Source organism: Canis lupus, chromosome 35, assembly GCF_011100685.1.
Source record: "Canis lupus familiaris isolate Mischka breed German Shepherd chromosome 35, alternate assembly UU_Cfam_GSD_1.0, whole genome shotgun sequence".
In the NCBI taxonomy this organism is placed as follows: Eukaryota; Metazoa; Chordata; class Mammalia; order Carnivora; family Canidae; genus Canis; species Canis lupus.
In genome coordinates this window covers 5549703-5693881 of record NC_049256.1, presented here as the reverse complement: position 1 = coordinate 5693881, position 144179 = coordinate 5549703, and the positions used below count along the sequence as shown (strand labels likewise).

The following is a 144179-nucleotide window of genomic DNA, read 5'->3' as shown; positions in this document are numbered from 1 at the left end:
TGCAGGCTTCATTTTGGAGCGAAAACTGCAATTCAAAAACTTGAGTTCCCCAAAGACGGGGCACACATGTGTAGTTGAGCGACTGTTGTCAGTAGATGGCAGCAGAGGGACTTCTGTGATATCCGTCCTTGGCCTTGAGAGGGAAGGTGAAGGAAGGGAGTGGAATCCCGACCCCCCACCTCTGTCGGTGATTGCAGTGCTTTTTCGGTTGGCATCAAATATGTCAAATCCCCATAGTGCCGATTATATAGAGAGATATATAAAAAACATTACCCCGTGGTGTAGAATTGATTAGAATACAGCATCATCAATTTAATACGTGGGCTGGAGTTGGGGTGGGATGAGGCACGGAGAATCTCCTAGGTCCCAAACCCACTGGTCTCATGTGGCATTTCCTTGGCATTCATGAGCAGTGGTGGTATCCTAGTTTTACACCTGTTGGGTTTTCCGGAGGTGTCTTTCTCATAGCCCAGTGTCCCGGACACCCCTAGGTTCAAAAGTATCTGCTCCCCAAGTGTGTGGTATTTGTTACAGCAGCCCTAGCAGACTGATACAGTCTCCATTGCAATTATTCAGCTTTGCCATTGCAGAGTGAAAGCCTCCACAGGCGATGGGTAAACAAAATAGGTGGTTCTGTGATCCAATAAAACTTTCATTTCAAAAATGGTGGGAGCCAGGCACCACAGTTCAACTCCTGATCTAGCCTGATTCATCGCGTCCCTTGCGAGCATCATTAATTATGTAGCATGTAAAACTATAAATGAGGACAGGCCCAGCGAATGGATGAAAACACAAGTCAGAACAAGTTCAAGGCTTTGGGTACTATGATAACAGATACTATTCTGTATCCAATTTGCTTCTGCAAAAAACCAGAGATTTTTCTCTTAATTGCACTTGAGGAGATATTGTATGGTTTGCCAAGGAAAATAGTAATTCTACATCATTTCATTTTCTAATTAGTAATGGGAACTGTTTGTGTACAGGAAAGTAAACCAAGTACTATAGCCTACCACCACAAAATCACTGCCTGCTGGCCCCTGTGCTGTGGAATGTCCTTGGGTAGAGTTCAAGATCTCTGACTCTGCAATCTTTGTACAATAGGTTGCCTGGGACAAATGCTCTCTTAGATAAATACTCTAACATTTTATGATTCTTTTTATTGAGGTCCTAATCAACACATAGCACAACGAAAGGCACTGAGGAAAATATGAAAGAAACAAACTTGGCTACTCATAATCAGATGAGACAATCCATAAATAATTAAAAACCGTATATCAGGGGCACTTGGGTGGCTCAGTTGTTTAAGCTACCAACTCTTTCAATTCAGGTCATGATATTGGGGTTGTGCAATTGAGCCCCATGTTGAGCTCGAAGCCCAGTGGTGATTCTGCTTGTGATTCTCTCTCCTTCTGCCCCTCCTCCCCACTCATTTTCTCTCTCTCTAATAAATAAATAAATAAAATCTTAAAAAAAATACATTATAAAGCACTATATTCTATACCCTGAGGCATCACAGCTTTGTAGATACAATGAGAATTCAGAGGATAGATAAAAAGATCAGAGAGGGGGGCACCTGGGTGGCTCAGTTGGTTAAGCATCCACCCCTTTATTTTGGTTCAAGTCATGATCCCAGGGACATGAGATTGAGCCCAGCATTGGGCTTCACACTGGGCATGGAACCTGCTTAAGATTCTCTCTCTCCCTCTCCTTCTGCCCCTCACCATCCCCAAAAAAGAAATGTTTGAATATCAAAAAAAAAAAAAAAAAAAAAAAAAGATGAGCCCATATCAGAGAAAATATAAGGGTTTAGTTAATGAAAGATGTCTGGTGCTTTGACAGTGGAAAGAGAAAGGCACTTTATTTTATTTTATTTTAGTGTTTCATCTAAGACTGAGATTTTTACTGTATTATAATGGAATACATTCATAAATAAGTCCAGTAATACAGTGATTTCTCCTTATCTGCAGTTTTACTTTCCATGGTTTTATTTATTTATTTTTCTTTCTTTCTTTTTTTTTTCATTCAAATTTTGTTAGTCAACATATAGTACAATGTTGGTTTCTGGAGTAGAACTCAATGATTCATCACTTGCATACAACACCCAGTGCTCATCATAACAAGTGCCCATCTTTTCATATAACTATTAGCCATCTGGATATCTTCCTTGGAAAAGTCTTTATTCATATCTTCTATTTCTTAACTGGATTATTTGGGTTTGGGGGCATTGGGTTTGGTGAGCTCTTTATAGATTTTGGATACTAATCCTTTATCAGATATGTCATTTGCAAACATCTTCTCCCATTCCAAAGGCTGCCTTTTAGTTTTGTTGATTATTCCTTTGCTGTGCTGAAGGTTTTTATCTTGATGAAGTCCCAATAGTTCATTTTGTTTCCCTTGCCGCTGGTGATGTGTCTAATAAGAAGTGGCTATGGCCAAGATCAAAGAGGTTTCTGCCTTTGTCCTTTTCTAGGATTTGATGGTTTCCTGTCTCACATTTAGGTCATCTATCCATTTTGAATTTATTTTTGTGTATGGTATAAGAAAGTGGTCCAGTTTCATTCTTCTGCATATCGCTGTCCAATTTTCCCAACACTATTTGTTGAAGACTGCTTTCCATTGGATATTCTTTCCTGCTTTGCCGAAAAATAGTTGACCATATGGTTGTGGGTCCATTTCTGGGTTCTCTACTCTGTTCCATGTATCTGCTTTTGTGCCAGTACCATACTCTCTTGATGACTACAGCTTTGAAACATAGCTTGAAATCTAGAATCATAATGTCTCCAGTTTTGTTTTTCTCTTCCAAAATTGCTTTCGCTATTCAGGGTCTTTTGAGGTTCTATACAAATTTTAGGATTGTTTGTTTTAGCTCGTGAAAAATGCTCATGGTATTTTGATAGAGATTGCATTAAATGTGTAGACTGCTTTGGGTATTAGAGACATTTTAACAATGTTTATTCTTTCAATCCATGAACATAGGATGCTTTTTCATTTCTTTGCGCCATCTTCAATTTCTTTCATAAGTGTTGTATAGTTTTCAGAGTACAGATCTTTTACTTCTTTAGATTTATTCCTAGATATCTTATTGTTTTTGGTGCAGCTGCAAATGGGATTCTTTGATTTCTTTTTCTGCTGCTTTGTTATTGGTATATAGAAACGCAGCAGATTTCTGCACATTGACTTTATGTCATGTGACTTTGCTGAATTCATATATGAGTTCAATTTTTTGGTGGAATCCTTCCAGTTTCCACAAAGTATCATGTCATCTGCAAATAGTGAAAGTTTGGCTTTTCCATTGCCAATTTGGATGTTGAGAAAGGCATTTTAGATGTGAGAAATGATGTGAGTACAAGAATGAAGACTTGTAGAGGTAGGCAGCCATTGGAGCGACAGAAGCGTATCACGAAAGACACGGAAGCTAACACAGTGGTTCTCAATTGCAAGTGGGAGAAGAGGAGTGTGAAGTAAAATTAGCTAGGAAGTTTCCTAAAATACATACGCTATCACTTCCAACCAGAGCACAACCTAAGAGATAAGAGATGGGTATGATTTGATAGACCTTCCCCGGTGATTCTGATGCCCCATGCCATTCTAATGGGTCAGAGGTCAGTGGTTTTCAAAATGCAGCCCATGTGCATCTACATCACCTGGTAACTTAATAGAAATGCAAATGTGTATGCCCCATCTCCAATGAACTGAGATAGAAACTCAGCAATCTGTGTGTTAACAAGATGTCCCTGTGCATCTGATGCATGGTAAATCTGAAAATTCTGGGCAGGAGGCCAGTACTTGGGGAGCTTTTAACAATTCTCCTGGGCAGGTATCTCAGCATGTATTTTTTTAAAAGATTATATTTATTTATTTTAAAGAGAGAGAGAGCGAGTGCAAGTGGGAGGAGGGGCAGGAGAGAGATAATCTAAAGCAGGCTCCGTGCCCAGGACAGAGCCTGATGTGCGGCTCAGCCTCATGACCCTGAGATCATGACCTGAGCCAAAAATCAAAAGTGGGATGCTTAACCAACTGAGTCCCCCAGGTACCTCTCAGCATGTATTTTTAAAAGGAAGAAAATACTGATACCTGCTACAATGTGGATGAACCTTGAAAACATGCTAGGTGAAGTAAGCCACTCACAAAAGGCCATATATTGTATGTCCACATTTATATGAAATACTCAGGATACATAAATCAATAGAGATCAAAAGCAGATTGGTAATTGCCTAATGGGGTTTTTTGGAAGGCAATGAAATGTTTTGGAACCAAACAGTGTGGTGGTTACACAACCTTGTGAATGTACTAAACGCAACTGAACTGTACACAATGGTTCATTTTAGGGGATGCCTGTCTCAGTTGGAAGAGCATGTGACTCTTGACCTCAAAGTTGTTGAGTTCAAGCCCCACATTGGGTGTAGAGATTACTAACTAACTAACTAAATCAATAAATAAATCCTTAAAAATTTTTTAAAAAGAAAATACAGTGGTTTAATACATTTTGCAAATTTCACCTCCATAAAAAAAATAAAAACTAAAAAATATATAGAAGCCCTTCTAATAAGAGCACATGGTGAGAATGAGCTCACATGTATGATTTTACTGCCAACATTGCACTATGGTCCTGGACTGTTGGTTTTCTCCATGTGTGCCTGTTCCCACTCTCCTATATCAAGCAGAGAGACTGGCTTTGTCTCTCTTACCTCAAATTTAAGTTTGTGGCTTAAAGCCAAAGTCTTCTGTAAAAGTCTAAGGAATTTGCAATGGTCATGTCACGGGTTGATGAAGAAGAGGAAAAACTGAAGAGAAAGTTTGAGGGTGCCTGGAGACATGCAAAAGATATTTTCCCCTAGGCTAAGTGGAAACAAGGGACTTTGGGTCCAAGAAAATAACAAGTAGACCATATTCCTTGGTGGTCCCTTTGGGAAGATGACAGACCTTCACAGCATTGAAAGGTAGTCCCACCTCTGCAATAACTACTGGGTACCTTGAATATCATGTAGGCTCAATCAATGCAGCTTCTAGCAGAAACTGTTATCCTTTGGATCAGAGGATCCATCTTCTCACTATCACATAAGCTTGTGACCCTAGAGAGGGAAATAATCTTAAAGTTTGCATTAGACAGGATAGGAGCTTTGAACGGAATTTAGGTTGAATTTAAGTTGATATTTAAAGATTAAGAAATGTGAGTCTTCTTAGAGCACACGCATGTAGACTGTGTTAATAGAACCACGTTGGGACGCCTGGGTGGCTCAGCAGTTGAGCACCTGCCTTTGGCCCAGGGTATGATCCTGGAGTCCTGGGATCAGGTCCTGCATTGAGCTCCCTGCATGGAGCCTGCTTCTCTCTCTGCCTGTGTCTCTACCTGTCGCTCTCTGTGTCTCTCATGAATATATAAATACATTTTTTAAAAAAATAAAGCTAATTCTTTAAAAAAAAAAATAGAAGCACCTTGCAGAGACCAAAGTAATGGAGCTAATATAATAGTTCATCTTTACTTTAGGCTGTAGGCTGTAGGACTACATCTGGAGTGTTGTGGCTAGGAACATTGATGAGGTTAGCTAAAAATAACCCTTGTAATGATTACAGTAGTGGTTAACATTTGCCATGCCCTAGGAACTCTTTTAAGCACTTATGCCATTATCTTCCACTGCCTTACCTTACTTTACATTATCCTTTATGCCATCTTACAAATTTATAAACCCATTTAACCAATATGGCAAGTGACAGAGCTAAGGGCTTAAGGCTTCTAGATCGCAACCTGAGCCAAAGGCAGATGCTCAACCACTGAGCCATGCAGGTGCCCCTGGAGTCTCTTTTATAAGGACACTAATCCCATTCATGAAAGCTCCACTCTCATGACCTAATCATTTCCCAAAGCCCCCCCCCCCCCCCCGCCAAATACCAACATAGGTTTCAACATATGAATTTGGTGAGGACACAATTAGTTTATAGCACCTGCTGATATGTTAAGAGCTATACACATTTTTTTTTACTTCAGAGCCAGATCACACATTTTCACCCTCTCATCTGAAACAACTGGGGAAAATGAACAAAATATGTGAAACAATGGTTTTTGGACAATAGGTAACATCACAAGCAAGTCATCCCAGAGAGAAGGGAAACAAAGTGATGCCTTCAATTACCTCCAACTTACTGCTTGGAGAAATATTCCAGACCATGACACAGAAAGGAGGAGCTTGGTCAAAGCCCATTAATCTGAGTTGAGGACGTAGAAGTAGGAGTCCAGGGAGGTCAAGGCAGCTCAAGTTCACAGGGCTGAGTATCCAAAGAGATAGCTGAACAATGAGACAATTCCAGAGACGTGCAGATAGTCCTCCCCACATATATGGTCATGACAAAATTACTCAAGGGCAATGAAAAAACTACCCAAAAGGATTAGAAGAAACTATGACCATTAGAGCAAATTATGACATACCAGGTCAGGAACAGTGCCTGCTCCCACTAGTCAGAGTGGAGAACACTGTAATTCACAGAAAATAGGTATGGGGAAAATCAGTATTAGACTAAACCCTGTTCTGACCATCCCAAACAAAGCCTGGAAACAACACGCAAAAGAAGCAAACTGTTTCTTTGATAAGTTAAACACATTCTAGAACAAAACTCAAGAATATTTATGGAATATAAAAATATCTAGCACCAATCAAGATAAAATGCACAAGGTCTGGCATCCAATGAATAATTATCAGGCATGCAAAGAAGCAAGAAAATGTAACTCATTATGAAGAAAAAAGCAACCCATCCAAAGTGACCCAGAAAAGACATATACAATGAACAAAGACAAAGACATATACAATGAGCAAAGACAAAGACACTAAAATAGTAATTATTACTATATGCCATATGTTCATGAGACTAGAGAAAAGACTGAACATGGTAAGACCCAAATCAAACTTCTAAAGAGAACAATACAATGTCTGAGATGCTAAATTTACTGGATAGAACTAATGGCAATTTAGACACTGCAGAAGAAAAAGATAAGTGAAATTGAAGACAAAATAATATAAACTACCAAAAATCAAGCACATGCTGGGGAAAGAGGCTGAAAAAATGTACATAGTGCCAGTGGGTTGTGGGACAACTTCAAGAGATTAATGTATATGACACTGTGGTCTCCAAAGGAGAAAAGAGAAGGTGATAGAAGATTTTTAAAAATGTGTTGAAAACTATGAATCCACATATCCAAGAAGCTCCATAAACCTTGAGCATAAGAAACATGAAGAAAATTATCCCACAGCACATCATAGTCAGATTGCCTAACACTAACACTAGGGATAAGGTCAATATGTTACAAGTAACTGAACTGAAAAAGACGCATTACATACAAAAGAACAAAGAGGAGGAGGATGGCAGATTTCTCACGAGAAACAATGTAAGCCAGAAGACAGTGAAATAATACTTTTAAGGTGCTGAAAGAAAAAGATCCTATCAATGTATTTATTTTTTCTGTTCTTTCTTTTTTTAGAGAGAGAGGAAAAGTGCACACAAGTAACAGAGGGGACAGGGGGAGGGAGGGAGAGAGAGAGAGGGAGAGACCCAAGTAGCCTCCATGCCCAGCATGGAGCACAGAGCCTGACGTGGAAATCAATCTCACGACCCTGAGATCATGACCTTGAACCAAAATCAAGAGTCAAAGGCCCAACTGACTGAGCCATCCAGGCACCCCTCTATAATTCTTTACCCCCCCCAAAAAAAGTTTTCAAAATTATTTACATTTTTGTATAAAATTATTTATACTTTTTTATTAAATTTTAAATAAGTATAAAATAAGTATACATGATTATTAAATAAGTATACATGGGTCCATACTAATTGTATCTGCCTCCCATTGCTATTTTAACAATTACCATACACTTAGCAGTTAAAATAACAGAAATTCATGATCTTATAGTTCTGGATGTTGGAAGTCAAAGTCAGTCTTACTGGGCTAAAGTCAAGGTGTTGGTAGGGCTGTGTTCCCTCTGGAGGATGTGGAAAAATCTTCACCTTTGTCAGCTTCTAGAAGGTGCCTGTACCACTCCAGTCTCATCTTCCATCATCTCTTTCTCTTACTCTAACCCTCCTGTCTCTCTCTGAAAGGGACACTGATGATTGCAGTGGGCCCACCCAGATAATCTAGGATAATCTTTCATTTCAAGGTTCCCAAGTCACATCTGCAAAAATCACTTTTGCCATATAAGGTAACACAGTTACAGGCTTTAAGGGTTAGGATACGGACATTTTTGGGAGGCTGCTTTCAGCCTATGCATATGAATAAATAATAGCATGAATTTTTAAACTGGGGAGAAAAGACAAATCAGAGTTAACATCACCAGTGAGAATTCATGACAGTAGAATGTACCCCTGATATGATGTTAAGAAGGGCACTCTGTCTCTGTGGTATCTTTCCCAGAAACCCATAATTCCAGTCTTGTGAAAAAAAATAAAATAAAATCTGACAAAATCATACTGTCACAGAGCAGAGGAGACTAAGGATAAATGAGGACTAAGTGCCACATAGTATCTAGGATGGGATCCTGGAATAGGAAAAACCTGTTAGTGGAAAACAAGGGAAATCTGGATAAAGTCTAGAGTTGAGTTATTAGTAATGCATTGATGTTAGTTCATTAGTTTGCCAAGTATATCAAGATGATGTGAGGTCTGAATATCAGGGAAACTGTGAGGGGCATTAAGGAGCTCTGTCTACTAATTTTATAACTTTTCTGTAAATCTTAAATGATTCTCAAATTTAAAAATTCAGGTGAAATGAAAACTATTCAAACGTACAAAAGCTGAAAGAATACATCACCAGCAGACCTACACTACAAGAAGTGTTAACGGAAATCTTGCAACTAGGAGGAACGTGATACCACATGGACTACTGGTATACCTGTGGCCAAACAAAGAACTAAAGGTACCAGAAATGGTTACTATATAAGTAAATATAATGACTCTTTTCCTATTATTTATATCTCTTTAAGAGACCATTAATAGGAGTGCCTGGGTGGCTCAGTAGGTTAAGTGTCTGCCTTCAGCTCAGGTCATGATCCTGGGGTCCTGGGATCAAGCACCACATCTGGCTCCCTGCTCAGTGGGGAGCCTGCTTTTCCCTCTCCTTCCTGCTGTTCTCTCTCTCATTATCTGTCTCTCTCTCAAATAAATAAATAAAATCTTTTAAAAAGAGATAATTAAGGACAGCCCGGGTGGCTCAGCGGTTTAGTGCCACCTTCAGCCCAGGACATGATCCTGGAGACCCAGGATCGAGTCCCACGTCGGGCTCCCTGCATGGAGCCTGCTTCTCCCTCTTCCTGTGTCTCTGCCTCTCTTTCTCTCTGTCTCTCATGAATAAATAAATTAAATCTTTTTAAAAAAATAAAATAAAAAGATAATTAATAATATAATATGGAATTTGTAACACATGTAGGAATAAAAGATGGGAAAATCATGGCACAAAAGTCAGAGGAGGGGGATCCCTGGGTGGCTCAGCAGTTTAGCGCCTGCCTTTGGCCCAGGGCGCGATCCTGGAGTCCCAGGATCGAGTCCCGCGTCGGGCTTCCGGCATGGAGCCTGCTTCTCCCTCTCCCTCTGCCTGTGTCTCTGCCTCTCTCTCTCTATGTCTATCATAAATAAATAAAATCTTAAAAAAAAAAAAAAGAAAAAAGTCAGAGGAGGCAAGAGAAATGGAAGGATACAGTTGCAAGGTTCTTTTTTTTTTTTTTTTCTTTTTAGATATATTTATTTAGGGACTCCCGGGTGGTTTAGTGATTGAGCATCTGCCTTCAGCTCAGGGCATGATCCCAGAGTTCCAGAATTGAGTCTTGCCTTGGGCTCCCCTCGGGGATCCTGCTTCTCCCTCTGCCTATGTCTCAGCCTCTGTGTGTGTGTGTCTCTCTCGTGAATAAATAAATACAATCTTTTTAAATTTTTTTATTTATTTATTTTAGATGTGAGTGGGGGAAGGGGGAGAGAGGGAGGAAGACAAGCAGACTCCCCACTGAGTAAGGAGGCCAATGTGGGGCTCCATCCAAGGACCCTGAGATTATGACCTGAGCTAAAACCAAGAACTGGATGCTTGACTGAGTGAGCACCCACGCACCCCTACAGTTGTGGGGTTCTGATGCTATATGTGGAATGGTACAATATCGCTTGACTGTAGAGAGTAATAAGTCAAAGATGTATACTATCAATTCTAAGCAGGCACAAAAATAACAACAAAAAAGTTATAGCTAATAAAAGCCAGTAAAAGGGAAAATGTAATAAAAGGTGAGACAAAATATAGTCATAACTCCAAAAAGAAGAAAAAAAAGAGGAAGAAGGTAAATGGACAATAACAGAAGGGGAAAAAAAGGAAAAAATAGCTAGGTAATAGATTTATGCCCATACATATCAATAATCCCATTAAATGGCAGAGATTGGATTAAAGATAAATAATGTCCAACTATATGCTGCCTTCAAGAAACTCACTAAGTAAAGAAACACAAACCAAGTTAGGAGTAAAAGGATGGAAAAAAATCGTGCTAACACTAATCAAAAGAAGGCTGGAGTGCCTATATTAATACCAGACAAGGTAGATTTCAGAGCAATGAATATTACTGGCAATAAGGAACATCATTTAGGGGCACCTGGGTGGCTCAGTCCGTTACATTAAGGAACTGCCTTCAGCTCAGGTCATGATCTCAGGGTCCTGGGATCCAGCCCCACATCCGGCTCTCTGATCAGTGGGGAGTCTGCTTCTCCTTCTCCTTCTCCCTCTGCTGGCCACTCCCCCTGCTTGTGCTCTCTCTCTCTCTCTCTCTCTTTTTCTGTCAAACAAATAAATAAAATCTTAAAAAAAAAAATCATAAGGCAGTCCAGGTGGCTCAGAGGTTTAGTGCCACCTTCAGCCCAGGGCCTGAGCCTGGAGAGCCAGGATGGAGTCCCACGTCAGGCTCCCTGCATGGAGCCTGCTTCTCCCTCTGCCTGTGTCTCTGCCTCTCTCTGTGTGTCTCTCATGAATAAATAAATAAATAATCTTAAAAAAAATAAAAAATCATCATTTTATAATGATAATGGAGTCAAGATAATCATTAAGAAAATATAAGAATCCTGAATATTTATGCAAGTAATGTTGGATTTTCAACATACAAAAGCAAAAGCTGATAGAACTGCAAAGACAAGTAGAAAAATGCCCAGTGATAGTGAAAGACTTCAATATCCTTCTCTCAATAAGTGCTAGAACAAATAAACTGAAAATCAGTAAGGCGAGGGAAGACCTGAACAACACTATCAGCCAAATTAACCTAACTGAATTCATTTATAGGACACTTTATGCAAAAATCGTAAAACACACATTTGTTTCAAGTGTACATATAACATTGTACAGACCATATTCTGGGCCATAAAACAGGTCTTGCCATGTTCTAAAGGATTTAAGTCATACAAACTACATTTTCTGACTACAATTAAAAAATCAACAACAGAAAGAGATCTGGAAAAAAAAAACCCTCAGATATTTGAAAACTAAATAATAGATTTCTATTCCATTTTAAAAGTATAGCAGTAATGGATAACTTATGCCTTCTTTAAATCAGTATATTTCCCCAGAGTAGCCAGGAAAGCAGCCATCATCAATATTCAATATTTTATTAATTGCTGAGGAGCAACTAATCTGGCTAAAACTCCAGAGGCCCACTCAACCCTCTACTCCATTTGGTTTTGGTCCCAAGGAGGTGTGTGTTTCTTGGGGTTAGGAGGGCAGTTTTCTGCCAAGGGTGTCTTCCTACTGGAGATATCACATTGCCAAAGGTAGTCTGTGCTTCTCCCCTTCTTTCTTTTCGATCAGCTGTTACAACCAATTAGTAGCCTAGAATAAACTGACCAGTAGTCTTGACCACTAGTAGCCATGGCAGGAATAAGAGCAAAGGTGTTTTATCATTTTATTCTTCATAGGGCCAGAGCCATGAGCAGAAATCAGTGTTCATCTCCAGGGCTAAAAAACTGGTGGCTTGTCTGAGAGCAAAACTGATAATCCTATTGTTCGGGGGGATCTGTCTTTAGCCTTGTCATTTATTTAACAAAAACGTACTGAGCATTAACCATGTACTGAGCCCTGTACTAGGCATTCAGAGTATATAAGCCACAGTTCCTGACCTACAGCTACTCATGAGGTGATGGGTGAAATCAGGTGATTGAGAAATTTTAAAAGGATGCAATAAGTTGTCACAGCAACATAAGTGTGCTATGGGCTGCTACAGGAACACTAGGTACTTGGAATTTAAAGAAAGAACAGAAATAACATCATCAGGAACAAAAAAATAATAAGCTTAAGATGTCTATGTATTTAGTGTCCAGTAGAGTGATGAGAACAGATTATTTAAATGTTGAAATGACTCAAAATGATATCACTCAATACAGGCTCTCTTCTTCCATTTTGTTGGTGGCGGTGATGGTGGTAGGGGTGGTTGGTGGCATTTATTTCAATTCCTGAAATAAATCAGAACTTGTACAGCTGAATCAAAAATGTGCACAGGTGAGAATTTTCAGATTCCAATGACAAATGTTCAGATCCCACTTTAATTACAGTTTCAGAGATGGTTTTCCCCTAAAATAATGTTAAAAATGCATGAAGAGTATGTCCTAAAGGATGTTAATTACTATGGAACTGGAAGTCTTTTTCATCACAAGAGATTCTTTTCTCACTCAAACCTGCACTTGGATTAACCACAAAAAAAATAAAATAAAATAAAAATAAAAATCCTTGTTTGCAGAGCCTTTCTTTCCCTACCTAATTGTTCCCAGGCCAAAAAAAAAAAAAAAATGCAGAAATATAATCATAGTATATAGGGTGGTTCAGCTGTGAACAATTTTTATATAATACAATAATGACTGAATATTATTCAGCCGAAGTGTAGTAAAACTCCATTGGGAGAACAGAGAAAAGGGGAAAAAAATCCTTATTTGCTGCAGAACAAAATAATCCCTAACCACAAAAATCCAGATATAAAGAAATTTACAAGTAAAAGTATTATCTAGAAATAAATGAATTAATGGCTAAAGGAATTAAAAGCAGTACCTTTGAGAAAGGTATGATGAGAGATACATCAGGGGTGAGCTAGTTTTCATTATAAACTTTGCTATACTACTGACATCCTAAACTTTGTGTATAAAGTTAATAAAAAATTTAAATATTTTAGGTAAAAGAAATAAAAATTTTGCAAAAGAAAACTGCCCAGCCTTGGCTGATCACAGCATTTTGTACGCTGAGACTCAGGAAAAACTCTTGGGAAATACTTTCCTAACTGAAAAGTTTTCTCAGTGCCATGGTGACCGGCAATAGCTCTGCTCCCAGGAGTCATCTGGCCCTTGTCTCCACTGCAAACTACGTAAGGTGGCATGAAGAACATCACTTTTGTCCATTATATATTACACTTTGTAGATGTCTGAGAACTATTGAAGTCACTGATGGTTTCTGAGGTTTTAGAAGTATTTTGCTAGATTTCAGCAAGATATCATAGAAAGCCATTATTGCAGAATAACTACCTAATAACATATTCGTAGAGACACAAAATTGCATGTCAAAAAAGCTAATTAAAAGGTTTGTTTGGCCTAGCAGTGAGGTTCACCTTCATTACATCACTTGTTGGGCTTTAAGTCTGATCTTTTGCATTCTTCTGAAGCACTTAAATTTATTCACCCTTCCTCAACTCTACCGTGAGTTAGCTGTTTGCCCATACAACTGTGTAGACCACAATCCAGGATTCCCAATCAGCCATTCTCTTTATAGGCTTCTAAACTTTGTTGTACATTAGAATCACCTGGGGAGTTTCAAATGATCCCAATGCCCAGATTTCACACCACAGCAATTAAATGAGAATGTTGGAGTGTGGGAGCTAGGCATCAGTACATTTTAAAGATCCCAAGGTGATTCCAATGCATAACAAAATTTGAGAACCACTGCAGTATCATAATTACTTCTTGGGAGTCAATTTTGCAAATATTAAATGGTGCCAACATACACACAAGCTGCTGTTCTCATTTTCCTTTGAGTGCCTGAATTTAGGGAAACTTTCTTTTATATGTCATATATTGCTGGTAGAAGACAGTCACAACTACTTCTGGGACAGGTTGCATTATGCGTGTTCTATTATGCATGTTGCATGCTGCGTGGAATTGATCTTCAGGGCCTCATGCTAGATGGATCCAGAACTGATTTCTAAGGAAAATCTGGGTTAGGAAAAATACAAGTTCTACACTTGGTCCACCATAGGAGTCCTTTATTGAGGCCCAACATAATCGTGAAGATTTACTCAGCATAAAGGTGATAATTCATTCTGAAGTTTCAGAACACTGGACATAGGAGATCGTACAAGCTTTCAGAGAGGAAAGCAAGACAAAATAAAGAGGTCCCGTATGAAAAGGTCTGTTATCAGAATATCTTTGCTTTCTTAATAGTAACACTGGTAGCCAGAAGATAATTGAGAGGCACACCATCTCAAAAATTTACTTTCTATACACAATGTTTAGAAAGCCACTGAAGATATGCTTTACAAAAACAAGTAAGTAAATCACGAAAGAGAATGACACATAACATAAGAAACAAGATTTCTAACACTAGAGAGAGGCAAAGAGAGTACTTACCACAATGGTGAAGGGAGAATTCAGATAATAGCTGGCACCAATAGAAGGCAACAGGTCAAGATAAAAGGTTTAAGGAGAGACTTCTTTTGGAAGATAAAATGATAAACTACCTCATGCAGATGAACGTATTGAGAGGAGGTTTAGACAAATGGTGAAGAATTTAGGATTGAGTTAGTAATAAGTACATGGAAAACTTACCAAGCAAACAAGAACCTCATAATCACTAGGAAAAACAAACAAACAAAGAAACCATATAGGAGAGAAAAGTAATCACAATTACTACATAGTTTGGCTCTTAATAGCAAAAAAAAAAAGGATCAGAATAATTAAATTCTGAATAGTAATCTACTTAGAATTATAACATGACCATATTAGAATGAAGGGACAGGAAAAGTTGGATGGAGGGGAAGGAAGTTGATAAGAAGAGTGGGAAGCCAATAGGCAAATACCTAAAACCCAAGAGTTAAAAAACAAAAAGAAGTATATTATCTTGAACTATGGCAGGCAGTACCAAAATCAGCTAGAAGAGTTGAAAGTACTTGAAATGGCAGGGGAGACATGTTGAAGATTGCTCCTTGCCTTGACAAATCTCAAAATATCAGTTGGCTCTTTAAATCATATATGTGTAGAACTTTAATAAAAACTTAAAATTTTTAAAGTTCTGAGGATTTTTATTTATTTGCCTGCTTTGTAATGTTAAGGTGAACTTCATCTGCCACTCCAAAAAAATAATCAGTACGATATGCATTTCCAACAAATATTCTGTGGAGTAGATTCCTGTGATGGAATTCATGCTACGAAGCTGGCACTGGCAAACTAGCAACTTCCAATGAGAAGCCAACCACATATGGTTTGCTTTCATTTATATCTTTTGTGAGGGTTCAACTTGAATACAGTTTTTATACATATTACAATTCCAGCATAGAGCCTCAAGAATTTGGCTAGCCAATGATTTTGAGGGTCTGTGCTGATTAGTTAACTTTTTAAATTGTCATATGTTGGCTAATAGCCCATGTTATTAAGCCCTACATAACATAACTATAGCAATATAAAGTATCTTAATCTCAGAACATTATCGGTTCTTCTATTAGTAGATTTATTAGATATTTCCTATTAGTTGAAAATAAGCTATTACTACCCATTGGGGAGTATTCTGGGAACTAAATTTAAGGAACCACTAACAGGAAAAGGAAAGCGGAGGGAGAGGAAGCAAGAGGATGAAGGTAAAGAGAAAGGCTGGACAACTTTGACAAGTCAGCCTATGCAACTGGTGCATGAAAATCATCAATTTCACATGGAATACTGTCTCTGGTTCTCCTTATAATTTACATCTACTTGTCCCCATTTTTGCTGTTACACTTACAAATCCTCTTTCCATACTCAACCTTTGCATTTTCTCCATGTTCTGCTCTATGATGACATTGAACTCAGTCATATTTCAGTTAAAAATTCATTCAGCTTCACTCATTCTTCAGAACATTAACTTTTTTTCCCCCTAAATTAATCTTCCTCCTTGTTATAATTTGCACACACTCCCTCTTTAGAGAAAAAAAACAATAATCCCCACTTTCCATTGCCTGCATTGTGTACCTTTCTTTCTTACTACTTTTCTGGCTCACTGAGCACCTTTTTCTAAAGGTATAGGCTTCTTTCTTGTCAATTAAAATCAGCAAGAGTATCAATGATCTGTCCTAGCCTATGCTGCAGAGTTATTTACTGAAATACACTGTTAACCAGAATTTATCTAATAAAACAATTTCACAAAGGAGGTTATACAGATATTTATTTACACACATATGAATAAGAAATGAAGCATTCAAAATTTTCTCTCTAATCCAAGCAAAAAAAAAGTGAACAAAAGTTCCAGTCAAATTATCAGATTTTTTTTTCCTATGCTAACTTACCACAAAGGGACCCAAGACCCTGAATTTCACCGTGAATATAGCTTTACATGGTTTCAGTTGTACTCCAACAGACTATGAGATAAATGAAAAATAGTAACTCAATAAACAAGATACCAAAGTCCCTATTTCCTCATTGTGCTGAATGGCACCCTTAAATCTCTTAAATGAAAAGGGTATGCAAACTATACACGTGAATGCATGCGTTTTCTTTGGAAGATGTACCACAGCCTTTATGATTTTATTAGGTTCTCATTCCAGTACTCCACATAGATTGAGAATTACTGGCATAAGGTAAAAATAAGTACACTGAGCATTAAAACTAATTTAAAATGTAACAACAAGTTAAAACAGTCACCATAAAGATGATACTAAATTAACCACAAAAGACAAAAACTATTTTTTTACAAAAACTATTTTAAAAAATAGTTTAATAAAGAAAAATTGGTAATAAGCATAGATTTCATGTACTTTTCTATAATTATGGTATATTTCACCTCCAAAAAATGCTTTTTAAAACTGTACATCCCAACAGAAAGAGAAACCAGTGTTTGCAGTCCCTGAATAAATCTTAAAGGACTAGAAATTTTTTAAAAAAGGATTCGAGAAATAAAAGCATGATGTGTTTCCATGTGTAGGGATGAGTTTAAAATGTGGTTTTATTCTTGATTCTCACAAATCAAGAAATGCATGTTTAAGTATATATTTAACAAACAAAAATAAATGCCTATTATTGAAATTACCACATTATATATATATATATATATATATATATATATATATATATATATATATTGTGTGTGTGTGTGTATAAAAGAGAAGGACAAGGAGGAAGGCAGGAAGGGACGAGGGAAAAAAGAGAACAAAGGAAATGAGACTGGCCATCCTCACGCACACACACAGCAAAAAATAACCACATGGAGACTAAAATAACTCTCCTCTTGGGACAAAAGGGAATTTAAAATTACTATCTACAAACTACATTCAAAACATATGGAATGTGATCATGGTGCCATTAATAATAACTCCCAGGTGATGAAGTTTTGGAATACAGGTGAGGTCTGGAGCCGACGACCAAGAAAGAATTCTTGAGACATCTTTGGTGCAAGATGGTGATTTTTATTAAAGTGTGGGGACAGGACCTGTGGGCACGAAGAGCGGCTGCCCCGGCCTCTGAAGGGGGGCTGACTATGTACCTGAGAGTTGGGAGGGGTGTGAGGATAGCGTCCTCTCTAAGGAATTTTGGAAGCAAGGTTTCCAGGACCCCGAGGGGGCTGCTACTGTTGGGAAAGGTCACTTATTACCGTCTAATAAAACCTGAGTCATGAGACCCTTCAGATGTGTATCCGTGGGCCATGTGCTTAGGGGATGATCGCCAGCATGTATCTTGGGGGGTAGAGATAAAGGAACTTTCTACAGGAATTTCTATATGTTAAAGTAGACTTACAGGATCCTGGGGGTCGGGCTCAGATTGCCTGTTGTCCTCAGCGCAGTATGAAACTCGAGGCAGTTGAGTCCGTAGAGGAAGGTCCCTCTGCCTGTTTCAAGGACTTGTCAATGTGCTGCCCCCAGGTCGTGCTTTGTCCTCAGCTGGCCCTGCTCCCCCATCACAACCGTTACCATTTTATAATATTTGTAAATTGCAGCAAATACAAAAGGAAAGATGAAACAGAAATAAGAAACATATGAATAGCAGGGAAAAGAAAATGTCATTATTTGTGGACAACACAATTATATTCCTAGTAATCTAAAAGTTTAGAGTCTGTAGAGTTCCCTTCACTTTTGGCAACTTCTCCCCTTTCCTGGAAACTGTCCCTGCGCCCTGCCATTTTGTCCCTCTGGGCACTTAAAGAATGTCCCTCTGGTCACTTGAAGAATGGTTAGTGCAATGGGACTCCACTGTCTGGCAACAGTTGACTGATGGAGGAAAATCCTTAGTCTGAGTCCCTTCCCCAGATATGTGGACTTGACCCTGCCTTAGTCCTCCTTGGAATACTTAAACTGTGGTGTGTGAAACGCTGGGGTAGGTAGTGGCCATAACTGACTGAGACTCTCTCCTGTTCTCAGACTCCAGGAAGCATTCCTAAATCCTTAGAATACACTTTCCTTTTCTTCACACTAATTCAAATTCTATTTCTGTTACTTGCATCCGAAAAGTTTTAATTTGTGCGTCTACAAAGCTTATTTATTTTTGTTTAAGATTTTATTTATTTACCCACAAGAGACAGAGAGAGAGAGAGAGGCAGAGAAGCAGGCAGAGGGAGAAGCAGGCTCCCTATGGGGAGCCCGATGCGGTCTTGATCTCAGGACCCCAGGATCATAACCTGAGCCAAAGGCACACGGTCAACCACTGAGCCAACCCAGGCGCCCCCATCTAGAAAGTTTAAGTGAATCAACTGAAAACTGTTATTTTTTTTTTAAATATTCATTTCTAAATATTTGGGGGGCTTTGATGGTTAGATTTTTTTTTTAAGGTATTTATTTATTTATTTGTGATAGTCACAGAGAGAGAGAGAGGCAGAGACACAGGCAGAGGGAGAAGCAGGCTCCATGCACCGGGAGCCCGACGTGGGATTCGATCCTGGGTCTCCAGGATCGCGCCCTGGGCCAAAGGCAGGCGCCAAACCGCTGCGCCATCCAGGGATCCCTGAAAACTGTTATTTATTTTTAAAATTTTGAAGTAATACCAAACTTACGAAAAGGTTGCAAGTACAATACAAAAAACTTCTTTCCTAAACCACTGGAGAATAGTTTTTGTTGTGATAATCCTCACCTCTGAACAGTCTGGTAAATATTTTCTATAAACCGGACATTCCCCAACATAAAAACAATATAAATATAAAAACCTCCACCTCCTTGCTACATAGATAATGACCTTGCCCTACCAGCCTAGTGGCTTTAGGATAGAATTTTTCAGCAAAAAAAAAGAGTAAGAACTATTAAATATTTCTTAAATCTTAGAAAGATATATGAATACAAAACAAATTACACTTTTCTCTTTGAGTTTTTAATAGCACATGATTGATCACTAGGAAATACAGTTTGCAAGTATAAATTTCATAGAGATGGTTGCCAGAAAAAAAAAATGCTATTGCATGTCAGAAACTTTCTGCCCTGGAATTTTTCTCACTGAAATAATTTTATAACATAATTTTTGATATTTCAAATTTTCTTGGAAATACATAAAAAATATTAAAACAGAGGCACCTGGGTGGCTTAGTTGGTTAAGTGTCCAACTCCTGATTTCGGCTTAGGTCATGATCTCTGGGTCATGAGATGGAGCCCTGCATCCAGCTCTGTACTCAGTGTGGAGTCTGCTTGAGAGTCTCTCTCATCCTTTCCTTCTGTCCCTCCCCTCACTCACTCTCTAAATAAATAACATCATATATATATATATATATATATATATATAATATTAAATATATATATAAACAAGAGTCATTATGCATAACTACTGATGCCTTTCCTGAACATCAGCAATAATCAGAAAATAACTCTAATTCAGATCTGACTTCTGAACTCCAAATTTATTTTCCCAACTCCCTACTTAATATATTAATTTGTATTTCTTACAATCATTTTACACTTAATACATTCAAAATTAAACTTTTGATTTATAATCCACCAAATACATTTTCTGTTCTCTCACAATGCTCCCCACCCTGCCCTCAGTCTTCCTCAGTCCAGAAAAACTTAAAGCCAGCCCTAATTCTTCCCCTTTCTTAACTTCCCCCAATAGCTCATTAGGAACATTTTGCTCCCAAAATATACCCCAAATCTGTCCACTTTGCTCTCCTCTGCTATTCTATTAGCCAGGCTCCGCCATCTCCAAGAACACCAATATGGTGCCCACATTGGCTCTCCACCGCTATAGTTTCTATCTCTGCAATCAATCTTCCACACCAGAGACATCTTTGTAACACTTGAAGTAAATCAGGCTGTTATTCATTAAATAAACGAAGAAACAAGAAGTTTTACAATTTAAAAAAATAGATCAAAAACTACCTGTTTTTTAAGAGAAAATATCTAAAAATCTTATCTGGGATGCTTTCTAGAATATCTGAAGGATTCGGAACTTTTGCATGTCCTCACCAACATGCATTGGATTCCAGTCTATTGCAATCATAGGGGCCTGATAGATGCCAAGGAAAAATTTAGAGATGTAGCTATCTACATGCAATTCATTCATATGAGGGAAATATAGCCCATAGTCTAGTCAACAAAGGCAAAGACAAGAATCACGGGAGAGGGGAGTGACAGGACAAATGATAACTGCAATGGACCAGGCGAATCATACTTTATACTTTCCAAGTAAAAAGATCAGTTAGAAAATAGTAGTCAGTTTAGGTCATCTGCACTTGAGCAAGTTGACCAGGGGATCTGAAAACAAATGTTAACTGTTTCTGGGTTTTCCAAAAATCAAAGGCATTGAACTCTGCAGTGTAAGTGACAGGTTGCCAATGTCCTTCCTCAAATACCTCCATCTTGACTAGGTTAGGTCTAACCAATTCTCTCCATACAACTTTTCTGATACGAGAATTTCAAAAGCTACTTTAATATTTTGCAAAGAGCTAATTCAAAGTGAGTCTTTCAAGGCTAACAGTTTACTCTCAGACTATACTTGCAGTAATAATGTTCTCTTCTAATTCAAAAAAGATCATACCATCACCGGAATATACCCTACCCTTCCTCAGCTGGGATTTTGGTTAAGCATTTACCTCCACCACCCTGCACCTTACCTGTCCCCGCCTGTGAAAGTCTGCTCAACTCTGATCTGCTCTCGGAGCTTCTCAGAACCCCTCCTCAGTTTTGAGGGGATTCTCTGTCCTCTTTCCTTGATTGCACTACAATGATAGCACAAATAACTGCCTGGACCTTAGAAAGAAATCCACCTGAGCTCAGTGGAAACCTTAAACCAGAAACACTGCTGAGATGCAGATGAAGTCTGAAGCAGCTGGCTCCCTGTCAAAACCAACGTGAGGGACTCCCTGCCACAGCCCAGTCCTGCAGCCCCTGTGACCCAAAGTCAGCCACAGCTTTATGTCTTTACAACAGTCCTGGAGAGAAGGCATTACCTCTCTGGCCCATTCCTATAAGGCATGGGGCTTTCAGGGCTGCTGGCTAGTAGTTCAATCTATGAATATCAAGTTAACTTTCCAACTCAACTTACCTGGTTATCTGAATCTCACAGTAGATGGGAAGCTGCTGAGGGCAGAGGTACTGTTTTATTCTCTTTGGTCTCCCCTAGTCCTGAGTGCAAATGGATGCTCAAGAACTGTGGTTGAATCTAATTGTCTTAACTCTGGCTTAACACCTCCATTTGGAAGTCTAATACGTATTTTATACCAGTTGCATCACATTATATTTTGATATAATTACTACATTGTTTTAAGAGGCATATTATCCGTGATGAAACATTCTTCATTCCCACCACACTCAACTGTTCCTGTCCTAGGCTTTAGTTTTATCTGAGTGGTACCACCATATCAAGCCAAATACCTAGAATTTATCCATAATTCTTATCTTTCCTTCATCTCCCAAATCCGTCCTTTCATCCTAAGGCCCTGTAGGCTGTCTATCCAAAATACATGCCAGTTCGAACTAATTCTCTTCATCTTTTCTGCTCCATTTGGTTCAGGTTCATCTCTTATCTGAACTACTACATTGATCCCCTAACTACTCTTCGCCTCTTTGATCCATTTTCTAGAATATATCCAGAATATATATGTTTAAATGGGCTTGAGATCAGCAATTAGGATTAATTGATATGAATATGAATTAATATGAATCCAAAAAAAGCATAGTAGCAAGAGACAAGTTGATCCTGGCTCCTGAAAATTAATAAAGGTGAGTACAAAGTTTAAGAAATCATTGCCTTGAAATCCGCAATTTAGCAAATTAACCCCAGCTACCAATGAAGATTTGTGGCCTTTGGTTTATCTGTCATTACTTTATTTGAGTTAAGAAGGAATTTATTGCCATTAAATACCCAGCACCAGCAATAGAAAACAGACCATGAATCATCTCGTATCTTATCTACTATCTCTTTAAAAATTTACCCTTTTACTGAGTCCTTAATCCTTTGACTATATTACACAGTAGAATTCCTTGAAAGATGTATAGCTTTAGAACTCTCCACCTTCAATGGAGTCCTTAAAGAAGAGCAATAGGGCAATGCAGTGTATATCCTAGGACAGTGCATACTACTGATCTCAAAGCCTATTTGCCATATCACATGGGCTTTGCTCCTAAATGAAAGTAGATAAAAATCTTCTGAAGATAGAGCAAATCCCCAAGTATCCACATTCTTTCCACATTGTTCCAAAGGTTCTCCCTGACCACACTCCCCCACAGTGGTTGCTCCCAGCTCCAACTCTTCTGAGTCAACCTGTTCAAATCGTTCCTTACTGCTCACTGAGCCAAATAACAAGCCTTTTGGGTAAACAAATATTCATTCAGCTTCAAGGTGTTACTGGAAAGTGGGACAACCAGAACGAGACTGGAACAAGCACAGTTGTGCAAGAATGTTTATCTGTAGCGCCAGGGCCAAAGGACAAATAGGGGCTGAAATGCAGACAGCTCAATTTGCCAAACCAAGTGCTGCTTCAACCGTATGTTCATTGGGCTCCATGTGCCCAATAGACTTTCCCTTTCTATTTCAAATAAAAACGTGCCATGTGGATTAATATCGATCTTGATCTTCTTCCTAAGAGAAGAAAAACAAGATTCTTCAACTCTCTGAAGACCTGTAAAACAAGAAGGTGGTCTCTCTTCTGAGATCAAACTTTTATTGTTTTCATTGAAAAGAGATGGAAATCGCAGTATATCAGTGGTCAGAGACTGACCCAGAGGGTTTTTATGGTCCCTTCATTCCCAAATAGATGCTGTGCTAGGCAAGATTCCATTATTGCCTATACTGCTTCTTCAGTTGTCTGGATGGTGCTCTTCATTTAACTGAAGGTTGATGACCAAGGGAGCACCGCGTTTTCCAGATGAATGTCTTTACTCTCTTGGGACTCCTCCAAAGTAGGGAGTTAACTCCTGGTCTTTTGACTTGCGCTGGGGCAAAAATTATCAGCCCGCGGTGATGATTATAATAATTCTGTTGGTTCAACAAAACCTCTCCACTGAACTCCACTGGTTCAACAAAGTATAATTACTTTCTGGTCTTATTTTTCTGCATAAAATGGAAAGATAATTCATACAATTCATAAACAAGAGTTTTTTTTTCCCAGAAAATTTGCAGCAATTACCTATTCTCCTCACTTATTACAACATATAACTTATCTCCTAGGATAGTCATAAATATTTAGAGAAAAAAATCAATAACTGGGTACATACCCCCCAAAATTGAAAGCAGAGTACACCTATGTTCATAATAACATCATTCACAATAGTCAAAAGGTGGAAGAAACCCAAGTGTCCATTGATGGAGAAATGAATAATCAAAATGTGGTATACACATACAATGGAATATTGCTCAGCCTTAAAAAGGAAGGAAGGGTCAGATCATGATCTCAGGGTCCTGGGATCCAGCCTTGCGTGGGATTCCACACTCAGTAGGGTGTCAACATCCCTTCTCCCTCTCCTTCTGCTTCTTACTCCATTCATGCACTCTCTCTCTCTCTCTCAAGTAAATAAATAAATCTTTAAAAAAAGAAAAAAGAAAAAAAATAGAATGTCTGAAAGAAAAAAATTTACTAGGTAGGTTTAAATAATGATGGAAATGACAGAGAAAAGAATGATAAATTGAAAATAGATCAATAGAAATGATTCAGGGGTGCCTGATTAATGATTAATGATTCAGTGGCTCAACTGGTTAAGCGTCCGATGTTGATTTCGGCTCAGGTCATGATCTCATGGGTCATGGGATCAAGCCCCAAGTCAGGCTCAGCAGTGAGTCTGCCTGAAGATTCTCTCTCCCTACCCCTCCCCTACTCATATGTGCTATCTCTCTCTCTCTCTCTCTCTCTCTCTCTCAAATAAATAAATAAATCTTTAAAAAAATAGAGATGATCCAATCTGAAGAATAAACAGAAAAAGGATTAAAAAATAAACAGTCACAGGGACCTATGGGACAATATCAATAATTATTGGAGTCCCCAAAGAAGAGGAGAGAGATACTGTGACAGACAAAATATTAGAAGAACAAATGACTAAAAACTCAACTTTGGTAAAGACATAAACTTAAAATTCAAGAGATTTAGTTAGCCCCAAATAAAATAAAGTCAAAGAACACCATGCTTATACACATCAAAACCAAATTGCTGAAAAACAAAGAAATGTCTTGAAAGCACCCATAACAAAATGATGCATTACATAAAGAGGAACGAAAATTCAAACACTACAGGTAGTAGAAAATACTAAGGATTCCTCATCAGAAATTAGAAAGGCAATGGAGTAAAATCTTTAAAGTGCCAAAAGAAATGTCAACTCCAAATTTGATAATCAGTGAAAATATCCTCCAGGAATGAAGTAACATGAGGTTATTCTTGATAAAGAAAACCAGAGAATATATTGCCAATATATCTGCTATAAGAGAAATTGCTAAAGGAATTAAGGTTGAAGGAAAATGTTCCCAGAGGAAAACTTGAACTTTAGGAATGAAAGAAAAAACAATAGAAGTAATAAATGTCCAGTTAAATGATATTTTTCTCTTTAAATTCTCTGAAATATGGATAAATGTTGAAAGCAAAAATTTAGCATTGCCTGGGAAGGTGTAAATGTGATACTATGACAATCATAAGATAAAGGGGGAAATATAAAGTAACCTATATAGTTATAAGTCCTATATTTTACCTGAAGCTATAAAATATGATCTCTAAGTAGACTGAAAACTTAGTCATGTATATTATAATCCTTTTAGCAACAACTGGAAAAAAATAAAAACAGACATAGCCAAAAAGCCACGGGATAAATTAAAATGGAATAACAAAAAATAGGGACACCTGGGTGGCTCAGACAGTTGCGCATCTGCCTTTGGCCCAGGCTGTGATCCTGGGATCCTGGGATCGACTCCCACATCGGGGTCCTCTTGAGGAGCCTGTTTCTCCCTCTGCCTGTGTCTCTGCCTCTCATGAATAAAAAAAATAAAACCTAAAAAAAAAAAAAAAAAAAAAAAAACTAAACACATCATTTGTTAAAAAACCAAAGATTGTCAGATTGGATTTAAATAAAAAACTATAGTCTAAAAAAAAAAAAAGCCAGTTATATTGTACCTACAAGAAACTTACTTTAACTATGATGATATACGTATAATAAAAGGGTGAAAATAAACCACATAAACCCCGATCAAAAGAAAGTTGTATTGTCTATATTAATATCAAATAAATTATATTTCTGATCAAGAAAAATTACTTATCAGGAACAAAAGGGGACAATACATAATGATAAAAAGGTCAATTCATCAAGAAGACATACAATCATTAATTTGTATGCATCTAACAACAAGGCGTGAAGCAAAAACTGATAGGACAAGTTCACAAATACACTTTGTTGCATCAACATTCCTCTCTTAGTAATCTACAGAACAAGTAGACAGAAAATCAGTGTCATTTAAAGAATATCTGCCAGACAATAATAGAAGAAGACACGTGGAACATTCACCAAGATAGACCATTGGCTGAGCCATAAAATAAACTTATTTAAAATGAATTTAAAAGAATTGAATTCATAATGGAATTTTAAACTCCACGGCATGTATTCTTCATTGGTGCTCAGAGTTGCCCGAGTTGTATTTCAGTTGCCCACAGAAGTAATTTGTTTGATTAACTCACCCTTTATTGGCTGCTTTTGCATTCCTGTCTCACTTCCCTAATCCCACACCAATGTTTCCTAGGATCATTTCCAAAGAAACTCCTTTCTTGAGGTCTGCTTCTGGAAGTCCAAGCTAACACAGCTGCTTATACTGTCAATTCTCATTATTTGAGGAAGTGAGATTTTCTAAAGTCGCTGCAAACACTGAATTAGCGAATCCTAAACCACCTTGCTGCAAGGGAAAATACAGTTGGGTTCCCAGGAGCCTCTGGTCATGACATTTTCATCAACTATTCAATACATAACCTTGTTTTATGCATGTTTCTGTTTAAAGACGACTTATTTAATATACATTGAAAATTTCATTAACATGGAACTCATGCCAACAGCACGGTAACTCACGTCTACATGAAGCTTATCTAGCACACATATGTTCTCCATTAGACACATCAGAGCCTTCTTGCAGTTAGATTCACTAGACAGCACTTCACCACGATCCTTGGGGGCCATTTGGAACAGCAGATCAACACCACACACAAATCTGGAAAACATGATACTAAATAGACCACGAAAAGGACACTTGTTTACAGTATGAGAGCTGGAACAAGTCAGAATATTACCTTGTTTACCCTCAGCTGGGAACACACATGTAGGGAAATACTAACCTTTGGATGCTCTGCACATGTCTGTGAGTAACTGTGAAAGACCCAGGAGTATTGATTTTTTTTAAAAAAATTTATTTATTTATTTATTTATTTATTTATTTATTTATTTATGAGAGACACAGACTGAGAGAGGCAGAGACACAGGCAGAGGGAGAAGCAGGCTCCATGCAGGGCCTCTGCCTTTGGCTCAGGTTGTGATCCCAGGGGACGGAATCTCATATCAGGCTCCCCGCAGGGAGCCTACTTCTCCCCTCTGCCTATGTCTCTGCCTCTGTGTGTCTCTCATGAATAAATAAATAAAATCTTTATTAAAAATATGGTTCAAAGCACAAAAGCATTGATAATAACTCCTTAATAAATATATAGAAATTACTCACAACTTACTACCAAATGTAGAAAACCATGGCCTAGATAGACACTTTCAATAGCTCATCCATCATTCAATACACATGCACAGACCATTTTGTGTCCAGCAGTGTGTCAGGAGATGGGACCTGGGGTTTACTGTATGTGGAATTCTCAGTGCAAGCTCTCGGGTGAGAAGTGAGATAAATTACTAACCAGACATGCATACTAACACGGGTGCTACGAGAAAGAGAAGTCGGGGGGTTACAGGAGCTCAGGAGAACATATACCCAATGGAGGCTCAGAAGCAACTTCGTGGGTAAGACGGTAACATGAAGATTCAGAGAAACAGAGCATCCCAAGTTCACAAAGTTTCAAGTGTCGGGGTGGTGAGAATAAACTCGACTGGTAGGCAAAGGCCAAATCTTGAGGGCCTTGAGGTCAGGCTAACAAGTCTGATTTTTTTCAGAAAACAAGGGGGACCCACCATAAGATATTCAATCATGGGGGGTGGGAAGTTGGGGAGAATTGTGAGTATAACATCAGGTTTACAATTTAGGGAGACCAGTTAGGAAATAGATCGATGATGGGCTGCAGAGTCCGCAAAACTGGTAAGTGGCTGTTCCGGTAAGCTTAGTAATGAGAATTTGAGTCACAGTAATCCAAACACCAAGAAGGCGTGAATTAAGACACTGATAGAGGGGAAAGGGAAAGAAGTGAAGACATATTTATAAGTCAGAATCACTAGGGCTTGGCAACTAATAGAAATGAAGTGTCAGTGGGGCAGAGGGATCCCAGGATGCTTCCAGGTTCCTAGCAAGCAGTTAATCAGACAATGGTACCAAAAGAGTTCCTCATGACTGAAGGTGACACTTCTTGTATGCCATAGCACTATCTGATGGCTTAAAACTCAGAAATAAAAATATCATTATGACTGAGAAGATTCACAAATGGCAGATTTTAGTCTGTGATCTTAAAAAATAAACATGTTTAAGATTAAAAAGTGCCCCACCACCCCCAACCGCCCGGCACGACACTGCAAAGTGGACATCCTGGCTCCTAAGATTCATTTTAGCAGGAGAGAGCTCCTCCTGGGCACCTGGGGCCTCCAGGGGAGTTGGGGATCCTCTGTACACAGAACAGCATCAAATTCCCTTCCCAGCCAACCCCTCCCCTGCAGTCAATACTCTAAAATAGGATCTAGGGCAGCCTGGGTGGCTCAGTGGTTTAGCGCCACCTTCAGCCCAGGGTGTGATCCTGGAGACCCGGGATCGAGTCCCGCGTCGGGCTCCCTGCATGGAGCCTGCTTCTCCCTCTGCCTGTCTCTGCCTCTCTCTCTCTCTCATAAATAAATTAAAAATCTTAAAAAAAAAAAGAGCAATAAAATAGTATCTAATCAGAGAGGACATTCCCCTTCCAAGGCCTTCATAAGCAACAGGAGAACCTGATCGTATAACAGAGTGGAGATTCGACCTCCGGATGAGGTCTTGACTGGGCTTCTGCATTTCTTGTTCTTATCGAGGAGCACTGCAGCCTGAGGATATAGTGGGAGGTATTACTGCACTAAGAGCTGGATGACCACACATACCACTGACATCTTCAGCGGCTCTCCCCTGGCTCAACACAAAATCCAAACAACTTGTGTGTATCTGGTGATCTTCATGCCAAGGAGAGCATCCAACCAATGTTTCCCTTTAGCTGAGAACTGGTTTCTTTGATTACTGGCCACAGGGCCATCATAATCATGTTTAAATGGCATGGCCTGAACTTCTGGCAACAATTTCATAGAACAAGGGCAGGCCCAAGATGAACTGTCAGGAGCTGTCGACCTTCTCAATCATCTCCCCTCACTCATTCACTGGCATTTAATTGTCTTTTTTTTTTAAATAAATTTATTTTTTATTGGTGTTCAATTTACCAACATACAGAATAACTCCCAGTGCTCATCCCGTCAAGTGCCTCCCTCAGTGCCCGTCACCCATTCACCCCCATCCCCCGCCCTCCTCCCCTTCTACCACCCCTAATTCGTTTCCCAGAGTTAGGAGTCTTTATGTTCTGTCTCCCTTTCTGATATTTCCTACCCATTTCTTCTCCCTTCCCTTCTATTCCCTTTCACTATTATTTATATTCCCCAAATGAATGAGACCATATAATGATTGACTTACTTCACTCAGCATCATACCCTCCAGTTCCATCCACGTTGAAGCAAATGGTGGGTATTTGTCATTTCTAATGGCTGAGGAATATTCCATTGTATACATAGACCACAGCTTCTTTATCCATTCATCTTTCGATGGACACTGAGGCTCCTTCCACAGTTTGGCTATTGTCATTTAATGGTCTTTAGTGAATACAACCAGCAGGGATGCAAATGATTTGTCCAACAGGAAAAAAAAAAATCACCCCAGAGTCTATGGTTTTATTACTCTGTAAGACATTTTTTTATACTAACTATATAAACGAGCATTTCAAATTGTTGTTTTGTTTTTTGTTTTTACCATCCTTTGGTTCCCTAATTAACGAGTTAAGTAAACCTTTGACAAATGCACCTTCTAAATTTTTCAAATTCTACTTTGGCAAATATAGCTAATTTCCCACATCTCCCTTTTCTGTGTGAAATGTAGTAGGCACAAGCATGAGAAAAGTTCTCTTGTATTATGGAAGGTTTCACAATCCAAATATGCTCACCATTAAGGGACTTCTTAAAAATACTAACACGTCCTCAAGAGGTGTTCCATTTTCTGGAATCCAGAGAATTTCCCAGTATTTCTGCCACTTAGGACTAGTATATTTCCGTTGCCTTTGAGGGTCACCTAACTCAGTGGACGAGAGGATCTGGGCCTTTGAGAGACATCTCAGCCTCCCAACCACCACCTTGTACCATCTGAAGTTTTATTTTATATTTTTTATTTTATTTTTTCCATCCGAAGTTTTAGAATAATTCCAAAATGCTGTAGCTGGCCTTGGGTCTTGCCCCTACCTGCACCATTACCCAGATCTACTACCCAGAGGCATAAATACTAATGAGCCATTAGCATGAAATCATACAATTACTGGGGATTTCAACTGTGAGCTGTTGAGTTGAAACAGGATTCTGACCTCCAAGTCTCAGATCTTTGGGCAAGACACCTCATTAATCTTTCTTGATCTGCATTTCCACAGCGGCACAATGAGGCAACACCGTGCTTCCCACAGGCTTACAAAAAGAATGGCGAGCAGCCTGGGTCACTGTGTATAGGGAATCCAGTGTCAGCCTCAAAATCCGGCTGGCCCCAGGCCTACTCAGATGCTCCACCTTGAGCACAGTAAATCACACACATTTAGACACCTAACTGACTTTACTACATGACTCATGAGCCCGGCAGCACGCCGCCCTCTAGTACCTAGAAAGGAGTGCTGCTGAGCTGCAGGAAAGGAAACGTTTTTAAAGGCTGAAAGGGAGCAGAGAAAAGAAAATCTTTAGCAAAGAATGCATTGTGTTTGGCAAGGTCACCCTCCTAAAAAGAACCAGGAGGGTCAGTCTAGTAGGGACCAGCGGATCCCCTGTTGACCCTTAAAGGTCCCAGGGGGGAGGGGGTGGCCAGGAAGCCGCAGGTGGGGTGGGGGCCGGGTCTTCCTTTGCTGCCCCAGGGCCTGGCCAGAGGGGTCTGTATTTGGGGCCTGTGGTTTTCGTTTTGCCCCAGTTTAAAGCAGCGATCTTTGCGGTTCCCCTGGAAGGGGGAGGGGATGGCCCGAGGCCCTTCCAAGGCTCAACTATTCTTTCCGAAGAAAGCACTTTGTCAGGTGCGTGGGCAGAGCTCCAAGGAGGCCGAGGGTTACGGACGGCGGGACGGGATTTCGAGACGCTGAGCCGCCCGGCTCTGCTCCCAGGTGCGCTCCCAGGTGCGCTCCCAGGTGCGCTTCCCCGCCCGGAAGCCCTCCGCCCTCGGTGCCCCCTTAGGGCACAGCCCCCGACGCAGCGGGGGGCGCCTCGGGCCTTCGCTCCTCCTCCGCCTCCGCCTCCGCCGGGTCGCGCGTCACCCCGGGCGCTGCCCCGCCCCGCCCCGCCCCGCCCCGCCCCGCCCCCGCTGTCCCGGCCGCAGCGCGTCAGTCATGGCCTTGGCGGGCGCAGTCCGGTGCTGGCGGCTGGGAGCAGGCCCGAGGTGAGCGCCGGGGCCGGGCGGGGGGAGCCGGGGGGCCGGGGGGCCGGGGCGGGGGCCCCTCCCTTACCTCGTCGGGGCAGCGCCAGGGCCCCGGGCAGGGCGACGGCGGGCGTCCGGTTCCTCGGGGCGGAGGCGGCCCCCGGCGGCGGGTGCGAGGGCCCGGGAACCCATGGGGTCCCCCCGCGGCGGGTGCAAGGGCCCGGGGGCTCGTGGGGTCCCCCCGCGGCGGGTGCAAGGGCCCGGGGGCTCGTGGGGGTCCACCCGCGGCACGTGCGAGGTCTCGGGGGCTCGTGGGGTTCCCCCGCGGCGGGTGCGAGGCCCCGGGGGCTCGTGAGGTCCCCCCGCGGCGGGTGCGAGGGCCCGGGGGCTCGTGGGGATCCCTCCGCGGCGGGTGTAAGGCCCCGGGGGCTCGTGGGGTCCCCCCACGACGGGTGCGAGGCCCCGGGGGCTGGTGGGGGTCCCCCCGCAGCGGGTGCGAGGGCCCCGGGGACCCATGGGATCCCTCTGTGGCTGGTGCAAGGGCCCGGGGGCTGGTGCGGTCCCCCCGCAGCGGGTGCGAGAGCCCCAGGGCGGCGGGTGCGAGGCTTCGGGTGCTCGTGGGGTCCCCCCGCGGCGGGTGCGAGGCCCTGGGGGCTCGTGGGCCCAGACGCAAGTGGCCAAAGGAGCTCAGCCCCCCCGGCTCTCCCACCCAGGGCAGAGGCCGCGTGGTCGGGGTGCCGCCCCCGGGGTGCCGCTCAGAGGACGCTCCCCTGTGAGTCGGGCCCCTGTGAGTCGGGCCCCTGTGAGTCCACACGTCCCAGGGTGTGAATGAGCCTCGGAAAGCAGCTCTGCTCAGAGCCAGAAAACCCGGGCGCGCGGTCGTTGGGACGCGGTGGGCTTACGAATGACTTTCTCGATTTTATGAATTAGATGGTTGTGTTTTGTCATTTTTTTTAACTCCCTCTGAAAGAAGCTGTATGTCGTGAGAACTTGCGCACTTGGGCTCTCTTATGGACATTTTGTTCTCCTTTCGTTTTGTCTTGGGAACTTAACGTGCATCATGTGGGATGCAGAGTTCTCCCGTTTTGGAGAAGAACCTGATTCAGTTATTTGATATAGAAATTATTGACGATTTTATCGAGTTGCTAGTATTTCAGAGTTTGATCCTAGGGTTCATTATACTCTGTGAAAAAGTTATATTATTGCAGAGGAAGCGATCCATTAGGTGTGAGCGTTCCGGAGGACTGTATCATTTTAAACCTCATTGATCCCATTAACTCTAACTTTATATCTCAGGGTCATTGTGGGGAGCATCTGTTTTTTTGTTTGTGGCCTCGATACCATGCACTGAAATTTTCTCCTCTGCCAACTAAAAAACTACCAGGTTGCACTTGCTGTTTCTGCTCTGCTCCTAGCTGGCTGGTTAAACTTCCCAGGGTGAGTATGTAGTTACGGGGGGTTCAGGGCAGCATCACACACTAGCATCCACAGCAGTTAGACTCCCCCCCTAGGTCGTTCCCCCACCTACCGAGAAGGGGCTCTTTGTCTGGAATGCCAAAAACTGCTCATCTGCTTTCTGAACATTTCTCGTATCTTAACCCATCCTCCCCTCCTTCCGATGTGGGAGAGAAGGCAAAAGAAAAATTAAATTTCCTCACTGCTCACAGCCCACTGACACGTCCTGGCAACAGGCGGATGCCCTTCCTGTAGGAGCCCCGCCGCCTCCGGGCTCAGGCTTTGCTGAGGGCCGCAGGGATCCGAGCCCGAGCCCGACCCTGACCCCAGGACCTGGGAGTCTCCTCTGACATAGAAAAGCCCTTTGGAAACATCCTCTAGCTCCACCCCCAAGATGCAGGTTGGTGACCCCCGCCCAAGCATGGGACCCGCCCATATCCACCTGAAGGGTCTCCTGCATCAGGGTTTATTAGGAATAAGTGACCTTTTCCCAGCAACAGCTGATCCCCTCAAGGTCCTGGAGACCTTGCTTCCAAAATTTCCTTAGAGACCTGCGCTCTCCCTCACCCCCTCCTAACTTGAAACTGTATAATGGGCCACTCCTCGTGACCCCAGGGCAGCTCTTTCTGCCCATGGGTCCTGTCCCTTCTAATAAAACCACATTATTGCACCCAGGATGTCTCAAGAACTCTTTCTTGGCCTTTGGCTCTGAATTCCAACTTCTCTCCTACATCGCTTCCATCTGTATGTTGGGACACACATTTTACTGGACAGAATTGACCTGATAATGGTTTATACTTTGTTCATCAGTGAGAGCAGACAGGGTTTCTAGTCCTTAGAACACAAAGGGCCAGTTTCTGTGCACTTAACCTCTTCAGGCCCAGCGTCCTGCTCACTTCCATCTTGCATGCCTTTCATTTAATTCTTCTTACCTGTGTCAAAATTTACAGGGCCATTCAGGTTCTGGCTTCTTTGGTCAGTAATTTGAATTGCTACAAATACTATGCTGGTTTATAGCTTCCTTTATTTTGAGATTACTACAGTTAGCCTCTGTATTGATTTCATCTTCTAGGGATCATTTTGGAATCCACTGTTGGGGAGGAAGAAGCTTATTCCCCCCTCACAGTCCTTCCAGCTGGATTAACAATCAAATTGGCATGCGACAGATTAACAGGAGAAAATCAAATTTAGTTTCATACTATGGGGAATCCATATAGACGTGAAATTCCAAAGACCGGCAACCTGAGGCCGACAGACTTCTATTTTAAAGCCTCTGTTCAGAGCTAAGGAGAAGAGTAGGGCCCTGAGGATACAAAGCAGAGGCGGGAGACCATTAGCAGAAAGGGGAGAGGAGGTCATGGGAAAACAAAGGTTCTCCCATTATGCAAAAAAAGTTTATTAAATAAGAGGAATCTCTGTTCATGGCCCTCTTCCAGGTACAAGCTCCTCTTTCCAACCTAAACTTGGGCAGTTGGTGGGGAGGCAGAGCTTTTCCTGAATCTTCCGGGCTTTGCTCACTTTTAGCTCAAACTACTCCTCATGCCTAAGTGTCCCATGTTGGGACTGCCTGCCCGTGGCTTCTGCACCACTAACCGTTGGCCGCCAGCTTGTAAAGGGGCGGGTATAGGGAAGGGAACATGTTTCAGGAGAAATAGAACATTTGGGTATGCAAGGATTGGGAACAATTAGAAATCAGTCTTATTTGCAGTTCCCTGCAGATGCAAGCACTTTCACTGCACATGAGCAAAACAGCAATGGGAGCGAGTCAGAAGGATTTTGAGAGTGCGATGAATCAGGTGAAACTGTTGAAGAAGGACCCAGGAAATGAAGTGAAGCTAAAACTCTATGCACTGTATAAGCAGGTAAACATCTGAGGTCTGATGTGATTGAGAGACGTTTTGGGCAGATGGCCCCTCAAATAGATCTGCTGCGTGTTTTACTGAAATGCAGGGTTTGTGCTGCTGCCTTTCCCCTGAACAGTGTATACGTGACAGTTTTCGTATATTGGGCTTTGCAGTATTGTTAAGGCAGGAAGTAACCTATCAGGATCACTCCGGAGTCCAAGAGACTTAAAAGAGGTAACCACCAAATGTGTAGACCGATGAGGGAACAGAGGACAAAGCACATTGACAAGTCCTTGAAACAGGCAGAGGGACCTTCCTCTACGGACTCAACTGCCTCGAGGTTCATACTTCGCTAAGGACAGAAGGCAATCTTAGTCTGACCCCCAGGATCCTGTAAGTCTCCTTTAACATATTATAGAAATTCCTGTAGAAAGTTCCTTTATCTCTACCCCCCAAGATACATGCTGGCGATCATCCCCTAAGCACATGGCCCACGGATACACATCTGAAGGGTCTCATGACTCAGGTTTTATTAGACGGTAATAAGCGACCTTTCCCAACAGTAGCAGCCCCCTCAGGGTCCTGGAAACCTTGCTTTCAAAATTCCTTAGAGGGGACGCTATCCTCACACCCCTCCCAACTCTCAGGTACATAGTCAGCCCCCCATCACAGGCCCGGGGCAGCCGCTCTTCCTGCCCACGGGTCCTGTCCCCACGCTTTAATAAAAATCACCATCTTGCACCAAAGATGTCTCAAGAATTCTTTCTTGGTCGTCAGCTCCAGACCTCACCTGTATTCCAAAACTTCATCACCTGGGAGTTATTATTAATGGCACCATGATCATATAAGAAAACGTTGACGTTCTTATGCACACTACATACGTAGGGGTAAAGTAGTATGGTGTTTGGGATTCACTAAAATGAGCAAAAAAGGAAAGAGAAGGATGGACAAAGGCCCAAAAGTGATAGTTACTGAGTTGGGCTGAGTATTGGGAATTCATTATAATATTCTACTTTGATGTACGTTTGAAAATGTTTGTAACAAAAATTTTTTTTAATATATTTTATTTACTTACTCATGAGAGAGGCAATGACACAAGCAGAGGGAGAAGCAGGCTCCCCATGGGGAACCTGATGCAGGGCTCGATCCCAGGACCTTGGGATCACCCCCGGAGTGGGAGGCAGACGCTCAACCACTGGGCTACCCTGGCGGCCCTATAACAAAAATTTATAACTGAAGTTTTTAAGTTGTAACATCTGTAAAGACCGCATTGGGAAGTCGGCTGGTCTGGGCACCTGCATGTGATGGGCACGAGCCTCCCTTCCTGTTCTCTGGGTGTGTGTCGTGAAGATTTTGACTTTGCTTAGAAAGAGGCCTGGCCTTTGGCCCTGACTTCTAGGAGGTAGTCCCTGAGCCGTCAAAATATCATGCCTGATACGGTCTGTCTGCCCTGAGATTCTAACAGCGTGAGTTAGAGCTGGGGGGAGGAGGGAGGGACGGGGGGGGGGGGGGGGGGGCGGGTTCTGACTGTTTAGCAGGCCCTGCGCATGCGATAGAGCTCCAGATGAGACCCTTGGACTCAGGCAAGACTCCAGTGAGCTTCCCTGGCAGGAGTACTCCCAGGGTGTTGACACACATCCATTCTGGGAGGAGTATTGCCGACCCGACTCCATGGTGGGTGTGGGAAGGACAAGGCCAGGGGCACCACGTTGCCTCCACTTCTCCAGGGCCTGCCTCTTGCGGGGTGACTCTTGTCTCTTTGTCTTTGGAAAGTCTAAGCCACCTCTACTGCTCTTGTTTCTCAAAGCCTCTTTCTTCTTTCCCCCTTTAGCTAATTAGGGAATTCAGAGTTTTTAAATGTGCCTGTTTGGGGCAGCCCGGGTGGCTCAGCAGTTTAGCGTCTGCTTTCGGCCCAGGGCCTGACCCTGAAGACCTGGGATCGAGTCCCACGTCGGGCTCCCTGCATGGAGCCTGCTTCTCCCTCTGCCTGTGTCTCTGCCCCTCTCTCTCTCTCTCTCTGTGTCTTTCATTCATGAATAAATAAAAATAAAATTCTTAAAAAATAAATAAATGTGCCTAGTTAAGTGGAAAGCAGTTAGATGGGATATTCATCTCAAAACCCTCATTCCACCTACTCTCAAGTAAAATTTCATTGTTTTTATGTCCTACTTGCATAGCCTTCAGTTACGTTTGCAGAGGGCCAGTGGCTCTGGCCCCTGCCCATTCCTACTACCCTACCCCAGTACGCCTCTGTTCACTTAGCAGAAAGCCCACCGCTGAAACAGTGGTATTTTTCTGTACCTCTGAGTGAATGGGCTTACAGAACATACCGTAGGTTTCCACATGTTTGTTGGCTGGTTACTTTTGAAGATAGTTTGCTTGGATATTTTGATTGTGTGTGAAAAATGGGATCATCAATATAACACTAATGAACTATTAGAACTTTTTATAAAATACTTTGCCCAAACCCTTGTCTTGCATTGTTTTCGGATGCAGGCATTTTAACTTACTTTAGGGACTGGTAGCTGATGGCGCATTTGGTCTCTCCAGTCTTTTTTCTGTTGTGGATTTTTAGCAGCAGCATCAAAGAGAGGGGAAAGGGAAAGTTAAGTTGAATTCAAGTATTTTCTGAAAGTGTTTGGGAGGCGAAGGCGCATTCACACCAGATGTGTATTTTATGGATCTTAAATATTTGACACTCTAATTTGCATGGATGTTTGACTGATAGTCACCCTCTCGTTTTCACAGACCACTGAGGGGCCTTGTAATACACCCAGACCAGGTGTGTTTGACTTGATCAATAAGGCCAAGTGGGATGCATGGAATGCTCTTGGCAATCTGCCCAAGGTAAAAAATTTACTTGCTACTTTGCTTTTTATTTTACTTGCTCTACTCCTGAAGGAGGCTAGGTGCTTCTCACTATTAAACCATTGAAGATGGAACCTGTGAGGCCTGGACAGATTCTGTTGAATCAGATCTGTTCTTTCTTCATCGCAAGGTGCTGTTTCTGAGCATCGTAAGTTGCTCAAAATGCTTATTTGTTGACCATGGGCTGGAGCTCCTTGTCCTCTTCTCTTCAGGAAACTGCCAGACAGAACTATGTGGATTTGGTGTCTGATCTGAGTTCGTCTGACTCCTCTAGCCAAGTGAAGCCTGAAGCAGACAGGAAACAACCTGGATATGAAACCCTGGTGGTGACCTCTGAAGACAGCATCACAAAGATCATGATGAACCGGCCCGCCAAAAAGAATGCATTGACCATTCAGGTAACGTGACCTGCCCTGGGAGTTTGTCCTGCTTTTCTTGGTTCCTTCGGTCTATTTTACTCAAAAACTAGTTCCTTCGGTGTATTTTACTCAAAAACTCATTGCTTTTTTTTTTTTCTGATCTCTTGTTTGATTTGTGCAGGAAGATTCGTAACAGTGGCTACTTCATATAACAGAGTTGGGCATTTGTTATTTAGAATTTGTTGACTTCGGGTAGGTTCTATGTGTCCAAAACTTTCCTAGTGACAGAAGCATAAATAAATTAAATTAATATAAATGAAACATATATCTATATAAGAGAATATGTGTAGAGGTTGATATAGACCGTCTCCGGGCTTTGCTCATGTCACTTAGACTGGAGAGTGAGCACTGCTCAAGTTGCATGCACCTTTGTTTTGTACAAGGAGAGGGAGAAAGGAAAGAAGACCTTCATCTTAAATATAACATAACGCAGCTCTGCTTCAAATGAGCTGCTTCACGAGAGCACCTTTGGTCTTTGAATCTTTCATTGAACTAGAATGATAATAAAAATAACCACTTCCACCCTTTCCATTTGAAAAATTATAGGGAATTAATTGGACACTTGGTGCTCATCTACAAGTAAAATTTGAGAGGGCTATAACCTTTCTCGTTGGGTTTATCATCTACATTGTACCAGAAAGAGCATGCTCACTTAAAATAGTGTTAAATAAGAATTTCCTGAAGTTGGCTATGTGCCATTGACTTATAGAACATTCGATTCTCAAAACTTCATTTTCCTTGCCCTTGCCTCATTTCTGTGTAATCATGGTGTTGATGATGATGATGATGATAATGATAGTGATAGTAATAGCCACTACTCTTTACAGAGTGCTGAGTATATGTCAGCACTTTCCACACAGAGGTTTCTTTAATTCCCACAAGGAGCCTACTTTTAATACTATTTAACAATAAAATATTTAGGCTAAGTAGTAACGTGCTCCAATTCACATAACTAATAAGCCAGGAAACCTAAATTGAAACCCTCATATATCATATATCCATCTCCTAATCCCCACTCTTGCCAATTACCCTGTCATGCTGCGTCATCATAACCATAATAATAATGGAGTTATTTTGTCGTTCCCTCCCTCAGTGAATACGATTTCATCTTTACTTGTATATTATGTCAAGTCCAATTTTTTTTTCAGTGTCTGCATATCCATAAATATCAAGCCTCTTCATCATTCCCTCCACACTGATGTCTTATCTGAGGTAGATACGGCACCAGTGCATTAAAAGCTATAACAGTGACACATCCAAGATTTTCAGAGATGCTGCTGATTTAAAATATTGAGCCCATTGTCTTTGGCTACCATTACAGTGTCTTGAAATCCCAGCCTTTAACACTTTCTGGACTGCCTGGGACACATGCTCTTTTTTTGAGGTCCCAGCTGAAAAATTGCTTCTTGGAAATCTTTTTCTGGCCTCCTCCCATCCTACCCGTGCTAGACGCATCAGTGCTTCCTCCAATCTATCTGCATGTTAGAGCTCCCCCTCTCTATTAATTCCAAAAGCTCAAGGACTGTGTCTTACTTGTTCACCTTGGGGAGAGGTGAATATATCCCCCAGTGTCCACGAGAGCAGATGGTACATAATACACAGCAAGTAACTGTAAAAGGAATGAAAAGCCTTTTGAGTGTATTGGGCCACCGTTTAGTTTATGTAAATACAACCAGTACAACAGTTGGCACTTGGCAGAGGCCAGGCTGACTGAGTGAGTGAATCCCATGTGATGATTGTCATTTTCAGAGTCCCTTTCTTTTTCTCGTCTCCCCCATTCACATAGATGTATCGGGAAATCATGCTTGCTCTTGAAGCTGCAAGCAAGGATGACTCGACCATAATTGTTTTAACGGGTAAGACATTCTCTTGGATTTTTAAAAATAATTAAATTTCTATTTAGGGGGATTTCCTACCAGATAAGAAATGGAGTAAATAGCCCCAAGGTCTTTTCCAGTACTGAGATACTCTATTCTTTTTAAACTTTTCTTTTTAGTTTTTAATTTTTTCCAAGCTTTCTTACAACAAATTCAGGGAAGTTAGGCTCTATAATTACTCTTATTTTATAGGTGAGAACACTGAAAGGTTAAGTTTTGATAAATAGTGCTTTTACCATAGTTAACTTTTTATATATTCTTCACTTTTGGTTTCCATTTCCTCTTTCATCCAAGCTTTACGTAATAATGATAGTTCCTTAAATTTCCAGAAAGTTTTTGTTTGTTGGTTGGTTGGTTGGTTTTTGGTTTTCCATTTCTGTTATTGATTCCTGGCTTCACTGAATTATAATCAGAAATGATCAGTTCTATTAGATTTACTATTTATTTATTTTGGGTTGGGGATGGGGGTTGGGGAGGAAAGAGAGAGAGAATCTTAAGCAGGCTCCATACCCAGTGCAGGGTTCAATGTGGGGCTTGATCTCAAAATCCTGAGATCATTACCTGAGCTGGACATTCAAGAGTCGGACAGATGCCTAACTGACTGAGCCACTCAGGCGCCTCATTAGATTTATTTTTTAAAAATCTATTAAGTTTCCTGTAGTTTGCTCTAAATTGAACTCTCTACCGTCAAGATAAAGAACTGGAAAATGGCCAATTTTAAATATCATCCAGGAACTACTCCAAAATAAATTCATTCTTTTAAAGTATAGAATTAAAAATATATTGATTAGACTTACCTTTCTAATTTATGTTAGGTTCCCTCACTTCTGTTTTTTTCTTCTAATCAATCTCTCTTAGACTGAAAAAAGTAAATTAAAGGCAATTATTGCTATTGTGTTTCTTTCAGTTTCTCCTTCATGTCAAAAAATTTTTTTTTTGCTTTAAAGCAAGTTTTTATTTTTTTTGACACTAAAAGACTTGTGAATGGTTATCCATCATTATAAAATGGTTATCTCTTATCTCGTGTAATGCTTTTTGGCTTGAAGTCAACCTTGTCAAGTATTAATGCCATAACACCTGCTTCAGTACTCTTTGAACTTGACTGGCAAACCTTTACCATCCTTTTGGCTTTTTGTCTTTTTGAATTACTTTTTATAGTCTATGTCTCATAGAACACATTGTTAGATTTCCCCCCTTTGATCCGATCTGATTGATTGATTGATTGATTGATTTAGTAAAGGACCATTTACCTATTTAGATTTATGTGTATGACAGATCTGTTACATTTTAGTTCTGGGATCTTACATGCTTACTACCTCTAATGCTTCTTTTCACTGTTATTTTTTATTTCATGGTCTGTTTTTATCTTTGTATGTGTTTTATTTCTCATGGTTTGAAAGGTTTTTCTTCTGCTTCTGCTCATTGCTTTTATAGCTTTGTATGGTACCCATCAATATGTCTATCTTGTATTATTCCCCTTGGATAGTGTCTGTTGGTTGCCCCTATAGGGAAGGGATGAGGAAGGTAGCATGCATTTCTCAACACCCCACAGACCTCACTTGCAAGTGTATAGGTCTGTTAAGTAGTGTTCCTTTGTCTTCTAGCATAGAATGTTGCCCCAGAGAAGTTTGGGGCTATTATTACTTTTGTTTTTAGCTCTTTTATAAGATCCCTGCCACCCCCAGAAGACCAGGGGATACGTTCCCATTCTTTTTCTTTTAGATTTATTTGTTTATTCATGATAGACATAGAGGGAGAGAGAGAGGCAGAGACACAGACAGAGGGAGAAGCAGGCTCCATGCAGGGAGCACGACACGGGACTCGATCCCAGGACTCCAGGATCGCGCCCTGGGCCAAAGGCAGGCGCCAAACCGCTGAGCCACCCAGAGATCCCCAACTTTCCCATTCTTTATCACTTTTTCATAGGACGTGTATCCTGCTAAAACTGATTATCAAGGGCTTGTTTTAAGTTTTCTTTGATAATATCTCTGAATTTTTTTGTTTCAATTGGTCTGTTCTTTTTGAAAGAAATCCTAGTTATAGAAAAGAATTGTCTGGTCTGCTGGGACTATTATCTTCTAGTTTCTCTGAATTCTTAACTCTTGTCTTCTGTTATTTTGCTCACTAGCCTTGATCCTGTACTCCAGTTCCGTGGTTGCATTTTTAGCTTCTAATGCTCCATTTTACAGCTTCTAATGGCATCACTTCTTTGTGGTTGTGGTTTTCTCTCTAGCTTTTTTCCTGAATGCTTCCAGGCGCTTTTCTTCTCTGTCTCTTGTCCATCACTCAACTTGTGTTGAGTTCATGAGAAAGCCCAGCTGTTAACTTTTTATATGTACGTTAAGGACCAGCATCAAAGTGTCAAAGTATTCATAAAATTATTAAAAATAGTATTTATGATAGTATTTGCTCCTGATAGAAATGTAGGGAAAAAAATTAAAGAAAAATTTATATGTAAAAATACTGTGGATAGCAAATATAGCTGTTTCTCAGCTCCCCAAAAGGAACTGTCTAAAGTCTGACTACAAAATATGTCTTCTGAATTTTTCCTTTGAAATTTGCCCTTGAGCACATTTCAGTGTGGTCTCTACCTTTTGATTAGATTCCCCACTCTGACCTTTGTATCATTAAATCCAGGGACATTTTTCAGGCTTCATCTGACTTTCCCTCCTTCTTAAACTCGGTCTTCCCGAGGTTTCTTTGGCACAGCCTGCCCCTTGATCTGTTGTCTCTGATTCCTTTGTAGGTTCATCCTCTGTGTGGCCATCAAAAGCCTGAAGGCTCAGTCCTTAGCATGGTTTTCTTTTCGCTTCTTGCCCTCCCTGGACCCTGCATCCGTGTCCACTCTCCCAACAAAAGTCTACATGCCGGTGCTTCCCCCCTTGGTATCTTGGTATCTGGAGTCCCCAGGGCTCCCAACCTGTGTACCCATGTGACACTTTTTCACAGGTGTCACCTCCCACATCTTTCTCTCTGGAGCTTTTTCAGTGTTCCAGATCACACTGGGTGCCACATCTACCCTGTTCTTGTAGACCAGAATCCTAACATTCATTATTGACCTTGTCCCTCTCTCACTTCCCATGTCCAGTCTAATCCCATTTCACTTCATGAGTATCTCTGAAGTTAGCCCTTTTTTCCATCTCCTCTGCAGTAGTCCAAGCTACCATGGACTCTTGTATGAACTGAAATAAGCCCTAACATATTCCTCCCCCATTTAAAACTTCTTTAGGGGCACCAAGACAATTCAGTGGAAAAAAGAAAAATCTTTTGATAAGTGTTGCCAGAGCAACTAAATATCCAATGGGGGAAAATGAACTTCATCCCCATCTTACACCCTCTACAAAAATTAATTAAAAATTAGTTTAAAAGTTATGTAAGCATAAAACCCAGAAATATAAAGCTTCTAGAAGAAAACAATGTGACCTCTGTGACCTTGAGGTGGGCAGAGATTTCTTGGACAGGACACAAAAAGCACTAACTAACCGTAAAAGTAACTTTACAACTTAGACTTCATCAGAATTTAAAACATCTGCTTATCAAAGACAATAGTAAGAAAATGAATATACAAGTACTACAGGCTAGGGCAGGGGGAATATTTGCTATACGTAAATCTGATTAAGGATTAATATACACAATATATAAAGAACTCCTTAGAAAGCAATAAGAACAACAATCAGATGTAAAAGCTAAAGGACTTAGACACTTCATAAAAGGAGACACACAGATTGCCAATTAACACATGAAAAGATGCTCACTATCATTGGCCGTCAAAAAACAAATTAAATGCACGAGATATTTCACCCAGTAGAGTGACTAAAATCTAAAAGATAATACAAAATATTGGTAATGATGTGGAGCAACTGGAACCTCTACACGTATCTAATAGGAGATCACTTCTGAAAACTGTTGGCAGCGTTTTATGGAGTGAAACATAGTGGTGTATCAATCCGCTCCTGAGCAATTACTTCAGATAAATTAAGCGTGTATCCACAGAATGCTTTGTAACCCAATTCACAGTAGCTAAAAACAATTCAGATGTCCATAAAGAAAGTGTTGACTCGTCATACAGTGGAATACTACTCAGCAATATAAAAGAATGAAGAACTGATATGAGAATATAGGTGAATCTTTAAGACCTGGTTCAGCAAAGAGCACACAGACACAACAGCACATATTAGAGGATTCGGTTTATAGAATTTCTAAAATAGACAAAAGTATTCTGTGGTGACTGAAGTCAGAAGGTAGTTGCACTAGGGCAGGGTGGGGGTGGGATAGCTGGAAAGGAGCTGCAGGGAATTTTCTGGGATGGTAGAAATGGTCTACATCTTGTTTCAGATGGTGATCACACAGGTATTTGCAGCCATCAAAAATCACTGAACCAAGCGTTTAAAACTGGTGTTCTTATATGTAAATTATGCTTTAACACAAAACACCTTCAGTGGCTCTTAGAATAAAAGTCAAAACTTCATGGGTCAGCAAAACCCCACACAGTCCGTCCTGCTTGTCCTCATCCTCCACTGGCTTCCCCTCTGGCTTTTTCTGCTGTGGCACACTGGCCAGAGTCCCCACCTTCACAGGACCTTTGCACATGCTGTTCCCTCTGCATGAACTCTTTCTAACCCTCTTCTTCTAGCTAACATTGCCCGTCCTTCAGCTCTCAGTTCAGTTGTTCCCTCCTTAGGAACATCCCTCCCTAAACTGCCTGATGAGAACAAATCCCCTGTTACATACCCTCGTGCCATCATCAAATACTTCTTTGTATCAGAGTTGCATTCTCCACATTTGCGTGTATGCTTTTAAATCAATGTCCAGCCTACTTACTAGTCTATAAGTTAGGACAGGAGCCCTAGCTGGCTCACCAGTGTACTCCCAGTGCGTGCCGTAGAGCCTGGCACACAGTACATACTCAGTCATTACAGAACGAATGAATTGTGAATCTGTTGATTCTATTTACAGGAAATGGTGACTATTACTCTAGTGGGAATGATCTGATGAATTTCATGAATATTCCCCCTGGTGAAATGGAGAAGGAAGCTAAAAATGGTGCCATCTTACTGAGGTAAGAGTGACATTTGTCTGATGCCAGAGAGCTCATTCTTACTCATCAAAGTGTGATTTAGTCCAGAAGAAGTAAGATAAATGCTTCTGTGTGTTAGTGTAATTAATGTGTCTTTGGACAAGCATATTTCTCCAGACTGCCCCTGTCAATATGTGGGCATTGATTCTATCACTTTAACTTCTGTTACCCGTTCAGCCTGCTGCTCCACAGGAGATTCGATTGCAAAGCACTAAAGTAAACTACAGTTATAAAAAAAGTTCTCTCATAATGAAGCAAGCAGAGCGATTTAGCAAATTCTCATTTGGCCAGAGGAATGCATGATTTCCATGACTGCTGGTAACGGGACAGGTGAAATAGTCTCAGCATAGAGGCCACGAAGGCCTCTCTCTTCCTAATTCATTTTGCCCTACAAGGTTTCGAATTCCCACTGAGCTATAATATTGTAGCATATACTCAGCCAGCCATCCTAATCTTGAAGTCTGCGACTGACAGCCCTGACCAGGCTGCCCAGAATGCGCGACTGAGCCACGGTCAAGCTTATAGGACCCACTGTGTAAGCTTCCATCAAATGCCATTCAGATGGGTGTCCAGCCTGGCCAGAGTTTATTTCAGACCCATGCTGTCTTGCTTGTGCTTCAGTCATATGCTTTGGGACATTTAAATGCGGTTTTGTATTTCCATTTCTGTAGGGATTTTGTAGGCTGTTTTATAGATTTTCCTAAGCCTCTGGTTGCAGTGATAAATGGTCCAGCCATAGGAATCTCCGTCACCATTCTCGGGCTATTCGATCTTGTGTATGCTTCCGACAGGGTAAGTCAGCCCCCAGAAACTTACTGAGTCACGAAGTAAAAATGAGGTCCTCTGAATTCTCTTTTGTTGTTGCTAGTAGTAAACAGATTATATAATTTATAGTAGAATAGACTAAATTTTGATTTTTCCCAAAGAATTACTCTAATTTAATTCAACGTGTCTTATTTGTCCTTCATTATTAACTTGGGTTTTCCTAAACACCAATATGGTTGTGAACATTGTCCCAACTATTTTGGTTCTATATTCTAATCAAATTATGTAACAGTCACTCAACTTTTGGTTTTCCAATTAATCTGAAATGGGAGATCTGGAAAGCTTGTTATGGTGGGGAAATAGCATTTTTTCATGTTCTGCAAGTGGATAATGTGATACTTTATTCCAAGTAAACAAATTGTGGACTTTAAAATTTTAGAGTATTTGAATTTTTTTAATAAGAAGGGACTTCCAAGCCCTCACTCCCTTCTATGCAAATAAGTAAACTGAAGTTCAAGTTACTTCCCTGAACAGTTTAGCCTTGGGTTCACCACTGAATTGCATTGATTCTAGTTTCTGTTCTTCTGATAGTATTAATGTATGTCATAGTAGAAAATAAAATGTTGAAAAATCTGGAAAAGCATACAGAAAAGGGTAAAGTTGAAAATCCCTTCTTATCTTACCACTCAGAGATAATCAGTCCCTTGACTCCTGGAACCCTAGGCTCTCTGCAGTTCTGTCGTTATGATCAAAGATGTGATGACCATTTGTCTCAGAAATTTTACTCTAGATTTTTTACTATGGAACTAAGAACCACTTGTAGGGTTATCAGATTCTTAGAGTACTTTTTGCTTATGCAGTGGTAAAATTTCCTGCTCTACAACCTTGTGGGAAACATTCGGTTTTTGCCACTGAAGAGATTCCTGGTTTCATTTGGAGATGTTTTCCCCACTGATAGACATAACCATATTTTAAGATTCTTATCTCTTGGGTTCGTTTTTTTGTTTGTTTTTGTTTTTGTTTTGTTCTTTTGCTGGATTCAGTTTGATTGGATTGGGCATGTTGTTAGACCTAATTGTTTTTAATAATTGTCCCATGAAAACATCAACTAAGATTCTAGGGGCCAGGCTGCCTAACCTTCATAGATGGAAGTTTCTGCTCATGTGAGAGGACTGATTGATCAACCAGTCTTGACCAGGGGTGGGGGTGGGGTTGGGAGTTCCAGACTTAAACGTGGGGGTCTCATTCTCCAGTACTTAGAGAGCAAACATATCATCCTATTTGAATATTGTCCTGATTCTCCCTCAGAATTAAAAATGACTGTCACATGTGTCTTCTTTTTCAAGGTTCCTAGGACTTCTGTCCTATGATACAAATTGGAATTGAAATTGAAAGAGAACACACATAGATCATTTAAATGCTGAAAGATTTGGCCCAGAGTAAAATATTTGACAAACAGTGACCACTTATAAGAGTTCACCCAACTGAATTAAACCAAGGTTCAATTTAAAATCAGAAAAAGACACAGAAGAAAGAACCTGTGAAGAAGAATGCATTTTATAGGATTTATCATTGACTTCATAAACAGATACCATATTGAATGTGGATTAACACTCATATAATTGAATCCTTCTTTATTATGGGCGGTAGTTAACAATGCCTATTAGTTTCCTTGTCGGCAAATTGTGCATTTTCCCTACGAGGTAATAAAAGGGTGGACATCTTAAAAATTATAAATACTTGAGAACTCACCACATACAGGGCGCTCTGTTGATGCACATTATGCATATTCGCTTAATATACCAGCAGCCCCGTAAGATAGCTACTTTTGTCTCCATCTTATAGAGTTTGCTATGGCAGAAAGAAGTTAAAAAGCTCCCAGAGTCACCAAGCAGTCTGATGCCACAGCCTAACACTTAATTACATCTACTGTTTCTGAAAATAAAAGCTAAATGCTTACTTATAAGGATGATTATAAATAAGTTAAATGTGGTTTACTATCAGTTTTTCACATACCTGTCTGCGGCCCTTAGCTATGGCTGGTGTTTCCTTTCAATTTCCCACTTACACGCCTTAGGCTGTGACTTCTCAGTATGTCCTGACTTCTCAGTATATCTTCTTGAATAAACTTTCTTTGAGGAGGAAATGATAGGTGACATTAGTAACTTTTTATTTTACATTTTTGTTTTCGTTTATATACTACATACATTATATATTTATGTCTTCTAACAATATTCATTAAGAAATAGCACCACATCTGATTATGGGAAGTGAAGTCTGAATGTTCTGTGTACATATTATCAATTACCAATTAATTTCCTTTCATAAAGACTTGTCATTCGTCAAGAAATACACAAAAATATTTGTTAAAAAAATTCGGGGGGACACTCCTGGGTGGCACAGTCAGTTGAGCTTCTAACTTGGCTTCCAGTTTAGGTCATGATCTAGGGATCATGATCCCAAGGCTCCATACTCAGCAAGGAGTCTGCTTAGAGTTTCTCCCTCTGCCCCTCCCCATTCCCTTCCCTCCCTCTCTCTCAAATAAGTGAATAAATCTTTTTTAAAAAGCAAAACAAAAACAAAGGACACCTGAGTAGCTCGGTTGGTTCAGCATCCAGCTCTTGATCTCAGCTCAAGTCTTGATCTCAGGGTTATGAGATCAAGCCTAGCAGTGGGCTCCGTTCTAGGCACTGAGTCTACTTAAAAACAAACCCAAAAACTAAAGATGGCTCTATAGTCTAAATAACCAATATTGAAATAGATTCTACTGTTTAAAGCCAATTTAATAACCTCTCTGAGGTAAAATCAAGACAGATGACAGAATGAGGAAACAATTTTCCAATTGGTATAATAAAGGCTAATCTCTCTAATATATTTTTTAAAATACAATTATAAAGCAATAGATCAACAACTTAGTGTAAAAATGGGCAATGGGGAGGAATATATAGCCCACAGAAAATTAAGTATAAATGGCCCTTTACAACATAGGAGAAAGGCCCTATCAAGAAAATTACTTGCAACCAGAATATGTAAAGAACCACAACTCGATAATAAAAAGACAACCAATCTAACTTTAAAATAGTGGACAAAGTATTATAATGGTTACTTCACCAAAGAAGTTAAATAAAAAAAGATAAAAAGCACATGAAAGGATGCTCAATGTCATTAGTCGTTACAGAAATGTAAATTAAAACCACAGGATACTACTAACACCTCCTGGGATGGTTCAAGTTAAACAACTGACAGTAACAAGGTTCCGTGAGGATGTGGAACAACCGGGACTCATCCACTGCTGGGAGGAGTGGTCAACGATGCACACGTTGCAAATTGTTTGGGCTGCTTCTTCTAAAGTTTTAAACCACATTTTGCCACACGACCCAGCAATTCCACCCCTCAGTATTTACCCAAGAGAATTGAAAGCACAATCATGCAGAGACCTGTATACAGATTTTCATTAGCGGTCTTAGTCATCCTAGCCAACCTACTGGAAATAACACCAGTGGCTTCAACTGGTGAGTGGATAGACGAATTGTGATGTCCGTGTGATGAATTCTACTCAGAAATGACAAGGAACAAGCTACTAATACAACAGCATGGTGATTCTCAGAAAGTCTTATGCCAAAGACCAAAGGCTACCGAATGTATGATTCTGTTTATACTACATTCTAGAGAAGGCAAAAAGAGGGACAGAAAACAGATCAGTGGTGGTTTGGGGGTGACAGGAATGGGTGGACTGCAGAGGGCACGAGGAGCCCTTTGGGGTGATCTAGATACTCTACATCTTGATGAGGTGCTGGTTAAGTAAGTGTACATTTGTTAAAATCCACCAAGCTGCGTATCTAAGAGTGAATGGTGTGTATATATCGTACCACAACACTCCTACTTTAAAAAAAAAAAAAAAAAGTTCCTCACTTAAGCATTGTGAGGATATATACAAATAATTATTTTTAAAAATCACATACAGAAAGTAATTTTCTTTTCTTTTCTTTTTCTCCAAATAGGCAACATTTCACACTCCTTTTACTCACCTGGGCCAAAGTCCAGAAGGATGTTCCTCCTATACTTTTCCCAAGATAATGGGCCAAGCCAAGGTAGCTTTTGGAAACCTTAAGAATAAGTTGTAATAAGTAACTTCTGGGGGCGCCTGGGTGGCTCAGTCTGTTAAGCATCTGGGGATTCTTGATTTCGACTCAGGTCATGGTCTCAGGGTCCTGGGATCTAGTCCCATGTCGCGCAACATGCTCAGTGGGAGTTTGCTTGAGGATTTTCTCTCGCTCTCCCCTCCCCACTTGTACTCTCTCTCTCAAGTAAATAAATAAATCTTTTTTAAAAAATAAGTAACCTCTGTGCCAAAAGCAATTCTGTATTCTCTTTTCCTTGACAATATAGACAGAAGAAGAGTGAGTTATTTGCTCAACTCTAAAAATGTCAAGTATAGAAGAGTTAGGCTATGGGAAATATCTAATATGAGGGAAAATTAGAAACTCTCCACAACTCCTCAAACAAAGATCTGCTCTTGCAGCTGGGTGCCTGGTGCCTCATCCTCCACTACTGTGTGGCATTAATCATTAAAGGACCAGGGCTGGGGCGCCTGGGTGGCTCAGTGTTTGGGCATCTGCCTTTGGCTTGGGTCATCATCCCAGGGTCCTGGGATCAAGCCCCATGCCTGGCTCTGTGCTCAGCAGGGAGCCTGCTTCTCCCTCTCCCTCTGCTTCTCACCCTGCTTGTGTTCTCTTTCTTTATCAAATAAATAAAATCTTTAAAAAAAAAAAAAAAAAAAAGACCATGAGGAAACTTCCCTCTGTTTCCTAAAAGCCCCTAGTTCTGAGGTTAACTGACTTGTGTATCATTAAGTTAGTGTCTTAATCTTGCTTTTCTTTGCAGGCAGCAGAGATGCTCTTGTTTGGAAAGAAGTTAACAGCTAGAGAAGCCTGTGCTCAAGGACTTGTTACTGAAGTTTTTCCCGATAGCACTTTTCAGAAAGAAGTTTGGACCAGGCTGAAAGCATATTCAAAACTCCCCCGAAATGTTAGTGTTGGTTTTTGGTTTTTGGTTTTGGTTTTGTTTTTTCCTAGTAGAAATGGAAATAATTTCTTTGCCTTAAGAAAATAAGCATTTTAAAAAACAAGATATACCTTGGTAGGCTTTAAGCACATCTTAATTTGAGATTAAAAATAACTGTTACAGAAAAAAAAAATAACTGTTACAATGTTAGAAGTACTGATTTTCATTCAAGTTCTCAAATAAGCAGTTCATTTTTCTGATATGTATGAAGGCAGAGGGGCGGTCCTTTCTGGAGGTAACTTTGAGGAGAATGATAAGCCGTATGTGCCTGTGCCGAACACTTTCATTCTTGAATCCAGATGAGAAGCTGGATAGGTTGACTTTTAGGAGATTCTTAGCGTGTATCACTTTCATTTTTACATGTGATAAACTCGCGACTAACTGCTCTGGTATTATTTCTGCTCAAAATGTGGTCCCGGAACCAGAAGCTTTAGCATCTATCTGGGGCTTTTTAGAAATGTGTGACCCCAGGCCCTATCCCGCATCTACCGAGAAGGTCTGTATGCACATTAAAGTTTGAGAAGCACTGCCCAACGTTACACGTACATCTGAAGGCACAACAGAATTACATGATCAATGGAGAAACAAAAATCAGAACTATCGAATAATCCCACTCCCGTTAGAATGCCTCTTGACCTCACTGTTGGTTTTGTGTTTTCAGACCTTGCATATTTCCAAACAGAGCATCAGAAATCTTGAGAAAGAAAAGCTACATGCTGTTAACGCAGAAGAAAACAGCGTCCTCCAGGAAAGGTGGCTGTCAGACGAATGCATAAATGCAGTCATGAGCTTCTTATCCCGGAAGGCCAAACTGTGAAGCCTATTCTAGAAGAGTTAAGCATTTCAAAGAATGGGATATGCTATCATTTCTGATTTCTAATACTTGAACTAAATAAACCGTGCCTTTCTTCAGTGCTAAAATACCACTTATGATTATCATATACCACTAGCACAAATTATGTACAACATAAATAAATTAATTAATTAAATAAATAAAAATTAAAAAAATTATGTACAACAAGCTTTAAGAATTTACATAGGATTTCAGTCATTGGGAGTCTTACATCTTTCGACATGAATCGCTGTTGCCAGGAACACTGAAACATTGTGCCAGGGGCCCTGCTTTGAAAAGCGTTCACAGCATTACAGGCTGAAATCATGTCTTCAAACACCACGATGGCACTTTGCCGTCCACAGAGGGTGACTGACTTAATTGGCCCAAACACGGACAGCCTCTGGATTACTGACTGAAGGTCTTCGGTGGGTTGCATGTATTTTTTCAACCATCTAGCAAAGGATCAAATGGAGCAGTAGTAGTATTAGAAAACAAACACAAAAAAAAGATAAAAGAATCTTTGTTTCCCCCCATAATTTAATAAAAGGGCTTGAAGGGAAAATTGGGTTATTTCCCTGGAAATAAAAGCAGTGTTCTGGATCAGTTATTATATACTTATTTATCACATAGTCTTCATTCCTTTTTTAAAAAAATAGACTTTATTTATTTATTTGAGAGAGAGCACAAGCAGGAGGCAGGGGCAGAGGGAGAGGAAGAAGCAGGCTCCCCACTGAACAAGGAGCCTGACTCAAGACTCGATCCCAGGACCCTGAGATCATGACCTGAGCTGAAGGCAGACACTTAATTGACTGAGCCACCCCGGCGCCCCTACACCTACATAGTCATTCTTGTTTAATGTGGTATGTTCTAAAAGGCATGCCTGCAAGCTGCCTTAACTGTCTTCACAATTTTCTGTTTTGATTAGTGCCATATATGTTAATTGACAAAGACAAGGGTGTAATTCCAGTGGCTACCAAACTGGCATGGAATATTTTGCTCTTCTAGATACGCTCTTTCCTTTTCAATCTTTTCCTTCAAGCATCAGCGTCCAGGTAGCCAACCCACTGAACCTATTACTTTTTAGGTCTTCATTTTTTCACTCCTAGTAACTGTAATCCAAATTTTTAGTCTTACAGAAAATATATGAATAGTAGTAGCCATGAATGTTTACTGAGCACTTACTGTTTGTTACTAGCATTCAATGGCCATCATCCCATTTTATCCTCAAAAAGCAATGCCAGAAATTGAAAATGAGGTAGGTACTGTCGCTACTACCTTTGTACAAGTAGGGATGTAGGGGCACAGGGATTTAAGTAGCTGGCAGAGTCCAACTCCCAGCAAGTTTTGGCAGAGAGTTCCAGTTCCTGTATGTTACCCTGAGCCAGCCATTGCCTACCCTCCCATTCATTTCAGCTAAAAGCTCTGGGCACTGCTTGCAAATGCCGAAATTGAAAGCAGATCGATTGTGGTAGGGCATCAAAACAGAGAAGCAACTGCACAGGGAGGAGTGTCTCAGATTGTGGGAAATGCAGAAACAGTTGCTGGGCTCTCCTGAAGGTGTGACTTCCACCTCAAAGGGAGACCCCCATTAAGCAGGGCTGTGGTGGCCACAGTGCAGAGGGCCAAATAAAACTTGAGATAAAAACATCTTTCTGACCAGGAAAAGGGGGATAGAGAATAAGGACAACCCCAGAGCAGAGAGAGAGAGAGAGATGTTCCCTAACCCTGAATGAACACACGCGGGTCTCAGGTTCATAAGACCGACAAACCAACAGAGTAAAATCTTCGAAAACTGAACTGGTATTTTTTTTTTTAAGATTTTATTTATTCATGAGACACACACACACACAGAGGCAGAGACACAGGCAGAGGGAGAAGCAGGCTCCATGCAGGGAGCCCGACGTGGGACTCGATCCCAGATCTCCAGGATCACGCCCTGGGCCGAAGGCGGCACCAAACTGCTGAGCCACCCGGGCTGCCCTGAACTGATATTTTAACCACCACCCAAACAAGCTCCAGATGGTGTATGTAGTTTGAACCTTTAGCAGGTTGATTACTTGATAAAAACAGAAACAGCAACATTCTCCAGACAACTGTAACAGGGCACACAAAAACAATATTCTCCAGATAATGTCAGCAGGACCCTGGATCCATGCAACCCAATGTTCACATTGTCCGTGGTACAATCTGAAATGACTTGACATGCAAAACCCACGAAAATGTGAACACTGGGGTGAAATAAAAACACATGCCAAGAAAAAAAAAAAAAACATGCCAATCCTGAGATGATCTGGATGGGATTGTCATATGAGGACTTTAAAAGTGTATTTTTATGAGTGTTCCACAAGGTAAAGCACACTTGAAATGATTAAAATGATATGGTTCTTCACAGAAACACAAACTACAAAAGAAGTACCAAATACAAAATGTAGAACAGAAAATCTGAAATTAAAAATAATTCTCTGCAGGGTCTCAATAGCAGACTCGGCAACAAAGGAAGGAGTCAATAAACTTGGAAGATAAATCTACAAAAATTAATGTGAAAAACAAGAAAACACTGGGCAAAGATGAATATACCATGAAATCCACAAGATGGTGAACTAGGAAGTCCTAGGGCCTCATTTCTCCACAGAAACATCAAATAAACAACTACAGAAACTAAAGAGCTATGGCAAACAAGTGAATGTCCAACAAAGAAAAATCACATTGAAAATTAGAGGAAATCATGTGATGTTCTTACTTGTCCTTGTACCACTCACTACCCTACATGGTGTGGTTGGAAGAAATTTGCCTAATTCCTGGCTCCCTCCCATGGGATAGAAGGAGCAGAGTGGAACTTGCTTGCAGCCTTCTGGCCTGTCTGGGCTGCCTGAGGAACTGTTTGCTGTCCCGCCTGACTCACAGCTCAGAAGGGAAATGTTGACATAATTTGGATGTGAGACAAGAAACCATGAGAGGCAGTGGCACACAATGAAACACATGAAAAGTATAAGCTGACTGCAGACCTATGGATGCAGGGAAGGAGATCATCAAACAGGAATCCAGGGGCACCTGGGAGGCTCAGCCTGTTAAGAGGCTGACTTAGCTCAGGTTATGATACCAGAATCCCAGGATCAAACCCCACATCAGGCTTCCCACTCAGAAGGAAGTCTGCTGCTCCCTCTGACCCAATCCCCCCTTATGCACTGTCTTTCTCACACTCTCAAATAAATAAATATAAAACATTTCAAAAAACAAACAAACAAACACAGGAATCCAATAGAACACTTAAGGCACTGAGAAGAAGCCAGAGACTCTTCAGGAAATTAAGACATTTAAGAGCAGCCGAGGGAAAATTAAAAAAGAAAAACAAACAAACAAACACACAGACCTAGACAGAAAGCATGACCAGAAAGACATGAGAGGGCCCAGGCTGATCTGAAGAGTCACAGGCCCACTCATTATCTTAAAAGGGGCTTGTTTTTGCAAAAATGTCCAATTTTCAACAAAGGGTCATAAGGTATGCAAGGGAACAAAAACATGGCCCATTCAAAGGAGGAAAATGTTCAAAAACAATTTTTTTAAAAAGGCATCAGATCTACTAGACAAGAACTTTAAAACAAATGTCAAATACCTCAAAAGAGCTAAAGATAAACATGAACAAAGAGCTAAAGAACATCAGGGAAACAGTATGTGAAGAAAATAAGAGTGTCAACAAAGAGATGCAATTTTTATTTTTCTTAAACCAAACAAATTTTGGAGCTGAAAATGACAATAACTAAATGGAGAAATTTGCTAGAGCATTCAATAGCAGCTTCAAACAAGTGGAAGAAAAATCAGCAAACTTAAAAAGAGGTCATTTGAAATGATCAAGTTTGAAGAGCAAAAAGAAGGAAAAATGAAGAAAAGTGAATAGAGCCTAAAAGACTTACGGGACAGACTCCATCAAGCCGACCAATGTAATCACAAGGGGAGTTCTCGGCAGAGAAAGGGTAGTGAGGTGGGAGGAGGAGAGAAAGGGACAGGGTGATTATTTGGAGAAAAAAAAAAAAAAAGAATGGCTAAATTTGAGGAAAGATGTGGATATACAAATCCAAGAAGTTCAATGAACCATCAGTAGGATAAACACAAAGAGACCTACAGTGAGACACATAAACAGATCTGGCAAAGACAAAAAGTGAATCTTGAAAGCAGCAAGAGAAAAGCAATTCATCACATAAAGTCATCTCCAGTACAATGATTAGCAGATTTCTCACCAAAAACCTTGCAGTCCAGAAGGCAGTTAGGATGATATATTAAAATACTGGAAAACCAAACCAAACCAACAATTATCAAATGATAGCTCTACATCTGGCAAAACTACCTGTCAAAGATGAGGGCAAAATTTAAGACATTCCTATACAAAAACTGGGGATGTTCATTACCAGTATCTGCTCCCCAAAAGAAATACTAAATGGTGTCCAAGTTGAAATGAAAGGATACTAGTAACCCAAAGCCACTTGAAAGTATAAAGTTCTCCGGTGAAGGTAAATACATACACATATATAAAAGCAGTATTTTTGTAATTTTGGTTTGCAACTCCACTTTTTATTTTATCTAGGATTTAGAAGACAAATACCTGAGATGTAATTATAAATCTATGTTAATGGGTGTGTAATATATAAAAGTAATTTGTGACATCAGTAACTAAATGGAGGGTCGGAGCAGCCATTACAATTAAGTTGGTAATAATTTAAGATACTTGTTATAGATTATAGATACAGATATAAAAAATATATAGGGGTGCCTGAGTGGCTCAGTCAGTTAAGTGTCTGCCTTTGGCTCAGGCATGATCCTGGGTCCTGGGATCGAGCCCCATGTTGGGCTCCCTGCTCAATGGGGAGTCTGCTTCTTCTCCTGCCTGCTCCTGCACACTCCCTCTCTCTTTCTCTCAAATAAATAGATAAAATATTTTTTGAAAATATATATAGTTAATAATCTGTGATATAATCTGTAATCTAGATTTTTATAACTATAGGATGTTATATGTAATCCCCATGGTAACCACACACACAACCCACACACACAGACACACACACACACACAAAACCCCTAGAAGATACACAAAAAGAAATGAAAAGAGAACCAAAATGTGTCGGTACAAGAAATCAAATAAGCACAAAGTGAAGCAGTAATGCAGGAAATGAGGGACAAAAAAAATATGTAAAACATAAAACAACATGGCCAAATAAGTACTTCCCTACTAGTAATTACTTCAAATGTAAATGGATTAAACTCCAAAAACCATAGACTGAAAGAACGGATGATAAAACCAGTCAGAATTCAATTATATAATGCCCACAAGAGTCTCACTTTAGATTTAGGGACATACGTGGGTTAGAAATGAAAGGATGAAAAAAATAATCCTTGCAAATAGCAAAAAAGAACAAGGATGCCTATGCTAATATCAGACAAAGGAGACTAAAAAGGTCCTATAAGAGATAAAGACATAATGGTAAAAGGGTCAATACAGCAAGAAGATAGAACAGTTATAAGCATTTACATGCCAAATATTAGGCCTCCAATAAATAGCAATACCATATGATATATAATAATAATATTTATATGTATATATATCTACACGATGTGCCGTATGGCATAAGGGCAGACCTATAAACAATGGAATAGAGAATTCAGAATAAAAGTTGGCGTACACGATCAAACGTTGTTGTTGCCAATGGTGAAATGATTTGACGAGGGTACCAAGACCATTCAATAGGGAAAGGATGATCTTTTCAGTAAATGGAGTTTTTTGTTTGGGTGAAACAAAATGTGTTATAGACAGACAGTGGAACAGCATGCAGCCTTTATTTTTTTTTAATTATCTGTCTTTTTTTAAATTTTTATTTATTTATGATAGTCACAGAGAGAGAGAGAGGCAGAGACACAGGCAGAGGGAGAAGCAGGCTCCATGCACCGGGAGCCTGACGTGGGACTCGATCCTGGGTCTCCAGGATCGCGCCCTGGGCCAAAGGCAGGCACCAAACCGCTGCGCCACCCAGGGATCCCTTTTTTTTTTTTTTTTTTAATTATCTGTTTTTTGTTTTTTTTTTTTAATTTTTTCATGCAGCCTTTAGAAGGAAGGAACTTTTGTCACAGGCTACGATGTGGGTGAACCTTGAAAACACGCTCAGTGAAATAAGCCAGACACGAAAGGACAAGTACCGTATGGTTTTACTCATTTTAGGTGTCTAGATTAGGCAAAGCCATAGAGACAGAAAGTAAAATAGTGTTTGCCAGGGGCCAGAGGAAGAGGGAACAGGGGGTTAGTGTTCAATGGAGACAGAGTTTCAGTCTGGGAAGATGGAAAATTCTGGAGATGGATGGTGGTGATGGTTTACACAACAACGTGCGTGTACTTAATGCCACTGAACTGCACTCTAAAAAACACGGGAAAAATAGAAAAGTTTGTGTTAGGTACATTCTACCTAAATGTAGGTAGAATTGATACTGATAAAAATATTTTTAAAGCAACAATATTTTAAAAATATTTTTAAAAACAACACAATTCACCATATTAGTGGAAAAAATTAATTTGATCAACTTGATGGATATAGAGGAATCATTTGGCAAAACTCAGTGTCCATTATGATGAAAACTAAGCAAACCAGCAATGGTTATGGACTTCTTCAAACTGATAGAAGTAACCTGCAAAAGCCAATAGCCAACAAAATACTGAATTATTTTCCCCTGACGGTAAGAACAAGTAAAGGACGCCTACTTTTACCAGTCTTAGCTCTAAAGGATACCAAATGAATGTTTGTGGAAGAAAATGTGAATAAATATGTCATGTTTTATGTTTTAACAATCTCTGGCTATCTTTTCAGAAGCCAAACAAAGTAGGTTGTAAATTAAAATATGTTAGTTCATGTCAAGACATTTATGGCCTGAAACTGAGGTGTATACACTTTCCATGATTGTGAAATTGCTTTTTCTTCTTTTGTTTTTTTTATAGCCCTCCAAAGTGTGGTCAAATAATCTTAACTCAAGTCATCAGGAATCATTACTTAAAATAATTTATACCCTTAATCTGGATACAAATGTCATGCCTTGCATTGTCCAAGAAGAAAATACCACAGTGAGAATTATTTTATAACGTATCTTTGGCTTCTTTGAATATGGATTTTAAGCCAAATTGCCAGGGTATGCCACTGAGGATACAGGGGGTGGGGGGGGGCAAGTAAACAAGGAAATTATTTCCATAGAACAATGACCCCAGGGGGAGCTTCCAGTACAGGCAAAGTCATGAGCTGGAAATCCCTCCCTGTGTCTGTTACCTCATAAGTGCTAAGTAGAAATTCTTTATTAGATAAGGTACAGCAACACATGCAGGGATACTAAAGAAACAAATATGGAAACATCATTTGTCTGGCATAATTAGGGAAAGAAGCAGACCAACAGAGATAATTTGCCAAGGAACTGAAGTTTGTAACTTGTTGGGGGTTTTGTTTGTTTAAGAGGGAGCATGTGCACATGAAGGGGGAGGGACAGAGAGAAAGAGAGAGAGAGAGAGAATCCTAAGCAGGTTCCACAGCCAGTTCAGTGCACAGCCCAAAACGGGGCTTGATCTCAGAACCCCGAGATCATGACTCCAGTCAAAATCAGTAGCCAGATGCTTAACCAACTGAGCCACCCAGCTGCTCCCAAAGCTTATAACTTTTAGTGTCAGAACCCAAGCAATTCCACGACCCCACTGTTACCACCTGGTCTGAGGCCCACCATTCCTCTTCTGCTTCCACTCTTGCTCCCCTACGGGCCAGGGAGGTTTCAGATCTGATGCATCACCCCTCTTTCCAAGACCATGAAACGGCTCCCATCTCTATCAGTCGACTACACAGAAAGCCAAGTTTCTATTATTTATGTTATTGTGTCCTAGGCCCCAGGTTGTGCTGGGGCGAGCTGGTGCTTCCTGACTCATGCAGCATGAAAGTGCCACAGCTCCATGAGTGGGTCCCTCCAAGAATCCCATTCCAGCCTTGTTAGATCTCTGCTCACACCTGTCCCTGTCTCCCTGGGTTTTCTCTCACTGAGGGCTCCTCCAGACACCTGGGTGTGTGAAGATGGGGCTTATGTGCTCTTCTACATAGCAAGACTTGTCTTCATGCTTACCATATACCTCAAAAAGGACACGAAGTCATTGTTTTAGCTAAGGCATAAAGGGGGTGTCTGGTCACCCTGTATATTTCTCAATATGTTGGTGGCAGACAAAAATTAGACACCTACCTGACAACTATGGTTGACATTGGAGGCTCCTCCATTTTTTTTTTCCATAAATGGCATTTCTTCCACCCACGATTTGCATTGTTGATGGATTTTCTTCTCCACAGGGGTATGCTACTTGGCTTTGGGGTCGCATTAATCTCTTTTGGAAGTTGATGTCGTGCTAAGATCCTTTCTAAGCCAGAGAATTCAGGATTCTGACCTGGTAAGGGAATAAACATTAGTGCGATTTGGTGTGCCTTTCCATCTTTGCATAGCAAGAGTAACATGGCCCTGATTTGAGAAAGAATATCTATGCCACCTCGTAATTGCTATTGAGCTCTATGATTCCTTCACCACAAAAATATTGCTGAGCAACACTTAGGCCCTAGCCTGGTCCTGGACACCTAACAGACGCACAGCAAATGAATGAGTGAACGAACAAACGAACCAATGTGCTGCCACCACCATAAATACTGAAAGCTATTTAAGCAATTTGTGCCTGATTCTCAAATTAATGGCAATTTGCTCTACAATTACTTTTATCTTCAGAGATATTAGCCAGACTCTGCATTGACATCACATCCACTGCTTCACATGGACCTCATTTGGCCTCTGACCAAATCGCTCATCTCAACGGCACCGGGAGCTTGTGCCAGAATGTAATTCAATATACTGCTTCCTCCATCAAAATAGTCCTGGTACCAGACGGAAGGAAGAGAGGGAAGGAGGGAGGGAAAGAAAGGGAGTCAGTAGAACTACATGGTGGATTTGGTGACGTAGCTGATTTACACTGAAGTGTAAGCTTCTTCTCTCTCTGCCAGCTGGTAACGGTTTAAGAACCAAAAGCCAGTGTGCAGGCTACACTACGCGTGGCTCTGCAATCCATCTGGGAGCAGTAGAAACTAAGAGCACGGTCATTGACCTAATACAGGATGAGGGCTGAGCCCCAGTGATTCAGGGGGACCCTGCGTAGAACTTAGACCAGAACCCATCCAGCCTCCCTTGTTTCTCAGACTGAAACACTGATGGTCCCTCCCACGCAGGCTAATTGGCTTCAGACCACAAAGAACCAAAAAGTGACCCAAGGGGCCATAGCTCGGCTATCTCACTAGATGATGTAATGACTAATAGATTGATCCTTAGAGGCCTGAAAATCCTTCCAAGTGACCAGGGCTGGAATCTGGGGCTGCAGCCCAGGGGTCTCAGGCCTGGCGCAGCCAGCTTCCTCGTACTGCTCTTAGAAGCAGTGTATTAGCTCAGGATCCCACAGCTGGGCCCCCAGAAGCTCTCACAGGCACTGGCATAATAGGGGTAGCATATGGTTTGCTTTGATTGTCAGAATTGCAAAGTCAATATTAAACTGAATTAATTAATCCAATTCAGTATTTGATGACATCCAGCTAAAAATATTTTTTTCATCTTGAATGAATTGTTCTTTATTGTCTTGTATACACATATGTTGGTATTGTAAACTGCCTCAAATCCTTTCTGTAAGCAAACAGGGATACCAGAAAGAGAGAAGAACATTTGAAAAATACCACAAATTCTCATATTCTCCAGGATTTAGTACTGGGCACCAAAATGAGATAAAAACTCAGAATTCACTTTGAATATTTAACTAGGTCTTACTGATGGCTTCCTTTGAAAATATAAGCAAGTTCCCGGTTTTGAACGAAAGCACAAAAACTATAGGGATCCCTCAAAAAATTATTAGAAGTAGGGGCTCCTGGGTGACTCAGTCAGAAGAAGGGCATGTGACTCTTGATCTCAGGGTTGTAAGTCTGAGCCCCATGTTGGGTGTAGCGATTAGATGACTTAAATAAAACTTTTTTAAAAAAGAAATTATTGGAAGTATAATTATATTGAATATAAATTCATAAGTGAAATTTTACTTAAAATTACCTAAAATTTACCTAAATTTTGGACTGTGGGCTGCTTGGATGGTTTTTGTATTTCTTATTTTTATTTTTTTTAAGATTTTATTTATTAGAGAGAGAGAGAGTAAGTGAAAGAGAGAGAGCATGAGTCTGCAGAGGGAGAGGGAGAGGCAGGCTCTCTACTGAGCCAGATGTAGGATTCGATCCTGGGACCCTGGGATCATGACCTGAGCCAAAGGTCAACGCTTAACCAACTGAGCCACCCAGGTGCTCCTGTATTTCATATTTTAATGTATAGAATGCAATACATGTTAGATGGGTGGATGGATGGACAGAAGAATTGGCGGATGAATTAGTAATCACGTTACAAATCAGCGTAGATCAAGTACACAAGTACCTGAGCCAAGTCCACAAGCCAGTGTGTGTGTGTGTGTGTGTATGTGTGTGTGTTTGTACCAGAGGCAGTAAAAATAGGTAACTGACAACTTCAGATTTTAAAATTATTTGTTGCTTTTGCACCTTCTAATGGTCTTCTTTAATGTGCACATGGGAAGTCATGGATTTGGTGGCCATCAGTGGCCGGCTGGCGTGTGAACCGTACACACACACTGCTTCTAGAGTTGCCCCCGCTGGTCTCTCCTCTGAGTCCCCTTACTCCGTGGAAATCACTCTTCCTGTCTGCCCTGCTTCTCTCTGCATCCAATTAAGCAACCTCCCAAATGTACCTGGGGGACAGGGGCAGGGAAGCCATGAATTAACCAAGAGAGGTATCTTCTTAAGCATGAAAAACAACATACCAAAGCTTTAAACTTCCTCCCATTGTCTACTTTTTTGGTTTGGTGCCAGTCATTGAAAGAACTCGTTTGGAGAATGTATTCAATGTCACAAAACCGATACTAAAGCCATCTCAGGATAGCTCCTTACACCGCTGTGCTGGGACCGGGGCTGGGAGGAGGAAGGCGGCCTCTCCCATAGGCTTGCGATGTTTGGGGGGCAGTTATCTGAGCACGGTAGATCTAAATGCATATGGTATAATGGATCCTCATTTCTCATTTTATGTTGTTCGCATGATTTAACGTCCTATTATTTAAAATTCAAGAAAAAAAAAACCACCCTGTGGTTTCTAACTCTAAATCTTCAGCTCTTTTTTTCTTTCTTTTTCTGATGGCCCTGGGTAACAAATATAGTCTACTGCAGGCCAAGCTTCCCTGCAGGTGCAGATGGGGGGCACGAGGAGAAATAAAACTTATTTTTAAGGTCAGGTGAAATTTCTACCAGATAGAAGGCTTTAGACATATAGCAGTGAGACCCTGGAATCCATTATTGAATTCGTAATCTGACGGATGATCGGGTGAGAAACAGGGTCACCTCTTCCAGATGCACCTTCAGGGCCATCACTGAAAATGGTGTTCTGGAAACGAAACAGCCTTTTAGTGAAGAATTCAGGGTCGCAGAGGCTAATGTCCCCTCAGTGACCCCTCAGTGACCGGATTCTGCTCTAGGCCCAGGTCTTCCAAGGCGCACACATGGGACTCTGAGGAAACATTTCTACCTCCCAATACCATTCACCTCGTCTAGATCATGCACTTTCAACAGCTTTCCAACCACGGCCAAGAATCCCTACGGCCCAGCACCTCTGAGACAAAGGAACCTCAGTGATCTCGAGCAGCGCTTTTCCCTGGCAGGAACACCACCAGTGGCTGAAGGTGCATCGATACCTATTAGTGTCTACAATGGATGCTAAGGCAACAAGACTGAAATCAACATATCATCGGAATACCACCGGTTGATGGTAAATCAACCCGCTTCTCCAACCTCACATGAACACTGGATGCATTTTCAATGGTAAAACTGCGTTTTAATTACAAAGATACATGAGAAGATTTCCATTGGAATAAATAAAACCAGACAATGGAAAAGTAGTGCACACAGTCAAAGGGAAAGTCTTCATTCCTCTTTCTCCAGAGGTAGATGCCGGCCTGAATGCGATGTGTCTCCTTCCAGAACTCTTCCCTCTGCAGGTACATACATGTTTGTATGTACAGGTGTATAGGTTTGGGGGCTTTTGGGGTATAAATTGAATCACTGTTTCTTATTTTGTTTAGAATTTTGTTTCTTATTTTGCTTATTTATTAATATTCTAAAGTGCGTTTTGTAAATATTTGAACGTCACCTTCCTTTTTTATAGTATTTCGCAATATGGGTGTATCTGTTTATTTAGTCATTCTGCTGTTGAATGACAAGAGGCTCTTTACAGTTTGTCATGGTTATAAACAATGGTTCAGTGCACACACTCCTTTCTGCATCTGAGGCACAGGTGTGAGAATTTCTAGAGGACACTAACTAGAAGTGGAATTGCTAAGTTGAAAGTCATGCGTAGATAATGGGACGTCAAAATGTGAGCTATTCTGTTGTTTCAGTTTTGTCCTAAGGCCATACAGTCTGAGAAAAATCCAGTAGGTGGCAGTTACCCACCTACACGCAACATACCTATCTATTTAAGAAAAAGCTAAACATTCTTTAAGGCATGGTGAGATTTCTTTAGACTGAGTTGTAATGCTGTGTAATGTAGAATCTCTCCTCCCGCTGGCGACTGAAGGTACTTTAATAGAACTACCCAGGACCCACGATTCTATGGTCAACTAACCTTCAACAAAGCAGGAAAGAATATCCAATAGAAAAAGTCTCTTCAACAAATGGTGTTGGGAAGCTGGACAGCAACATGCAAAAGAATGAACTGGACCACTTTCTTACACCAGACACAAAAATAAATTCAAAATGGATAAAAGACCAAACTGGACCACTTTCTTAAACCAGACACAAAAATAAATTCAAAATGGATAAAAGACCTAAATGTGAGATAGGAATCCAGCAAAATCCTAGAGGAGAACACAGGCAGTAACCTCTTTGACCTTGGCCACAGCAACTTCTTTAGACATGTCTCCAAAGGCAAGAAAAACAAAGGCAAAAATAAACTACTGGGACTTCATCAAGATGAAGAGCTTTTACACAGTGAAGGAAACAATCAATAAAACTAAAAGGCAGCTACAGAATGGGAGGAGATATTTGCAAATGACATAGCAGATCAAGGCTAGTAATCAGAATCTACAATGAATGTATCAAAACCAATACCCCCAAAAAAACCCAAAAAATCCAGCCGAGAAATGGGCAGAAGACACAAACAGATATTTCTCCAAAGAAGACCTACACATGGCCAACAGACACGGGAAAAATGCTCCACATCACTTGTCACCAGGGAAATACAAATCAAAACCACATTGAGATACCATCTCACACCAGTCAGAATGGCTTAAATTAACAACTCAGGAAACACCAGATATTGGTGGGGATGTTTGGAAAGGGGAACCCTCTTACACTGTTGATGGGGACGCAAACTGGTGCAGCCACTGTGGAAAACAGTACAACGGTTCCTCAAGAGGTTAAAAATAGAGCTACCCTAAGACCCAGCAATTGTAACTTGCCCAAAGGATACAAAAATGCTGATTTGAAGGAGCACATGCACCCTAATGTTTACAGCAGCACTATCAACACGGATAAAGAAGCTGTGGTATGTGTGTATATATATATGTATATATATGGAAAAAGAATGAAGTCTTGCCATTTGCAACAACGTGGATGGCTAGAGGGCATTATGCTAAGCAAAATAAGTCGGTCGGAGAAAGACAGACAGCACATGATTTCACTTATATGTGGAATTTAAGAAACAAAACAGACGAACACAGGGGAAGGGAAGGAAACATAAAATAAAAACAGAGTGGGAGGGGCGCCTGGGTGGCTCAGTCAGTTGAGTGCCCGACTTGATTTCAGCTCAGGTCATGATCTCAGGGTCCTGGAATCCAGCCTTGTGATGGGCTCCCCGCTCAGTGCAGAGTCTACTTGTCCTTGTCCCTCCCCTTCTACCCCCTGCTCACTTGTTCACTCTCAGTCTCTATAAAATAAATAAATAAAATCTTTAAAAAAAAAACAGGGAGGTAAAGCATAAGAGATTCTATACTTAAGAGAACAAACTGAGGGTTGTTGGATGGGAGGAGAGTGGGGGGGATGGGGTAACTGGGTGATGGGCATTAAGGAGGACACTTGTTGGGATGAGCACTGGGTGTTATATGTAAGTGACGAATCACTAAATTCTGCTCCTGAAACTCATACAACACTGTATGTCAACTAATTTGAATTTGCTATTTTTTTAAAGATTTTATTTATTCATCAGAGACACAGAGATTGAGAGAGAGAGAGAGAGAGAGAGAGAGAGAGGCAGAGACACAGGCAGAGGGAGAAGCAGGCTCCATGCAGGGAGCCTGATGTGGGACTCATCCAGGGTCTCCAGGATCACGCCGTGGGCCGAAGGCGGCGCTAAACCACTGAGCCACCCAGGCTGCCCCTAACTTGAATTTAAATTTTTAAAAAATGATAAACGAACAAACAAATAAATAAGAGAACTACCCGGGGGAGCTGGGCTGTGTTCCCTAACACCCGATGTATTCCTTTCCTAGGACTGCCATACCAGTGTCACAATCTGGGTGGCTTATAACAACAACAACAACAACAAATGTATTCTCTCCCAGTTCTAGAGGCTGGAACTCCAAAGCCAAGGTGTCATCAGGCCCATGTTCCCTTTGAAACCTCCAGGAGAGAATTCCTCATTGCCTCTTCCTAGGTTTTAGTACCTGCCGGCAATCCCTGGTGTTATCCTGACTTAGAGCCGCATCAGTGCAATCGTTCCCTCTGCTGGCATGTGGCCACCTTCCCCCTCTTACAAGGACCAGTCATGTCAGATTAGGAACGCACCGCGCTCCAGTCTGACCTTACCTTAATCACATCCGCATGTCTCTCAAGACCCTATTTCCAAAGAAATCCACATCCTGGGATACTGGGAGGTTAAGACTTCAACATATCATTTTTGGGGACACAGCTCAGGAAGCACAAGATAAGTGGCTAGGACCACAGCTGCCTGTGGCCACAGAGGCAAAGGTCAGTGCTGAGAGCCAGTTATGCTTTTGCCAAGTGGGTGAAGGTATGAAGGACAGGGGGCCAGGTTTTCTACAAGCTCTGTGCTGATCCCCTGGAAAGGGGTTAGCCTTGAGTCATCTTGAGTAGGATGTCAAGAGGGCTTCCGTCCACCGGTGAAGCAATCTTCACTGAAATACATCGGGGGCGCAGCCGACAGAAGCTGGGGCAGGGGTGGGGGTGGAGGAGGAGACATATCAGCAGGGGGTGAGTGACTGAGACACCTGCAGCAGGGGAACCCACCAATTCCCCAGGAAAGAAGAGGCCGGCTTTGGAAAGCTGCCACCCCTAGAGGCAGGCACGGATGACAGGTGACAACCTGATATTTCACTGTCAAGGAAATCGTTTCAGTTCTTCCTACCCTCACGCTTGTCAAGCCAACAGCAGCCCATGAGCGGGGATGGAGGGATCCTCCAAGGAAACCTCCCGCGCCACCAGGCATCCTCCCGGCCCGAGTCTCCGTCAGGCCGGAGCAGTGGGGAGCACAGAGGTTTTACTCTGGATAAGCGTTTGGGATTTGGACATTAGGGTGGGCTTTTTGTTATCTGAGTAAGACCAGGAGAGCTATGAGATCTGCTCATGATTTCACTCAAAGGTGATGAGCCAAGAACCACAGAATGGGCCAAAGGGGAATGCTGTGAGAAAAAAGAAAACTATTTTCTACTTCCTCTTTGCCAAGCTCACCTCATTTATTAAGCCAGTAACGTACATTTTAAATTTTTACAAAGACTTTCAAATCGTCTTCGAAAAAGCCTGCATCAATAGGCATGATCGCGAGGGCACTAATTTCCCCCGCGTGTCCATCATTATTGATCTTTCAAAATGTGACCAGTATGATGGCCTAAAAAATATCGCCTTGATTTACCTTTTACTTCCTTGATTACCAGAGTGTTTGAACATCTCTCCCGCCTATTGATAATTTGTATTTCATCCTGTGAATTGCCTGTCTATGACATTTATCTCTTCTAGTAGTTCGTTCCTTATGTTTTCCTTGATTATTTTTACATAACCGTTAGTATGACCTGGATGATGGGGTCAATTCATAACACTGTGCCTTCAGGCGCCAGGGACTACCCGCAATCCAAATGGACAAATCTGCCATCAAGCCTTCTTCCCCCGGACTTGTGTCTTAATCACTGTGGCAGCTGCTACTTTGCTTTTTTAAGTTCATGGGCACAATCGGTTACCAGCCACCTTTGTCCTTCACTGAAGCTCGAACACTTTAGGACGAGGCTCCTCCCAGTTCTGCGAATCAGTGCAGTTATCACCTGCCCTGAGGACTCTCCAAACCCCAGAAAAGGAAGGTCATTTATAATCTTCAGGGGATGTATCTGGCTTCTCTCCAGGGCGTTACAAACGGAGGCAGAAGCAGCAGGAAATAGAGCAAAGGAAGAAACTTCAGAGCCTGACCTTCCGCTTGGAAGTTCCCTCACTCGTGTCAAAATCAAATCTCCGCCTGTAAATCTAGTGGTCACATCGCACTTAGTCCACTTCCCATCCTTCCACAGGTGAGCTTTGCCAAAAGAAGAGTGACACATCTATGGGTTCATCAAAGACCAGTGAGAGAAAAGCAATGTGAAGGGGTGATGGTGGGGCTCAATCGGAGAGCCCGGGGCCCGTGTGGCATATTCTGCATGCAGGGGGGCCCTGGGTCTCAAGGATGGAGCACACCTGCCGTGGAGAGAGTCAGTCTCGGGGCGCCTCGGTGGCTCGGTGGGTTGAGTGTCCCACCCTTGGTTTCAGCTCAGGTCATGATCTCAAGGTTGTGAGATCAAGGCTCTGCGCACAGCGGGGAGTCTGCTTGAGACTCTCTCCCTCTCCCCCTGCCCTTCCGCACCTGCTAGGGCATGCCCTCTCGCCCCCCTTCCCCTGTCTCTCAAAGAAAGGAGTGGGTTCCTACTGTTGGCTGAAACAAGAGGCAGCTTGCACCAACATCAAGTGCACCCTCACCAAGAAGCCTCCCCCGCCCCACCCAGCTGCACCCACGTACAGTCTTGCTTGTCCTCCGTCTTGTAGGAATGGAGGGTGTCCACGAGCCGACTGGGCAGCAGCCTGTGGAGGCTGGACAAGGTCTCAAAGGTGCGACGCAGAACCTCAGGCTGCGCGTAGCTCTTCGGGGTCCCGGGTTTGCCCAGGAGGGGAAGCTCCAGCGTGGAAGGGGGGCGGGCGGCTGGCCCCGCGGGGACCCGCCTTGGCAGCGGGGAGGGCGCACCGGGCATCGGAGGCGGAGCCGGCGCAGGGGCCCCGCGGACCGCGCGTGCAGGGGGGCCTGGAACGCGCCCCTGGCGAGGGTCACAATGGCCCGAGCTGGAACCCCGCGCTCGCCCGCTCTTCAGCCCAGGGGAAGCCAGCCCGTCGGAAATAGCCGGCCCAGCCTTCCGGGGACCGCGGGCAGAAACGGGGGGCCCTGCTCCCCTCGAGGGCAGCGGGAGCCCGGGGCGCTCCCAGCCGGGAGCAGGGCCGCGCAGGCCTGCGGCCCCGGGACCCCCGAGGTGGGCACAGCGCCCCGGCAACGCCGTCGGGGGCGCGGGACATGGCCAGGCTGACCCAGGTGAGGGGCGCACCTGCTGCTGGTCTTTCTCCATCTCACAAAGCGGGATTCCGCCCTACCCGCAGGAGCCCTTCTTGGCGGTGGACCTGGTGACATCACTGTAAGCCACCCCCGTGCTAAGGAGCATAGTCAATGGTATTACAATAGCATCATAGCCTGAGCTAGCGCAGGCCTGAGCAAGACAGAAGGTGCGAGAACAGCCCCCAGACTGGGGGCAAAAGCACAGATAATAAGAAGCCAAGCCCCCCTCCCGGCTCCACCCCCAGGACTGGTGCTCCTCGCTCTGCCAAGCGCTAGGAGGCAGGGGGAGCAGGGGGAGCAGGGGGAGCAGGGGGAGGGAGGTGGGGGGCCAGCTGTCTGCCAGCCTTAACACCCTGGGCCAAGGGGGTCCCCTGGGGGTGGGGTGGGGGGGTGGCTCAGTGGATTAAGGCTAGTCTTCGGCCCAGGGCATGACCCCGGAGTCCCTGGATCGAGCCCCACATCCAGCTCCCTGCGTGGAGCCTGCTTCTCCCTCTGCCTGGGTCTCTGCCTCTCTCTCTGTGTGTCTCATGAATAAATAAATATTTAAAAAAAAAAAAAAAAAACCCTTGGCCAAGACTATATGCACATGGTGGTGACCTCATGGGACACGTCGGCATCCAGAGCAGAAGATGCAAACTTTTGCTTCTTAACTTGCAAACTAATTTTTCGGTGTGCACAGTTAAAAAGTGAGCCTTTTAAAAATAAACAAAAAAGGTATAGTGTAAATACAAATGTATGTAAAAAGACGTTCTAGAATCAGAGCCACTCAAGTATAATGGGATTCTTATCCTTTCATGGGTGTTTTTGGAAAGGGAAGGGAACTGGTGGAGTGAGGGGAGTAGAATAGGGAGTGAGGGGGAGACTTCTTTCTTCCAGGGGAACTTGAGTGTATTACTCTAAATATTTACACGATCAGAAAAGAACAAACCATGTTATAAGCCATTCCACAGGCCAAGGAAGCGATATATTAAAATGGATCCTTTTTTTTTTTTAAGATTTTATGTATTTATTAATGAGAGACACAGAGAGAGAGGCAGAGACACAGGCAGAGGTAGAAGCAGGCTCCACGCAGGGAGCCCGATGCGGGACTCGATCCCTGGACCCCGGGGTCACACCCTGAGCCAAAGGCAGACACTCAACCGCTGAGCCACCCGGTATCCCAAAACTGATCCTTTATACTGCATGTAAATGGATATATGTAATATTTATATATATCACATACACAATCAACTATATATATCAATATATATCAATTTACATCCAGTATAAAGGATCAATTATAACAGCATTATATATATATGACGCTATTGTAATACCATTGACTATGTTCCTTATACTGTACCCTTCATCCCTGCCATATGTGCATAATCATTGCTCTAAATAGCAACTGTTAGAATGTTTCTACTTATCTGGCTTATTGACCTTGGCTGAAATCAGAAGTAGGCCACATTATGATATTTTATTGTCAAATACACTGATGGATAAATGTCCTTTGCAATGGATAAGACTCCTTCGAGGAATCCATCTCCTACCTTTTCTCTAATTGTGCTGTAGTGGGAAGAACAGGGTTCAGGACCAGTTGGCAGTAGGCTGGCGACCCCCTGCTGCTAACTAGTCTTTAACTAGTCCTGTGATCTTGCTTTCAGGCCCCCAGGTCTCAGCCTACAAAACTAAGGTTCTCTGACAAAACGGATCCTTCTCTTGTGTATCTTGCTTGGAATTCAGCTTCTTCCAATTCTGTTCTCCCACAATCAATACATTTACGTTTCCACAACCACATTACTAATATATTATTATTTTTCAAAGAAAAGATGAGACAGTTCTCCTAAGCCAGAGGAGGCTCCCTTTCTTAGGGTGACAGTGAGTTGCTACGAAGAGCCAGGCGCGCCCCTTAGGTAGCAGCGCTGCGTTATTAGCTAAATTGATCCCACAGCACAGCACCTGCAGGACACCGGGTTGTTTTTCTAGCTCGGCTGATCTCTTATTCATGGCTTTTAGGTAAACGGCAATTCCTTTTTTTGTCCCAAAGAGGGCTGTTGTGTCTCCAGAACACCTTCCCCTTCCCCTCGGCCACGGTGGATGTGATAAGATCAGCTGGCTTCCAGAAGAGAAAGTATTCAGTAATGTTCAAAGGGAAAAGATCATCTCCAAGTTTCTTAAAGAAAGCGTTCTAAAGAGAGTGTTCCGATCAAAGCAGATGAGGTGGGACAGTTCCGACCGCCAGAAAGAAGGCCCAGGCTACAGCTTTCCTGGCACCAGAAAGTAAGTCCCGATCCTGAAACTTAAAAATCCCAAGTACACTGGTGATGTAAGGCTAAGAAAACAAAACTGCAGGGCATAGGCATCTAGGAGGAAGCCAGAGGGCTCTTCAAACTGCAGAAATCAAGTTCTACAGAAAAATCTAAATATAGGTAGATATTTACAGTTGAGAATTTATTTAAAAAATACTGGCACTTGATGGGATGAGCACTGGGTGTTATGCTATATGTTGGCAAATCGACCTTCAATACAAAAAATAAAACAAACAAACAAACAAAAGTACTGGCTGCAACTTACGCAGGTGTAGAGTTTCCCGATGTGTGTGTTTCTCTTCTGGAAATCTATTCCTATGCATCACCACCACATTCATTCTAGGAATAAATAGATTTTCAACAAGATTTGGTACATTGTTTTGCATCTAAATGGTGGTCTTGCAAATGAGGGAGCAAAGTGTTCAAGGTTAATTTTTAAAAGAGAAACACAATTTCTAACTTTAAAAAATATTTTTATATGTATTTCCTAAAAAAGAATTCTACAAACCCAAGAAAGTTGGGACATTTAAGGTAAATGCGTACAGAAATGGAGTCCTACGTCAGGGATAGATATAACTGGCCATTGAGAGCAAAGTAGAAGAAGTAGAAGCTGGAAAAAAGGGAAGCACAGGACTAGTTACCTCGCCCTACACGAAATACAAATCACCCATAATTGAACTGAAATGTTTCCCACTGAATAGACTCTTATTCACTTGAGAACAAAAAGGCATGCTATTAATTAGAAAATATGGCCCTGACTTTCTGAAAATATTTACATAATTACACCGAACAAGATTCCATCACAGTAGATAGCCAGCTGCGACGTTGACAGTACAGCAGGGACAAATAGAGGGAGGTGGAGGCAAATGCACGGGTAATATAAAAATATGAAAGGTTTTGAAAGAGGTGGAGCGGAATAGAAGGATTTCCCCGCAGAATAATTAGAAGCTAAGGAGTGTCGTCACTGACATTTCTTTGCATCACCCTGGACCACAAAAAGGAATGGGTAATCAAAGTGCTTTCCAAAAGAGTTTTCTGTTGGTCCAAATTGTCACCTCTCTCCGAGTGGGAGAAATGAGGTGAGCGGCAAGGCGCGCTTACCTGCCCAGTGATTGGCTCAAGGCTTTCCTTCTTTCCACCAATTCAGACCACCTCCCTCGTAATGAATGTAAGAGCTTGTTAAATGCCACGAGACAGAGGACTCGAGCTCTCCTTCCTTCACTGGGTTAGCTAATGAGGCAGAGGTTTAAAATATGGCAAGCCTGATGCTACCATTAAAAGCTGAATTCCAAAAATAAATAAATAAATAAAAAATAAAAGCTGAATTCCCGGAGTGGCCCTGGGATGGCCTGTATGGGATGTGCATTCTGTTGGGCCAAGGGCTGACGGTAGAGCTGCACCGAGCCACTGTGGGAAACAGGCCTCTATCCAAGGACCACCCCCTCATGGCTGCATGAGAGCCAGCTCAGACTCAAGGGTTTGGAGCGAGTAGGATTCTCTTAGTTGCTCACCTTATATTTCCCACGACCACCACATCTCACGCTTGCTTTCCTCTCTCTCAGCCTTGTCTCCTCACCGCCCGGGCTGGGTGCTCTCCCGTAGAGAGTGTAAGGGGCCAATGCTGTCACCAGAGCTCTCACCTGCAATACTAACAACTTTATCAATTCAACAAGTGATGCGGGGGGGGGGGGGGGGGGGCATGATTTTTATGCTGACATCAAAGCATTCCAAAAGTCTCCAGAAAAAGGAAGATGAGCCAAATTGATAAAGTTTTTAGGAATATGTCCTGTCAAGAAAAAAAAGAGAGAGAGAGAAAGAGAGAGAGAGAGATTCTTAGAGGATGTATTTATGGATGACAAATCTCAGAGGGACTTTAAGAGATGAAGGATCAGCTCATGTTCTGAAACAAAAGGAAAACATGGAAACCAACATAAAGCAAGGAAGACGGGAGGTACGGAAGCTAAATAAATGGCATGCATGCATGCGTACACATATGCACACCTCTTTTTTTGTCTCCTGTCTAGAGAACATAAAAGGACAAAATATTTCCCAGCTAGATATACTTGTAGAAAGTGTTAGCTGGAAGTACACGGACCCCAATACTTACCCAATTCACTGCTTTTCAAGTAACTGTAAGCTGGGAAAACAATATATTGAAGGCTCAGGTTGCTCATTCATGAAACAGGAATAGCTAGTAGGACCACCTTCATTGGGTTAAAAATATACTATTGGTTGATCCAAATAAAATGTTCAGCATTATGCCTGCCACATGGTAATCGTATCATAGCTAATGTTATTTTTTTTAGAATAATTAAATGAATTCAAATACATCTTGAGTGCCTACTATATGCCAGGTAGCAGGCTAGATAAAATAAGGCCAGGTCTTGCCTTTAAGATACTGGAAAAGATAGAGAGTGAGATACGGTAAGTGAATAATCATAATGTAACAGTGAGAAGGGAATCATAAACAAATGACTCATAATAACCTGATTGGGGAATCTTGGAAGAGGTTGTGATCTATTCTTCCCTGACCCATTTGTGAGGTAGATTTATAAGGATAGGACTTAGCTTAGGAGGGAGGAGGGAAAATAAAAAAGGGGAGCTATTATAGGAAAAGAAAAATGATGTATATACTGGAGGAGAGAGAGTGTTTAGAAACGTTGCAAAATGTCTGAGGTCTTGGATGGGAAAGCACTGGAACTGATAAGCGGACCCTTAAAGCCTGGCTACAGAATTCGGGCCTCATTCTTTGGCATTGGGAGGGCGTTAGAGCAGGTCTGTGTGTTTTATCAGCAGAAGGGAAAACAGTCTGAAGGAGGAGAGGGCCTAGGAGGCCTCCCGGGAGGCCGATGCTAATCTTATATTCATTCTCCTATATTTACTGTGCACCTACATGTGCCTAGAACAGCTTGCAGGGGGCAGCGTGTACCAGTGAACGAGACCACCAAGGCCACTGCCCTCACAGTTTTATACGCTACTGGGAAGAAACGGGCCATAGAAAAGCACACACGGTTACCAAGACTGTGAGGAGGCCGGAGAACACGTTGAAGCAGGGTGTTATGAAATGGAGTCAAGTAGGCGGGAAGGCTGCTTGGAAGTTGAGTCAGAGAAGGCCTCGCTGGGAGGCAAACAGAAATGCAGAGGAAGGAGACAGATACCTCTGGGCAGGGGATGGGGGTGGGAGACCCGAGCGCTGACCAACCCTTTAAATTGTATGGGACCTATGGGACCTATGGTTTACGTGTGCATTTTTCTGGGAAGACTCTCAGAGGAGTGTTGCATCTCTTCCCCCCATTTGTTAAGAACCAGCACGTTGAGATGCTTAATGAAACATTTTGGGGCTCAAATCTACAGTTGGGTGTTCAACCCAACAGAACGCAATAGCGTCATCAGCAAAGGGCTGCAGCCGTGTCTTCCTCAGATGTCTGTGCTTTATTATAAAGGGCATCTCTGACACTTTTAGTATTTGTTTACTTACTTACACACATGTACCAGACATGTTCACTTACATATTTATGTGTTATATATGTATGTACGTAATAATGCCTATGTAATAGGATATCCATGCAGATGTGTGGCTATATATGTGTGGATATATATGGATATATGCCAACACACACATATTTCGGGGAACTGAACTAAGACATAGGCATTTGGGGGACAAAACTGGCCTCCTCTGTCAGCTAAGTATATCCCAGATAGAAAAAAGTAATAATACTCAGCTTTTGTTTTCCCACTGTAAGACCCATAACTGATGTGGCCCAACCAGGGGTGGGCTTGCCCTCTGCTGGGGAGCCTTCCATCTTCTATTCTGGCTGTTTCACTATTCTGTACCCCAAGCGCAGCCAACTGTCTGCGGCTCTGCAGGTGATAGCCCGGCTGGTTAGGTCCCCTGTGCACTGGGCCCCTGCCTCGCTGCCACAGGTGCTTGCAGGGCTCTCATCCCGGGGTCAGGGTCAGGGACAGGGTTAGGCCGCGGTCAAGGGAAGGCCGTGGATGGAAGGCCGCGGAAGCAGGATCCCAGCCCTGACCCCAGCCCCTGCCTCACTGCTGCAGGTGCTCGCAGGGCTCTCAGCCTGGGGTCAGGGTCAGGCTGTGGCCGGAGGGCAGGCCGCGGAGGGAAGGCTGCGGAAAGAGGACCGTGGCCCAGTCCCCGCCTCGCTGCTGCAGGTGCTCGAAGGGCTCTCAGCCCGGGGTCAGGGTCAAGGTCAGGGTTAGGCCGTGGTCAAGGGAAGGCCCTGGAGGGAAGGCCGTGGATGGAAGGCCGCGGAAGCAGGACCCCAGCCCTGACCCCAGCCCCCGCTTCACTGCCGCAGGTGCTCGCAGGGCTCTCAGCCCGGGGTCAGGGTTGGGGGGTGCAGGGTTAGGCCGCGGCCCGAGGGAAGGCCGTGGAGGGAAGGCCACGGAGGGAGGACCCTGACCCCAGTCCTCGCCTCGCTGCCACAGGTGCTCTCAGCGCTCTGAGCCCGGGGTCGGGGTCAGGGTCGGGTGCAGGGTTAGGCCGCGGCCCGAGGGAAGGCCGCGGAGGGAAGCGGCGGAAGGAGGGCCGCGGCCCTGACCCCCGGCCGCCGAGCCCCGGGCGCCCCCCGCCCCCCGCGATGGCCGAGCGCGCCGGGCCGCCCCCGAGGAGGCTCGGAGGGGGGGCGCGGGGGCTCCCGGCCGGGCTCCTTGCCCTGCCCCCGAGGCGCCGGCCGAGCCCCGAGGACCCGTGGCCGCGGTGGAAGGCGCCCGCGCTGGGCGGTAGCTGCGGGGCTGCCCGGCGGCGGGGGGCGTCCTCGGGGTCGCTGCCCCCGCCCCGGCCGGCCCCCGCGGTGCGCAGGCCTCCCGCCGCCCTGGGGCCCGTGCTCCCGGCCGCCCGCCGCCCGCTGCCCTCCCTGTCCTCCCGCCGCAGGAAGCCCGAGGCCGCGGGGGCGCCCGCCCAGCCTTTCGCGCCGCCCGCGGAGGGGCCCGGGGCTCGGGGCGGCGGCCGCGGAGACGACGGCGGGGACCACACGTGGGCCTGCGGCGCCCTGGGGTAAGAGGGGGCCCCTGCACCTGCGCTCCCCGGGCGGGGGGGGGGGCCGGGCTGCAGATTCCGGGGTCCCCCCCGCCCCCCGCAGCGGGGCTCCCCTCCCGCCCCGGCCGCGGCCTCCCCCGGGGCGCCCAGCCCTGCCCCGCGGCCCCGCCAGGGCCTGGCATCCACAGGTGACCAGTACCCCCCCCCCGTTTTTATTGATATTCTATTTATCCGCGAGAGACACAGACACAGAGAGAGGCAGAGACACAGCGGAGGGAGAAGCAGGCCCCATGCAGGGACCCCGAGGCGGGACGCGATCCCGGGACCCCGGGGTCACGCCCCGGGCCCAAGGCAGCCGCTCCACCGCCGAGCCCCCAGGCCCCCCTGGATCTGGACCTCTTGATCCAAAACTTCCCTGAACCGTATTTTCTACGGATTTCTTGAGGGCACACCTCTCCCCGCAGGAGCCCATACACTGTAAAGGAGTCACGGATACTCTGGCTCCGCGGCTGTCCTGCGTGACTCTTTCCAGACGGTCCTGCCGTGACCCGCAGCCCGTCCTACCTGTTAGCCGGGGACTCCCTGCTGCTCCGGCCTCACACAGGTGCCCGGAGAGTTAGTGTTTGGGCCTGTGGGCCCTCGGTGTCCCCGCCCCGCGCCCCCAGGTCAGGCCCGTTTTCACACCCCGGCACCTGGTGTGAATGATGAAAAGCAGACATCCCGGGCCTGGTGTCTAAGTTCCAGAGAATTGGTCATGTTGGTTCTAATCTGCATCTCAGCTCTTTGATAGTGTCTCCATCCCCCGCCCCCCCCAAGACCTTAGTTTCCTAAGCTTCTGTGGGTCAGGCCCTCCAGTTTGCCTTTGTGGGAGCTTTGGGGCGCCTTGGGCCTTGCGGGGCCCATCTCCACCGCCCCGGCCGGGCCCTCGCAGCCCCCCGCCCCAAGCACCTTGGGACCTCTGGGTGCAGAGCCAGGCTCCCACTTTTCAGCGGCCCCTGAGGCACCTCACCCGCCCTGTGCCTGTCCCACCACCTGTGTAGGATTCTAAGGAAACAGAGGAGCAAAATGGGGAGAAGAAGCGGTGAGAGCGGCGGCAGCAGCCCTGGCGCCCCCGGCACCCCTCCCCAGGTAGGGCGGTGCTACCCTGGGCGGCTGGGCGCCCCCACCCCGGCCGAGCTCCCCCCACCCTGCCCCAATCCCTGCGCCCAGTGTCCTCGTGGCGCATTGGGAGGAGCCAGTGGGCCGTCTTTGTGCTTCTTTTAACAAAGGGAAAAGTCAGCCAGCAGCTCCCCAAAGCTCCAAAGCAGTTCTTGCAGCAGCTGGATTTGGGGAGAGGCCGCGCCTGGCTCCTCGGGCCGCGCCCACCTTTCCTCATTCCCTCACACGCACCCTGGGAAGACGGGGTCAGGGGGTGGGCTGTGGGCAGCAGCAGTTCCCAGGACCTCCGGGGGGGCGGCAGCACGCCTTCCCAGTTGACCCAGTTCTCGCTGTGTGACCTCAGCCGCGGTTTCCCTTCACTGTGTCCCCCCAAGAGTCTTCCCGCCACATGCTGTTTTGCCCGTTAGGGGACTAGGACCCCAGAGCTGAAAGAATCCTGATCCTCTGTCAGGGAGGTCTTTAAAAATCCAAATAACTGAGACTCACCTCCATCCCCACGGAGTCAGAACTTGTCATTCCTCCCCCCTCCCCCCCAAGGATCATTATTTTTAAAAGATGTATTTAATTTAGGGAGAGAGCTCATGCACCTGTGTGCAGGGGAGGGGCAGGGGGAGAGAGTCTCAAGCAGACTCCTCACCTGGGACTTGATCCCATGACCTTAAGATCATGACCTGAGCCAAAATCAAGAGTCAGATGCTTAACCGACTGGCCACCCAGGCGCCCCTCCAGTGTTTTATGTATGTATGTATGTATGTATGTATGTATGGGGTTTTTAAAAAAAAGATTTTATTTATTCATTCATTCATGAGAGACACAGAGAGAAGCAGAGACACAGGCAGAGGGAGCAGCAGGCTCCTTGCAGGACTCGATCCCGGGACCCCAGGGTCACACCCTGAGCGGAAGGCAGATGCTCAACCCCTGAGCCACCCAAGGCGTCCCTCAAGTATTATTTTTAAAACACTCCCTAGAAGAGGCTCATGCAGAGACTGGCCGTAAGTCCGTGTTGTCTGGGGAAGCAGGGAATTCACCTCCAGAGAAAGATGACCTGCAGCCGACCTTCCGATGGTCAACTACCCTTCCCGCCAGGGGATAGTTTTCTCATGGGCCGGTTACGTCCTCATACTATCCTCAAGCTTAACCTGCTTAATCTCCCTGTTCCTCCTTTCGTTTGGGGTGATACCTAACATTTTAGTTGTGTATTGCTTAGAGTTTAATTTACAAAGGATTTTCTCTTTTGAGATAGAAAACAAACTGAGTTCACTCCTTAAAAATTACTTTAAAAAAAAAATGAACTCCTCACCTCTTCATGTTCCCTAGTACAGGGTAGATTGCTACAGTCCTCTCCTGTACACGCCCCACATTTCCCCCCACACAGCACCTGGCACGTGCCTGGAACATAAATAGTACATATTAGGGCCTTTCCCTATTCACTTTTTGGCTTGCTTTTGAACATTTCCCAAGTGGTTTTCAACATCCGGAGTCTAGAATGAGTAGCGGACTGGTCAGCGTTGAGTACAATGTGCAGATTAGAGAATTTTCGTTGGCGGATGGAAAGATTTCATAGGCTATCAGATGTGGTGCTCAGATACAGAAAACTTGGCAAATGTGCCATTGTACGCCAGGCACACACTGAACTGGATATTTTATTATAGTTTTATTTTTTTTTAAGATTTTTTTTTTAATTCATGAGAGACAGATAGAGAGAGAGAGAGAGGCAGAGACACAGGCAGAGGGAGAAGCAGGCTCCATGCAGGGAGCCTGACGTGGGACTCAATCCCAGGTCTCCAGGATCCCACCCTGGGCTGAAGGCGGCACTAAACCACTGAGCCACCGGGCTGCCCTATTTTATTATAGTTTTAAAACCAATTTTGAAAACCTGTGTGTCTTTACTTTTAATAAAATAAGAACAAAACCATAAGTTAATGGAAAAGCCTTTCTATCTCCTACTAGGTGTTACCAAGCTGGTAATAGTTTGAAAAGAGAACAGTGCATGCTTCTCAAAAATGCTGTTAGTGTCCTTATAAGAGGGAGAATGGGTCATGAAACTTTATGCCTTTCTCACACTTTAGCCACAGACATGAAAAATTATGTACTTGAGCTTTTAAAGTGTTCTTAACGTTAAGTTTATCCTAAAACAAATATTGTTTTAGAACTTGTCTCACTGGAATTTGGATTCGGAAGTACCTGCTCCTGAAAATAAAAATCTCCCACCTGGAAAGGATAGTGCAGCAGGTGGTAAGAAATCCTAGACGTGTGTATTTATATTTATACATGTTGCAAATCTATATTCATATTTATGATATCAATGGCCACTCATATTAGAGGGGGTTTGTTTTTAATACAACCAGTTTTGTGTAACTATTAATTGTCATTTTTTCCATACATATTCTTTCAGGCAAAATTAACAAGGTAAGGATAAATGTTTGGTTTTAAATCGTTCACAAAACATTATTTTAAAACTATATGTTCATTAAAGAAAATTTTCTTTCTTTAAAAATTTCAATTTCATTTCTGTAGAGTTCTTCAAACAAGTCAAAGCTCTTTCTGTTCTGCAGGGCTGCAAACTGGTCATTAAGTTAATATATATTTTATCATATATTTTGTTCAGTGTGCCAATACCAGAAGTGGAAACTAATGTTGCGTGACTAGTGTTTTGTAGTCACTGCCAAAGGAGAAGTAGTCTCAGCTCTTAAGATATACTGAAGCCGTTAAGATGGTTACTATTTTGTTTTGAAGTAGTGAGGAATCTTTCATCTACTTTTTTTTGATCGAAATATAAAACACTTAACTGTTGGTAAAATAAAGTTAATCTTAATGATATTCGAAGCTCATTAGTTAACACTGCTGGTATTTGTAACAGATTATGCTAAATTGCTGCTGAAGTCAGTAAAAACAAATGATATCTGTATGTATAAAAGGGAGTATTTTATGACTTTATATTTCTTGGTTAGAACAAGAACTGTATATTCTTAGAACAATAACAGGAAATAGGGATGTATTGTGTTTAAAAGTCTTCTGCTGCTTTATAGAACCATTTGGAAATTCCAATAGATCAACTGATGCTAGAACTTAATTCGTCAGAGCATGCTCACAAAAGAACGCAGGTGAGATTTTATTCATCATACCCAAAGCATTTTTCTTGAAAATGCATGCAGTTACTAAGATGTTGTCCGTGGTTTTTCTGTTATCAGAATAGTAAACAAGGGATGTTTCAGTTATGGAGTTATCCTCTTAACGAAGGAAGTACCATGGAGAACAGGTGAGAGAATATTGATTTTCGTAAACCCCTAAATTAATGAAATACACTTAAATACACATGAGTTAAAAAAAATACTAAAAAAAGATACACGTGAGTTTACTCATCTGAAATACCAGGAGAAAAAAACAACCGGAAGAAAAAGTATTGTGTGCCACTTGTGGCAAATTATGGAAGCTCACCCTAAAACAGGAAGTGGCTGGCATACACTGAGGGCATCACTGGAATGTGAAGAATTCAGAGTTTTCTGTGCCCTTACAAGGAGAGTTTACGTGGGTAGAGTTGGAGCTTCTTGTTGAAGGGAAAAAGAAGTGTAACAGAAAAATCATAGTGCATCGGGTAGGAATGATTTCTGTCCCTTGCATATGTGAATCCATTTAACTGCCACAACGATCCTATAAGGCACTGTTGTCAGCATCCCTCTTTTACAGATGAGGACATGGAGTCAGGGTGACAAGGTATGTGACTTGCCCAAAGTCATGCAATGAGTGGATGGAAGAACCAGGCTCATGCAGTATATTGCTTGTCAGACCTTGTGTGGGTTTGATTTCTTAGTTTTTGGTTCTTAAACTTTGGTGCGTGTTGGGACCAGCTCGAACGCTTCTTACAAACAACCACAGGTTACTGCTACGTGGGGATGACATTTATTCAACACCGCGTCACTTTTACACACAGGATGTTGTTTGATGGAGCTCCTGAATCTGAACTAGAGAATTAGTTCCTCAGTTTCGTGCCCACTTTTGAGGGTAGGGTGGCTCACTGGATAGTAGCCGACTCCCCGGCTCCCCATCAGAGGGCCTTACGTCTGTGAGGCTCCCAGTAAAACTCACCTGATGCTGAAGTTTGAGGCGTGAATCCAAGATGTGCTATGGGGACCATAAGGACTAGTGTCCTAAGGGAACGTCAGTGTGAGGGGCATAGGAAAGCCACCTTCACTAGAAAGATCTCCCCTGGGAACAAGGATTTCAAGGTAAGAGGTCAAATGAAATGAATGGAGTTTTATCACACTAACACGGAGCAAACATAAACTGAGTCAGGAGCGGGGCAGTGGCCAGGATTACGAACCAGGGTCCCACCACTCAGCTCCACCACTTAGTAGGTGTGTGACCTTAACCACTCTGTGCCTCAGTTTCCTTACTCATAAAAGGTAGAAAGTAAAAGTCCCTATTTTATGGGGTTGTTGTGAGGACTGAACAGTATGATGTGTTTGATAGGCATTCGTCACTACTACCGGGGAAGCCTACGTATGTTGCAGAGTTAGAAGTCAGTGTCAATGAAATATCCTAGGACTGAGATTTTTCTCCTCAGTAGCCATCAAGAAGCCCAGAGCATAAAATCAATATCTTTCATCTAATGTTTTACATTTTGCAAAGTACGCTCATGTAATTGTCCTGCTTCTCAGCCCACCCCAAGGTCGGTACGATCATTACCATTCTGCTCACTGGTGGCAAAGGGGTTCAAACCTAGGTCCTCACGCCCAGATTTCATGGTCTTTTCAATAAACAACATGGACTGTGTCTATTATCAATTGTAGGTTTAAAGTGACTTCCTTGTGGTTTTACAAAGTTTACAAGTTAAATATTTAGCTAAATCAATACATTTTTACTATTTTCTACAGAAATGAAAGTATTTTTCAATATCCTTTACTTTGATGTGTTTAAACTGGCATGAGGGGCAGGCCGGGTGGCGCAGCAGTTTAGCACCACCTTCAGCCCAGGGCCTGATCCTGGAGACCCGGGATCGAGTCCCACGTCGGGCTCCCTGCATGGAGCCTGCTTCTCCCTCTGCCTGTGTCTCAGCTTCTCTCCTTTTGTCTCTCTCTCATTAATTAAAAAGCAAAAAACAAAACAAAAAAAAAAACCCCAAAAAAACTGGAATGAAAGGAAGCAAGAAGATAATGAGACTGTATATGTCAATTAATGCTTCAACTCTTCCAATGTCAGTACTTCAATAAGCTTGAAAAAAAAATAAAGTAAAAACCAGACTATAAACTCAGTATTCTATGGCATGGCTCTTTTGCAGTTTTCATTCTAATACACTACCTAGAAGCATTACTCATAAAATAAAAGAACACCATCGGATGAAAATTACTATGGGATAATTTTTTTTAATTGTATAGTTTTTTGGTTTTTTACTATGAAATAATTTTTGGTAAACATTGTTTTTGCTTCTTTTTATGTTAGCATGACTTTTTAAAACCACAACAGCTAAAGTAGAAGGCCTTCTTGAGAAACCTAATTACATCCTTTGAGTTTCCTTTTATCTAATACTGGGTGCATAAACATTTCACTATAATTTCACTTTGAGTTGGAGAGCCCGTTCTCAGATGTCATCACTGCACATACAATATTAATAACAGGCAAACATATAATTAGCCATCGTTAACCGGTGGCCACTCATACCATAGATGCAGCCAGCCATTTGTGGGTATGATGACCTGGTCACTTGGGCATGCACGAAGGGATGTCCAGATAATATTCTAATCTATATTTTTAAAAAAAATGTATATAGTTGTATATAATTGAGCATATTTAGAAATGAACATACATCTGTTACAGATACACAGAGGCCGTTGGAAACTAAATGTTAACCAGACTTTGATAATTTTGCTTATTGATTACCATTTTAACAGCATTTTAAGTCTAGTCAACAAACCATTCATTAATTAAATCCTTTTTTAAAGGGATTTCAAAAAGTCTGCAGTGGAAACTGGCTTTAATGTAACCAATAATCCCATGAGGCTCTTCACTCTGAACCACTCACTGACAAGTGCTTCATTCGATAAGCAAGTTGATCCTTACCCAGGACTACAGATGCCGTCAGGTCTCTGCTGGCCCTATGCCGATGGAGACTTCTTTAAGGACAGAAATGAGCCTTATATTAATTTATGTTCAACTGCAGAAAACAATAGTGGTGAATCTTTATGTGCCCCAAACTGGAACTTGAAATACGGAAACAGCAGTGTGGAAGAAAACTTAACAGACGAAAGTGATTTATCTGAAAATGAAAAAGCAAACGATAGTTTGCTCAGCTATTTTAAAAAGATGGACCTGAACTTAAAGCCAGAAACAATAGAAAATGTTGAGGAATCTTTCACAGAGGAACCAAGTGAAGTATTTCCATATCCCGATTTTCTCCCTTCTCCTTTCAATACCCTGGACTTGCACAAATTAGCCCTCTCAAAATCTGAAACTTGGAAAGCGACAGTGGAGCCTCCAGAAAGCTCTGTTGAACATTTGATCACTCGTTTACTGGAAATGGAAAGATTACAACATCTGACTATACAAAAAGAGAGGCCCAGACTACAAACTACCTTCTGTGCTCCTGCAGCTACTGAACGACCTTTCTCCTCCAAAGCTATCCCCAAAATGAGACAGCCCAAACTTTCGGACTCTCTGAGTCTTCAGACAACTTGTGTCAATAAAAGTCGTGAAAAAAGAAAAAGCACTTGTGGATCTTGCAAGCTTGAACAAAATGCTTCAAAATGGAATGGGAGCAATGCCGGCAAATGCAAATGGACTTCCAAACCACCATCTCTCAAAAGTTCATCCACCACCAAACAATTGGTTGCAACTTGTGATGACATTAGGAACCTCAAAAGCTCCATTTTAAATCCATGCCAAGAACTCTCAACCAAGGCCACTACTTCCCAGACAGCCCAATCATTGGTTAAAATGGTCTCAACCAGATGTCTGCCACCAAGGTCTCCGATCCCAGTTTCAGCTATACCTCTGTCTTTTCCCGAAAATCAGAGAGAAGAAATTAAGGCACCAAGGACCAAAAAGAAAACTTATCAAAAAAACATTGAATTAAACAAATCACTCTATATTCAGAAGTTAAACTGTTTATCACCTTCCTTTACAGCTAAGGATAAGTGTTCACCCATTGACCAAAAATAACTTTTCTCCTCCTCTTCTCAACGTGAGCAAGTCTTATTTCCAAGAAGCTTGACTAAAACATGCCTCATCATTCCGAGATGCAGGTATTACACACATGAAGAACTTGATGTGACGTGGAGTGGAACTCGTGAAAAGCACTGCTGAGATGTCTAATGTATAAATCCAAGGGCTTCCATACTGACGTACTTGGCAATCTTTTGCATGTTGTGTTTCAAAGGAATGTTTCACTTAGTAAATCAGTCAAAAGACTATTCTTTTGTTGTGATTGTTTCCCAGAATTCCATCATCAATAAATGCTGTAATCGACTTACTGCTGGTATATTTTTGTGTTCTGTGACAGTCTTAGGAGTGCAGTTACCTCTAGTAGGGACTTACTCTTTGGGTTTTCCTGTTCTGGTGGTATCTCTTTTTCTTTACTATTTCTAAAACCCCCTTAGTCTATCACTTTGACCTATTTAGTTGACCATTAACAGCTAAAATACTTGATTTTGTTGAATTAACATGCAAGATCCTCTAGATCCTCCCATGAATCTTTAAATTTTTTTCCTTTCCCAGGTCCTTTGTCACATACATGAAAGCGAGATCAGTTCTCCCGGGACCTAAAGAGAGCTGTAGGCATGAAACAACCCTCTTCCACTCAGACCTAACAGTTTTCAGAATGTCAAAGGAAAAATGAGAAAAGGTTGCTGTCCACATAGCAGCCAGAGTCTATTGTTAATGGCACTTTCCCCCTTAAGTTCTTTGTTGCTGGAAGTCTTAGCCCTGGTTAGTTCATATGCAAACAGCTAAGGCCTCTTTTTCTAACTTTCTTTTCTTTTTCTCTTTCTTTTTTGTATATATATATTTTTAATTGAAGTTCGATTTGCACCAAGGCTTCTTGACTCATTAAAAAGAACTGTGTGTGTGGAAGGGAGAGCGTGTGAAACAAGTGAAACAAACCAGTTGAGTCGGGGCTCTGGTGCAGGCCCGCGTGCACAGAATCTGAGAGTGGGGTTCAGGGACCCGCATGATAAACCTCCTGCGTGATTTTAATGCAGGGGGTTCTTGGATCACATTTTGAAAGATATTGTAAAGGGCAAACTTGATGTAAAATGCATAGCTCAGTTTGGATGTTTGGGGGCGAGGGGATAGTATGTTTTGGTTTTTAGTGGATGATTGGTGAATTCAATTCAAACATTAAAAAAAAAAAAAGACGAAAACTTCAAGCACTGCCCAAAGGAAAATGAGAAGTAAAAGGCTATCCCCACTCCCAGCCACCTGCCAAGGCATGGTCAGTATTACACTTCGTGGATCATCCTCCCGCCACCCCTCCCTCCCCCCCCCGCCCGCCCCATCCCAGCAAGATGAAATATTCCAGATAGGGACAGGGCAGATGAATTAAAGGATGATTCAAGTCCATGTTGAAGAGAGCAACTGCAGCTTCAGTTTCTTCTATTTTTAGTAAAAAAATAAGGCTCAAAGAGTTCTTAGAAGCAGAGGATAGAATGCTTAGTTTTTAGGTTAATTTCAAAGGATTTTCTGGAACCATACCAACACAATAGAAAATAAGTGTAACTGTTCAGGACCTTATAGGACAGGATTTTACCTCCACCCCACAGCTGGTGTCACCATCCACAGAAACAGAGAATGGGTCACAGAACAGATGGTCTCGCCACTGGTCTTCCCCACCAGCCACCCTTCCTCCCCTCAAAGTTCTCATGGAGTCTTGAGCCTCATTCGGCAGCCCTCATCCCCCTTCTCGTTTCTACCTTCTTTACCTGCTTGGATTTTACCTACTCACCGTTAGGGTTGTAATGATGTAATTTCCACCTGTGAAAACATCAGGAAAGGGGACATGCCTGTTCCACTGTACGTACCCCCAACAATCATCGCCTGGCATTGGAGGCGCCCTTCAAAGTACTTGATTAAGGAAGGGGCTTGGCCCGGCCTGGAGGACAGTTGGGGGACACGGCAGCTACGAGCACTGGCCGCACAGCCAGATGGAGTTTGAACCCAGGCTCTGTCACTTGACAGCTCCGCACTCAGGCAGGCCCCTTAAGCTCAGTTCTTCACTTTCCTAATGGGTAAGGTGAGTAGAGCATCTTTTATCTCACAGAATCATATGAGGATCAAGTGGCTGGCAAGTTAAAAAACTGATGAGGGAAACTAGGAGTGACACAGAAAGGCCACACTGAATGGAAGGAGCTGCCTCGGCACTGGAGTTAACAACTCAGATGATGAAGGTCCTGCTTCTCGCGAGGCCAGTGCCAGGCATCCGGTACATGGTAGGGGGTAGTGAAGACACAATCCCGTTTTCAAGAAGACCCAGAGTGGGAGTGGACGTGGGAGACGGCAAACAGGAGCTGGGAAGTATTTTAGAGGTAGAGGTAATAAAGGATCAGCAGTTATGAGAAACGGATCCTTGGTACTCAAGGATTGAGGGGTGGGAGGAGATGGATTCTAGGCTTTGAGGTCTGAGAGGTAGGTAGGCCAAATTCTAACTGGAAGCATAACCAGGCTACTTTATTTAGGATGCCATTAGACCCAAGAAAAAGGAGCTACTGAAAACACCTATCAGAGTTTTCAATTAGTCCCAATTGTTTTAAATGTAACTATGCAAAATACGCATTAGCAGCAATGCTGACTTCAATAATGAGGCAAAGGCACTCATTTTAACATGATCATTAGGAAAAATAGTTGAAATTTTTTGTCTGAGCCCCTAAAATGAGGACAGAAGAGGCACATACATCGCAAGTAGATGTAGCCATCTTAAGTTCATCTTGTGAAATGATGGGAGTAAAATAGGCAATATTTGGCTAAGAGAAAAACTGACCATTGGGCGAGTGGGAGCAAACTCGAAAGACTTGGCTGTTTTTCAAACCCGTTCGAAGCCAACTTCCACCACTATCCTTGAAGAAACACTTGGTAGCTTCTAGCACACACACAAGCTGAAGTAATTCTATTTAGGCAATTCGAGTTGAATTTGGCTTCCTGGCTTGCTCATAAACTCCCCATGTTTTGGCTCTCCTGTATGGGCGCTTTTTCTTAGCTCTTTTTTGGATCTTAACCGTGGCAGATTCTTACTCATCAGTGAAAAAACATGTAAGAAAGTTCTCTTGAAAGCGTGCCATACCCCCTCCCAAGCCCAATGCACCCGGCATACTACTTTCCCTAATAAAACACAGGAGCTTGTGACCCTAGTCAGTTGCTTTAGACAGAGGAATACGTAGTTCTCAAACCTCCGCTGGCCCACGTAGAAAACTGCAGCCGGGGCCTTGGCAAGGCGGCTGGCCAGAGCCACTGCCATTATGGTCCATTTCTTACAAAAACCAGGGCTCGACCACGAGGTGGAGAAGGTAGCATCTGCTAGGTCAGGTGTGCCCCACGTAGCCAGACACTCTGGCCCTGCATCCTCCAGTCCCGCTTTGTGTGTTAAAAGATTCATTCAATCTCCTGGCCCTTCTTAATGCTTTACATTTTAAGCTGAGGACATTTCCTTAAAAGGAAATGAGGAGTGGAGAGACGAAGGATACAGTCCAGTATTTGTCAGGCTTCCCCATCTGCAGTGGACCAACTGGTTTACATCATTACAGCAAAGGGAGTCATCTCATTATTTATGTTTCTATTAGCATAATCAAATCAGAAATATATGTAACAAGAACACAAATACCATACCCTTTGGTGTGTTCTGCATGGAGTTGCTGGGAAGTATTTTGGGGTCTGTAAGGAAGATCATACCAAGTCGGCCGTTTCCTCTACAACTTTCCCCTTCACGGGTACTCACAATGCACATCAGGTATCTTCTGAGGAACTTTTAACACAAATATCTAAACTTTAACCTGGCAGCTGGCAGTCCTATTTGGGCACAAAATACCTTTCAAAGCACATCTATGAATACCAGTGAAATAGCATCTAAGAAACTTTAGGTAGGAAATGATGTTTTTAACTTAAAACTAAACATAAAATACCAAACTACAACGAAGGAAGAATCAGGAGACAGTATGGTAACAAGAGACATATTTTATTAGTTTTCCCAATAATTGGAAAACATTGCTGCTAAAATTTAAGTTACAATTCAAATGATACCATGATTAACTGGGATACACATTGAGTATTTTCAGAGACCAGCTTCCATATCTTGATCACTAAATGGAAAGATTCTTCAGAACAGTCCCTTACCCTACATACAGAAGGAGAAAAAAAAATTAAAGATGCCATGATGATATCTATCAAACTGGAAAACATTTTAAAAGTCAATTTAGCATACATTATTGACATGTAAAAAAAACACAAACAAATTTGTACCGAACATTTCCATAAGGAAGAAATGCCATCTAAAAGGATGATAAAACTCATGTTGAATACAAACTTGAACTAGGATACTACTACAAGAAACACTTTATGAAGCCCAGTTTCTAATCAGGTCATCATAACTAATGAAAGGAAATTATTCGAGTTTCTACTTTTTTCCTATCTCCAACATTTAAAAGGGCATTCTTTAACTACTTCTGTGATTCCGGTTTCATTTCAGAGATTCTATTTCTACCTAGCCAGCTAGCGTTACGAAATGATAAAGAACACAGAAGGAATGCAAATATGAAACAGATCTGAGAACATTACATTTCTTTGCCTCTATCACATACCATGAAACATACACATTTTTTGTATTGTAGAAATGTCCTGAGTATTTGTTTTGGAGAAAAAAGGTAATTATTATAATGGCAAATAAATTACAATACCTTAAAAAACAATTATTTTGAAAGTAGTAGAATGGAATGAGTTATACATTGGGGAATAAACAGGATGCTATTAATAAGGACTTAAGGGTGAATATAAATACTGGGAAGGTCTTTAAAATTTATGACAAGATGCTTCCCCCTTCCTTCAAATCTTTGATACCTCATTCAACCTGATTTCTGATACCTTCAAGTATAAGGTCCATCTAGAGAATGGGGTCTACAGTGTATCTGCTTTCCGGATCTCACCCCCCAGCTACAGAAAGAACTATGACGTTTTTGAGGATTATGTCCTAAGATTTAGGAACCCCGACGTCTGACAATCACATGGTATTTTTGCTCAGATGTGTATTAAACAAATGCTTTATCTGAGATTAACTTGTTTGAAAACTATACAGCTACTCTGAAATACGAATGCAGGATAAAGATAATTCACTAAATTAGAACCATCATCTAACAGAGGTCTTACGAAGTTCCAAATTTCTGCCTCAGAAAATTACTAATTCTAATAAAATCACGTATATGTATGTAAAGAATGTTTACAGGGTTCCCTTCAAGTAGACAAATCTAGGAATGCTAAATTTGGGAACAAAGATCTACTCTCACTTATAAAGAAAAACTGACAGTGGTTCTAAATATTTTGTCTATCTTAAGACCATGACTGGACCACTTGTAAAAAAGTTATTAAAAGGGAAAGTTGGGGAATAGAGTATTAAAGGAGTTGGGTAACACTGTTCTTAAAATTCCACTTTCTATTCTTTTGCATCTGCAAAGGAGGTAAGATACCTAAAGACTACTTTTTGATGTATGTGATCTTGGTGGTTTTTCTCACAACCCCTAGGAACCAATTTTGATGGCCATGTGTTCTGTGGAATCTCACCATTCAAGAGTCTTTCATAGTATCACTAAATCTGACCACAGTGTTTATTTGGGGGGGGGGGCGGGGGGGGTGGGTGGGTATGGAGAGGAGAGAGTGGGGAGCAGGGAGAGGAAGGAAGCATGATAAAACAAGCACTTTACAGATGAACACCACAACAGCACTACTACTCTAAGTGCCAAACATTAACAAAACCCAAATCATAATGCTGAAAACTAAAAAAATTAGACAAAAATTAAATGGAGGATTCTTTTTTTTTCTTTCTCTTTTTTTTTTTTTTTTAATTTTAAATCTTTTATAGGACAGAAACCTTAGCTCATGTCTTCTGGCTGTCATCATCTTCCACTGAACTGCACCTAAAACACAAAGAACAAGTAACAAGCAACTTTGTTTTTTAAAGAATAGGTTAATAGTTTTGAAGGCATAAGATGAACTGTTTCTAGTGGAAGTTAACTTATTAAATAATTACATAAAACGAAGCCATGAAAATCACCAGAAGCATCAAAATGTTAACTATTTTGAGTGCAAATAACTACAAAAGACTCGAATATGCAGCATATTATCACCAAAATAAAGTAAGTCATGGTGGGAAAATCACTACCCATTTTATTTTGTTAAGGTAGACAAGCTGCACCTGTGATGCCTTATTTAAAAGGCATCACTCTACCTGAAGATGGAAACCACCTTTAATTTATTTTAGTAAGTCTAAACCATGAAGAGACGGGGTGTAGATTCAAAGTTGGCTTATTATATCATCTATCACCTTCCTGGCTGTAGTTCATTTCATGTCTTTAAATGGAGCAAAACCCACCAGAAGAATGCTGCTATTCTGATTTTCCATTCTTGAATGCACCAAAATGTGCATGCTTGTTGTAATTAGGTGCCTGGGTGAATAAAAAAATCCCATTTACAATTTAAAAATATTATTTAAACCCCTAAAATCTGGTTATTTTCCACAATGCTCAGGAAGACAAGCATTATATTTTACCACCCAAACAGAAAAGATGTACATACATTTCTGAAAAGTCTCTCCTACCATGTTAAAAATATGAATTCCTTTGTGTTGCAAACCCAAGCTGATTTACATGATTTGTTTTAAATTGTTGCTAAATGTTTATCTACACATGCTGTCAGAAATAACCTTGTTAAGAAGGTGAAGCTGGTGTCTCAGCAAATCAGACCCCTTGGAGAAGGCGGTGAGTGGCCTGTGCCCCGTTTTCCTTTTCTCTTTCCGCACCATCAAAAGGAAAAGTGAGAAAATAGCAGAAACATTAGTTAAATCCTGAATTACACCCCGTAACCTACAGGAATTATCTCACTACACTGAAAACTGACAATACTTGTAGGATTTTTTTTTTTTTGACGAAATAACTTAGAATCCTGATTATTACTAAAACGATTAACTTGTGGCTAGGCTTAATCTTTAACAAATAATTCTTTTAAAGACTTAAAGGAAGAAACGAAAGGTTGCTTTTTAACTATTTATGGTTTACCTGACTTACCAGCACTGAAGACAAAAACTTTTAAAAATGGCTACAAATGCCTTGTTCACAAAAGACTTTATTATCTAGTGATGCATACTGAGAACATACAGAAATCTGCATGGTCCACTTCACATGCAGGAGAACAATCTTCACTTTACAATAAGTGAGTGTCAACTGTTTTATGCAATAGACAACACTTTAAAGTCACATTCTTAAAGAAAAGCTTCATTTACAAAAGAAATAAAAGGTAAAGAAGCAATTACCGCTTTTAAAAAGCAGCTGCTTTGTTCAAGAGTGGAAGGTTTATGCCTGTATTGAAAGACAACATGATCACAAATAATGAAAACAATGAACAAATGAAAAACACTTTTACCATAAAGCAGTACACTTTCAAAATGACATACAAATAGTTAAAAATTTCATTATGTTGTCTAACTTTTAAATATGAGGACTTTCAGAATTAGGCCTCAACATGTGTAATTAGTAAAGGAAAACTATGCCTTGTTTCTACGTCACTACGAACTGTATTTAACAAAATGTATATAAAGTCTATAGCAAGTTGATTTAAAAAATTAAAGTTAATAAGAAACAGTACACTGAAGGCGCTCTATCCATCAAGCGCATACTCTTCCAATTTTAAATGTGATGAACAGAACAGAAACTGTAACTATGCCACAGTTGCAATGCCAAAAAATAAAAAAGATCAGTTATCACACATGCAGGGAATTCCGCCACAAAGCTAATATCCCTCATTTGTCAACTGTTCCAATAAAATAACATCTTAAAACACCAGTGATGTTGATGGTTTAGCTTACCTTCAGTGTACTGAATGTTGTACACAACCTGCTTTAAAAGAGGAGACCATCCCTGCAGGCAGGCTCAAGAAGGAACAGACCCCTTTCGGCACTGACTACACCAAGGGCATGCTGCTGTGGCCTGCACACACACACCTAGGAAAACGTGAATATAAACAGCATTTATGCTGGCCATTTTATCTGAAGACCAATATGAAGCCAAGTTTGCTAAAAATAAATCAACCACCCAGTATTACTACTCATTTTATAACAGATGCTTTTTGTCTTTTATGTGAACTGCAACCATATACATTAGCACTGTAATTTTGTGCAGTCTTGGCAATTAAAACAGTTCTACAGTGAAATTTCACATAAGACACAAAACAGATTAACTAACATTTCTAAAAGAAATATCACCCTTGGTGTTAATTCAAATATATCATGCTTCCTCAAATTTGCTGGAGAAATATTTATAAGTTTATATACATTAATAAACTGCTGTGAAATTTCTTCAGTCTTTGTATTTAATTACTCAAACCCTTGGAGCTTCTTCATCTCGTTTAAATTTTTTCCTGGATGAAGGCATGCTGTAGGGCCTGGTTGATGCTAATTCGTTTAGCTGGGTCCAACATTAGGATCTGGTCCAACAAGTCCTTTAGCTGGTGTACTTTTTTACGCTGGTCTTCAGGAAGTCGCTGGCACCCAATCAAGTCAGCCAATAGGTCCTTGGTTGGATTAATGGTGCTCATGACAGTAACTTTCTCCTAAAAATAATTTTTAAAAATGTGTATGTCTACATGAGTTACTAAGTATATGTACCTTAAACCAGACTGCTTGGTCTATCAGAACTTTTAATACATTGCTATATATAAATATATCATCATCTACTCATTTAAAACTTCCCCATGGCTTCCTCTATTCTCTACATCTTTTTAAGAAGCAACCAAAAAACCTGAATGAAATGGAAAAAAAAAAAAAAAAAAAAAACACAAAACCCCAAAGTAGCTATGATAGTTTAAAAAAAACATACTGTTAATTTGGTAAAAAGATCAAAATGCTAACAGAAAGGAAGTCTATGAAAATCGACACACAGTTAAGTAATTAATAATAATTAACAGCAAACACTTGTTATTTGAACTGTCCTTTCCCTACCCTAAAGTGGTAACAGGAGGACACGGAAATGTTACGTGCTCTGACAAAGTTAGGAATAGACAATATAATAGGGACAAAAACAGAAAAGCCCTTACTTCAACCTGTAGGTTTTGCAAAGCCTCATACAGAATGTGTATTTCCCCTGAGGCTTGAAGCTGGATCAACTTTTTTTAGGGGATGAGGAAGTACAGGTGGCAAATAAGGTCAGGATGGTCTGTAAGCAGAGAGGTCTGACACAGCATGCCCTTCAGCTAACTGCCAGATGTGGAATGGTGGGGTTTACAGAGCACCTACCACGAGGGGTTGCAAACTGCTGAAGATGGCAGAGTTCCATCAGAGAGGAACCCAATGAAGAGATTTTAAGCAGGGAGAATAACACGATCAGATTTGTTTTTAAAAAGTTCACTCTGGCAAGCAGTACAGAAGCTGGATGGGAGGCCAGAGAAAGAATGATCCAAAGAACAGAGGAAGAGAGTCTAAATAGGACCTATAATAAAAATAGACTCATTATCCTAGACAAACATTTTTAAATCCCTTCCTCTTTCTCATAGCCTGATTGTGTTTGATTCAGGAATTGGCCAACAGCAAAAGGAATTATTTTTAGTGTTTTAAATGTTCACAGCTCCTAGTACCACCCAGTATTTAGTTCATTCACAAATAAGACAATCATTTCACGTAAGGACAGTTAAAAGAGACTTACCCTCTCTGTTACTTTATCAACTTCTATATACATGAAGTTGAGATTTTGATCAAAATGTTGGTCTTTGAATACGCCTTTCCGAATCATCTGGCAATAAAGCAAAACAAAACTTGGGTCTTGAACTATTATGAAATAGTCTGGCCTACCAACAATTTAACACATAACCAGTCACAATTAAGACTTATTTTGTCTCTCTGGGTTTGTCTTCTCATTTAGGAATCTTTTAGATTCCTTGCTCTAGAGAGTTTAACATCTTTGAAAAGGCTAATATAAATGCTGTGCCTAGAACTACTTAATAACTTGAAATTGTATTTTCCAAGGCAGTGACTTAAACCAACTATACCATCACATTGTGCTTTCACTATTCAAAACTGAGGCTTAAGCAAAGACAAAATCATTTGCTCTCAGATAGGAAAAATATAACACATTAGGGGCCTTTTCTCTTGGCAGTTTAAGAAACCCAGTGACATTTTAAAAATTAAGTTCCAACAGCCCTGAAATGATACAGGTCAGACCTCATTAAAACAAATACCAACGTTAACTAATTTCTGTGTAAATTATTCTAAACAAGTGCAACATGATTGAATTTGGACAGTACCTAAAAAACATAATGGCTTCTGACCTACTTTGGGAAAAATCTGTAAACTCCCAGAAATTCAGCAAATTAAGCTGAAGTCATCGGAAATCTAACATATAGCCCTCAGACAAGTTAATAAGTGCCTAAAATTTCTGCTTCATTTCTGAAACTAATTATTGCAGCTGAAGCATTAAGGGCAAGTTTTATGTTAGAAGGACGTCAATTTCAAGTGAGTTTTTCTTGGTACCTTCCTTTCCCAAATAACTTCCAATCTTTAATAAGCTGATTGCCATCAAGTTCCTTTTCCAATATTCACCCGTCATTCTCTGGCAACTGAGCCCTTCTTCACATCTGAACTAACCTGACCTGCATCTTTTTTCATTCCACCTCTCAAGCATGTTTGGTGCTGTTACCAATAACGGTGTGCTCCCAAGGCTGCTTCTCTGCCCATCATTAAAGGATAATAAATGGAACAAGGGAAGAACAAAGATATGAAACAGTCATATATACATGTATGGTTGCTTAACAAATGTATGCTCATCAATCTCTCTTCCTCAATTCCAATTCTATTCTGTAGGCCCCTACTCTTCTGCTTAAAAGAGTAAAGAAAAGCAAAGAGAGATGTTAGAGGGGAACAGGAAAATGGAGCTCTCTTATTCACTTCTGATAGCTCTTCGCTGACTAGAACCACTACCTTTAGTAGCAGAAATGAAAAAGAGCTAAGGAATCACAGTAGCCATATAGCTGCCTTTCTGAAATGGTTTTATAGCCACTAGTGAGTGATGAGTGCAGTAATGCATTGGTCTACAGTAAACTATTGCTAAGACGTTAAAAAAATAATAATAAAAACTCACATTAATGCCCTACCTTATTTGGCATCTTTCCTTTGAGGTCCATGGCGAGCTTCAACATATGGTTATTGGTTTTGCCAGGAAATAAAATTTTTCCAGTGTAGAGCTCATATAAGGTACAACCTACAGACCACATATCTATACCATAGTCATAGCTTTTACCTATAACTGAAAACAAAACAGAAGTTTTAATACATGATGATAGTAACAATCCACTATTTACTTTCATTAATAGGGGATTAATTTAGCTTGGCTTACATAACTGCAATCTTAATACCTCACTTTGGCATTAGCTTCATGTTTTTTTTTCCCCCACTAATTCTTAACTTAAAATCTTAAAAAATGAGGGAATGCAGAAGGAATTGAAAGGGGGGCAGGGGGCAGAGGAAGTGTGTATTTCTTTTATTTCACCTTTGGTGGAGGTGCTAACCAGCCTCAACCAAGGCACAGGAAGAGCAAAAAAAGGTCCCATACAATCCATAAATTTGATAATCAGACCTTGAGTAATCAAGAGCAGTCTTCTAAAGCCGAAGATTTTCCACAACTGTTTTGCTACTCTTGCCAGACATGATCAAGACTCCTGTCACAACTACCACCATTCCACCTGAGGAGGATGAACTTGCTACGGTTCCCTTCCTCATCAATGACCTCGTGCAGCTGCTGAAGTGCGATGGAAAACAGTACTTAGACATTAAATATGCTGTTTCCACTGCATATGATGGCCCAGGTCAAAGAACATTTGAAGAAACTTACTGATTTCAGGAGCACGATAAAATCTACTGACAAGATAAGGTGTTATGTCATTATCCGCAACATGTGAAGCCGACCCAAAATCGCAGAGCTTTAAAATAGTTTTTGATTCATTAACCTGCAAAACAGTTTATCATGGAAGTTTAATTCATGTCCAAAATAATTATGACAAGTAATCAGATAAAAATAACTGGCTTTGAGAAGTTACTTCCAATACTGAAAACAAAGTTACCCATTTTAAAATTCCTTTTCTAATTATGTAATAAGTCAATTTCCTAATTATAAAAAAATTAAAAGCTATTAAATATTTGATTACTATGAGTAAAAAAAAAACTTTTTTCAGTGAAGAAATACGGGCTAATACCAAGGACATTTAATTTTAACCAATGCTACTTAGAAAAGGGAGGGGTATAGTAAGAGAAAAATCTCATTGAAGCAAAGCATCTTCTAAAAATCCCCAGAATACCTGAATCAAGTCGAGTTACTATTTAAAGGAACATGAAGACAATTCATTAATAAGGATCAGATTTAGGTTAACTTTCAAGTGACTGTAGTTAACTTTCAGTTGCCAGAAAATTATGACAGCAATGAAAGCAGAGGATGATTCAGATTAAATCTGGACAAAAACAGAATAAGAACATTCTTCATCCGAAGCGGCTAGACCATCCCATATTTAGCAATCACTTCAAGTCTAAAAAGTATCAAATCCCTTAAATATAAAGAAGGTATTAGTTAAGAAAATGTTAAATATATTTGGCACAACTGATAAACACGAACTCTATATTAGTTATTTGTTTCTTTTTTCCTTTGTAAATACTTCAACATACACAGTAACAGTGACATCTGCTGAGAAAGGCTGGAGTTGCTCCCATGGCTGCTGCCACTCATGAGTCAGAAGCATGTTCAGGTCTAACAAGTGAAGATAATTCATATTCCAGAGTCCCTTCCCCCCTTCAAAAGAGACACACACAAATTCCGAGTTGGGACTTGAACTTGGCCTACAGTTCCCACCCCAAAGAAACATAACACTTTAAATAAACTAGGCACTTTCTATTGGGACACCAGAACACTTGGTCAGTGTTACAGATTGGCCCATTAAAGAGGATATCCACAGAATTAAGCTAGTAACGGAAATGATTATTTTTCACGGACAATTTTTAAATGAGAAATTATCAGTTGAACTCCTGGGCTGGCTAAGACGCCTTAAATAATCACAGGATACCCACACTTATCTGCACTCTCCAGTTTGGCTACACAACCTCCATGAGAAACATGGAACTCCTACCACACTGATGGCTGAAATGCTGGGCTAAAGGGTTTGGATTTTCATTCATAAACTCCCTCTGGTTTCTGATGTCTACCTCCTCGTTCTCAGGAAGGAGAGAAACCTGTAATGTCTGAAGTCCATGTGTAAACTACCAGAGTAGCATTAACTCAAAGAAAATGAAGTTTTAAAAACAAGAGCTCCTAAGATACTGGCAAATGTCTTAACTTCTATGGTGGTTACACAGATGTTCACTGCATAATTACCTTTAAATTTTACATATTTTATACAGTCTTCGGTACAGATGGTGTATTTCACAATTTAAAAGAAACAAATGGAGATAAACATTAACTTTGAAGTTGACTAGACAGGTCTATAATTCACTTATTTCACTGTAATTACTTAGCTTCTCTAATCCCAGGTCATATTAGATGTGTAACACATTGTAAAGTCAAACAAAATCTATTACGATGAAGGTCTCATTATTAATGCGGTAGTCTGGAAAGAAATATTTTAAGATACTAAAAAAGAAGAAAGCTCTGAACTAACAGCAAAGTTATTGATGAGGAGTCCTTAACAAACTTTAATGGGATCATAATCTTTTAAAAGCATAGAATGTTATCAGCAGACAAGCTAGGAATTCACCAAGTTGTGAACACATCCCCAACGTTGAATACTTCAGTATGGGGTGAAGAAATGGGGCCAGGGAAGGAAGTAGTACGTGTACACTCACCGCTCCCTAATGGGAATGTATTACTTCTAAATTAAAACAAAAACAAAAACAAAAACAAAACAAAAAAACCACACAAACCCTGTGAAAGCTGTGTATTACCACACCAGAAGTCTCTACTAGGGAGGTAAGATTATGAAAAGGGATGCCTTTCAACCTTAATCACAACCGAGCTCTGCTGTGTTTGGGCTCCTCCTGGGCACCTATAAAACACTACTCCATGTATCTACTTAAGAAATAATTCATTTAAATGTCTCTAACCCTGTTAGACCACAAACTAGAGAACAAAGAGCCATGAACAGTCCTATTTCAAAATGCATTTATTCTACTTAGATACCAGAGGAAGCCCATCATTATTATACTAAGGCACTCTTGGGAATTGTGTGTACTCTAAATCTACCAATTCAAAGGAAAAATTGGGACAACAGCCTATTTCCTCTTTCTTTATACTTAACTATTTAACACTTCATGGACCAATTTCCGAAAAAGTAAACACTGGTTAAGTCCTTTCTAATGGGTAACTAATATGCTGAGTTGTTCTTTTAAGACATCATTTCTACAATAAGACAGTGGTAATCACGTTACTGGTAAGAATCTAAATGGATGCACAAGGCAGCCTGATCGTTTGACTTACCAGGATATTGTCTGGCTTGATATCTGCATGTAGGATATTGCATCTTTTAAGGAGCTTTAATGCCAAGAACAACTGCTGACTGTAGGATCTTACAGCTTTAATATGAAGACCAACATCCTTACCGTATTTTTTTAACACCTCTCGTAAATTCATACTTTTAGGAGAGAAAAAGAAAAAAAAAATCACAAAATTAGGGGTGAAAATGGAAATAAAAAAGGCAAAAACATGTTTAAGTATAAAGTAAAATCAAATCCAAAATACAAACTAAAATTAAAGTTCTCTGTTCAAGAGCCCTCCCAGAAATTTAATAAATTACGCTGAAATGAGAGCACATGAACCTGTGTGTATATAAGACAATTTTCCAATAAAACTCAATTTTCAAAATAAATAGAAGGGAAGACATACAATGCCAAAATTCTTATTGATTTTAGAATGGGTTTATATTTGAAAGCCTAAAACCAAAGCTACACTTTTGAAGATCAAAATTGTTATTTCTACTCCACTACTTCCATTTCTTTTTATTACATTGTGAGAAATCTGTTGAGCTGAAGGCTACATGAGGTTAGTGCCTGACATATAGTACATGGTCGATGAATGTTTATACATTAATGATTGCCAAAAAGCTAGCTCTTAACCAAAAGTAAAAAAGAAAACCAGAGCTAACTGGAAAAAATAAACACACAGAAATCTGTCATGGCGTTTATCTAAATTTTTAGCAATGTACAGGTTTGACAGTGTACCTACCTTAGAGGCTCAAATACGAGACAGAGATGCTGTTTGTGATAAAAGTGTCTGAAGAGTCGCAAACAATGAAATTTGTCATCAGGATCAGCATCATTAAGTTTTTTCAGGAATTCTAGTTCTTTTAAGCCAGTTTTTTGCCTGAAAAGAAAAATAAGCTTACTTCAAAACTGAATGCAGCATTTAAGAAAACTAAACAATATTTTCTAGTATCCAGTCTCATCTATCGCAAGTGATACCTTATATTTCTAAAGTACCAAGAGCCAATCTGTTGAGGAATGACAAGTGTCTATGTCATTCACACAGTACTTTACACTTCCAAATATTGTTTTCATGGCACTTATTTCCACAATAATCAACAGAAAGAAACACTGGAGGAACAAACTCACCTTGCTTTAAGGAAATTCAATGTTGCATATTTTATTTTCAGGGAGGGGGGGATGAAGAGGGAAAGAGAGAATTCCAAGCAGGTTCCACGCCCAGCATGGAGCCAGACACGGGGCTCAATCTCACAACCTTGAGATCATGACTTGAGCTGAAATCAAAAGTTGGATGCTCGACAGACTGAGCCACCCAGATGCCCTCAATCTTTATATTTTTATTTTAAAAATGTCTTGATGTAAATGCTTTAACAAAAATGGAACCACACTAAGAGTCAAAGAATGGATGTCTTATCAAATACTAACATTTGATTTTCCTCTAAAATTCTAGTTCTAGGGATCCCTGGGTGGCTCAGCGGTTTAGTGCCTGCCTTTGGCCCAGGGCGTGATTCTGGAGTCCCGGGATCGAGTCCCTCCGTCGAGCTCCCTGCATGGAGCCTGCTTCTCCCTCTCTCTGTATGTGTCTATCATGAATAAATAAATAAAATCTTAAAAAAATAAATAAAATAAAATTCTAGTTATAATTTGTCAATAAGCCATATTTTTTAAATGACTTTAAAATATTTTCTAAGCCTAGGGCAGCTGAAGATGTTGATATACATTATAACTGTTCTTTCTAATGTTTTAAAGCCAATGGCAAGTTGACTTTAACATCAGCTCAGTGTGTGGTACAGACTGTACTTATTAAAACTTATGGGTATGACAATTACTTCTATTTTACAAAAGACCAGGGGCAACAGATTCAATACCAGACTTGTCATTTTATAACTGCAATACTTACAGACTGTGTTAACTTTTAAAAAATGTTCACTTGTGAATATCTGTGTTTTTTGGTTTTATTATATAGGTCTTCTGAACTTACATGAGCTCATTGTTTCTGATGATTTTTACAGCCACTTCTTGGTTGGCTCTTGCATTATCTCTGGCTCGTACAACATTACTGAAGACACCCTGGCCAGTGTAGCCATACACATTGTAACGCTTATCTAGGACTTCACCTATGTTCACACCTATAAAAGTAAATTAAGAAATGGAATTTCGACCATATTAAGTAATTACTTAAAACCATGAGACACACATAATAAATCAAAAAGAAACAGTGCAGTCACTTAAAAAAAATGTGTCAAAGCTCTACTGTGTGCCTGATTTCCTGGACACCACGGAGAATCAAAGACGAGCCTCCATCAGTCACTCTGTCATAATGTGGTTCAAGCTGCATGCCCAATCCCTATCAACTGAAGATTTTAACATTGAGTAGGGAAGAAACGTGCTCACTGAAGTGTTTCCAACTGTAGTCCTGAATGACAAATACTGCATGACTGGTATCCCAAGTTCCTTGTATGTCGTATTTCTTGGTTTCAGATCAAGACGAAGCAAGTGACATTCCCCTTTCCTCCTGGAGGATTATCTCATAGCTGAAAACAACTTTGAATAGATTTAAGTTGCACATCAAGTCTTTACCTCACTTCTATTCATTAAGCTCCTACGCTGCTTACTAGAATACAACATGGGTTCATGCAGCTATTAGATGTGCCACACATTTTAAGTGATGGCACTGTAATGTGACTTTCAGAGCTCTCCAATGTGTGACTGCATCAAGCAATATATTTCCACAAAATGTAATGAACTCTAAAATTAATTAGAACTGTGAACTTACGGTAATAGCCTTCTGCATCTGTCCAGTTATCCCTGAGGTTGGGATTCTCTTTGAAATCTTTTCCAATGCCAGCAGCCCGAAGACGAGCACTCTGAAATGAAGCAGGTGACAACAGAGCGATTTACCTACTAATCAGGCGCTTCCTTTAAAAAGCAAAATGGGCCAAACCAGCTATAATTCAATATAAACATTTTAGCCAATTAAGTCAACTCTTACCATCACCTGTGTAAATGCAATATAGCTAAAAACATTATTACCCAAATCTCACATCACAATAATGATCAGAAAAAAAATTAACCAAGTATCTTCAAAAACTCTTAGGAATAGGACTAGGGCATTATAAATGAAAATAAGAACTTGGAACTTGATCTGGTTTTCCTTTTTCTTTTTTAAAGACTTTATTTATTTATTCATGAGACACACACACACACACACACAGGCAGAGACACAGGCAGAGGGAGAAAAAGGCTCTGTGCAGGCAGCCCGACGTGGGACTCGATCCCGGGTCTCCAGGATCACACCCTGGGCTGAAGGCAGCGCTAAACCACTGAGCCACCCAGGCTGCCCTAGATCTGGTTTTCTATTGCTCTTAATAGACAAAGGAGGACAAAAATTACAGAAGGGCACTCAGTTAACCAGTGTTCAACTCTCTCCCCTACCAATTTCCGTATTTCTTTCACTGCTTTGTCCACGAAACATCCCTTGGCTTCTCTTCCCATATACCCATGAAATGTCACTGGCTGCACTACGGTTTGTGTGGGAAATTAACAGTATTTAGCACTTCTGAAGAGTATTACATCACTTTCCATGATACCAAGAAGACCCTGAACCATACATAGTCTAAGCAAGCGATTGGTGCTGATACTTTCAGTGGCTTAAACATCCTGTCATCCTGTCTTAACTTTGTTTTGGTGTTCTTGTAGCAAAAATACATACATTACTTAAGCCAATGACCAGTGTTTTCAGGGTCCTGGACAGATTGCTTAACCCTACTCCATTTTTAATGTTTCTATTTTATGTTTATCCCTCCACTCTCCCTTGCCAAAGCCTCCTTATTTTTTTGTGTTCTCTTGAATTTATAATGAAAATGGTCTCATACTTTTGAATATGTTAAGACTTTTCCAAGAAAAAGTACTGATAAAATAGCTTTAAAAAAAAATTTCTTAACCCCCTTCCTTGTATTAACATTCCCAACTCTTCAGTGAGTGTATTAGTACCCAAATCCTAAATTCTCAATCACCTACAATATCAAAGCCCAAAGTGGACTCTCTTCTAACACAGGCCTAGAAATTACTGACATCTTATCTCAGCTAACTAAGCACCCCCACCGCCATTTGTAAATCCAAGAAAAAATTTCAAAACAATAACTACAAAAAAAACCCTACATGTTTAAATCATTTGTTTTTCTGAAGCTCTCAAATTATTCTGCTATACTCGTTTTTAAAATCTTGACCTAATTTTACACTTAAAAAATGTTGTGACACTAGTACAAAGAGTTTTCAGATACACCTCAGACTGTCCAAATGTTAACAGTTATTAATTTGCTTTATCCTTCTCTATATACAACACACATACTTAGTATATATTTTTAATAGCTCTGTTTTTATGACTTTAAAAGTTACTTACATCAAAATAGGCAGCAAACATATCATCAGATTCTGTAAACATATCAGGTGCCAAGAGCTTCTTTTGAGATGAACCTTAATGGAAAATAACAGTAATATTTGAAAAATGAAGGGATACGAATTAAAACACAAATAAGTCATCAATGTAAATCATTAGCAATTCATACTTCCCCCCCTTTTGTACATCAGTTTTTCATTAACCAACTTAAAAGTCACTTTGTAACACTTTATATAAAGCTATCTATTTTTTACTAAAATAATGCATTTTAGAAAGCTGAAAGACCTAATGGCAGTATTTTCTCCACTGTTAAATATGCTAATAGCTAAATGATTATGTATTAAAATCAAAGTTCCTCTTTAAAGTATTTAATTTCCAAACTGCAACTCAATCTCAAAAAGTTAATACTCCCATTATAGATCTAGATCTGTATATATTTCTCCCCTAAAAAGTCCAATAACCCCAGAGAAAAACTGGGCAAAATAAAAGGAGCTAAAAAAAAAAAAAAAAACCCAGGCAATGGTTTTAAGCATATGAACCTATACCCAATCTCATGTATAGTAAGGGAAACACAAGTTAAAATTACTATGAAATACCATTTCTCTTTTGAGACAGGCTAAAAAACCTGAAAGCATGATAACATTCTGGTAACAAGGCCCTGATAAACAAGTATTCAGACATTACTTGGGAGGCAACCGTACAAGCCTTACAGAGTAAAATTTGTAAATATAGCAAGATTATATTCATCGGATACAGCAACCCCGATTCTAGGAAATCATCTTAAAGACACCATGGTGAACATTAAAAAAATGACTTAATGTGCAATGCTACTGTAATTAATGCTCCAATGAATAATCAACAAGTGGATACAACACAAACATCCACTCTTAGAAGACAGAGTGAATAAACCTTGGTATACTGATTACACTGGAATAGCACATAGCTGTAAATAGGAATGAAGATCTTTTCATACTGATGAGTTTGTCTATTTTTGTGTGTACTTGTCTAGGCAGCATACAACACACAGATGTGAAAGACATTTTAATAATCAAACAGAAAATTCCTAGAAATCAAAAGCAAACAAAATAAACCTAAATCTATCTGGTGTGTAGTATAACCATACAGAAGTATTTCACATGAATTTATACCTTGGAATGTATCCCAAAAAGAATCATTACATTTTCAATTTGCATTCACTACATTCAATATTGGTGATTATACTGAAAATTATGTACATGAAAGCCTCAAAATAATCTAAATAATCATGTTATTAGGAATCATGTTTTTCACTATAAAAGAAATAGGAAATCAAAGAAGTTAATAAAAACCCTATAATCTTAAGTTCGAATTGGCAATTTTTCAGTATGAACCTCCTCTTTCCAAAAATATATGTATATCCTAGCTTTGAACTGAAAAGTCCCATGAATGATGAACACACCCTAAGTGCCTTGTGAAGTCTAAATGGCATTTCTTATTAAATGGAACCAGGGTTTCACGGAGCAATAGCTGCTTCTGTTCTGGGATAAGATATGCACAAGGTGACTTGTGGTATCCTACAACATGGTAGAACAGGGAGTTTGCAAACTACAGAGTGGGGGCAAATCTGGTCCCTTGCTTGTTTTTATATGGTCTATTTTTACATTTTTAAAGGTTATGGGGAAAAACATAAGAATATTTTGTGACATGTGAAAACTATATGAAATTTAAATTATGGTGCCCACATAGTTCTGGGAATGCAGCTGCTTCTGCATTACGACAGCAGTTTGGTAGTTGGAACAGAGAAAAAAAACAAATTACGAAAGCCTAAAATATTGACTGACTTTTCACAGACAGTTGCCAACCTGTCCTAAAAAGAAACATATTAATACCAATAAATCCCATAGGATGTGGATCAAAAGCATATTAGAAACCAACTTAAAGGGGCTCCCTCCTCATCTCAGTTGGAGAGAGAATTTAAGTACATAATGATACCAAATAATAAAAACCTGACAAAAGCCACCTAAATCTCACTGGTCATCTCTGGAGGTTGTTAATGTACCAATACTATTTTATACTAAGTATTAGTCAATAAAAGCAAAATAATCAAGCATTTATCCCAACTTTCCCGTACAAACCATCTCTCTTGGGTAATCAAAGAACAGAAACCTCTTCTTTTATGGAATTACAGCTAACCATTCAAAAGGAATAATGGACATTTAAGAATTACCACTTCAGAGTGTGCCCACCTACCCTCAACCCCTGAGAAATAATGGATCTAAGTAATGATCACCAATGGCTGCTGAAACTGCCAGGTCAACAGCTGAAGGGAAACTTCATGTGAGACAGATGTGATCATCTTATCTAAACACAAAGTCTCAACATCAATAAAAATAGGACAAGCACACACCACAAACCACCTGATGTGATGCAAGTACACACCACCATTTATGCAGTATTCTTGCCAAAAAAATTAACTTAAATCTACTCAAGTCTTTAACACTTTTATTCGATTCAAGAAACACTGAGATAGAGGAAATAAGATAAATGATGCAAGAATGTGGCAAAATCAGAATGGAAAGAAAAGTTTATGGGACACATGGCCCGAGTTATCTCCACAAGTATATGGAAAGAGGGGGAAGAGAAGGATGAGAATAACTCTTAAAGACGGAGATTAAGAGATATGTGCATCTTATTTGGATTTTGATTTAAACCAATTGTAATTAGAAAGACATTAAAAAATGATCAATTATTTAGATATAAGTAGTGTTTTTTTTATTTTTTAAAGATTTTATTTAGAGAAAGTGTCAGCAGAGGGAAGGGAGAGAAGTAAAGGAGGATCTTCAAGCAGACTCCCGGCTGAGTGTAGAGCCCAATATGGGGCTTAGTTCCAGGACCTTGAGATCAAGACCTGAGCAGAAATCATGGTTGAACACTTAACTGGACTGAGCCACCCAGGCACCCAAGAACTGTTTTTGTTGTCGTTGTTAAAGTCCTTATCTAGCAGAGATACAAAATGAAGTATTTATAGATGAAATGAAATCATGGCTGGGATTTGCTTAAAATACTCTAGCAAACAAAACAGAAGGCAATGACATTTTTTTTTTTTTTTTTTTTTAAAAAGAAGCTCTATGCCCAAAGCTGGGCTTGAACTCAAACTCAAGATTAAGAGCCACATGCTATGACTAAACCGGCCAGGCAGCCCTGACGGAAGGTAATGAATACATGGGATTCAGTATAATACTGTTTAGGTTACGTCAACTAGTCAAAAACATTTATAGGGAACATTTAATATTGTTATTATCATAAGACTTAGCAAGGGCAATGTTTCTAATCCTTTCCATATTTCCCCATCCTAAAACAATCTTTCATTATTTACAGAACTAAAAATTCAGAAAAAGAATGGTCCAAATAGAAATCTAACTTACCATTATTCTGTTCAACGGTCATTAGATTATGCTTGGCTTTTACTGAGGCCTCAAATGTATCAACATTTTCTCGTTCATACTCTTTAACATCAGCAGCTACCCTTTCCAGAATGTCATCTGGAGAGGGTGACCGTGTACAGGTACTGCTCTGGGGACTGCTTGGTTCAGATGGCACAGACATATTGCTATCTTCAGCAAGATATTTATATTTCTGTAACAAAAATACAACATATTATTTTCATAAAATCCGACGCATATTTGCTAAGAGGTATTGCACTGAAAAGAGTGTAAATGTTAAAAATTTTAAAAAGGTACTGATGCCTTGATTGAATCAGATCCGCAATCCCTTACATATAACTCCAAAACTCACAAAACTCTGAATAAGTTTTTCTATGTTTGGTGCACACTCCTGAGGAGACAAAGCCTCACCTAATAGATGTGAAACTATTTATAGTCTTTTTTTAAATCTCCCCCATTGTGAACATAATATGCCTCACTGCAGAAACACTAATGTGTTTGATAATGGGGTGCTGTTCCTGTTCTAGACCCCACTAGTGGGGCTAAATAATATACATAGATGCACCATATTACCTTTCTAAAATTCAAATAGTTCTGAGTTCTGAAGCACATCTGGCCCCAAGGGCTGGAGATAAGGGATTGTGGACCTGGGCAAGAACAAAAAAAGATTCAACCAAGTCTCTAGGGATATCAGTCTAATAACAACAATTTCATCAGTGCCCCAGAAAAGTGTTTATCTGAAACTCCAGTTTTGGCCCATATCCTCTGGTGATTCAAGTTCTTTCCTTTCCTCTGACCCACCAGTGCCTGATTTATGATTTGCTATGTATATGTAGGAGAGCTGGCACATCTCTTCTTTCCTTCTGTCTGCTGTCTTCCTTATAGGACCTAAACATTTTTTCACTTCTTCCAGAATGTGTTCTCAACTCCATCACTCACCCTGCCATTATTAGGAGAAAACTTTACACTTTACAGGGACTGCCATCCACAAAGGATCTAATGGCCATGGCTCTATCTCAGGATGGCCAAGATGTAACTGATAATCTATGAAGGCAGGTAACCTGATCATTAAATGACAATACAAAGATCTATGTACAATACCCCTTTCTCCACCCCATTTTCTTAATTACCTACCTCTAAACTACTTTTTAAATTACTGAGATGTTCTATTTAAGCAATCACATCTACACAAGGAAATGTACTTTTTTTAGTCATTAAAATGCCCCCCCATAGAAAAAGGCATAATTTTTTGTGAAACAAAATTCCTCCAATTTATTCTATACTCATTTACGAGGGCTTTCTTAAAAAAAAAAAAGGAAGCTTCAAATGTTGTTAGAGTCCTATATGTAAAAAGGGGCAAGTATTTCAACTTTATTAGGAAATTATCTTTTCAAGTCTCATATAATTTCACATATATGATTTTTAAAGACTTACTCAATTGTTACTAACATCACTTCCTTATTAAAGTAAAAAACCTTTTATTTTTTTTATTTTTTTTTTTAATTTTTATTTATTTATGATAGTCACAGAGAGAGAGAGAGAGAGGCAGAGACACAGGCAGAGGGAGAGGCAGGCTCCATGCACCGGGAGCCCGACGTGGGATTCGATCCCGGGTCTCCAGGATCGCGCCCTGGGCCAAAGGCAGGCGCCAAACCGCTGCGCCACCCAGGGATCCCAAAAAACCTTTTACTAAGAATAATTGTTTAAGGATTGCTCAAAACTTTAATATCACATACCTGAACAATTGCCTGCCTCTGTATTCTTCTCTGTTCTATTAGAGCTTCTTCATCTTCTTCCTCTACATCAAAGTCTTCAAGGCTTAAAAAAAAAAAAAAATATATATATATATATATTATATATACACACACATACACACACACACACACACACACTTAATTTCAAACATCCTTAGGGAGCCATAAACCAGAACTATTACATAATTTAAAAATAAAAACTGAAAACACAGGTCATCCACAAGCTCCAGCCTAAGTCTTAAGCCATCTTACTCTTTTTCTCCCGTTTCTAAACTCTCTCAGTTGCCTGGTTTGGAATCCTGGCAACTAATTCAACCTTCCTCTGTCTCATTATTTTCATCATTTGTTTCATGGCACCAAACTAGGGAACAGAAGAAAGATCCTTAAGTTCAAAAGAGTAATCCCTGGCTCTACCATGACCGTGGTATTACTCAAGTCATTTCACTCAGCCAGCCTCAGTTTTAACCCCAACAGATTAAGAGAGTGAGACACACAAGCAACCAGTACCTTCTCTGGGTCACTGGGAAAGCTATGGATCCTTTCCCCATCAAAAACACACATGTAAATTTTCACATGCACTCTGAAGGGGAATGTGACTCTACCTCCCAGACCTGCCTGATTAGTCCCAATTTCTTCCCAAAGAACTCCGTAATCTTTACCATCCCTTCTCGCACCTTTTCTATGATCTGCTATTTTGCTGCAGATGAGTAAGCAAAGTGTATTCTCAAGGTACCAGGATCTATGTTTAACATTCCTCACTTAATTTGCATATCACTAGCTCTGACTGGGCTTTCTTGACCTTAGCACTATTGACATTTTGACAATTCTTCGATATGGAAGAGGGCGCTGTCCAGTATATTAGCAAATGCCGAACAGTATCTCCGATCTCTAACCACAAGATGACAGCCAAAAATACCTTTAGATATTGCCAAAATGTCCTCAGAGAGGCAAATTACCCCAGCCGAGGGCCACTGCTCTAAATTATCTTAGTTCTTGAGATGTTCCATCTAGACAACTAAATTCGCACTAAAAAACATTTCTCCATTAGACAATGAAATGTGTCTGTAGCTTTTACACTGTAACAGACATACCCATTACCAAATAGCCTCAACTGCAAAGTATGTAATCTTTTTACACAAACTAAGAAGTTTAAAAATTCGTATACCACCCCCTGCTCCTCCAACCACTACGAAACTGCTAGTCAAGATTGCTAGGGCTATTTAACAGATCTGTTGTCCCTAACAAAAATGAAGAGAAGGCTCATGATATTCACTCCAGTCCAACTGAAACCTCTAAATTCAGAAAAGCATGACCTCCGTCACATAACCTATAAGATATGCACAAAAAATTAACTTTCAAATTCAAGACCTAATTAATAGATTCACTTACAACATCCAGGTGGAAATCAAAGAATTTCAGGTCAAATAGTACTTGTCTAAATTGGAAAAAAAGGAAATTATGGGATATTCCATTCTTACTTATCATCAGATGAAGATTCTTGTTCAACTTTCATTCCTTCTGATAGACTTCCTTTAAATTTATCTTCCTTTACTTTGCTTCTGCTCCTACGTCTACGACCACCCCGTGATCGAGACCGCCTTCTCAAGCGTGACCGGCTCCTCCGACCTCTGTCCCTATTTTGGGGAAAAAAACTTATATATATATACACACATTTAAAGTACAAGGTGGGGAAGCTGTGGGTGTGCTGGGGGCAGGAGTATACAGCAACTTTCCGTATTTTTCCAAAGCTCAATTTTGCTGCGAACCTAAAACTATTTTAAAGATGAAATCTTTGGGACACCTGAGTGGCTCAGCGTTTGAGCATCTGCCTTGGGTTCGGCGTGATCCCAGGGTCCTGGGAGGGAGTCCCATTTCAGGCTCCCCGCAGGAAGCCAGTTTCTCCTTCTGTGCATGTCTCTCTCTGTGTCTCTCATGAATGAATAAACATAAAATCTTTAAAAAATAAATAAATAAAAATGAAAATTTTTTTTAAAAAGTTAATTAAAAATTTAAAGTAAAATAATGTATCAGAGAGACTGGAGTAATCAACTTAATTGAAGGTAACTAAAACACAGTTATTGTTCTTACTGGACTGTGAAAGGGGCACAAAAGAACTTTGTGGGCAATGGAAATGTTCTTGATTATGATTATGGGACTATGTGTTCATCAAAACTCATGTAACTACACCAAAAAAGGGTGAATTTAGTTTATGTGAATGTTTCAATAAACCAAAAAAAAAAAATATATATATATATATCACCAATAATAAGGTATAGAAAAGAAACGTGACAAAAAGTCTAATTATTTTGGTCTTCAGACATTTTTATAAGTGCATAAAGGTCTTGCCTCATGTTAAACAAAAACTATTATAGCTCAAGAATTAAAGGCAAAGTTTATGTTAGAAAGATGCTGTGGAACCTCCAAACAGAAAAGGCTGCTAAGTCTAGAAGGAACTGGCAAACTCTGTTAATGTCACATCTGACTACCTTGCTTATGTCACATTTCTCCAAAACCCTTACTAAAATGACATGAAAAGAACAACTGAAAAGAAAATCCTCAGGCAAAGAGACTGGGAAAAACTATGACAGCAGAAATGTCAAGAACATTAACAAATCAAATCTAAATATTAGTCCAACAAAATCAGACAAAGTAAATAAGAAACAAGTAAATTGCATGCCACAAAACCCAGGAAATCCTCAAGAATTGGAGACACCATATTCTGCTGGATATGTGAGGTAAAAGCTAAAAAGAACTGGTTGAAAGTCTTTAGAAATAGGCTCTTGTATACTCCCTTTTCTAACTCAGTAGAAAATACTAACCATCTCCCTTCACATTCTGGCAGAGTACTTAAAATTTATTTTATTGAGAGGTGTCGGTTGTTATAAAAACTGACCCAGGTAGCAGGGAGGCACAGTCCTGAACATGAAAGGATTAAGCGGAAGTCTACTTTATGAAGAACCATAACTCTCCTGGCAGCCATGTCAATGTTCTCCAGCAGATGAGAGGATTCTAGAAAACCGCTAGCCCAAAAGAAAAGAGCTTCAGTCATTGATATGCTAAAGAGATTTAATCACACTGAAGTGATACCCACTAATCCACAAATTCTACATTCTCAGAATGAAGAAAGCTTCCATTCAGCTTTCTCAGCAGCTAAGTTTTAATTGAGAATAGGCAACAAGAAGGACCCAGCTGTTTGAATGAAGTCCTCAAAAAGGTAAAGGAACAGCAAAAGGGATCTGGGAAGAAACAAAGTACAGGTAAAAAGAACTATCAAGAATAAAAACTCCCAAAAATAAACTCATTACCATCTTTGAGATGTTATTTCTATAAAACATGAGTAAAAAGGCATATAAAAAATTAAACAGCCGGTAAGTCTTAGAAATAAAAATACAGAAGCATAGGAGAAAAAAAAAATCAATAGAAAGGAAAAATTCAGACAAAAAGTAGAAAAGGACAAACATAAAAGATGACTGTGGTGGGGGGGAAACCAGTGGAATATAGAAGGCCCAATGGAGGGAGGGGAAGGGGGAGAAAATAATGGGCAGGAAAGCAAACAAAAACAAAAACAAAAGAGAGAAAATTTACCAGAATAGCTAGCTATCATCTTCCTGCTTTAAAAGGGCCTATATAGTGCCCAGCAAAATCAATGGAAAGAAAAGAACCATGCATCAAGGCACATTATAGCGGAATTCCAGAATGTAGAACATTTATTATAAAAGGAGAGGAAAAGAGAAAAATTAAGTCCTGTAAGAAATGCCCAAGCATCAGAATAGGACACTGGGCACCTTCCACTCAGGTCATCACCTCAGGGCCCTGAGATGGAGTCCTGCCTTGTGCCTGCTTCTCCATCTCTCACTCTTACTTATGTACGTGTCAAATAAATAAATAGATAGCACTTCTCAATAGCAATATTGGAAACTAAAAATCAGTGAAATAACAATTTCAAAATTCTTAAGAAGAAATGATTTCAACCTGCAATTCTATTCTTTGACAAATCAAATCAGCAATGAGGATTAAAAAAATAAAATAAAAAGGCTTTTAAGAAACAAAGGTCCCCCAAAGTGTCCTTTCCATAGGAAGCTATCAGAGATGCATTAACAAAGCAAGGAAGTAAAACATGAAGATGCTGCATACAGGGAAGGGAACCACAAAATAAGACAGAAACAATGGAATACTCAGAGGACAGAAAAGGGAAAACAAATTCTACAATGATGGTAATGAGCAGGCCTATCAGTCAGTCTGGAGACAGAAGGCTAGAAGCATTAGCTTGTCCCCTTCCTGTGACTATCTGCTCAGCAATGAGCAATATTGTACAAGATCATAATAACTGTAACTGGAAGCAGAGAGAAATGTGATCCAATTAGGTAGAAAAGAAAGTGTGAGGGGTGGGATTAAAAAAAGTAATTGTTGGGGCACCAGGGTGGCTCAGTTGGTTAAGCATCCAACTCTTGATGTCAGCTCAGGTTTTAATCTCCTGGTTTTGATTTCAAGCCCCACACGGTGGAGCTTACTAAAAAAGAAAGAAAAAGAAAAAAGAAAGAAACATAATTTTCCAAAGTAAGAAATAGATAATACGGCAATAACTTCAAAAATTTAAACATATACCACCTCAGACAAAGCCCTTCAAGAAATCTAGTATATGAAAATACTCAGATGATGTCAAGATGTACTCACTGGTTGGAATATAAGCCTTTGGAGTGCTGTCTTTTTAAACTACATTCATGTATTAGTTCAATTAAAAAACATTAAAAAATTGGCATATGAAGTCCATTTATATTTGAGTGAAAATATTTAACACACGGGGCACCTGAAAGGCTTGAGTTGATTAAGTGGGGAGTCTTTTGAGGTCTTCTCCCTCTTCCTCTGTCCCTCACCCAACTTGTGTATACACTCTCTCTAAAATAAATAAGCCTTAAGAAAAAATATTTAATGCATATATTTTTAAATGATTCCTGCTTCACAAATCAACACTTTGATTAACCAACTCCCTTTATGTGCTTCACGTAAAATGGTTTCTATTCTGACTTAAACAAGTGTTTTGCCCAGTCTTTCACAATTACTGAGGATATCATCTTGAGTTAGGTTTGTTCTAAGGGAACCAAATATAAATTAATAGAAAAACAGACACAGTATTTGCAATTACATAATGCCAGGAAACTGGGCTACTTATTTATTACCTTCTGATCTACCCTGTTTAAAAAAAAAAAAACCAGTAAGCATCGGTCACCTATTTAGCTTAAGAAAGGGAAAAAAGCATTCCCCCTTTAAAAGACTGAGTTTTCAATTAATGCTGATTTATTTAAATTTGAAAGAAACATCTATTAAAGAAAAACCAGTGTGTGCGTGTGAAATATCACACTAGTAAAAAGGAAACTACACAGGATCACAGCTACAACTTTTCAGAGAAAAATGATCTTTAAGAAAACCTACCAACTGAGCTAATACAAAGCTTCAAAGCACACAGTTTAATGAATTATAAGGTCAACATATGTAACATATCTCTACCTCCTCCGTGGAGACCTGCTTCTTCTCCTCGGTGACCTACTACGTCTGAGTGGGGAACGAGACCGTCTTCTAATAGGAGATCTACTTGTCCTTCTTCGGGTCGGAGACCACCTATTGAGTGGGCTTGCATCTTTTGATCTTTCACGTCTACTGAGGAGATCATCTCGAGGTCGTGTTCTTAAGGGGACCAAATACAAGTTAATAAAAAAAATACATCGAATTAATGAATTTGTTTTGCATATAAAGGACATCTTAAGAAAGGGTACACTAACCTGAAGACAGTATGCACATATTAACATGTTTTTTAACAAAACTTGAATTCAGAAAATCACAATGACATTTTGGTATTATGGTACGCACATAGTAAAAGGTCTACTTCCTCCTTCCCACAATTTGAAGAATTACAAAGGTTATTCATGTTGTTAAAGCCACGGATTCTAATTCCAGATAAAACTTGCCTAAGGGACAGTACTCCATTTCCTCAGTTTGAAGACTGTCCTCTGCCTAAATTTTGACATTTTTGCAATATAGTGTCTCATTTTTAATATATCACATATAACAGCATCTTACAATCAATGTTAACCTTAAAACAGCAAATGCATGTAAGGGATTAGAGAAAGGGACAGTCCATCTAGTCGAGGATATATATATTGGTATATCCTTCCTAGAAAGACATTTGACAATACTTTATAAAATGTAAATGCACATTACCTTAGACTTTGCAATTTCACTTCTATGCATCTATTCTATAAAGAAACTTCACATATAACCAACGGACATCTTTGCATACAATTGTGAAAAACTGGAATCAACCAAAATTTTCATGTTTCTGCAAGGGAATGATCAGAGGTGACCCCTGAACATGTAGTTTTGAACAGCGTAGGTCTACTTACAGGCAGATTGGTTTTTTTTTTTTAACACAATACAGCACTGTAAATGTATTTAATCTTCCTTATGATTTTCTTACCTCTAACTTACTTTCTTTTAAGAATACAGTATACGATACTACAGCATACAAAATATATGTTTTCTAAGGATTCCAGTTAGGAATAGGCTATTAGAATTATGTTTTGGAGAGTCAAAAGTTATAGGTCCATTTTTGGCTGTGTGGTAGACCGGCACCCATAACCCCTGTGTTGTTCAAAACTCAAATGCATTACTGTGTATCTGTACTGTGAAATACGGTGCTGCTATATAAAGAGCTAAAAAAGATGTTTATGGTCATAGAAATGTTTCATAAAATAAAGCAAATCACATGTTAACATGTAAGACTCCACTTCTATAAGTAAGAACATTCATATAAACTGTATTTATGTCCATAAAAAAAAAAAAAAGGCTAGGAGGACACAATAGTATGACTGGTAGTGGAGGGCTCAAAAAGGAGAGATTTTACAGGCTTTTGCCTATCTGAATTTCCCTTTAATTAGTATCTTTTCTGTAAGCAAAAAAAACTTTGTTTCATATATTCAACTCTAGTCCTTAATAAAAAACTGCTCAGAATTTCCTTTTCAAATGGAAAGCAAATTGAAACAAAGATCATTTAGAAACACTTTAGAGAACATAATCAGCAACACTAACAACTCAATTTAGAAAGCTAAAGGAAACGAAGAAGGGGGCCATTTAATTACAGTGTCATAAAAAGCAAGAGTATTTAAGACACAGCACTTTGAAAACAGCATTCTTGAAATTTTTCAGAAAATAATTTAAACTTCAGGGTCATCTTGCATTTATACTTACACACAATACGTGGCTAGGAATTTGTATCTTTACATAGTATAAGCCAACATTCTTTTAAGCTAAACTTGGCTAATTTCACATGTCCAATTATTCAACATAGAGATACTAAAAAAATCGGTTCTAAAGCAGTTTAAACAATTCCCACTCACTCTGCTAAAATCCTTCATGTGCCTTAATCACCTATTAGTTATATGATGCTCAGTAAACTAAATAATCTCTCAATCTATTTTCTCATTTATAAATTGAATAGGAGAATCACTTCGCTTTATGAGAGAAAATCACGAGAATTTGAGAAAAAAACCCAATGGGGTAAAAGTATTATGCAAATGTGAATTATTACTATTATTGGTAAAAAAAAATAAAAATCATTTCTTACACACTATACTTCTTCCTAAACTTAAGACTTAAACAATGAGATTTATGTAAAATAATTAGTAATAGAAAAAGATGTCCACATTTGCTTTAAATTTATTTTGGGTGCAAAAAAGATTTGGTAGTCCCAATTTATATTAGAATTCAAAATCATGCCAATTCAAAAGAATGGACACATCATAATCCTTAAATTGATACCTTTTTTTTAAAGTTAAAAATTTTAGCTTATACTGTAATAATCCTTGCTCTAGAAATTCCCCTCACTTCCCATAAATGGGTATACATAGATTCATCAGCCAAATCACTTGGATTTAAAGGAGTGTTTCTGTATATCGGATACTAAGTCAATAACTTAAAAAAAAAAAAAAAAAAAAAAAAAAACCACACTGATTCTGTTACCAAGTCCAATATTTGTAAATCCCTTGGTCAAGTTTCTCATTGAAAAAAGTACAAATATTAATATAGTTAGTGGATAGGATCTACCTAAAACCATAAAACTCTACTTAACACCTTAAGATTGATTATACTACCTCATTTCTTGTCCACAAGTTCTAGTTTCTTCTTTTTAAAATATAGTGCATTGGTAAAAAATCACTAACATTCTAAAAACAAGTTACCTTGGAGAAGAAAGTCGTCTCCTTTCTGGTTCTCTTCGTTTTCTTTCCAAGGATCGGCTCTTGGCTCTTCTCCCAGGAGACAGAGTTCGGGAAGGTGATTTGCTCTGCTTAGACCTTCTATCATTTACAAGTGGAGATCTACTTCTTCTTGATTTATCCCGTTGTTTTGGAGACAAACTTCTTCTTTTAGGACTTCGACCAGGTCTTCTACTGGGTGACCGATTTTCTTTCCCAGAAGAAGCGTCTTTAGAGGGAGATTTAATTGGCTTCTTTTCTTTATCTGTGTCAGATCGTTTTGATTTTCTCTCTTTGGATCGTGATCTTCTGTCTTTGGATTTACCTCTTAAGTCAACTGGGGATCTGGATTTTTTGCCTCGATCACGACTTCTGCTTTCATTTATAATTGGGGATTTTTTTCTATCTTTTGATCTACTTTTATCTTCAATTTTAACTTTGTCATCAGGAGGAGACCTGGCCTTCCCAATTTTCTCTTGAGATCGCCTTCTAAGGGTAGGAGATTTTGATTTTCTTGCTTGATCTTGAGACTTACTTCTTTTGGATGGACTTTTAGACTTTTTCCTCTCCTTTGACTTGCTCCTAGTTGTCTTCTCTTTAACTATTTCAACACCACCCTTACTTTTCTTTTTATCAGACCTATGTCTAGTCCGTTCTTTGGATCTGCTTTTACTTCGCTTTTTTGTACTATTTTTATTGTCCATAAGTTCAAGTTTACCCCCCTTTGTACTTGAAGATCTGGTACTAGACCTATTTCCATTTCTTGCTTTTTCATGAATCTCCCCCTCTTCTTCAGAGCCAGACTCATAACCTTGCAATATGAGCCCCATCCCAGACTGGACCTTTCCTTCCATTAACTCATTATCAAGTTCAGCTTTAATCAAGGCTCTCTGTTTTTCCAAGTCTTCCAGCAAAGCTAAATCATCAAGTTTAGTTCTTTTAGCTGGAGACATACCTTCTTTGTCAGAAGCATCAATAACTTCTTTTCTTTTGTGTTTCTTATGTTTATGCTTATGTTTATGTTTTTTATCCTTGTCTTCTTCTGAGGAATGTTTATGTTTCTTATGTTTACTTCTGTGTTTATGCTTCTTTTTTTTGTGACGACTGTGCTTATTTTGAGACTGGTCTTCTGATACTTCTCCATTTTCTTCATTTACACTCTTTTCGGAATTATCAGCATCTTCCATCCTATAAATGTATCAAACACATTTCAAAATTATATCATTTATCAAGTGTTTAGTCGCAACAAAATAATAATAAAATACATCTCAGTGTAATACACGAAGTTTGTCATTGAAATATCTTCAGAGCAGCTTCAGATATTTTATTAAAAAGACATATGGCAACAACAGACTTAATGATTTAACTTTGTTTCTAATAGTTGAACTCAAATATATAGATTACATACATAGATTAATCTTTAATAGAAAAAATTTAAAAATCAGTACCGTGAAATGTTAATATTGATTTTAATAGTCATTCAGTTACTTGTTTTTAAATCATAATTCCCCACACAGATTTAACATCAAAGACACCCCTCTCCATTTTCTTTTTCCGTAAAACATACTGCAATATGTTGGGAGACTACTCTCTTTCTTCACTTTAGGTTGAGAAGTATACTTTTTCTTTCTAAAATCTTTACAGCCAATATTCAGTTATGCCCAAAACAAGCACTCTTATCAGTGTGCACTGGTGGCTGGTTGTTGAGCGTAACATACCCCCAAGGGTTAAAACTTCAAAGTGAGCTGGCCAAGGAGTTAAGACACTCAGCCTGTGGTGGCCACTGAGCAATCATGTGGTACTAGATTCAATCACATCAAAGGGTCTCCTGCAAGTCAACAACAGTCCAATGTCAGCAAAAGCCTGTGGTTCAACTAGAATTTGTTCACTGTGCTAATCTCTTTAAATTTCAAATGAAAGATTAGTTTCCCAAAATATGCTCATATTGATAGGTACCATGTAAATAATAATAATAAAAGTAATTACATCAGAGGGGTAGCTTTTGCTTAAATGTTTGGGCTATGCTGAAATAGTTTATGATTCTAAATTATTTGGCTAAATCCTTACTGTTTATTAATCCCAGGTTAAAGGCTACAACAGCATTATTTAACCCTCTCCTTTAAAATCACTCCATACTAAATCATCACATTCCAGAATATGGGACGAACTCCACAGATTTTAAATCATCTGGATGCAGACTATCACACTATTATTGGAGGAAGATATGGATTATTTTGTCAATGTCCTTCAAATTATGTACTCCTGTACTTTTAGTAAATTTATTATTTGTTCTTATTTTAAGAATTAAGGAATTCATTTTTTCCCCCCAAGAGTAAGCAGGGTAGAGGTGGGTGAGGAGGAGCAGAAGGAGAGGGAGAGAGAAAAATCTTAAGTAGGTTCCACACTCAGCATGGAGCCGGATGCAGGGCTCAATCTCTTGATCCTGAGATCATAACCTGAGCTGAAATCAAGTGTCAGATGCTTAACTGACAAGAGCCACACAAGGGCCCCAGAATCAATTTCTTCTAATATATATATACATATACATATATGTGTGTGTGTGTGTGTGTGTATATATATATATATATGAAATATATAATCACTATACCACTTAAGGCATTAAGAAAGGTAGCAGGAAAACAAAGATGTACAAGACCAGTATCTACCACCTTCAAGGAAATTACAGTCCAGTGGAAAAGAAAGTCACATGAAACACTGGAAGAATGCAATGATAAAGACCCAAATAAGGGCATTACGGAACACTGAAGATCACCTAGAATCATTCAGAAAATGGTCAAGGAGATCAAAGAAAAACCCAAGCTATTTGTTAGGAAGGGACTCTGAAAGGAGAGAAGGAATGTTTATTGAGAAGGTATGTAGATTATAAAGACTAATACTGTCCTAGAGAATGAGTAAGAAATTAACCCGAAGGGAAAAGAATACTTTACCTAGGAAATAAAGGTGACAAAGGCACAGTTATAAATAGCACACTATAAGCAGATCGGTGTTGCCAGGGATTAAACTTCTGAAGAAACTGGTCTAATGGTTACGATCTCAAATAGACCTAATCCAGGAGATAAAAAGATATTAAACAAGATTCTGGAAGTCAGTAGTTGAGACAGACTTTGAGGCTCACTGGGATCAGAGGCCCAGGATTAGGTTGCTGGATAGGTGGTCTATAAGGATACTGCCATTAGGCAGGAACTGGAAGAGAGGGGTGACACACCCGAGGTACACTTGCAAAGTTGTTAGTTGACAACAATGAGGGGTGTGGAGAACATGAAGAACACACAACTACTACCACAAGGCAAGAGCTTTGGTACTGTGGACTGTGAGAAAGAAGTACTTAAGAAAGCTGCAGAGAAGGCTGTATCTTCTGGTTCAGAGATTTTGGCTTGGACCGACTTCTCTCTAATGGGATACAAAGAAGACAATAATCTTTGTCTTCTTTGTATCCAATAATCCAATAATCTGGATCATCAAATTTTCTCAAAGAGCTAGAAAAAGTGTGATATCTTTATGTGAAAAAAAAAAAAAAAAAACCTCAATATGGTTCTATTATTGAGGGGAGAAGGTGAAATCACAGATTTAAGAAGATACAAAGACCTTTTTAAAAAAAATTTTATTTGAGAGAGAGGGAGAACACGAGCAGGGGAAAGGGCAGAAGGGGGGAGAGAGAGGATCCTTAAGCAGCTGTGCGTAACACGGAGACCAAAATGGGGCTCATTCCAGGACCCTGAGATCCCGACCTGAGCTAAAACTAAGAGTCAGACGTTTAACTGAATGAACCATCCAGGGGTCCTGATACAAAACATTTTCAGTTCTTTATACAGTTCTTTATACAGTTATATCGTCATATAGGTAACCACATCCCTTCCCTTGGCATCATCTCCCATCGCACGACCTAAAAAAGTGGTGGTATGTATCTTTTTTCCTGAAACTTAACTTACGGGGGAAAAGTATGAGAAAAACTAAATGAAGCTAATTCGATATATGGAGAACCTGTTTAAAGGCTGAAAATGATTTTCAGGTATATAAAACCTCAGTGGCCAAAGTACACAATTCTAGTCAATAAGCTAAAGGTTAAACTACCTAAAGATCCTCTAATGTGTCTTCAGGAACCAGTCTCCAGAGCCAGACTGCATGGATTCAAATCCTGGGTCCAATACCTACTACTTATGTGGCCTTAGGCAAATTTTAAGATCTGTCTGGTCTGCAGGCACTTCATCTACAAAATGGAGAAAACAGCACCAACTTCAAAGCAAGCTGTGAGGACTGCATGGGTTAACGCGTCATTAAGGCTCATAACAGTGCCAAGCAGAAACTAAGCGCCCCCAAAGTAAGAGATTATTCTTCCTCAGAGACTGGATAAGTAAATTTACTTGCCATGACACCATGGAGCCGTCAGGGCGGATACTAGAACGTTACTTTAAGCAATATGGTCAAAGAGCAAGGATTAAGTCAAGCTACATTGTTCAAATGCTGTTTCCAACATAACACACCTAGCGTCAGTTTAGGCAAGTTACTCCTCCGGGCCTCAGTTTTCTCAACTGTACATATTAGGGAAATAATAGTATTGATAAATCAGAGGCTTGTTGTAGCGGTAAGTTCATGTATAAAATGCTACCAAAGTATTAAAGAAACACCGTATATAGGATAGAGAAGACGAAGTTTCAAGGAAGTTTTAAGGGTCTTCTTGCCTTTGGTCAAACACACATCAAGTTACTGAGAAGGCTAGTATTCCATTACTTGGAAGATACTTTTAAATGTCAGACCATCTCATTACTCTGTGTGAAACTTGATTATTACTTCCTATCATATTCAGAGTAAAAACCAAATTGTTCACAAGGCCCCACACTATCTGCCCAACCTCCCCTACTACTTTCCTCCCACACTCACTGTGCTTCAGCCACACCACTTTCCCTAACAATAGGTAAATTCCTACCGCAGGGCCTTGATAACTCATACTTGCTGTTTCTCCACCTGCAATGCTTTCCCCACACATACGCATTGCTGTTCCTTTGCCTAGCCTCAGGTCTGTGCTCAAATTACTTTCTCAATTTTTTCCCCACCGATTCCTTTTAATAATAATCCTCACCCTACCACACACGTATCCCCTTTCTCTGCTTATTTTTTCCTCTGAAGTAACTGCCACCACCTAATTCTTGTCTCTCCCTGTAACATACGCCCTACTAGAGACGAATCTTAATCTATTTAGTTCACTGCTCAATCCCTAAGGTCTAGTAAACTATCTAACCTATAGTAAGCAGGTACTCAGTAAGCAATCTGTTATGTCAATGAAATGATTTGTACTGGCTAACACATAAAAATTGTATTCATTAGACTATACGGCTGGGCTTATACTGGCTATCCTACACTCATCTCTTGTCAGGAAATATTTTGCTTTTGCTCAGTTATATCTCCAATGCCTCACACTGAATATAAGTATCTGGTGAATGCAACATCCCCAAATGATTTAACTATCTCCCTCCCCAAGAAAAGTCTATTCTTTGAATCCTTTCTAATGCTTCCTACAATTTACAAGTCTTTAAGGCGTTGCAAATCAAAATCCTTAAGAGTTTACCAACAGAAGTAATTTTCTTCAGAAGCAAATCTAGCTTCTAAAACTTCTGAGAATCCAAAGCTACATCATGGTGCCCAGTGCCACTCAAGAGTTATTTCCATGAGCGTCTCTAGTTTCTAATGTAACTTAATCGAAGAAATAAGGACTACATTACTGATGTAGACACTGTAAGGACTTAGGGCCTATTAGTTTAATCTTAATAATTTTAGACTTCTTTTACACTAGTGTTAGCTCACCCGCCTCAATGCAAATTCCATAGGAAATACCAATTGAAGTCAGCAATCAGGAAAACCTGAACTCAATGAGTCAAAGGCATATAACAAGCTTGTGCTAAGGCAGCTAATTTAGGTTCATCAACAACTTTCTTCTAAAATTTTAGGAAGAGGTACCCTTATTAAGAAACTTGATAGTCTTCTTGCATAGCTCCTATTTATAATAAATACAGGTATTTAAGTTCCATATACGTAAACTTACATTTTAGCAGTTACATTTTGCAGTTTAACACTTGCAATTTACACATTCAGCAGGTCTACGTTTAAACTAACGTGGTCTACAACAGGTTTGTTATAAAACAGGACTTACTGAGAATTGAGCAGTATCCTTCAAATCACATTATTTGGAAACGAAGCTGATCTGAAGTGAAGACTATATGTAAGTGTTAACACTATTTCTATCACTTATTTTGTTAAATGTAACAGTCATCCTTCAATGGTCTCTGGGCATCTGGCACAATGAAACAACTTTAAAGACTAATTACCAACCACTAACGTTATTTTAACTTCTCTTTGAATTTTTTTAAAAAAAGATACTCTTAATGACATCTTATTTGGGAGGCATTCAATTTATGCTTTGGAAACAGAGAATGGTGAGCAAAGTGAATGCCATTACTTCTTTACAAAGAAAGTAATTAAACTCGTTTCTCTGACAACTTCAACTACTTTAATGCAGAATTAATGTAGATGTAAAAATAAGAATGGATCTGAAGGATCCAGTCTTAAAATGAACTCCTCCACCCCTCCTTTTCCAAATCGGGTGTGGAAAATTAAGCTTCAAAGAATTAGAACTGTCACATCAAAAAGATGGACCTTTCTGGAACACTGTAAGTCAATAAAAAGGATTTCAAACCATAAAGGCTATGTTTAAAAGGAGCCACAATGGGGGATCCCTGGGTGGCGCAGCGGTCTGGCACCTGCCTTTGGCCCAGGGCGCGATCCTGGAGACCCGGGATCGAGTCCCACGTCGGGGCTCCCGGTGCATGGAGCCTGCTTCTCCCTCTGCCTGTGTCTCTGCCTCTCTCTCTCTGTGTGACTATCATAGATAAAAAAAAAAAAGGGAGCCACAATGTACAGTGGGTGACTTACACAGTACCATAGTTAGGAGCAAGGCTCCTGTATTAAGACTACCTGGGTTTAAATCCTGGGCCTGCCACTTAGCGTGACCTTGGGCAAGTTAACTTAATTTCTCTATGCTTCAGTTTAATCATTTGTAAAATACAGGAAATAACAGTATCTACCTCCAGAGGGTCGTTATAAGGATAAGATATTTGCTCAGTGCTCTGAACAGTACCTGGTACTTGCTAAGTGCAAATAAGCAAATGCAGATAAAAATTTAAATGTTTAAAACCATCAAGAGGCTGAGTTAAGAGGATGGACAAAAGTAAAAGCCATTAAAAAGCTAAGTAAGTGTTCGTTATGAAGTCTCGTATTTGAATATGCATGTAAAACGACAAAAGCGCTCCTGAAAAATGAATCTAAACTGTACCTGAAATCAAATAAACGGACACGAGGCTACAGAACTTTGAAGAGACTGCTAGAAATAACAGCTGCACGACATTTGTACCGCACTGGCAGAGGCACAGAAGCCGTGCCACTCTGTCAACTCGATGAGAAACAAAAAGAGGTGAAGTCTAGTAGAAACTTCACAATCCGTCTGCTCTCTTCTAAGTCAAGTTGGGAAGAAACAGGGCCGCCTCCAAAAACCATTAATGAAAAGACTCAGCGTGATTCTCTGAGTAAAGCAAACGATTAAGGAGTCCAGAACTGAATGCACAGCAGTGAAATGCCGGGGAGCCCGTGGCAACAATTTCTCCTCTCCGTCCCCTAGTTGCTGGGAGACCATAGCCACCTCTTATCCTAAAACGAATTTAAAAGACAAACAGGTAATGCTAATTAATGCACAAAAACAGTCGCGGCGTGAACGGTCTTGGAATCCACTCTCTCTTCCGGGGGTTCTTGCGTGAGCCTTCCCAACCCGAACCGGAACGTAGAATAACTGCTCTCGAGCAAAGAATTAAGACTCTGCGGCATTATGCGAGTGACGGGCTCAACTTGGCCCGCAAAGATTCTCGCGTTAGCTTTGATCACAGACCTAGAGCGCTGGCGGCTTGGAAGCAGCTGGGACCTGTTCCCCTCGGGCTCCCAAAGAAGCCCTGCAACCCGAGGCCAAAAAACGTCAGGCCTCAAAAACCAAGAACTTGATCCCGGTCCGCCTCAAGTTTGCAAGTTGGCCCGTCGGCTGCCAAGGGGCGGAGGGGGGACGGAAGCCCCACGGGGCAAGGCTGGCCCCGGCTCCCCAGCTGCCCTTCTCCTCCCTGCAGCCAGGACGAGCACAGGGCCCCGCGCGCACAGCCTCGGGGCTCGCTCTCTGCAGCCGCCGCCGCCTGCAGCCCGGGAGCTCCGCTCGGCCCCGGGGGGGAGGGGGGGGCACGAAGGCGCGACCGCACAGTGGCGGCAGCCGCCTGGCGCCCGGGACCTGTAGAGGCCGCTCGCGCGTACGCCTCCCGGGGCAACGACGCGCGGCAGGCCGCGGCCGCCTCCGAGCCAACAGCCGCGGCCTCCGGGGCCCGCCCGCCCCACCGCGTACCGCGCGGGGAAACGCAAACTTTGCTTCTCGCCGCGAGGCCTCAACTTTCCCGCCCGCCCGCGCAGGTCCGCGCCGCTTCCCGCCCGGCGGCCCCGGCCTGCCGCCCCGCGCGCCCGCAGACTACTTACTCTGGCTGTTCCCGCAGCGACAGGGTCTCCGCGGCGGCCATCTTGAACTTCCTGACTCCTCGGCGGCGGCGGCGGCGGCTTCCCGGGCGGCGGAGGCTGGCGGAGGTGGAGGAAGAGGGAGCGGCGCCGTCGCGCATGTGCTAACCGCGGAGGGGACCGTGGAGCTCGGAGTCCGCTCTAAGAATCCGGATGGAGAAGTGCATCCGGGGACAGGGCGCACGAGCGCCGTGACGCAACTTCCGGGGCGGGGCCTGGGGCGAGGGGGCGTGGCGCGGGCGAGGGGCGTGGCTGCGCGCGGAGGGCCCCGCGGCACCTGCTAAGGGTTTAGGGGCGAGTGCCCCAGGTCTCCCCCGCGGCCCGGTGTCGGCGCCGGGAGGGGCGGCGGGAGGGGCGGGCTCGGGGCTCCGAGAACGGCCTTCGTCGTGCGGCCAAGTTGAGCGAATTCTCAAACCAGGGCAAACGGGGTGATCTCGCTCCTGGCACGCAGCGCGTGGGACGCTTCGTAAATGCCTTTTTACCGGCTGGTGGCAGGAAAAAGGAGAGAGAAAAATCCTTTTTAATGAAGGGGCATCAAGGAAAAGCCTGCGGCGAGACGTTTTGAGAATACTGCGAAGTTAGGACTGAGTCTACGACGCAAATGTTTTTTTAGACTGGGATTATGATGGATACATTTATTTGAAACTTTTCTATTTCCTTTCAGCCTTTGCTTAATTTAAAGGTAACCGATTCAGGAGTCGTTAGGTTTGCTGGTTCGGTGATATGTTTCGTCCCAAACACTACGTGATTTTCTTTTTCTATAATAATGAATTCTATGGTAATGGGGCCAAATATTTTTCTGAGAAAAGTTTTTGACTTTTACCACCACGCAGGTTTCTATATTCGTTTTCTTTCTCTCAAAAATACCTTTCTTTATTCTGTGGAACCCGAAATCAGGGTGACGATCGTTTTCCTTCCAGAAATCAGTTGAGTTTGGTTTAACCATAGAAATCTGACATCAACTGGGGGGGGCACTTGATGGGATGAGCACTGGGTATTATGCTATATGTTGGCAAACTGAACTCCAATAAAAGAAAGAAAGAAAAGAAAGAAGAGAGAAAGAAAAGAAAGAAGAAAGAAAAGAGAAAAAAAGAAAGAAGAGAGAAAGAAAAGAGAAAGAAAAAAGAAAAGAAAGAAAAAAGAAAAGAAAAGAAAAGAAAAGAAAAGAAAAAGGAGAGAGAAAGAAAGAAAGATCTGATAGCAGGGGAAAAAAAATCTGACCTCAGAATATCTGGGCTTGTTATACATGCATCTTGGCTTTCCGAGGCAAAGATTTGCAAATATTCTTACAGAATGAGTCTGCCATTGGCTTTATCCTAAACGTTTACAATGTGAAGCACTTTTCCTTCGTGGACTCTGTTAATACAGAGCACTAATCCTTGGATAATTACGGATTTTTGTAGATTCCCTCTCCTTCCCAACTCTGCTGCAGCACTTCTTCATGCGGTCCTTAATTATATTGTTTTCTTGGTGAAGGCTTTTTCTTTCTTCTTAACAATGAGATTCAGATATAATAAACTGGAAGACTTTTCTCATGGGATAAAGTTTTCAGAAATATGTTAAGGAAGGCTTATATCTTCAACCATGTCTCTGTTTAAGAGCTAATGGTGTGGGACGCCTGGGTGGCTCGGCAGTTGGGCACCTGCCTTTGGCTCAGGGCCTGATCCTGGAGACACAGGATTGAGTCCTGCGTCGGGCTCCCTGCATGGAGCCTGCTTCTCCCTCTGCCTGGGTCTCTGCCTCTCTCTCTGTGTGACTCTCATGAATAAACAAATAAAATCTTAAAAAAAAAAAAACAAAAACTAATGGTGTATTGGTTGGGACTTCAGAGTTCTGATTGTTTTCTGCCTTGGGATTTTCATCCCTATGTATCTTTTCAAAAATAGTATGAATTGAGTCATATTTATGGTTTATTATATTCTCTGCCCCACCCACCAAGAAGGCAAGACCATGTGTCATTGCATCCAGACTGGCTAAAGTGTCATTAAAATAACAAATTATTTAGGGGGATCCCTGGGTGGCTCAGCGGTTGACCACCTGCCTTCCGCCCAGGGCGTGACCCCGGGGTCCCGGGATTGAGTCCCTCATCGGGTTCCCTGCATGGAGCCTGCTTCTCCCTCTGCCTGTGTCTCTGCCTCTCTCTCTCTGTCTCATGAATGAATAAATAAAACCTTAGAAAAAAAACAAATTACTTAAAAATAAACTTTAAGATTAAAATGGACAAACACCGGAGCGCCCGGGTGGCTCATTGGTTGAGCGTCTGCCTTTAGCTCAGGGCGTGACCCCAGGGTCCCAGGATCGAGTCCCATGTCAGGCTCCCTGCATGGAGCCTGCTTCTCCCTCTCCCTGTGTCTCTGCCTCTCTCTCTCCGTCTCATGAATAAATAAATAAAATCTTAAAAAAAATAACATTATTTAAAAATAAATTTTAAGATTAAAATGGACAAACACTGGAGCGCCCAGGTGGCTCATTGGTTGAGTGTCTGCCTTCAGCTCACGGCGTGACCCCAGTGTCCCAGGATCGAGTCCCATGTCAGGCTCCCCTGCTTCTCCCTCTGCCTCTCTCTCTCTCTTTGTGTCTCTCATGAGTAAATAAAATAAAAAAATAAAATAAAATGGACAAACACAGACATAGTGTAGGTATGTGCAAACCCGTAGCATTTATTCTTGGAAATAAGAGCAAAACTGCAAGAGATCTCCTCTTGGATATAAAGTCTTGGAAATAAGAGCAAACCTGCAAGAGATCTCCTCTTGGATATAAAGAAGAATATCCGTTAAGGCGAAGGAAGTCTGGCACACCTGGCAACAGCAGGTAAAAGGTAACATACTTAGGAGGACTCAGTTCCGACGGACGTGCCAAGCCCGGGTACGGGAGGAAACCTAACCCCCACGCCTGCGCGCGTTCCCACCCTGCTGCTTCCCCCAGGATCGTCGTTTGTCTAGACTCTACTTACAGAGCAGCCCCCTGCACAGCTCGTGGATGCTTAAACGGGTTTTGAGTCCAAGATCCTGGAAAGAGCTCCGGATGGGCATCCACACGCATCTTGGTTTCCCGGGTCCAAAGGCTGTAGTCTCTTCCTTACCACTGAGGACTGGAGAGCTTACAGGCAAGTCTCAGCTTCCTCTACCATAGTGTTACCTCCTTTGTCCCCTCTGCTCTAGGATTCTAAAAAAAAAAAAAAAAAAAAAAAAATTAAAGATTTTTGTTTATTCATCAGCGACACAGAGAGACAGAGACACAGGCAGAGGGAGAAGCAGGCTCCCTGCAGGGATCCCAGGACCCCGGGGTCACGCCTGGGCCCAAGGCTGGCGCTAACCACTGAGCCACCCGGTGGAGGGGGGGCGGGGCCCGATTCTGAACAATTTAGCTGAATCCTTTACGCGTTTCCGACCAGTTGGTGTCCCTTGCACGGTTCCCGCCCCACCGGCCGCGCCAGGCGGACCTGTCGGGGATTCACCCAAAACTGTCGGTAGTTTTTTCTTTTTTTTTTTTTTTTTTGCAAGAGCGGGGTTTGGTTTGGGCGGCGTTGAACGAGGGCAAGCACCGCTGACCGCCGGATAGTCCGGCGGACGTTCACTCCGGGACCCACGGAAGCCCCAGTTCGGCCTCGTAGCTCTCCGCACCCGAGCCCGGCCGGGCCCGCCAGGCGCCCCCGCACTCCCCGCCGGAAGGCCCCGGAGGCTCGGCCCCCGCGAGCATGCGCGTCCCGGCCCACCGCACCGCCGTCCGCCCGCGCGCCCAGGGCGGCGTGTGCCTGCGTGCGTGCGTCCGTGCGTGCGTGCGTGCGTGCGTGGAAGGGGTGGGCGTGCCCCAGGCTCCCCGCTGTCCCCGCCCTGTGGCGGCGCAGCCCGGCTCGGAGCCGCTGTTCTCCGCCCCGCCAGCCTCGCGGCTCCGGCCGCCTTCCCAGCCCAGCGGTTCTCCGGGCGCGGCGCCGGCCCCCGCGAGCGAGTAGGGCCGCGGTCGGGGCCGGGGCCGGGGCCGGGGGGGTGGGCGGCGGCTGGTCCTCGTGGCCGCCCGAGGCCGGAGCCAGAAGACGCGGACGCGCCCGCGGCGGAGAGCCTGGGACCGCGGCGCCTGCAGCCCCGCCGCCGGGACACCGCGGCCGGTCCGGGCCCGAAGGCGGGCGGCGGGGGCGGCGGGCGTCTTCGACCTCCTCTCGTCTCCCTCTTCCTCTCCTCTTCCTCCTTCTCTCCTCTTCTTCCTTTCCTCTTCCTCTGCTCTTCCTCTCCACTTCCTCTCCCTTTACTCTTCCTCTCTTCCTCATCTCTTCCTTCTCCTCTCCTCTTCCTCTCCACTTCTGTCCTCTTCCTCTCCTCTCCCTCTTCTCTTCCCCTGCTCTCCCTCTTCCTCTCCTCTTCCTCATCCCTTCTTCCTCCTCCTCCTCTCCTCTTCTTCCTTTCCTCTTCCTCTGCTCTTCCTCTCCTCTTATCTTCCTCTTCCTCTCCACTTCCTCTCCTCTTCCTCTGCTCTTCCTCTCTTCCTTATCTCTTCCTTCTCCTCTTCCTCTCCTTTCTCTTACCTCTGCTTTGAGGGGAGATCTTCCTCTTCCTTCCACTGGAACTTTCTTTTCTAAGGAAGAGGCTTCCTTTCTCTTTCCCTCTTTTATGCGATAATGATGTCTCTCCTGTTTCTTTTGCTTTCTGTTCCACTCTCTCTTCTTTCCTCTCCTTCCTTCTCTTTCTCTTCTTTCCTCTCTTTCCTTTTTCTCTTTTCTTTCCTCTTTCTTTTTCTTTCCCTCTTTCCCTCCTTCCTTCTTTCATCTTTACTTCCTTTTAAGTGTTACTACTTCCGTGCAAGATCCACACTCCAGGGACAGTTGGAAAGTGCTTTTGAATTACGTTCCTCCGGTGGAAAAGACAGTTACATCTGGGCCATGGAAGCTACCGGGTCTCAATCCAATAAGCTCTTAATTGGCTAATTTTAACGAAGTTTTTGCAGACAAGAGTATTGTGAAATCCATGGAGAGTTCTCAGGGGTCAGAAGAATGTAGATCGCCTTTTAGATGAAACTCAGGTTCTTTTTTTTTTTTTTTTTTTAATTTTAATTTTTTTTTAATTTATTTATGATAGTCACAGAGAGAGAGAGAGAGGCAGAGACATAGGCAGAGGGAGAAGCAGGCTCCATGCACCAGGAGCCCGATGTGGGATTCGATCCCGGGTCTCCAGGATCGCGCCCTGGGCCAAAGGCCCGCGCCAAACCGCTGCGCCACCCAGGGATCCCGAAACTCAGGTTCTTTATGCAGTTTAGATCTGGACCCCGAATCCATAGCTGGGAAGACCCTGGAGGCTGAATTTTCTATTACGGGACAAAAGGTTTTTGCTTTAGTTCCACGAGATTTAGTTTTTTTTGTTGTTGTTGTTGTTTCGGAAACAGAGTTCTGATGCATTCATGAAAATCTGCAACATATAAAAAGCAAAACAAAACCACGCAGAATTCTATTGTCCAAGCTGAACCAGCATTCACTTATTGGCTTTTGACCTATTTTCATATGAAATATTCAGTTTTCTTATGCTTACAAGTAGGATGGGACGGTTGGCTTTTTCACGTAACACATGCATCTACTTTACATGATCCTAGTTTCAAGAAACACTTAGAACTATGTGATGTCCATTTTTTATCGTTCGTGGATATCTATGTCTTTTGCACCATTGCATAGGACTGTCATGAAGCGATGTTTAGTGTTCAGAACATGACCGTTCAAGGGGGTAGACCTGGGCTTCACCAGTCGGCCACTTCAAGCAACTTAACCTCTCCGAACCTCATTTTAACTTCAGTAACACGAGAGTAATAGTTGCATCACAAAGGGTTGTGATAGGGGATCCCTGGGTGGCTCGGAGGTTTAGTGCCTGCCTTTGACCCAGGGCACAGTCCTGGAATCCCAGGATCGAGTCCGGTGTTGGACTCCCGGCATGGAGTCTGCTTCTCCCTCCTCCTGTCTCTTTCTCTATGTCTATCATAAATAAGTAAATAAATTAAAAAAAAAAAGGGTTGTGATAAGAATTAATTGAAATGGTGGATCACATATTAGCGAATACTAGCTATTTCTACATGTAAAGTTTTTTTTATATATATTTATTTATTCACGAGAGACGGAGAGAGGCAGGCTCCCTGCAGGGAGCCCAGTGCGGAACTCGATTCCAGGACGCCGGGATCACACCCTGAGCCAAAGGCAGATGCTCAACCTCTGAGCCATCCAGGCATCCCTCTACATGTAAAGTTTTTTTCATTTTTTAAAATTTCTTTTGTTCTTTTTTTTTTTTTTTTGTAACATGCGTGGTTTATTTCCAGATTTTGTATATGGCTAAATGCTATCACCACGCTGGGTGTAAGGGGTTTTATACACAGCCTTTTATACATTTCACTACATAAGTTAACCATAAAAACATAAATGTAGAAATACTTTTTTGCAATGAAAAATTGTATTTGTCTATAATTTACCTATAATTACGATTCACATGTTATAGTAGGGCCTATTCTTTCTCATTTTTTGTACATCATATGTTATTTTTAGGAATTGCATTATAAACAAAGGGCTCAGTGTGGAGAGAGAGCAGTGGTTAAGGAATAGGAAAAAAGCTGGAAAGGGAGGTAGTAGAATTTAGATTTCATTTCAAATTTACAGAATAAGTTCAGGGTTGAGGAATGACCTGATTTAATTTGTTTTGGAAGGTCCACTTGGCTGCTGTATGGAGATAGATAGCAGGGCACCAGGAAAGGAAAGATGGAATCCAGTCAGGAGTGTCAGGAGTGTAATTCCGTAATCCTGGTGAGTGATGGTGGTAGTTTCAACCAGGGGGGAAATGGAAAAACTGGCTGGATTCTGGATATATTTTTGAAAGGACCGGTTATAGAATTGATTGATTCATTGCATGGAGGGTGCAAGAGCCCATGACTTAAAGGTTTGTGGCCCGAGCAATTGGATGGATGCAGTTGCTGTTTACAAAGATAGAGACCGAAGGAGGAGCAGATCTTGGAGGGGGGGTGGGGAGAGGGAATGAAGAACTGTTTCAGTCAGATACGGCTTTGGAGTCTGTTGCTGTCTAATTGAAAGCGGGATCTTTTTTTCAAGATTTTATTTATTCATGAGAGACAGAGAGAGAGGCAGAGACACAGGCAGAGGGAGAAGCAGGCTCCCTGCAAGGAGCCCGATGAGGGACTAGATCCTGGATTCCGGGGATCAAACCCCCAGCTGGAGTCAGATGCTCAGCCACTGAGCCAGCCACTCAGGCGTCCTGAAAGTCCTGAAAGCAGGGTCTTAAAGACTTCAGTTATAGTTGTTTCTCCTTTCACTTCTGCATGAGATACATTCCTGTTTACAGACCTTTTCCATTTTGTTTTTTTTTTTTATTTTTATTTTTTTTTATTTTTTTTTCCTTTTCCATTTTGATTGACACTTTCATTTTTATAAAATGTCCCTCTAGTAACTTTTAAGAAGTGTTTACTTTGTTTTATACAGTAATTTCAGCCGACTAGTGGTTGCTGCTTGCGTGACATCATTGCTGTAGTGTCTCCTGTAGACAGCACACAGTTGGATCTTGTTTTTTTAGTCTAGTCTAATGATCTCTGCCTTTCGATTAGAATGCTTAATTCATTTGCATTCAATGGTATTGGTACAGTTGGATTATGTCTCCTTATTACTTTGTTCCTTTTATGTCTAATGTGTTTTTTATTCCTCTCTCCCTCTTTTACTGCTTTATTTTGCAGCAGGTGAATATTTCCTAATGAAGCAGTTTATTTAATGATTTTTGTTTACCTTTTATCCTTTTTTAAAAAAATTGAAGTATAATTAACATACAATATTATATTTGTTTCAGATGTATTATATAATGATTCAGCAATTCTCTACTCAGTGTTCATCATGATAAGTGTACTCTTAATTCCCTTGATCTATTTTACCTATCCATCCACTTCCCTTCTGACAAACACCAGTTTTTCTCTGTATTTAAGAGTCTTATTTTTTGTCTCTTTTTTGTTTTTGTTTCTTTAATTTCTCATATGAATGAAATCATATATTTGTCTTTGTCTGCCTGACTTACTTCACTTAGCATTATACCCTCTACATCAATTCCTGTTGTTGCAAATGGCAAGATCTCATCCTTTTATGTGGCTGAATAATATTCCATTGTATATATGTACCACATCATCTTTATCTATTCATCTATGGAGGGACACTTGTGTTGCTTCCGTATCTTGGCTATTGTAAATGATGCTGCAATAAATATAGGGGTGCATATATATATATATATATATATATATATATATATATTTTAGATGTATTTATTTTAGATAGAGAAAGAGAAAGCATGCTTGTGGGGAGGGGCTGAGGGAGAGAATCTTCAGGCAGACTCTCCATTGAGCATGGAGCCCAGTGCCATGCTTGATCTCACCACCCATGAGATTATGACCTGAGCTGAAACCAGGAGTTAGACACTTAACCAACTGAGCCACCTAGGCCCTCCTGCATATATCTTTCTTAATTAGTGTTTCAATTTTCTTTGGATAAATACTCAGTAGTGGAATTACTGGACCATTCTATTTGTAATTTTTAATCTTTTTTTTAACTCTGTTTTTGTAATTTTTAATCTTAAGAGGAACTTCTATAATATTTTCTACAGTGGCTACAATAATATACATTCTCACCAGCAGGGTACAAAGGTTTCTTTTTCTCCACATCCTTGTCAACACTTGTTACTTCTTATCTCTTCAATTCTAATAGGTGTAAGAAGGAAGAAGGTATCTCATTGTGGTTTTAATTTGCTTTTTCCAGGTGATTAGTAATATTGAGTATCTTTTTATATGTCTATTGGCCATTTGTGTGTCTTTTGGGGGAAAAATTTCTATTCAGGTGCTCTGCCCATTTTTAATCAGATTATCGTGTGTGTGTGTGTGTGTGTGTGTTGAGTTGTATGAGTTCTTTATCTATTTTGGACATTAACTCCTTATCAGACATACCACTTGTAGTATCTTCTATTCATAAGGATGCCTTGTCATTGTTGATGGTTTTCTTTGCTGTGCAAAAGCTGCTTCTTTTTTTTTTTTTTAAAGATTTTATTTATTTATTCATGAGAGACGGGAGATGGGGGAGAGGCAGAGACAGAGGCAGAGGGAGAAGCAGGCTCCACACAGGGAACCCGACGTGGGATTCAATCCCAGGTCCCCAGGACCATGCCCTGGGCTGACGGCGGTGCTAAACCACTGAGCCACCCGGGCTGCCCAAAAGCTGCTTCTTTTGGTATAGTCTCAATAGTTTAATTTTGCTTTTATTTTTGTTGCCTAAAGAGACATATTTAGCAAAATTTTGTGATGGCTGATGTCAAAGAAATTACTGCCTATGTTTTCTTCTGGGAGTTTTATGGCTTTATGGTTTCATATATCACATTTAGGTCTTTAATCCATTTTGAGTTTATTTTTGTGTATGGTATAAGATAGTGGTCCAGTTTCATTCTTTTGCATGTCCAGTTTTTCCAGCACCATTTGTTACAGAGACTGTCTTTTCTCCATTGCTTATTTTTGTCTCCATTGTCATAGATTAATTACCATATAGGCATGAGTTTATTTCTGGGCTATTTTGTTTTATTGATCTATGTGTATCTATTTTTGTGGTGGTACCATACTGTAGTGATTCCTATAACTTGAAATCTGGAATTATGATCCCTCCAGCTTTGTTCTTCTTTCTCAAGGTTGCTCTGGCTATTTGGGATCATTTGTGTTTCCGCACAAGTGTTAATATTATTTGTTATAGTTCTGTGAAAAATGCTGTTGGTATTTGATGGGGATTGCATTGAATCTATAGATTGCTTTGGGTAGTATAGACATTTTAACAATATTGCTTCTTACAATCCATGAGCATGGAATACATTTCTTTTGTGTCATTTTTAATTTCTTTTTTTTTTTTTTAAGATTTTATTTACTTATTCATGAGAGATACAGAGAGAGAGACAGGCAAAGAGAGAAGCAGGTTCCACACAGGGAGCCTGATGTGGGACTTGATCCCGGGTCTCCAGGATCAGGCTCTGGGCTGAGGGTGACACTAAACTGCTGAACCACCCGGGCTGCCCACATTTTTTATTTCTTTCATCAATGTTTTTTGGTTTTCAGAGTACAAGTCTTTCATCTCCTTGGTTAATTTTATTCATAGGTATTCATCATTTTTTTTAAAGTGGTTTTTTTTGGGGGGGGTGTGTTTTTTTTTTCTTTTAGTGGTTGCTCTAGGGCTTACCATAAACATCTTAATTTACTAGACTCAGTTTTATATTTACACTGACTTAATTCTGATGAAATTAAAAACCTCACTACAATGTAGTTTTAATCTATTTCTCTGTTTTTTATGGTATAATTGTTATCATATATACACATGTTACAAACCCTATAGTACATTGTAAAAATGATTATCTCTCTTAAAGAAGCTGAAAGAGAGCATATACATATTTATAGCTTTTGTTATATTGATCATGACTTCTTTTTTTAAAGATTTTATTTTTAGGTAATCTTAACACTCAACATGGGACTTGAACTTAGAGCCCCAAGAATGAGAATCACATGCTCTACCAACTGAGCTAGCCAGACACCCCTGACCTTGACCTTTTTATTTATGATTTTTGGTTCTCTTCCTATGGGTTCATGTTACCATGTGGAGTAATTTCTTTAGCCTAGTACAGCTTTGCACCTACTCACCTTGTTTAGCAAATATGTTGTGTTTCCATGTATCATAGGCTCAATAGTACATTATGATTTAATTTTTCATTAAATTCATTTCATTTGTTCATTAAACTTCATTTCATTAAAATATTTTAAATTTAATGAATCTGCTTGGAATTTAAAATACTTTGTATTAAAAAACTTGTTTTTTAATTGCAGCAATTTGTGAAATAGACATCTGCATGCACTATATGGTATGTTGTTCAATAGGCCATGTTCTTTGGCCTTGCTTTTAAGTAGGTAAATGGATAAACACATGGTGGTACATCTATCCAATGGAATACTATTCAGTGATAGAAAGAAATGAGGTATCAAGCCATGGAAAGACATGGAGGAATCTTAAGTGTACATTGCTAAGTGAAAGAAATCTTAGGGGTATCAGGGTGGCTCAGTGGTTGAGCATCTGCCTTTGCCTTAGGTCATGATCCTGGGCTCCTGGGATCAAGTCCCACATCAGCATCCCCACCCTGCCCCGCCCAGGGGGAACCTGCTTCTTCCTCTGCCTATGTCTCTGACTCTCATGAATAAATAAATAAAACCTTTAAAACAAGAAAGAAATCTTAGTATCTGAAAGAAGTCATAGCATAGTATGATATTATAATGATGGATACAGGTCATTAAACATTTGTCCATACCTATAGAATGTACATCACTGAGAGTGAAGCCTAATGTAAACTGTGGACTTTAGTTAATAATAATTCATCACGATTGGCTCATTAATTGTAAAGAAGACTATATCACACCAATGGAAGATGTTAATAACAGGAAACTGAGGGGGGGGGGACAGTACAGTAGTCCCCCCCCCCCTTCATGGTTTCACTTTCTTCAGTTTCAGTTACCCATGGTCAACTGTGGTTCAGAAACAGATGATCCTCCTTCTGATGTACCTTCAGAAGGTTAGTAGTAGCCTAGCACTATGTCACAATGCCTACATCATTCACCTCACTTCATCACATCACATGGATATTTTATCATTAAACATCATCACAGCAAGAAGGGTGAGTATAGTACAATAAGACGTTTTGAGAGAGAGAGACCACATTCACATAAGTTTTATTGCAGTGTATTATACTTGTTCTATTTATTAATTATTGTTAATTTCTTGTCTAATTTATGAATTAAGTTTTATCACAAGTATGTATGTATAGGGAAAAACATAGAAAGTATGTATAGGGTTCAGTTTACTATCTGAGGTTACAGGCATCCACTGTTGGTCTTGGAACCTATTCTTTGCAGGTAAGGAAGGACTACTGTATATGGTGATACTGTTTTTCTGTAATCTTTAAATGCTACAGAAATCTATAAAAAAGAACTCTTAGTAAATTTGTGAGGTAGAACTCTGTAGGCTATAAGTGTATCATTGTGTTAGTAGGTGGAGTCACAGGTAACTAAATGTCATTTCATCAACATTATTCCCTCCACATTCATAATAAATATTTTTAAATGATTTTATTTATTTATTTGAGAGAGAAAGAAAGAGTACAAGAGAGAGCCTGTGAGCAGGGCAGGGGCAGAGAAGGAGAGAATCTAAGGCTGAGTGCAGAACACAGTGGACGAGGGGCTCAATCTCATGACCCTGAGATCATGACCTGAGCTAAAATCAAGAGTTAGACACTTAAGCGACTGGACCACCCAAGCACCTCACACAATAGATTATTTTTAAAATTTTATGCCTGTAGTAAAGATTTAATATCAGCCCTTTTGTATTTTGATTATATCTCAATAAAACTGTGAGGAAAAAAAGATTTGACACCAGTCTTTTTTTTTAATAATAAATTTATTTTTTATTGGTGTTCAATTTACCAACATACAGAATAACACCCAGTGCTCATCCCATCAAGTGCCCCCTTCAGTGCCCATCACCCATTCACCCCCACCCCCCACCCTCCTCCCCTTCCACCACCCCTAGTTCATTTCCCAGAGTTAGGAGTCTTTATGTTCTGTCTCCCTTTCTGGTATTTCCCACACATTTCTTCTCCCTTCCCTCATATTCCCTTTCACTATTACTTATATTCCCCAAATGAATGAGAACATACAATGTTTATCCTTCTCGGATTGACTTACTTCACTCAGCATAATACCCTCCAGTTCCATCCACGTTGAAGCAAATGACACCCGTCTTTTAAAATGCCTTTTCATGCATTCATTTCTCTAGGGTTTTTTTTTTTTTTCTATTTGTAGGTCTGTGTTGTTAAATTAATGAATTCAAATGTAAAATTTAGTAAATTTCATGTGATTCTGACGTTATCAGAGGAAAGCATAATGCCCAATCCTTTTGCTTCCCTAGCGGAAGACTTTGAATCTCATGTTGCAACTGGTAGAAATGCTTTCATTAGTTATATAAAGTACAAGCTTTGCCAGTGTATCAGCAGCACAAAGAAAAGCCTCAAGAACCAACCACATTTTGATTTTCTTTTAAAGGATAGGTGGCATTACAGTTTTCAACTAGAAATAAATTTTGAAACTGATGAAATATCAACAATTTTAGAGTATAAATTAGTCAGAAAACAAAGAAAATTCAAAAAAGATGCCTTTTCTGTTACCAACATAGAATACACCCAAACCCAAATTCTGTGTGTGGTCAAAACAACAGACCTCATGTACCCCCCACACATAAAGCAAGCACACTGTTTGAAGAAGCTGGACAATTTCTGCTAATGGGCTTTTCTCTCTTGTGGCTAATATCCTCTGAGTTAAAACCAGGTAGAAAAGATGCGAGGGGGGTGGGGGCGGCAGCCCCTGGTGGCTCAGTGGTTTAGCGCTGCCTTCAGCCTGGGGTGTGATCCCGGAGACCTGGGATCGAGTCCCATGTCAGGCTCCCTGCATGGAGCCTGCTTCTCCCTCTGCCTGCTTCTCTCTCTCTCTCTAATAAATTAATAAAAAATCTTTTAAAAAAAGAAAAGAAAGAGAAAAGATAGGGGATCCCTGGGTGGCTCAGCGGTTGAGTGCCTGCCTTTGGCCCAGGGTGTGATCCTGGAGACCCAGGATTGAGTCCCACATTGGGCTCCCTGCATGAAGCCTGCTTCTCCCTCTGCCTGTGTCTGTCTGTCTGTCTCTCATGAATAAATAAATAAATAATCTTAAAAACAAGGATAAAAGACCCAGTCTGAGTGCTTTACAACTGTCGGTTTATGATGAATTTCTAGTGTACAATCTCAGAACCTTGATTTAATTAAATGTCCAAAGTAGTTTCAAAACAACTGATAAAAGGCAGAAAAGGAAGAAATGACAAGAGTTCACCTGTTAAAATGTTACGGTGAAAGAAGCCTTCTATGTAGCCTGATATCTTAGACTGAAGTCGTACTTACCCTGGAAATGTCAAAAGAGACATTTTGGATTTGCATGTTTCTACTGCAGTTGAGAAATGACTGAATAGAACTCAAAGGGAAGACACTTAAAATTTCACAGGCTAGTAAGAGTGCTTGTATGGAAAAAGTTTTCTTCACTCAAAATGATTGGGGAAGGGGTGCATAGGAATTAGTCACCAAGAAAAGGGATCAGTCATTGTATTTTTTAATGTGTAGAATGTTTAGCTTTCTGTGAAGCTTAACATGTAACCTCAGGAGACTTGTCATTATGATAACTTGTTTAAGTCTGCACATAACTTTACTGGTAAGTTTAGAACCTTTTTTGTTGCTGTTCTTATTCATTCATCTTCTATGATGTTCAGCAAATTGTATTTTAGACACGAACAGTCAGGGCACCTGTATTTCTTAGTGCAACTTGCAGTTTCCATCATTTCAGGGAGTTTGATACAATTGGGTATGATCAAAGTGCGTGGGAGTAGAAAATGACTTTCTAGTGTATATATTACATTGTCTTAAACTGTGCTTGAATATATATATCCCTAATTTTGTAGAGTTAAAGACATATCTTAATAGAGTTACAGTGTGTTTGCTGTGAGTAAATACTGGTGAAGAATACAAGAATTGCTTGTATGGTTTGGGGCTACTGCTTTGATTTGTACTAAGGTGCTAGCAGTTTTACCACTTTCAATTTCGTACCATCAGTACAATGTCAGCACAGCCGGAAGTCCAGCAGCATCTTGGTGTTACAAGTATCCTCAGATCTTTGAAAGTTTGCATTACGCCACCTGGCATTTATGAAATACTCTTTCCTCACTAATTGAAAGAAAGCCATAGAGGATTTCCACTTTTACCTAAAGCAAAAATAGTGTTTAGCATTTGTTTTACAGCAAGCAGTTATAGAGGCTGTGCACCCCAAGTAGAGAGGATGGCGCTGCTGAGCTCTTTCCCTAGAAACTATACTCAGCATCTCGGTGTGGAGCCACTACAGCTTTGAATTGTGTCCTTTGCATCCGTGATTTATCTCAATTTATTTTGTGCATCCATTAGCAAGACATGTTGTAAGGTATCAGAAAAGCCTAAGAGGATTTTATTGGGTCTGGGAATGCTTAAAACATTTTTTGTATAAATTAATGGTAATTCCTTCTTCGCTTCACCCCCTTTTGACTAATGGACGGTTTCATAGGAATGCTTTGCTTTTAGGTAATGAGGGAAACTTGTTTTATGAAAGTAGTTTTGACATTGTAGGCCACGGAAAATTTTTGGAAACCCCTCATGATTCATGGACCATACCCTGAGAACGACAATTGTAATTACAAAGGTTAATCAATAGACAAAATAGGGAGGATAAAATGCCAGTGTTAACAATGCCAGGAGAAGACTCCCAACTATATGGAGGACAGCAAAGCTCATCATTACACCAGCCACCAGGAATAGTGCATTTTGTCTACTGCACTTAGTACCAGAGTTGCCAAGGAAAACACAACACAGTTACGCACTGGATGGAACACTGCTTTTACTCATATCTAGGAAAGCAGAACAAGATCAGCTCTAATAGTGTGCTTTGGTCCTCCGTGGCAGCCCATGCAAGACAAACAGCCTGCATCAACCCCTAGTGTGCTGCAGGGGAAGCACCTGACACCTCCCCTGTGGAGCCTGAAATACAGAAAGCTAGGGGCACGTCTCAGGGCCTTCCACGCAGCCGCTTAAGTGGAATAAAGGAGTACACACTGAGCCTGAAACAGAGATATATATTCCTATACAAGGTGATAAGATCAACACAGGTCGTGTGGGCTCTTTGCCTTGGTAAGGAAGTGTTCCCACCCAAGGCCTGTCATGTGGATGAGACAAGTGGCAGGACTGTGGGCATGAACCTGCCTCGGCCAACAGGTGTGTCTTCCCTGCTGCTTCTCTTTTAGCCTGACTAGGCTATGTTCTTTACTTTTCTGTTAAATCATTTTGCTTTAATGTATTATGAAATGTTTTCATGTTGAAATTATTATAAACTGCAATTGTACAGATGTTTGCTTTTAAACTTATAAAATTAGTAGGGGAGGGAACTAGGCATAATTTAAAATTTATAACCAATAGCAGTGAATCCAAAGTGTGAATAAATGCTAGATAGCTACATGCTACAAATGTCAAGACCAAAGAAAACATAAAATCAGAACTTCCTGGACATAGGGCATTTTTATACACCAGGAAAGCATGTTGTTAGTTTCTGTCACTGGTTCCTCAAGGTTTTTTTTTTTTTTTTAATTTTTTCTATTTATAGCCTTCTGCCATTTCAGCAAACTATTTGGAATAGATACTGCCTCCTTTTAGTGCTTATTAAACTGATGACAGACTTCCTGTTGTAGGTATGATTATTAGTAAAGAATCAGCAGATTTATCAGTGAAGAGATCTACAGAATTGGATGATTTCTACAAGGAACTATTCCTGTACTTTTCTTGTATCTTGAAAGAGATACTGGCTACTTGACTCTCCATTTTCAGTTGAAAACTCTTTCCTTTTTTTTTTTTTAAGATTTTATTTATTCAGGAGAGACACACACACACAGAGGCAGAGACACAGGCAGAGGGAGAAGCAGGCTCTTGATGTGGGACTCGATCCTGGGACTCCAGGATCACGCCCTGGGCTAAAGGCAGGTGCTAAACCGCTGAGCCACTCAGGGATCCCCACTCTTTCCTTTTTTGGTAGCAACTTTGGTGTTCTCTGTGGAAGGAAGTCTACTATTTCCTCTGTTTGGTTGGCAGTACGCCAAGTTTTAAGTCCTACAAAGTATTTTGGAGAAATTGGAATTGCTTTGTATTAAATGTCCTAATGTGTACAAAAATTAACTATTAGGACTACACCAAAATAAAAGCTTTTGCACAGCAAAAGAAACCATCAACAAAATGAAAAATCATCCTATTTGCAAATAATATATTCAATAAAGGGTTAATATTCAAAATATATAAATAACTCTTATAACTCAACCTCAGATAATCCCATTAAAAGTATTCAGAGGACATGGATAGAAATTTTTTCTGAAGAAGACATACAGATATGTGAAAAGATTGCTCAACCTCACTAATAATCAAAGAAATGTAAATCAAAACCACAATGGGATTTCACGTTGCATCAGTCAAAATAGGTATTATCAAAAAGACAAGAAATAAATGTTGGCAAGGATGTGGAAAAAAAAAAGGAACCCTTGTTCACTGTCTGTGGGAGTGTAAATTAGTGCAGCCCCTGTGGAAAACAGTATGAAGGCTCCTTAAAAAATTAAAAATAGAAACCTCATATGATCTAATAATTCCACTACTGGGTATTTATGCAAAGAAAACAAAAACACTAATTCAGAAAGATACATGCACCTTATGTTCACTGCAGCATTATTTGCAGTAGCCAAGATATGAAAGCAACAACCCAAGTGTCCACCAATAGATGAATGGCTAAAGATGGTATCGTGTATATATACACAACGGAATATGACTCAACCATAGAAAATGAGATCTTGCCATTTGTGACAAAATAGGTAAACCTAGAGGGTATTATGCAAGTGAAATAAGTCAGAGAAAAACAAATACCTTATGATTTCCTTTATATGTAGAATCTAGAAAATAAATAAGCAAACAAATATTTGAAATAGACTCCTAAGTATGGAGAACAAACTGGTGTTTGTTTGAGAGAGGGGAGACGGCTGGAGGGAAGGGTTAGTTAAAGGTGATTAAGAGGTACAAACTTCCAGTTATAAATAAGTCACAGAGTATAGCATAGGGAATATAGTCTATATTATTGTAATAACCTTGTATGATGACAGACGGTAACTGCACTTACTGTGGAAAACATCCTGTGATGTATAGAATTGTTGAATCACTATGTTGTGCATCTGAAACTACCATTGTATGTCAACTATACTTCAATACTAAAAACTTCTTAAAAAGTATATAGTGTATAAGAATGGCTTGTAAATTCTGTTTACAAGCCATTTAATGTTTAATGGTATAAACTGGAGGGTGCCAATGAGATGACTTCTAATTCTTAGATATATATAAGTTCATTCATTTTTCCAGGGACAAAATTGATAAATGTCAAGTTATAATATTACTGCTACAAGGAATTATATATATACTATCTGAAATACTTGAGACCATTCTACTGCATTATCAGTCTTATTTGGATATTCCTAGTGGTTCCCCTTGATTACACAATGTATGTAAAAAGTACATCGTAATCTATAAGGGTATATACAAATACTAGTTACTGAAAGTTACCAAAGTAAAAGAGAAAGAGATGAGAGCAAGGATAGGAAGCAAGGATTGAAGGAAGAGGAGGCTACCTT

General features: G+C 40.9%; 4 protein-coding genes and 1 long non-coding RNA gene across 36 annotated transcripts; 2 read left to right on the top strand and 3 right to left on the bottom strand.

The window, feature by feature from the left end:
- Positions 1-31313: 31313 nt before the first annotated feature.
- On the top strand, positions 31314-51793 carry ECI2 (enoyl-CoA delta isomerase 2). 5 transcript variants are annotated; one of them, XM_038584064.1, is made up of 11 exons: positions 31314-31410; positions 32686-32826; positions 34553-34706; positions 37437-37535; positions 37769-37954; positions 39762-39831; positions 44809-44911; positions 45601-45721; positions 49696-49785; positions 50579-50722; positions 51420-51575. In XM_038584064.1, exons 3-11 carry the CDS (start codon positions 34563-34565, stop codon positions 51573-51575), a joined length of 1113 nt encoding a protein of 370 aa, XP_038439992.1. In that variant the 5' UTR covers positions 31314-31410; positions 32686-32826; positions 34553-34562. The 5 variants fall into 5 exon arrangements, with proteins under 5 accessions (XP_038439992.1, XP_038439993.1, XP_038439994.1 ...); XM_038584065.1 differs by having other exon boundaries at positions 31320-31410; positions 32774-32826; XM_038584066.1 differs by having other exon boundaries at positions 31320-31410; positions 34563-34706.
- C35H6orf201 (chromosome 35 C6orf201 homolog) lies at positions 38009-68959 on the bottom strand. 7 transcript variants are annotated; one of them, XR_005384237.1, is made up of 8 exons: positions 68706-68959; positions 59835-60033; positions 51823-52045; positions 47711-47826; positions 40650-40711; positions 40089-40250; positions 39509-39584; positions 38009-38193 (listed from the first exon to the last, which is right to left on the bottom strand). XR_005384237.1 is itself a non-coding variant. In XM_038584068.1 (5 exons), the coding sequence occupies exons 1-4, from the start codon at positions 68932-68934 to the stop codon at positions 47728-47730; spliced, it is 750 nt and encodes a 249-aa protein (XP_038439996.1). In that variant the 5' UTR covers positions 68935-68959; the 3' UTR covers positions 38009-38193; positions 47711-47727. The 7 variants fall into 7 exon arrangements, 1 of the variants encoding a protein (XP_038439996.1); XR_005384239.1 differs by having other exon boundaries at positions 39517-39584; XR_005384240.1 differs by lacking the exon at positions 39509-39584.
- A 107-nt stretch (positions 68960-69066) lies between these two features.
- FAM217A (family with sequence similarity 217 member A) lies at positions 69067-85197 on the top strand. Of its 9 annotated transcripts, none has more exons than XM_038584055.1 (9): positions 69067-69266; positions 71317-71549; positions 76470-76592; positions 77615-77702; positions 79883-79964; positions 80128-80141; positions 80762-80836; positions 80924-80991; positions 83672-85197. In XM_038584055.1, exons 1-9 carry the CDS (start codon positions 69249-69251, stop codon positions 84885-84887), a joined length of 1917 nt encoding a protein of 638 aa, XP_038439983.1. In that variant the 5' UTR covers positions 69067-69248; the 3' UTR covers positions 84888-85197. The 9 variants fall into 9 exon arrangements, with proteins under 9 accessions (XP_038439983.1, XP_038439982.1, XP_038439984.1 ...); XM_038584054.1 differs by having other exon boundaries at positions 79883-79967; XM_038584057.1 differs by having other exon boundaries at positions 69137-69266; positions 71286-71549; positions 79883-79967; positions 83672-84887.
- A 3671-nt stretch (positions 85198-88868) lies between these two features.
- PRPF4B (pre-mRNA processing factor 4B) lies at positions 88869-126022 on the bottom strand. Of its 12 annotated transcripts, none has more exons than XR_005384228.1 (19): positions 125813-126021; positions 117224-118426; positions 114498-114674; positions 110471-110626; positions 108975-109056; positions 107221-107431; positions 103820-103893; positions 102194-102284; positions 101399-101546; positions 100160-100297; positions 99416-99569; positions 96791-96905; positions 96054-96205; positions 94610-94696; positions 92227-93521; positions 91621-91706; positions 91291-91363; positions 90790-90835; positions 88869-89046 (listed from the first exon to the last, which is right to left on the bottom strand). XR_005384228.1 is itself a non-coding variant. In XM_038584052.1 (15 exons), exons 1-15 carry the CDS (start codon positions 125947-125949, stop codon positions 93318-93320), a joined length of 3129 nt encoding a protein of 1042 aa, XP_038439980.1. In that variant the 5' UTR covers positions 125950-126021; the 3' UTR covers positions 92020-93317. The 12 variants fall into 12 exon arrangements, 2 of the variants coding, with proteins under 2 accessions (XP_038439980.1, XP_038439981.1); XR_005384229.1 differs by lacking the exon at positions 91291-91363 and having other exon boundaries at positions 92227-92272; positions 92779-93521; XR_005384234.1 differs by lacking the exon at positions 91291-91363 and having other exon boundaries at positions 88869-90835; positions 92227-92272; positions 92779-92913; positions 93244-93521.
- A 2466-nt stretch (positions 126023-128488) lies between these two features.
- On the bottom strand, positions 128489-129554 carry LOC106557518. 3 transcript variants are annotated; one of them, XR_005384223.1, is made up of 3 exons: positions 129229-129554; positions 128802-129013; positions 128489-128646 (listed from the first exon to the last, which is right to left on the bottom strand). It is a non-coding gene; the product is annotated as an uncharacterized LOC106557518 (long non-coding RNA). The 3 variants fall into 3 exon arrangements; XR_005384224.1 differs by having other exon boundaries at positions 129291-129554; XR_005384222.1 differs by having other exon boundaries at positions 129306-129554.
- Between the last annotated feature and the right edge of the window lie 14625 nt (positions 129555-144179).

Excerpts from the sequence above, each read along its gene's own strand:
- ECI2 (XM_038584063.1), top strand. The coding sequence starts at position 31,361 with ATGGCCTTGGCGGGCGCAGTCCGGTGCTGGCGGCTGGGAGCAGGCCCG. Across the intron at positions 45,722-49,695 it reads TTGTGTATGCTTCCGACAGG|GCAACATTTCACACTCCTTT; the intron begins GTAAGTCAGCCC and ends TTCTCCAAATAG. Across the intron at positions 50,723-51,419 it reads ATTCAAAACTCCCCCGAAAT|ACCTTGCATATTTCCAAACA; the intron begins GTTAGTGTTGGT and ends TTGTGTTTTCAG.
- C35H6orf201 (XM_038584068.1), bottom strand. The coding sequence starts at position 68,934 with ATGCCCGGTGCGCCCTCCCCGCTGCCAAGGCGGGTCCCCGCGGGGCCA. Across the intron at positions 60,034-68,705 it reads GACGGAGGACAAGCAAGACT|GTCAGAATCCTGAATTCTCT; the intron begins GTACGTGGGTGC and ends TTCCCTTACCAG. Across the intron at positions 52,046-59,834 it reads ATGTCAACCATAGTTGTCAG|ATGGTTGAAAAAATACATGC; the intron begins GTAGGTGTCTAA and ends ATCCTTTGCTAG.
- FAM217A (XM_038584054.1), top strand. Across the intron at positions 77,703-79,882 it reads CCCCCGGCACCCCTCCCCAG|AACTTGTCTCACTGGAATTT; the intron begins GTAGGGCGGTGC and ends ATATTGTTTTAG. Across the intron at positions 80,837-80,923 it reads ATGCTCACAAAAGAACGCAG|AATAGTAAACAAGGGATGTT; the intron begins GTGAGATTTTAT and ends TTCTGTTATCAG.
- PRPF4B (XM_038584052.1), bottom strand. The coding sequence starts at position 125,949 with ATGCGCGACGGCGCCGCTCCCTCTTCCTCCACCTCCGCCAGCCTCCGC. Across the intron at positions 101,547-102,193 it reads AGATGCAGAAGGCTATTACC|GTGTGAACATAGGTGAAGTC; the intron begins GTAAGTTCACAG and ends TTACTTTTATAG. Across the intron at positions 100,298-101,398 it reads ATCAGAAACAATGAGCTCAT|GCAAAAAACTGGCTTAAAAG; the intron begins GTAAGTTCAGAA and ends TTTTCTTTTCAG.